Raw genomic sequence first — 117,383 nt, 5'->3', positions numbered from 1 at the left:
ACACTCACTAACACGTCGTCCCTGAGAGTTCGTTCCTTACACTCACTAACACGTCGTCCCTGAGAGTTCGTTCCTTACACTCACTAACACGTCTCCCAAAGTTGTCGTTCCTTACACTCATTAACACGTCTTCCCAAAGTTGTCGTTCCTTACACTCACTAACACGTCTTCCCATTGTTGTCGTTCCTTACACTCATTAACACGTTTTCCCAGAGTTGTCGTTTCCTACACTCACTAACACGTCTTCCCAGAGTTGTCGCTCCTTACACTCACTAACACGTCTTCCCATAGTTGTCGTTCCTAACACTTAATAACACGTCTTCCCAAAGCTGTCGTCCCCTACACTCACTAGCACGTCTTCCCAGAGTTGTCGTTCATTACACTCACTAACACGTCTTCCCAGAGTTGTCGTTACTTACATTCACTAACACGTGCTAGTGAGTACAAGGAACAACATCTGTAGGTAGAGATTGGAACCTTGCTAGATTGGACACCTTTCAGCCTGTAAACAAACGGTCCTCGTTAGTTCAGTCACTGAAGATGGCATAAGAACAAACAAAATCACTAGAAAGGTCGACAGGTCACTTAGGGATCCCTGTCCCACATGTAAATAGAGTAATCTCCCCTTAACTTCGTCTCGGGGGATATTTCTATAGCTGGACTGGGTCAAGGGCATGACGTTAAGTCAGGTTGTCCGAGCGACAGTGTAATAATCGGAGGTCTAGTGTTCAAATCCTGATCTGGCCTCAATGATGCATTTCTGAACACAGACACAGTTTTAGATTATTTTTTGTTTTGTTTGTTTATTTCATAATTTTATATGCGCAAGGTACATGTACATGAAGAGAATTTTCTTTCTGTATTTTGTTTTATCAATGCTTTATAGACATGCCGTTCAAAAAGAGGGTTTTGGTGGAGAACATTTACAGTTGGTGGCAGTGGTACGTGGATCCTTAATAGTTATGTCATTCACGAATATTAACGTCAAGTTTTATTAATTTTCCGAAATATGTCAAAATCCGGAACAACGGTTCTCAAACATGTAAAAGATGTCTGAACACAAAACAAACGGAAGGAATGTAAGAGTTTCATAAGCTAACGTTATAACAGTAACATACATTTTGGAAGAGTGCATCCACGTGCATCAATGAAATGGGACCGTTTTAAATCCTAGTTCCTTTGATGTAACTCATATGCAGTTGCCGATATGTCTGTAAAGCTTCTCACGTAGTAACTAACGACGAGCTGCTCCAGAATGTGTAGATGATTTTATAAGATAAAAGGATATACATGTTTTAAATGAGGAGTGATACGTCACGGTAGACAATGTATGTTACGTGTATGAAATAACGCGCTTCGTAACAACTGTTATTTTTCTCATTTGCCTTGCTTGTCAAAACCTTACTGCTTGCCTTAGTATTGAACATAGGCCCAAGTAAGGCACGCAATGGGTTCTGTCCCCAGTAATGAAAATTTTAATCAAAAACCGATCTCAAATGATATATTTATCACGCGTAATGAAGACAGTGTAATTGAATATGGGCAGTGTTTCCTAAGCTACAGATGCGTGTTGTAGGTACATTGTGCACACGTTCACTTAAATCAGTGTATAGGCAAAGAAGTTATAGCGCTAGATTTGGCGAGAACGTTTGTTTGATATTCGAGGCAATCCAAGCGGCCCATTGCCAAACCAATTACAATACACAGAGATACTGGACGAAGAACTTTACTAACAAAGCTGTACTCAGAAATATTGGCATATCTGTACGGACATAAACCATTTCTTTATCCCAGTTATTGATTACACAGGCTTGAGCCGTTTTATTGATTGCGATGACCAAAAATGGAATAATTATTTATATAAGATGGCCCTATTTTCCCCGACATCGTCATTGGTTGAATTATAATCAGGTGAAGGTCACTAACTAATAATACTGACTCGGCGTTACTATTTTTAGAAACAGGAGGTTTATATTCTCTTTATGACGTCACTTCAACTGTAACGGAAATCTGCCCTCAGCCAAATGCGGCACTTTCCTGTTGACGTTTTCCTTACTTCATTATTTCAAAGCTAATTTAATAATTACGGGCTATATTTTCGGTGAATATTTGGTTACATGGTCCTGAAAAGTGATATCAACCTCAATTCGTCTCGGTTAATTTCGCTTTCTCAGGTCATATACCAACATTTTTATTTTAACAAAGGTTAATATAATTGATGAAAACAGAAATGTGCAAAACATTTGAATGCAAACGGCGGGCTGAGTACATGGTCCGTGTATTTTATCGGACACGATTTAGGTAATTAACCTGCTGGTGTAGATTAGCTTTCAGTGGATATAATTAGTAGCATGTCTGTGAGCAGGTCTAATGTGCGAGGTCAATATGTAGAAAGGGGGAAAGCCAGGTTGATGCTTGTCGTTTGGTTATGCTTTTCGTTTCTTTTCGTTTCCTTTATAATTATATTACGTACTAATCCTAAGTTACATTTTTTTAAATGCACATGTTTGTAATTTTGATTTCTACATTGGACTTGAGACCATTTACGGTCCTGAAATAAGCTGTACCAAATCTTGTTTTCACTGCCTGTTTTGTTGGTAAGGTATGCCTATGAATGCAAAAACTTTGTTTATTTTTACAACAATTATGAAACAGGTTTTTACAACTTATACTAATTAATCTTGTTGCCCCGGATGTTAGCGCGCGGGGGGTCTTATATTACTGTGTGACATAATCGGAGTACCCCACATTCAACCCACGTGGTCGTGCAGGTGACCCTAACCCCTTTTCATGTCCGTTCGGGGAATCGGACCCCGGCCGCCTTGGTGAATGGCAAGTGCGCTATCCGACGACCCCAAAGTCCTTGCTTATCACGGTCATATAGAACGGAAGGTGTTTCAAAAGACATGTAAATATTTAAGGATTGAATCTTGCTTTGGTCGATTTCACGGGGTAATGAATTGAGTTGGACTTTAAACAATTTAATGAACTGCCAAATGCCGAATTTTATTTCAAGCCCAACTCAATTCATCACCCCATAAAATCGACAAAAGTAAGATTCAAACCTTATATTTCAATTAACGGGGTGTTTTTTTCAATAATTGGGACTTTTTACGTCCATTCTGATAGTTTGTCTTCGGTTTTAGAGCTTGTGCAAGTCTACGTATTGACGTAATGTCAAATAATATACATGTAGTCCGTCATTGAAGGACCATCATACATCATGACGGACTACGTTAATAGTTCAATACAGCCAAATTATGTAGAAAAAAACACTAAACTATATTTTAAATGTCATATTCATTTTTTGTTGATGAATTCATAAGATTTTCAAATTTTCTGACGCGTCATCTCGAAAGAAAAATGTCTAGACGCGGTGCGCAGGCTCAGTTGCGACTCTACGGCAGCCATATTTTAACTAGCTCGAAGTGGAGAGCCGCTTAATTTCGAGGTTCTGCATCTTCTGGAATGTGATGCTGCAGTAACTGAATTAGACAGGAAACCAGGCGTGGCTTGAAAGGATGAACAAAATGATATGGCAGTTGGATGTTCGACTGTGTGTCATATAAGACGGGACCACATGAATCTAAGTTGTTTTCGATTTGCCCTGGGGTTGATACTGACACAAGAGGCAGAAGGGGTAGCTGGAGGGAGCATTTCTAGGGCAGTACATGACTTGTTACTACCGCTAGCAACCATGGGCGGATAATATTTTGCTGATTGATCGGTTTTGGTTTGAACAATTTCATATGTACGTAGCTTCAATAACAACGTAGAATCTCATCAAATGGTACTTCATTGTTTAAACATGTCAATAGTTATCTCCCTTTCCAAAATCATACGCACAGGCAATGTTAATCTGGTCAAATTCACCGGTAAATGAAACAGGTAACATTTAGTAGTTGCATTGAGTCGAACTTGAGTAGGAATTGAATTATAAACACATGCAACTCAAAATCTGTTTTGTTTGGCCTCATGTTATCTCACTGCCACTATCGTATGTAACATTTTTATGTACGTAAATGTATTTGTGTGAAAGCGACGCGTCATGGTTCCATGTAAGATGCCTATTTCAAAAAGAGAAATTAATACGAGATTAACGGTTAGAGATTCGTCGGCACGTGATTTGTACTCGACGTTGTATCAAAGTCATTCTTTCGGTTGATTTCACCGGAAATGAAATTGAAATCAACAAGAAGGATTATAAAAGAAATTGATTGAAATATGATTACATTTACCGACTTGTTTTTAATGTTTGGGATAATTTTGTTCGTATCAGAAAGGTGTTTCAACATACAAGTCGTTTGCACAGATACCGAGTTAGAATCAGAAACTGACAGTTTTTACAAGTCACGTTTTTTTCGTCGTGTATTTGATTAATCTATCAACGACCGCGAGGGGATACATTCCCTGTCCGGATAAAAGGTACGCATCATACCATTGAATTACTTTTTAAATGTCGATCACGTGTTTCCGGTTCAACGCACAACTTATGACGTCACGAATTTCTCTGGTTCTAGTCGATTATTCAAAAGCATGGTTAGCAAAAGGTGTCTTTAATTCAAATGTTTAAAGATAAATTGAGAAATTGATTGTTATTGACTTAGCTGACAATCATTTACTCTTGAACAGGCATGTTTGATAATCATAACATTTTGAAAAATATACACGAAATGTACTGCAATGTGTATCTTTTCGCGTTACGTCAATACAACAAGGCGCTGAACTAGTATGGCTGACGATATAATGTCTGTTTAAAGACAGGCTATAGCTTTGTTTCTGACTGTGACATGTGCAGGCACGGTAGTCTAATGAAAGGACGCCGGGCTCTTGACCAAAGGGTTGCGGGTTCGAGTCACGTCACTGCACTGTGGTGTATCTTGTTCCAGTCTACTCAACTATAAAGGGAAGCGCTAGAATTGTTGAATGCTAGCTGTGAGCGCCGAAATGGTAGCACCGGCTGTTTGCTCTCCAGGGAGTTAAGAAAGATATTGGCTGGTTCCAAAACCCTATCTGCTTTGAGACAAACTACGCATTAGGTAGTGACAACGCGGTATATATAACCGCGAATTATTATTTTTATTAGATGTCCCTGCTCTCAGGTACCTACACTGTTGTCCCTACAGTACACCAATCTCGGTGAAATATTCCTCCTTTTGTTTCCAATCTCATATAATATATAAGATTGTTTTTTTTTTGTGAATTCAACGGCTAAATGTCACAAAGTCTTTTCGAAAAATATAGAAACTTAGAATTAATTCTGTCTGTAGAGAAATCTTAATAAATAACACCTATGTACAAAAATACGACAAATGTATTTGTTAATGTTCGAATATATCCAAAAAGGCGATTTTGAAATTTTGTGTCATCGGCTTGTAGTTTTGGAAATCCGGATCAATTCTTATGGGTAGTTGTAACGTTGTTCAAAAGGAGTTGACTTCTGAGTAATGGCGGCTAAGATTTTTTAAAAACCTTTTTGTGTACACCAATAAAATACAAACACAAAGAACGTATAAAATAATGGCCACTTTACATCTGTCGTCATAGTAACACAACCATTCTCAGCTTCTGAATCAGATCCCGGCCGACTTTAATCCTTTTGTTTTGAAGCGCACAAAACCCAATAAAACGCCAAACAACGGCTGTTAAAACGATAAGTTGTCGAGGAGTCGATCGGAAAAGTATTTATTGACCTGACATGGGAACTGCTAAGTATCTTGTTTACATCATCGTTGGGAAACGTTCATCCGGATTATATTATATCAGTGCATTTAGTTGAATTTTTCCAATATTAAAATCTACCTCTCATTTCGAAATATTGTATGGCTTGACGTTAACGATAATTTTCAAATTTTTAATTTTCATAATGTTTACGCATTAAGTAAAAAGATTGAGTAAACGTTTAATATTTTTCCAGTTAATATAGTCATAATGCTCTTGCAGAAGTGACATTGCAGAAATCACTGAAACATAGACAACATAATGATTGAACCACTGAAGCATTGACTACGTGACACTTCAACTTTACAACAATAATAAAACAACATATATCTTTTTTTAAACAATCAATATTAATCACTCTTGCTTGCCGAGACGATAGCGCGTAGAGTGTCTTAATGTGGGTTGAAAACGGAGTACCAAGATAAACTACATGTGGTCGGACAGGTGACTCCATAAGTTTCACGTCCTATCGCGGAATCGAACCCTAGATGCCTTTGAGAAAGGCGAGTGCACTTTCAACTGCGCCACCAGACCGCCCACAATGCTCGAATCCCTGAGGCATGACATTTACTGCATGATGCTAGAATCACTCAGGCATGACATCGACATCATGACGCTAGAATTCCTGAGGCATGTCATCGACATCTTGACACTAGAATCACTGAGGCATGCTATCGACATCGTGACGCTAGAATCACCGAGGCATGACATTGGCATATTTACGTCCGAACCGCTGAGTCATGAAAACACCGTGAGGCTAGAGTCAATGAGGCATGACATCGACACCGTGGCGCTAGACTCACTGAGGCATGATATCGAAATCGTTACGATAGAATCACTGAGGCATGATATCGACATCTTTACGTTTTAATCTCTGAGGCATGATATCGACATCCCTACGTTCAATTCACTGAGGCATGACATCGAGATCGTGACGCTAGAATCACTGAGGCATGGCATTGACATCTTTACGTCCGAACCGCTGAGTCATGACAAACACCGTGACGCTAGAATCAATGAGGCATGACATCGACATCGTGACGCTAGATTCATTGACGCACGATATCGATATCTTTACGTTCGAATCGCTGAGGCATAACAGACAACTTGACGCTAGAATCACTGAGGCATGCAATTGACATCGTGCAGCTAGAATCCCTGAGGCATGACATTGACATCTTTACGTTCGAATCGCTGAGGCATGACATATATCTTCACGCTAGAATCACTGAGGCATGTTATCGACATTGTGACGCTCATATCACTGAGGCATGAAATCGACATCCTTACTTTCGAATCACTGAGGCATGGCAGACATATTGACGCTAGAAACACCGAGGCATTATATCGACATCGTGACGCGTGCATGCGTGTAGTGTATGCGTGTGTGTTTTGGGAGGCTGCGATATGTTCGTGCTTGTCTCCTTGTGATAGCGCGGATCTGATGCCGACTTTATAGTGCTACCTCACTGAAACATACTGCCGAAGACACCCAGCAGGACACCCCACCCGGTCACATTATACTGACCCAAATTGCTGAGCGTCAAGCAGGATTAGAAACTACCATTTGTACAGACTCTGGTATGTTTCGACCAGGGGACAGAACCCAAAGCCTTCCTCACAGGGGCGAACGCTCAACTAAAGGTCAAAAGTGAGGCATTGTCAAGAGAGACATTAGGAAAAAGGAAAGTTTTTAGAAAGAAGAGAAAAGATAAGATCCCAAATTTAGTCGCCTCTTATGATCATGCAATGGGGGTAGCAGGTACAATTCTTACGCCCTACCTACAGGGACCAAAAAGCTAGACATGTCATACACATTATAACACATCTCAGTTTCAATGTTTATAACATATCGAGCATATTATAATCCTGTTAAGTTCATTTATCGATTGGGGAGCTTGGTCTTGCTTTATAATCTGCTTAAATGTATGACCATATAATTAAACTATGTTCTAATAGCTTCGCATGACAATATCTAAATTTGAGTCTTTTTTGCCTCTCTCCAACCATATGGTAACAGAGCATTTAAGCCCCGTATAACCTATAGGTATATAAAAGAACTGAGATAATCTGTCATTTCATAACATAAAGTTGAATTACTTAAGTTACTGGCATGTTTTAAGTCTAGTCAACTATTTGTTTAAGATAACAGCCTTAATGGTTTATTATTGACTCCATTTACCTTGCTATGGGATGTTTTAATAGCTAATGAACAAGTTCAATATATCCAAACGATTATGTCCTCTTTTAGGGGGCTTGTTGAACCTTGATCCAGACGAAATTAAATTCACACAAAATGTTTGCTTGTAAACTACTTGAATCATTGAACCAAGTACATTGAAGACACAAAAAAATGGGATTATATCGCATTGGCAGTGTCTTCATCACCACGCCACCTGGTGTAAATAAGTTATCACAAAATTAAGGTTATCGCTCCTGATGATTTAAACTTTATAAAATTTCTGATTTGTGCCATCTGTTTGCTAGTACGTGTATAAAGGGTATCAGCGATGCATTTAACAGCATGGACCAGACTGATGACACCGCCTCTCATAATCGAGTAGCGAGGCGTTGAGAATCGATAGTGTTAAACAAATACTGTATTGTCATTTGTCGACAGGACAACAGTTAAGAACGACGATCTAGATATAATAATAACAACGTATTTTGAATTCTTGCTCCTGTAGAGTAATTTTCAGCAGTTGAGTTTTGTTGAATATTTTGAATATTTGGCAATAAAAATAAACATATGCCATACAGCCCGATCGACACCATGGACTCTAAATCTGTTACAGAGCGCCCACTGCTACTGTAGAGGTACTGCCAGGGATCGTCTGCTTACGTACGCGATCATGACGAACTTTGTACATACATGTACATAGTACGAGCCGAGAGGGAGCAATCTATAGGCGTCGTCTGTGGATCATTAATGTCCGGTATCTACCTGGAGGTAAACCATATACAGGTAGGTTTCTTTATCTAACAATTATATCTATGACTTCTGGATGTATGTTAATATAAATATGTTTCCATGCACGGGCGTTAATTGGTAGCTACAAAACTTGAATTTGTTATAGTTTCGGTGTTGTTTTTTTTATCTGAATTTGATTTCCGTTCTAAATGGATTTTAAACACTTTCCCGAAACATACTGTCATATATATAGATTTCAAGAACTTAACATTATTTTTCAAGATTTTAATAACTTTTATTAGTACGTCAGAATACTTTTTATGTATAATGAACATTGGCTAATAATTGCGCGTGTGCACATTTAAAATCATTTGGATCAGCCTAAATGTAATCAAAATAAGTTTACTTTATCATTAGTTTTTAAAGCAACTGTTTTTAAATCATAAAATGCAATGTAGTTGATGAATCAAAGTCACGTGGGTGTATTTAACAATTTTGTCTACGAAATAATAGCGTCGGAATAACTTAGCAACCGATATTGCCATCTGCCAAACATATAGCTGCTGTAAGGTTTACTTTGCTTCGGGTTTTATCGCCTTGCTACTTGTATTGGTATGGTCGAATAAACGCGGTACTATCGTAAAGGTCCTTGTTTTCAAATGATATACATTTATTACATAGCAGTCTGTAGAGTTAATTCAGCTGGGCCATCATGTAAATTACATTGCAGTGTTTGGTGTATATTTCCAATTACTTATTTCAATACCGAGGAAACTGTTTTGCCAATTTTAAGTCAGTGGAATGTGAAATTTCATGATGACATTTTGGTCATTTTGGTCTGTGCTATTTAAAACTGTAGATATTCATTTTGTCGTCTCGTTTGCTTCTGTGTCTCCATCTTTCACGTTTTGTCGTAACAACATATAAAATTACGAATTGGACAGGGACAGTAGAAATTATGTATTTGTTATAAATACTACACGTACAAGGCGTCTGTCCCTTCAGCTTCTTCATTATCTTCTTATCTCTAAAATATAGATTATTTTTAAAACCATTGCTACATACTATAATAGTTCATAATTTCAAAAGGTATATAATCGGAATTCAAGGGTTCTCTCTCGATATACACTATCCTCTTTTCACAAAAAAAAATAATCATGATAGAATATAAGTCTGAATGTTAGCGATTTGGTTGGTTAAAGACATTATAATTAGACCAATCGCATGGCTTATCGACACCAGTACGTACACTTGATAATTATCAAAGGAACACTCTGAGATCAAAAGTCAGTGATTTCACTGTTATATGTGTACATTGTTGTGAAATTCACATTTAACTAAGAATCAATTAAGCGTTACTCTGAGACAACAGTTAAGTATAATTATGTAACAGTTTCCAGATTTAAATCATATCATCCGCAAGGAGGCTTGTTTTTGGATTTCGATTCTGTCATGACCAATTTCAAAGTTGCATAGTAGACGTGTGGTATCGAGAGGGGATCTCTTGGATTTCGTAGATGCTGTAGCAGTTATAAGAAAGTGTTGCTTGCATAGTTTTTTACATTAAAGGATGTTTGATGGTATATACTTTTTGCATGTTGTAAAGATACTGCTTTGTTGAATTATACGAATTCAAAAACTAAAGGTTTTGGTTTGATTTGGTTTTCTAGGGTTAAAAATCCTATAAACTGCTCAAGTCATTTCAGGACATACCTCTATGTTTGTATGTTTGTTGTGTAAGAGTACATGTGTGTATGTGTAATGGAGACATGGTATATTAGTGTATTTGCTTCTTTGCGATAGCGCAGATCTGATGCCGACTTTATAGTGCTATCTCACTGAAACACCATGCCAAAATCACACAGTATCGATCCCATCCGGTCACATTATAAACCAGTAGTTGCCATATTGCAAAACACTATGAGGCCGTCGTCAATGGTTAACACATTCGTGTTACCGATATTTCTGGGGGCACGAAAGTGAATATAACTTTAATTACTTAGTAGATGACTTTCGTTGAATGTATGAAATTCTAGCACGCCGGTGATGTAACGACACTGTTCATTGGTCAATAACAGTGTACGCATTACTTTCCAACAAACCATGTACGAGCTAGAATCTGCCGAAGACAGTCCGCCTTTTGAAATATAGACAAGTGAGCAATCTGTGACCTGTCTAGGACGAATTTCAAAAATGGAGTTTTGTTTTAGGGTTCACGCATGCATGTACATATCTAAACGTTTCCACGTAGGTCCAGGTTAAACTGTAATAACATATGTCCAATCCTTTTCTACGTCAAACTGAGCTACTGACTCAACGTCCAGAAGTATGACATCAGCTTTGACATTGATTTGTTGGTGAAGAATTGTCTAGACAAATAATAACGCTCGGAAATTAACAGCCTAAACTAAATAACTGTATGACCTAGGTCACATTTTGTAAAAGACACTGTCTGAAATAGTACATACGCACGAGGGTGGTAGAATAAATATAATCAATATATGTTTGTACATTATCGCGCAAAATATATATTTTTAACTCGGAATTTGAAAATGTCGGAAACTACGTTACGCTGTGCGTTCATTATTTCTGCTAATACTTTCACACTTCTCGTTATTTATTCTACCATAATATGCATGCATGCATATCTATTTTTTCTTAACTACGGTATGATTTAACTAGTTTGTATTTCGTGTAAGATTTATCGAAAGAGCGTAGAAGTTTTCATTGTGTTAGACTGCAGAGATCCATTATCTAAAATCTAATTGAAAAAGGTTAAAACAAGTTCATCTCATAATCATGAATAATGAAAAAACAATAAATAGAGGATCTGACACGATTGTTCATGTAATATATAATTTATTGAACGAGTTTAATAAATTCAATATTACATGAACACGAGTGTCAAATTCTATTTATTACATAATTCGAGAAACACTCTTTTTCTTGACAGTCTCCTCTATTTAAATCGTACCGATGGCTGACGAAAGGACGCATTACATGTATTTTGTTTGGAGCTCGCAGCGTCACAAAACATAGTTTCAGAAACTTCTTCCCATGAAAGCACATTTTCAATGAACAAACAATCATTTACGTTTTCTACATTAACCAATGTTTTGATAATTATCATAACAACATTAATAATCATTTTTTATACGAAAACCATTCAACTAATTGGCGTTTACGAAAATAGCAGTGACGTCACATATTTGGCACAACGGCGCGTGCACTGTCAACGTAAAGGTCATCACAATATTAACAGGGAATGGAGTGATTGTCACTCTATATAACACAAGCGCATTACTTTGGAGAGTGTTGTTGGTGCATGTGAACCTCGATGTTTCCGCGTGTCACTGAGCCAGAAAATATACTGTGGAATCCGCCATGTAACTGGAACACTGATGGAGTTGACCGGTTACACGTGTTCGCCATTGATTCTGTGTATGTCGGAGAAGTTCAAGTGGTATTTGAACATGCAGGTGTTGAATTTGTGTGAAGCTAACACTCGTGTTTATATAATATTGAATTTATTAAACTCGTTTGTTAATTTTATTCTCCCAGTGCCCCTGCCTCTGCTATGAATGCAAACAGTAATTCGGTCAGCCATTTTGTTTACAAACGTAGAAGTTGTAGTGCGTAAGAATATGACCTGTTTCCCACGGTGACAATACTCATTTGCATGTTTATTATACGTGTGCTATATCGTTTTTATTGTACGGCAATATTGCACAGAAATAGCCTGTATTATATAATAAATACATGTACATATTTTCTTCAATGTGACGTCACAATGCCATGACGTTATGCATATTGCCTTAATTCCTGACATCACAATGGGGTAATACGTACTTTACGACATAACCTGATACTTATCTAATTGAGGTGTGTATTAATACAGTCAATTAAAATGTCTTATTTGATTGGGGGTTTTCAAGTAAAATATCATTTAACTTATTTAGAAACAAATAATAATTAAGATCTCTGAGGTTACGCATACTCTTGTTGATCCGAAAGGTACATTTAGCGTAAGGAAGGCCTCAATATTGCAGGACACATGAGTATACGGTAGATTACCCACATGGTCGGGCAAGTGACCCGATACCTTTTCACGTTCGAACGAGAAATCAAAGCCCGGCCCTGTCGGCGAACTATGAACGTCGAGTGCGCAATTCGATGCGCCCATCGACCGACCATACAGTAAAATTGTAAAATGAGTTGCAAGGCAGGCAAATATCAACATTGCTTGTTGCTGACGTCACAAATAAATGACCTTTATACGTCGTTGTGACCTTAGTGGACAAATTATATTGTTATGCATTCGGCACAAAATGTAATGCATAAGTATTAGTCACGGAAACATAAAACGTTGTATTTTGTTAAACCCGGGTCTTGAGGTATCCATTATTTAGCAATGAAATAAAATAGATAATGTGTTTTTTATACGAAAAAGACATCACTTCATATAGAGTATGGCGCCCTGCGCTTTATTAATCTGTTGCAGTCGAATCAAACAGGAGGAAGGCAATGGGTTCTGCCCCAAGGCCAGGACATACTAATGCCCTGAAATATGGTAGTTGTTGTACACTGCTTAACGTTCAGCATTTTGAGTAATGACAACTGGTTAACCCGTTGTCCGTATAATGTGACCGGGTGGAACACTGTGCAAGATGCTTTCAGCATGGTCATGGTATTTCAGTGCGGTAACTATCTGAAGCCGGCTAGTGCAAGGAGGTAAGTACAACCAACATACCACCTCCTGCACACAGTATACACACGTGCACGCAGACATAACACACATGGTGGCACGTCTTTAAACGACCTTACTTGTTAATAGGACACTAAACAAAACAAAACAAAAACCAAAAGTAGTCAAGTTGAAGGAGAAATATGTTTCGGACGTGCAAAGTATACAAAAGATACCGACCACATTTCGTAAAGATTTATATGGGTTGATAAGGTGAAATGTTATTGGTTGGTTTTCACGGTGAGTACTATTTCAAATGTATGGACATTTGGCCATTCACGGACGTCTACGAGGTTTGTGCGAGATCTGAGAACGTACTTGACGACTAAATGGCGAGTTTCGTCGTCAGTCATCAATATGTAATGCCCGTCTTGCGTTTCTCTTCAGTTTCCTAAAGATGGCGGTTTTTGTGATGCTGTTAAGAGTCCTTTCTCAGTTTATGCCCAAGCCTTTTCAGGTTTTATTCAGCGAACTCAAAATAAAGACGTATGTATCACCTTTGGAATCCCTTGGTTCCGCGCTCGACATCACGCTGTTCCATAATATCAAATTTATTAATTGTTCCTGCGGATGACATTTCGAGTGGCCATAACGCCCTTATAATACTGGATATATATATATATTTAAATCGGTACAATTCGTGGTTACGTAATCTAATGTGGCGATACAGCTGATCTTTTATTAAGAAATACAATGTATAGGATCTTACATGAGTTTTCATTTCATATGACATTTATGAACTGAGTCTTAGAAATTTTCAATTTAGCGAGCCTCTGGCGAACTAAAATGAAAATTCGTGACGAGTGTCATACATTTCATATGAAATGAAAACGAGCGTAAGCTCCTTATATCATATAATCAAGATGTGTGGCATTTATTCGTGCAAAAAGACAATTTCCATGCAACCTTGAAATGTAAAACGCCACCATTTTGACCGCAGTGCGTAAGTCTGTGACGCCGTGTTATTGTCCTAGGCGTGACGTCACAATTGAAACAATTGGAACTTACAACCAAGCACAGGGCTAATAGGTCATATTACAAGGTTAAGATGGAGAAAAAAATATGACATGGGTATATTCACTGGATAACACAGTACATTATGTGATAAAAGAAAATAACAAGCGCGTAGCTGAACTGTAAGCGAGGATCATGCAAAGTAGATCACCATTTAGCCAGCCGTGGGGGTCGGGAACCCCCGCCGCCCCGGAAAAATTGCATTCTAGTTTACATTATATGTTGTGCTATCTAGTGGATTTGAAAGATAATATTTTGTTTAGGTGTTCTGTTCTGTTGATATTTCGGTGTTATTCTTCTTTCCTTTTTTTCTGAATTTCTAAAACAAAAGATAAAACTGAATTGTTACTGGTGTCAAAGAATATGACTATTAATAAAGCGACCTTCTGAATACGCTATACATATTGTTAGCATGGTAATGCAAATCTAAGGCTTATTTTGGTGGACAGAAATATACAAACAACTCTTGACTATTTTCAGACCACACACAATAAATATAATTTCATACTATAGTTGATGACTTATGATGTGCATACAACTGCTAAATTGCATACAAGGCAGGTTCTCGGCTGCGTGATTTTCTTGGAAAACAGGAGACAAAAATGTGTTTTAAAGATGCTTACGTCACTTGAACGAATGTTATACACACAAGTACCTAATAGAACAAATAAATGTCTGCTTAAAATTACAACACAAATTGATATGTTATAGAAATGGTTAAGTATTTTAGAGGTATTTACATCATGGAATAGCAAAGGTTTAAGAGCTGCTGGTGAAAACGCTGTCTGTAGCTGGTGAGTACGGGTTTACTACCAATTAAACTATCTGGGAGGCATCATACCAATGTGTGTGGGATTTAACTATTTCAATTTGTGAGCATCCTGAAAAATTTCTAAAACATTACATTCTTAATTTAAAGTGGCAGACTTCCGGTGAGGCTAGGATAGGTAAACTATCTGTTTTGCTAAGTAAACATCCTATTCAATAGAACACGTTATTACTGTATAGTGCGCACTTTAAAAAAACCACTAAAAGATGTAATGAAACACATTTGTTCCTTGAAAATATATTTGGTATAATAAAAGAAAAGTTTTAAATAATATAGCTATAATTAGGACATCAGTGATTCCATATAAATATCTGCTCTGAAATACAGAGGCAAGGTTCTGCCTGAAAATTGCAACAAAATTTTCATTATCTTGATGAAGTAAACATCTACAGAAGACAATGTGTATGAACTAGTTTTTAAATCCAAATGAACGGAAGAGCAGTACGACAACTTCCCAACAAATGAATTTATTTTTTTCTCGTTTCACTTACTCGACATTTTGACTTAATAAATCCCTAATGCTTTTCCGTACATACGAGACTTTAATGTAACATTTACGTGGAATTGCCAAGTTAGATAACTCAAGACGAGCGTACAAATATTGTCCGAAATGGGAACGAATTGAAGATCACTTAAATTACACGATGAAGAATTAATGAGACTGTTCGGGAAAAAGATGGCGTTATCACTGACTCTCGTTCTGTTTCGAAAGATGCAACTTTGATGTGTGCAATGTTAAGTTTGCTGACATCCTTTTTTACTTATTTTTTCCGAACTGTAGATAAATCCTAAAACCAAACATCACTGTATCAGAAAACATATACATGTACATTTGTATACTGTTAAAATGATTCAGTTGTAGGCGATGCTTGTGTGTTGTCAGCATAATGTGACTGAGCGGAATGCTGTGCTGGGGGCCTCAGGCACGATATTTCAGTGCGATAGCACTAAAGAGTCGCCATCTTATCCGCGCTATCACAAGGAGGTAAATGCACCAGCATACCCTGCCTCTGTCATGCACATATATATGGATGCATGTCGTAAAATGACCTTAGCTGTTAAACAAAATAAACAAAACAAAACCAAAGCATCATCATCATCATCATCATCATCATCGTCATCATCATCATCATCATCATCATCATCATCATCATCATCATCATCATCATCATCATCATCATCATCATCATCATCATCATCGTCGTCATACTNGTCGTCGTCGTAACCACCACCACCACCATCGTTATAATCATTATCATTAATTATCTTCATCTACATCAACATCACTATCGTCATCGCCATCATTATTCTTGTCGCCGTCAATATTATTGTCGTAGCCATCATCTTCATCATCATCATCATTATCATCATCACCATCACCATCATCATCATCATTATCATCATCATCATCATCATCATTATCACCATCACCATCATCATCATCATCATCATCATCATCATCATCATCATCATCATCATCATCATCATCATCATCATCATTATCATCATCATCATCATCATCATCATCATAACCACCACCACCACCACCAACAACAACAACAACAACAACATCATCGACATCGTGGTGGTCGCCGTCGTGTAATATTTGCCAACTTACTCAATCTTGTTTAGCTCCAAAAACCATGTTCATTCTCTTTAAATCACGTTATGTCGAAATGTCAGTAGTTATATACTCCTTATCTCGAAGTGTTTTCATACAGGCATGTTCTACATGTGTGTTATATATAATTATTTATTTCATTTAGGATATTGTGTCTTAACCGCTATGAGATGTAAATCAGATATTTCAGTGTATCTAGTCCGTATATTTGTGTCGAGTACGCTATTCTGTAAAATAAACTTGCCAGCGCGGCATTAAAACTACAGATTTGTTACAACTATAAACACGTGTGCTACATTAACGCCGGTGATTTAAACTTCGTTATTACGTACTTAACGCCCCCTTTTTATGTTTTTGTTCAGAATATGTTCATTGACAATTTTCCTGATATTGTTTACATTTTCTGTGTACTTTAAAGATAGTTATGTTACTAATTGGCTTGAATTCATGAAGTTTGTTTTCGCTGATAGAACAAATTCCTTTCATAATGTAGATCATTTTTATTGCAAACACGTTTACAACATGATTGCGCAGCTTAAGGGTACACGGTACCTGACTCGTTATACAAATGTACCGGCGGTTTGTCTAATACTAATTATACAATATACTTAAGGGTACACGGTAACTCACTCGGTATACAAATGTATCGGCGGTTTGTCTAGTAGTAATAATACAATATACTTAAGGGTACACGGTACCTTACTCGGTATACAAATGTACCGGCGGTTTGTCTAGTAGTAATGATACAATATACTTAAGGGTACACGGTACCTTACTCGTTATACAAATGTACCGGCGGTTTGTCTAGTAGTAATTATACAATATACTTAAGGGTACACAGTACTTTACTCGTTATACAAATGTACCGGCGGTTTGTCTAGTAGTAATACATATGTAATACAATATACTTAAGGGTACACGGTACCTTACTCGTTATACAACTGTAACGGCTGTTTGTGTAACAGTCATTATGGGTAAAGGAACATGATACCGAACTCGTTATGCAGACGTGCATATGGTTTGTTAGAGTAATTAAACTTAAGGTGAGTGACATGATACCTAACTCGTTATACAAATGTATCTTTGTATTGTAAAACAGTGTTTATAGTGAAGGGTACATGATACGTTATACAAATGTACAAATGGTTTGTATAGGAATGTTTCGCTTTAGAACTATAATTATATAACAGTTTAAATTTACCGGAGTGGGATCAATGCATGAATTCTGTTGTACCATCCAAATCTGTCATACATTCTTGTGTACTCTTTATGCGTGTTATCAATAGTCTTGTTTTTTTTAAAGTGTGGGAGAAATTCTTTTCTTTTCGTGTGTCTTCTTGTGTCTCTTTACGTTGCGTCTTCAATACTTGAAGAAATTATAAATTTGTCTTCATTTTTTTCGAACATTTCAACAACATGTATATAGTCAACTTTTATATGCTTTTGAATGTGTCAACAACACCATGTGTCATTAAATACAGTGTCCCTTTTTAAATATGTCATCAGTTCTTGCATACCTTTGCTTTCAAATGCGTACCAGCAGAATCTTGTTACATGTATTAACACTTCCAAATAATTTACGGAATTCATATTTTGTAGCCCTTTTCCATAACAATAATAGCACGTGTATACAAACTACAATTAAGAAATGAAATAGTATCAAATGTTACATGATGATGGGATAGAGTCTTATTGAAATATCTGTCAAATTTTTCTTCCAGAAAAGATTTTTTAACGTTAAGACAAGACGCAGATTTATAGAAAACATATACCTTTGTGACAATGATGAGGAGTTGTTCATGTACATTAATGTGCGTTTTACGCGCCTGGAACACGTGGAGGAATGTGAAACATATTATTGTGTGTTGTTGTTCTTATTAACCGGTATATTTGTCCCAGAGCGAATCCGAACTGTGTGAAAGGTTTTGAATCGTTAATAAATAAAATTTGAGATTAAATCTTACAAGCATAATCTGTAAGTTTTTATCCTTCTCAAAGCTTCAATTCAGAATGTGTTTTAAATCACCTGGCTGTTTGCGTCACGGCTTAAGAAACGCACATACATTTACTTACCCCGTCAGATACATTTCCCGATACCGTGTAGCATTAAACATGCGTTAACATGCTGTAACGCCACTGTGAGGTATCTGCTCGAACGTATTGTTAACAAATCCATTCACTAGTCCTCGTTTAAACATCGAAAGCTCTGTTAGCTTATCTGTGTTACATAATTACTTAATGTTGAATATTTTATTTGACATCACTCTTTATCATAATGATGCATTCAAATCTATAGTTGGAAAGGTAAAAATGCGTTGTTGTTTTTTTTTAAATTGTAAAATTTCAAACTAGGCTTGAAAAGTTAAGCATGATTGTCAATGGCTGTATATATCCTTACCAATTCCCGCAGTATTCCATACACTTATATTACCATTTTTTGTAAAGAGTTCCAAACTGTCGCTTTAAAAGCACACTTATTGAAGTACGTTCTCGGATATTTAAGAATACCTTTGAGATTCATCATTTTGAGAATTTCTGAGCTACGTACTTACAATTGTAGTTTTAGAATGAAAAGGTAAGATTTAGCATTAAGAAGTTTCTAGATTACGGGGCCTGGTAGGCAAACATTATCAAAATATGATCTGCTTTACTTTTCTGTTACTCTTGTTATTTCTTGAACGTTTTATGCTTGGTCTTCAAATGATAATTTTGTAACTCCTGTGTACAGAGTTAAGATGTAGTAGTTAAAATATCTATGAAAAATCCAATATAATCTGTCAAGAATCCTATAGAGATTTTCAAAAACTATATATACAAAGAATTTCACATCTTCGAAACCTAAGGGGCCGTTCGCGTCATTCTAGACATCAGACCTTGCCAATCGCGAGACCTGATATAGTTTTATCTGTGATCTAAACTTTACTCCGAGATACAGAACTCCTTAACAGAATTGATTTCAGGCTTTTTAAATACATTTCTCGTGTGATGAGGCGTACAGAAGCTATGGCTCTATCATGACAAACGTACGGTGCAATTAGCATGTACAGCTATCTGATATTGAGAGAGAAACTCGCGGATGGGTAAATTCTGACCAATGTAGCTTCAGAGACTTTGTTCATGAAACTGCGTTCAAACCTGCTCTGTTGTACCTCACTTAAATCATGCGACATTGACAAAAAGTAAGTGTAAACACTATAATGAGTGTTAGGTTTTAAATCTCTCAAGATTTTTTTTCAAATCACAAACAAAATATGAAATTATATTATGTTGGGCTTGAGCACAGGATCTGAATTGAAGAGTGGAAATAGTTTCTTGACTGGGCCCAAGATTCATAACAAATATTTTCATTATTTCATTATCAAGTTTTAAAAGTTAAAACATAAAAAAATAGTTTTACGTTAGCATGCTAACAGATCGGTCAAAAATTGATGTTCTGTACATTACCCTGCAAAGTTATCTCCCCTTGGGTATACTTTTCGAAAATAGAAAGATTATGAATCTGAATGTTCAAAAGGACATATATGTAATACTCTTTGGAGGTTGCAGACACTGACACTGAATTATTAAGTCACGTGAATGTTACATCATTTCAAGCAATAACATTTAATTAATATTTATCGTATAGTATACTTACAACAGCCAAGTGAATATCTAAACTTGTATGGATGTACGCCATGAAAAAGCGTAGAACAGTACTAGTTGCAATACATTTTACCTATTCATTTGTTATGGTGGGCAATGTATATATTTAAACTAACAGATAGCTTTAACTAGTTACATATGTTACAATACATATCCATCACACGCGCAGGCATACACACATAGGGAGATATTAGCCAGGTGGCATAGGACTGGTAGTTGGCGCCTGATAGGGTAGCTCCTGCGAATTCCTCAGAATTGTATCGATTAATGTATATGCTAATTGTATTGACTGTATACCATTGTATATCTATGTACTGTAAAGCGCTTTAGAGTGGCTTAAGTTAGCTAGATAGGGCGATATGTCAAAGGTTGTATATTATTATTATCATTATTACATCAACGTAAATATAATTCTACGCCGGAACATTCGTAATAATCATTAAGTCGACCATTTGTAATTTCTTTAAGTGAAATATAGTTGTCATGAATAAATGCGTTTTTTTAGTATCATCAATGAAAATGATATCCCTCTCCGAGACGTCCCGGGAACAACAGGAAGTTGTCATTCATCATATTTCTCAGGTTCATACGCAATTTTAAAATCCACTCTCTGCGATTGCCTCTCCAGGTTGTCTTGACGGATATTTTCTGTTTGTTATATTTTTTTCTGGAATATCTGTTGGTGGTGCTTTACAGTGTTTGTCATTCGGGAGACAGAAGAACACAAAGCGAAATTCAGGAGTTATGTAAAGAAAAACACATCAACATGTCTCTTCAATCTTAACATAAGTCACACAAGTCTAGACGTCCTGCCTTAATTCACAGGGCTGATGGTGTTTGCTGTGGTGTATAGTTTTAAGGGTTTAAGAAGTAAATAAAGAACAAGATATCGCCGATGGATGCCCACGATATACTGTCGTCAGACCACTTGATTTATGCAAAATTTCACATGAAAAGCCCTGTTGTTAAGAAAGTTTTTAAACGCATGAAAAGTCTTTTTCTGTTAGAAACCTTATAACGCCCCTTGTCTTATTCCTGTAAAACAGTATAACAGGAGATTTTGGTGTCTTAATGAATAATATTTTTTTCGCTCATGAGGTGTTTTTTTTCATGATTCACTTTTTCACACATCAGCAAAAAAGTTATCAAAGCATTCACCCAAATTACGAAATAGACTTGTTACTCATCAGAAACCCAATACCATTCTCTGTTTACATACTGTTACATATAGGTAAGAAAGCAATGGGTTCTGTTCACAGGCCGGGACATACCAAAGTCCTTAAAAATGGTAGTTGTTATTTCCTGCTTAAAGTTCAGCATTTGGGTAAATTACAAACACTGGTTAACCCGTTGTCAGTATAACCTGACCCGGTGTAATACTGTTCTGGGTGCCGTCGGCATGGTATTTCAATGATTCCGCGCTATCATAATTAGGCAAGTACACCAACATACCCTGTCTCCGGCACACATACACACATGCACGCTTACACAGCACACATGGAGGCACGTCCCTAAATGACCTTATGTGTTAGTAGGATGTTAAACAAAATAAAACCATTCACCATTCCAGTCTCTCTGTGTTCACACTGTAATACATTAAACCTTGCAGCCTTTCTCATACACTCTACGTATACACTACAGCCTGCATGTTTTGACATTGTAAGACATTCAACCTAGCAGCCTTTCTCACACATTCTACGCATACACTACAGCCTGCATGTTTCGACATTGTAAGACATTAAACCTAGCAGTCTTTCTCACACACTCTACGTATACACTATAGCCTGCATGCTTTTACACTGCAAGACATTAAACCCTGCAGCCTTTCTCACACACTCTATGTAGACACTATAGCCAGCATGCTTTAACATTGTAAGACATTAAACCCTGCAGCCTTTCTCACACACTCTACGTATACACTACAACCTGCATGTTTTTATACTGTAAGACATTGAACCCTGCAGCCTTTCTCACAACTTTATGTAAAAACTATAGCCTGCATGTTTTTACACTGTAAGACATTAAACCCTGCAGCCTTTCTCACACACTCTACGTATACACTATAGCCAGCATGCTTTTACATTGTAAGACATTAAACCCTGCAGCCTTTCTCACAACTTTATGTAAAAACTATAGCCTGCATGTTTTTACACTGTAAGACATTAAACCCTGCAGCCTTTCTCACAACTTTACGTAAACAATATAGCCTGCATGTTTTTATACTGTAAGACATTAAACCCTGCAGCCTTTTTCACAACTTTACGTATACACTACAGCCTGCATGTTTTTACACTGCAAGACATTAAACCCTGCAGCCTTTCTCACACACTAGACATTAAACCTAGCAGCCTTTCTCACACACTATACGTAGACACTTTAGCCTGCATGTTTTAACACTGTAAGACATTAAACCCTGCAGCCTTTCTGACAACTTTACGTAAACAATATAGCCTGCATGTTTTTATACTGTAAGACATTAAACCCAGCAGCCTTTCTCACACACTATACGTAGACACTTTAGCCTGCATGTTTTATCACTGTAAGACATTAAACCCTGCAGCCTTTCTCACACACTCTACGTAGACAATACAGCCTGCATGTTTTTACACTGTAAGACAATAAATCCTGCAGCCTTTCTCACACACTCTACGTATACACTACAGCCTGCATGTTTTTACATTGTAAGACATTAAACCCTGCAGCCTTTCTCACAACTTTACGTAGACACTACAGCCTGCATGTTTTTACAATGTAAGACATTAAATCAAGCAGCCTTTCTCACACACTCTACGTATACACTATAGCCTGCATGTTTTTACACTGTAAGACATTAAAACCTGCAGCCTTTCTCACACACTCTACGTATACACTACAGCCTGCATGTTTTTACATTGTAACAAATTAAACAAACCTAGCAGCCTTTCTCACAACTTTACGTAGACACTACAGCCTGCATGTTTTTACAATGTAAGACATTAAATCAAGCAGCCTTTCTCACACACTCTACGTATACACTATAGCCTGCATGGTTTTACACTGTAAGACATTAAAACCTGCAGCCTTTCTCACACACTCTACGTATACACTACAGCCTGCATGTTTTTATACTGTAAGACATTAAACCCTGCAGCCTTTCTCACACCTGTACGTATACACTACAGCCTGCATGTTTTTATACTGTAAGACATTAAACCCTGCAGCTTTTCTCACAACATTACGTATACACTACAGCCTGCATGTTTTTATACTGTAAGACATTAGACCCTGCAGCTTTTCTCACAACATTACGTATACACTACAGCCTGCATGTTTTTACATTGTAAGACATTAAACCTAGCAGCCTTTCTCACACACTCTACGCATACACTACAGCCTGCATGTTTTTATACTGTCAGACATTAAACCTAGCAGCCTTTCTCACACACTCTACGCATACACTACAGCCTGCATGTTTTTACACTGTAAGACATTAAACCCTGCAGCCTTCCTCTCAACTTAACGTAGACACTTTAGCCTGCATGTTTTTACATTGTAAGACATTAAACCTAGCAGCCTTTCTCACACACTATACGTAGACACTTTAGCCTGCATGTTTTAACACTGTAAGACATTAAACCCTGCAGCTTTTCTCACAACAGTACGTATACACTACAGCCTGCATGTGTTCACACTGTAAGACATTAAACCATACAGCCTTTCTCACACATTCTACGTATACACTATAGCCTGCATGACACTACAGCCTGCATGTTTTTACATTGTAAGACATTAAACCCAGCAGCCTTTCTCACAACTTTACGTAGACACTTTAGCCTGCATGCTTTTACACTGTAATGCAGCCTTTCTCACACACTCTACGTAGACAATACAGCCTGCATGTTTTTACACTGTAAGACATTAAACCCTGCAGCTTTTCTCACAACAGTACGTATACACTACAGCCTGCATGTTTTTACACTGTAAGACATTAAACCCTCCAGCCTTTCTCACACACTCTACGAATACACTATAGCCTGCATGCTTTTACACTGTAAGACATTAAACCCTGCAGCTTTTTTCACAACTTAACGTAGACACTTTAGCCTGCATGTTTTAACACTGTAAGACATTAAACCCTGCAGCTTTTTTCACAACTTAACGTAGACACTTTAGCCTGCATGTTTTTACACTGTAAGACATTAAAACCTGCAGCCTTTCTCACACACTCTATGTATACACTACAGCCTGCATGTTTATACAGCCTGCATGTTTTTACACTGTAAGACATTAAACCCTCCAGCCTTTCTCACACACTCTACGAATACACTATAGCCTGCATGCTTTTACACTGTAAGACATTAAACCCTGCAGCCTTTCTCACCCCTGTACGTATACACTACAGCCTGCATGTTTTAACATTGTAAGACATTAACCCCTGCAGCCTTTCTCACACCTGTACGTATACACTACAGCCTGCATGTTTTAACAGTGTAAGACATTAAACCCTGCAGCCTTTATACACTATAGCCTGCATGCTTTTACACTGTAAGACATTAAACCCTGCAGCCTTCCTCTCAACTTAACGTAGACACTTTAGCCTGCATGTTTTTACACTGTAAGACATTAAAACCTGCAGCCTTTCTCACACACTCTATGTATACACTACAGCCTGCATGTTTATACAGCCTGCATGTTTTTACACTGTAAGACATTAAACCCTCCAGCCTTTCTCACACACTCTACGAATACACTATAGCCTGCATGCTTTTACACTGTAATGCAGCCTTTCTCACACACTCTACGAATACACTATAGCCTGCATGCTTTTACACTGTAATGCAGCCTTTCTCACACACTCTACGCATACACTACAGCCTGCATGTTTTTACACTGCAAGACATTAAACCCTGCAGCCTTTCCCACAACTTTACGTATACACTACAGCCTTCATGTTTTAACATTGTAAGACATTAAACCCTGCAGCCTTTATACACTATAGCCTGCATGCTTTTACACTGTAATGCAGCCTTTCTCACACACTCTACGCATACACTAAAGCCTGCATGTTTTTATACTGTAAGACATGGAACCCTGCAGCCTTTCTCACAACTTTACGTAAACAATATAGCCTGCATGTTTTTATACTGTAAGACTTTAAACCCTGCAGCCTTTCTCACACCTGTACGTATACACTACAGCCTGCATGTTTTAACACTGTAAGACATTAAACCCTGCAGCTTTTCTCACAACAGTACGTATACACTACAGCCTGCATGTTTTAACACTGTAAGACATTAAACCCTGCAGCCTTCCTCTCAACTTAACGTAGACACTTTAGCCTGCATGTTTTTACATTGTAAGACATTAAACCCAGCAGCATTTATCACACACTCTACTTATACACTATAGCCTGCATGTTTTTACACTGTAAGACATTAAACCCTGCAGCTTTTTTCACAACTTAACGTAGACACTTTAGCCTGCATGCTTTTACACTGTAATGCAGCCTTTCTCACACACTCTACGTAGACACTATACCCAGCATGTTTTTACACTGTAAGACATTAAAACCTGCAGCCTTTCTCACACACTCTACGAATACACTATAGCCTGCATGCTTTTACACTGTAAGACATTAAACCCTCCAGCCTTTCTCACAACTTTACGTATACACTACAGCCTGCATGTTTTAACATTGTAAGACATTAAACCCTGCAGCCTTTCTCACAACTTTCCGTAGACACTATAGCCAGCATGTTTTAACACTGTAAGACATTAAACCCTGCAGCCTTTCTCACAACTTTACGTATACACTATAGCCAGCATGTTTTAACACTGTAAGACATTAAACCCTGCAGCCTTTCTCACAACTTTACGTATACACTATAGCCAGCATGTTTTAACATTGTAAGACATTAAACCCTGCAGCCTTTCTCACACACTCTAAGTATACACTACAGCCTGCATGTTTTTACATTGTAAGACATTAAACCTAGCAGCCTTTCTCACACACACTACGTAGACACTTTAGCCTTCATGTTTTAACACTGTAAGACATTAAACCCTGCAGCCTTTCTCACAACTTTACGTAGACACTAAAGCCAGCATGTTTTAACATTGTAAGACATTAAACCATACAGCCTTTCTCACACATTCTACGTATACACTATAGCCGGCATGTTTTTACATTGTAAGACATTAAACCCTGCAGCCTTTCTCACACACTCTACGTAGACACTATAGCCAGCATGTTTTAACACTGTAAGAATTAAACCTAGCAGCCTTTCTCACACACTCTACGTAGACACTACAGCCTGCATGTTTTTACACTGTAAGACATTAAACCCTGCAGCCTTTCTCACACACTTTACGAAGACACTATAGCCAGCATGTTTTAACACTGTAAGACTTAAACCTAGCAGCCTTTCTCACACACTCTACGTAGACACTATAGCCAGCATGTTTTAACACTGTAAGACATTAAACCCTGCAGCCTTTCTCACAACTGTACGTAGACACTACAGTCTGCATGTTTTAACATTGTAAGACATTAAACCCTGCAGCCTTTCTCACAACTTTACGTATACACTATAGCCTGTATGTGGGTTCCAGGAAAAAATGTATAGACAAAACGGTACTAGGAACTGACATTTATTGACATAAATAACTATCCAGATCAAAGTTCTAGATCACACCCGATGTGGAGGGTTAGCAAATCAATTAGCAACTCCGCGTCATTCTACGTCAGTTATTATATATGTTATCACCCTAATGAATTTTATTTTATTTTAATTCGTAACCTCTGGCGTTGAACAAGAAGACTAAATCACTCGAGTATTCCTTCGGTTTGTAACACCTCGTAACCCCTCGAGATATACGCAAATAGTTTCTCTTTGGGTTTTTCTAGGTACTGCACTTCGGAATATGTTGGGTTTCTTCCAATTGTCAACCTCTTAATAGTTTTGCTTACAGAACCCTTTATATTTCTTTCCGTCTAAACTTCTCCGAATCTGTTTCTAACAATATCCTCCAACCGTGAAGTTAACTTGCCATTAAAATGTCTGACTTCTGGTGATATTGCAGCTGATTTGTTAAGTTTGAATACTGAACGTCGTAGGTTAGGTTTCTGCGATTAAATTCCACTTAAACATCGGGACCCAGACCATGTTATTGGTCACATGGAGTTCAGAAAGCTCAATGTTTCAAATAATTATCTTCGGGATTGTTATCGTCAGACAATTGATTTTCGATAACGGTGACGACATCTCCTTTAACAAGAGTGACTGTTTTCTTGTCGTATTTATATACAGACAAACAGAAAATACAGTACTGGATGAGGTGTCAGATTGTCAATGCTTCAAGTATTTCTCGTCTCCAAGGGAGTTATTTTACTTCAAATAGGGAACATACATTTTAACAAAAGCCTATTAATGACAAAATAGAATTTTTAAAAAAAATGACGAAAAACAAAACGAAACAAAACCGCATACAGGCGACGCAGAAAATTTAAATAGAAATGAAAGCAAACGATCGAGATATAAATAAAAAAGCATATAGGTGACGCAGATTTAAAAAAAAAAAAAGCATACAACTGATGCATATTTAAGCAGAAACCATGATGATGAAAAGATGAACAAAACACACCTTCAGACGACAAACAGACTGCGTGAGAATGTGAACTTTGATAATAAATCGATATTGTATTATAAACAAATATGCTAGCATATTGAAACGGCATTCTTCCTGTCTACACTGATTTCGTACGTATATGCCGCCATCTTCCGTTTCCACCAAGAAAGGTTCATTACATAATGTAACAAGGTAACTTAGTTACATCTCGATTTGTTATTAGCCGTAGTAGGAGTGTGCAGTGTTAAACCCGACACAGCTTTGAAATTGATTGTGTAATAATACTGGTTGTCTTCATTTCCATTTTATAGGCGAAGGGGGAAGGGGTGGCATATATCAGTTTCCATGTCCGTCCTTTCCCGTACTGTTGCGATGCATTTCCATGGTTATACGGACTTAAAAGAATCTCGATAATTGATCTGCAATTGTCAAGTAAGCAAATATCACAGAAAGGAGTTGTTTTTCAGGGTCCTCCAGTAACTGCTGCTATTTATAGGTCAACTGCAGGGCCAAAGGATGGAGATGGGGGTGGGCGGTGGGAGGTGGGTTCGTGTCATTCTGGTGCGGTTGTTCTTTCTCCCATACATTGTACATACTATCCCTCTCTGCGGTGTTTCCCTCAGCACTCGTCTTCAAATGGCCCAAGTCTTCGATGTTGCAAAGAAGTTTAACATACGTTTCACATTTTAGCAGTCACGTGATACAACTAAAAGTTTAAGTGAACCCCATATTGTCACCATAACGCTGGAAATGAAATATATTGGCCATAAGAAAGGATATTAGACCTTAACTCTAGACGAGCGCAGACTTTAAATAACACCGTTCTAATGTGAATCCTCCATTACTAAATACAGTTTAGTCAAAATAACACAAAACAATCCGTTCATTTGAACAAAGATCGATCAAATCAACGGACTAAGCGAATAATACTAAGGCAAAACCTGAATAAAATATACATTATTCCGCAGATGGCGTTAGCATTATTCAGATGCACTCAGACATTTACATTAATGCAGTTATTTTATGTACTCGAAAACTGATTATTTTGATCTCCATAAGGTAGCTATGAGAGAATTAGACATTGGTATAAATGTGTCTCCTAAATGTCATCTGTAACTCTTCATTATACAAAGTGATTCATGATGGCTATGTAGTCTATGCATTGCAAACATCAAAATATATAAAAAAAAAATAATTATTGTCAGTGATGGCTATACTTCCCATTTTTTCCCAAAACAAATAGTTTAAGAGAGGTCAGCATTTCACAAATCAATTAGCAGTAATTAGCGTATTTGTACATTATCATAACAACTGGGACCATGTCATTTTCACAAGGTGTCGAAACTGTCATTTTGATCAGCGCTATTCGTGTAAATGTTACGAAATATATTGGAACTCTTTTGTGTCACAAGTATATGTACTAGTTTGGAATCAATGGGAGTCCTTCATTTAATATATAAACAGAAATAATGTCGTTTTTCATTTCCATCTTCGGGAGCCTAGGTTCCGCTTGATCTACTCTCGGATGAATGTTGCTAAAGCGCAGAACGGAAAACGGGAAGAATCGGGATTGATAAAATTGCTCAAAAACGCAAAACAAAAACAATATATATTGTACGTATAACTTAAAAACCACGCTAGCTCTATTTAAAGACAACGCAAATGCATTTGCATGGATAACTCTTCAAAAGATTCGTTAACGGAATATTGACAACGATTCTAACAATGGTCCTTTTCCCAAATAAGTTATCCTCCAAATTGAAAAATTTGGGATTGGATGTTATCGAGACAGAATGGGAAAACCTGTACACGCCACCTTGCGGAACCCTTAAATGTCGACGATGTTAAATGTGTGATAAACTACGGTGGATATAAAACACAACTGAAGCAAATATACAATTATATTACGAAAAGGCGGCGTAAAAGATAAATATGAAATAATTTTCAGGAGATTGATTTGTGATGTTTTTGTTGTGTTTCTTGTTACTCTTTTTCTTCATTCAATGGTGTATAACAAGGTGATGCAAACAGTCCTTGCTTATTTTGTTTAACCAACGGATGTCATTACTTTAGTTTTTAATTGTGGCAAACGTATTTGTTTTGACATCATGGTCAGTATTTACAGTATATGTTAATTTTGCTCAAACTTAGCATGTACATTCATTTTGGAATTGCAAGCTCATTCATATACATTATTTACGACTTTCTTTTGGAAAAAGAAAGTTAAGTAATGAATTTTACATTTTTTCAAGATCTGTTAGTTGGAAGCTTCACGGCATCGTACCGAAGACGGGTTTGAATAAAGCGCTTAGGTGACTACATTTATTAAAGAGACGCTGTGTAAATATCATTTCTTTTGCGATGTGTACATAAAACACAGAAATAATCAAAAACGTGTTCAATTCGATGGCTGACGAATATATTGTTAAAACTGTAAATATACGGATTGCACTTTTAATTGTCATGGCGGTGTGCAATAACGCATTTATGAACAATGTTAATGCCATTTCATTTCATAATGGTATTACGACAGAAATGTTTTTTTTTAAATCTCATCTATGTTACAGCGTGTCTAAATGGATTATATTGATCACATGACATGGAAATGAAACATCGTGTCGGTCTCAGATTAAGATTCAGATTGTTTTATTCCTTGTGTAAGATACATAGGAGAGTAGACATACAATGACGTACAAATATTACAGTATAATACAAATACATGTATACAATAATAGTCAAATGCAATGTGATGCATATTGTACAATGGCATACGTGATAACTCATTAATCGTGCAGTACGACAAAATGACATACATCATCATAAGAGATAGCATTTTACCCTGAAATACACCAACATCGTAAGGTATGATACAGTGAAATCCTAACAATAGTATATTACAATGATAATAATACTATGATAACTTTCAATGACGTACGTTACAAGTAATGATAACATGATTAAATATGTATCGCACAGATGAACGTATGTTACGAATAAATACAATCTAGTAAAACAGTAAAGAACAATAAAATACACGGTATCACACGCTCGAGTTTCCCTGGTCATATTGCCCTTATTCGGAGCGTCTCTAAAAAAAGGCAACAGCCACCACAACTGAGTTCCGAGTGACTGATGCAATCTGATCATGTTTACTATTGTTTTATTGTTATGTGTTGGTATAATAAGATATTTATTGCCCTTAAGGTAGGAAAACACGATTCACCGAGATTATTAATGTTACACAAGGGCAAAAGGTTGAATAATTATTTATTTATAAATGTGATCCCAAATATAAAAGATATTAAATAACAATCATGAAATTAGCGGAGGAGGCGATACAGGTAACTTTGAAAATGTAATTGTGTTTTGTTACAATGTTTTGAACGTTTCATTACCATTGCATACTATGCAAAATGTACTGTTCAAAGGGAAGTTAGCCCACGTGTCCACATAACAGAAATACATCCCAGACAATTATCGAGTTTTACCGACAGACAAGCCAATTTGAAACATAACAGAGACACTATATCGGCGTACTTGACTTGCTGGCGGGCGGTGATTTTCTCTAACGGCGATCAAAACCTCAAAGCATGTACCGTGTTTAGCAGGAACATCACAGCTGGGAGTCAACCAATTACACCCTCGTCACTGTCGTGTGACATTTACTCTGCAATGTTTCGTTAACGGCTCCGGATATCTACATGTTTGGGCTACTTACGATTTCTTGTTAAAATGGAGAAAAAATTCATGATGTTAAAACGACAAACGTGAATTATAAAGCAGTTTGGCGAACTCCTCTGTGCCGCAGCACAGGTACATGCCACATGCTATATAACTTCAGATCAATGGGCGTCATACATTCTTGGTTTGTTTGTTTGTGTTTTACGTGCTATTAACAACTAAAGTCATTTAAGGACGTGCCAGGTTTTGGTGATGGAGGAAAGCCGGAGTACCCGGAAAAACCACCGACCGACGGCCAGTACCTGGCGACTGCCCTACGTAGGTCTCGAACCCGCGACCCAGCGGAGGGGGCTAGTGGTAACAGAATGTCAGACGCCTTAACCACTTGACCACCGCGTTCCCCGGGCGTCATACAATGATATACCTGTCAATGTACAACTTTATTTCTTTCGTTATACAGCATTTAGCATGTCCCTGTGTATTGAAGTATGTAATTGTGTTATTGTAGTGAGCTTCACAGGGTCTTGAGAATCAATTGCAGAGTGTACATTTGGCCTACACTTCTAAAACTTCTTCCAATACTCAATAATGGCATACATATCACAAACATACTCCCTGTATTGAAGAATCCTCGTAACTTCTTTAAAAACTGTTGCTACGCATTCGAACCTTTTTTTCGGCATGACTGGTTGGTATAAGACAAAATTATCTTTGGAAATTTCAATTAAAAAGAATCAAACAGTTGAATTAAAAAAAAACGAATGACAAAAGTTCTTAATGTAACAGTATTACACTATCGTTTTAACCAACTAAGAAACGTTGACACTATCGTTTTAACAACTTAGAAACCTCACTGTGGTCAAACGGCACTGTATAGGTTCCGGAAAAAGCGATTCCCGAAGCGAGGCAGATTATTAAAGATCACAACATACTTATGATCATAGACATGTTTTCGGTATACTATCATCATTACGAAGGTGGGTACAAAACAACTAGTGTATTAGTAGATCTTCCAGAAATGAAACATTGAGGAGGGAGAGGGGAGTGTAGCGAAACTGGGCTGGATCGATCGTCGACGACCAGGTAGCTCATATGTCTAGAGTTCGAAGGGTCCCGGGTTCGAACCCCAGTCTGGCCGTTACATTTCCCCTTTTTCCATATACTCATGGAAGGTGGTATAAGGTCTGGTATGTTTTCGGGGTCGAAGACTTTGTTGAAGTAGGGGGCAATGTAGCGGAACTGGACTGGGTCGATCGTCGGCGACCAGGTACCTCACCTGGTGAAAGCGTCCGTCTAGAGTTCGGAGGGTTCTGGGCTCGAACCCCGATCTGGGCGTTGCATTTCTCTTTCTCCTGTTACACATCTAATATACATGAGTGACAAAGTTCATCACATACAGATGGCGAGGAAAACTCTAATATCACATTACTACACAGGAGAAAGTTACCTTTGAGAGGTTATAAAGAAAATCATTATCTTTCTAGTTATGCGAACTTTCTGTAAACGAAATTGCTACGTTTTAGATGGTCAAACGTGTAACACAATGACAGCTTCAAAAGATATACATAAAAGCCAAGCCAAGCACTAACTATTATACTGTTGTACTATAGGACTTTTTAGAAATATAAATTTGAGCCCAGACAGGTTCGGCACAAGATACCGGGGCAGTTTCGGCCCATGTAACAGGTCCCTGCAGGTAGGGCATAAGAATTGTATCTGCTGTCCCCATTGCATGATCGTAAGAGGCAGCTAAATTTGTGATCTTAGCTTTTCTATTCTTTCTAAACAATTTACTTCTTCCTAATCTCTCCCTTAACAATGCCTCACTTTTGGCCTTAGATGAGCGTTCGCCTCTGTGAGGAAGGCTTTGGGTTCTGTCCCCTGGCCAAGACATACCAGAGTCTGTAAAAATGGTATTTTCTAGTCCTGCTTAACGCTCAGCAATTTAGGAATGGGACGACTGGTTGGCCGTTGTCAGTATAATGTGACCGGGTGGGGTGTCCTGCTAGATGTCTGCGGCAGAATGCTTCAGTGAAGTAGCACTATAAAGTCGGCATCAGTTCCGCGCTATCACAAGGAGACAAACACGAAGATATCTCAGCCTCCCAAAACACACACGCATACACTACACGCATGCATCTTGCACACATGAAAGACCGTTCTTAAATGTACCATAGCTGTTGATAGGACGTTAAACAATACTAAACCAAACCAAACCTAGCCCATGCCACACACAAAAAGTCGTAAAATGTGCGGGAACATCTGAAGTTGCATGCTTTATGTCGACATAATTAAGCTGGTTCCAAACGGGTGCCTAACTTACCCGAATGCCTGTCCGAACTTACCCTATAGCGGGGCTTGTTCAGTCATCCGACATTCCAACAGGAAAAGTTAAATAATTCTTCAAAAAACGGACGTGCTCCCATATTTCCCAGAACGGACTTAAATAAAAATGGGCCAAACTTGCCCCGGTCTCCCCTATTTGTTACGTCGGTCTAAAAATATCATTAAGCTAGTGTTCTTATCTCATTCTGAATCAGTATTTATCAGAGATCAACAGAAGCAACGCTCTTTTTAGGCTTTGCAAGTAATCGACAGTATAATCACTAGTAATAATACAGTCAATTTTATCATAACAAGCAAGTACCAATACAGTAGTCGTCGATTAAGAGCCACGGTTGATCAAACTTCAGACATTAACTCAACAGGAATTTGGTTTGATTGTCTCCTCATACGCTCTTTAATCATCATCGTCTCTGAATTCAATCAAAATTTATCAGATATATTATTAGAATTGTAGAAATTTGATCGACTCGGATGTCAGCGCTTGTCATTAATGATCGATAATGTAAGAGTAAGAAGTGATTATCAATATATGTGACATTTTATTGGGTTCAAAAGTTGAAAAAATAACTGCTGTATCCGTTTTGACTTATTATACAACATGGATAATGATTAAAATAATCCAAATTTACCTCGACTTGAGGTGTAGCTCTCGCTTCGGTGATCGCTATTTCCGGAACCTATACCGTGCCGTTCGACCACAGTAAACCTGAACGACGAAAGTAGCGTGGCTTTAGTGATCTACGCATTTACATCAGTATCCATGGTAATAAGGGAGTGTTCTGTGTTATACATGTAGGGAAAACTACAGGGGGATTTTCTATTGTCTGGCTACAGTGGAACTAGGATCTTTAATAGTCAGGTCCACGTGGCTAACTTTTCTACCTGTGTATATTTCACTATTTGCGTCAACTTGCACCTCGCGAACTCTTACGTAGAACGTTTTTCATTTAATTTTCAAGCGTATTTAACTTCGAACTGCTGTTGATCCCAAATGTCGTTTATCTCCAAATACAATTGGATTGGAGCGCCTTATGAGGTGAACAGTTTTTTTCAGGTCACACACGAGACCCGTTACTCAATCTGAGGTTTATAGTAGGTGTAAGCTAAGTCTATGTCTTCGACCCCTGAAATTTACAGACAAAGGAATCTCTGGTATGTACTATTGTCATGACAACATAGCTCAAAGTTTACAGACAAAAGCAATTTCTGGTAATATTGTCATGGTAACATAACCCGAGCTAAAATATATAGAGTCTGATTCGGTTGGGTTTGTATTCTAGGATTGGCGAAATCTTAATAACTATAGCACGGATACGCTGGTACTACATCCATAAAACCTGCAAATCATTTCCAAATAGAATTGAGCTGTGATATACCTTTGACGCCATAGACTTCAGATTACAGACAGATGAAGTGTTTTTGTGGCATACCTCTCCTTTTAAGAAAAAATCTTTTTAGAGGGAATTACAATAAAATGATACACCTACTCATATAATAAGGTTAGTTAGAATTTTCAAGAATAATTAAAAAATAAGATGAAAATAAATTAAAAAAAATATAAAAATAATAAAGAATAAAACTCAGATAATTTGGTATTTCAAAAACAACTTGTATAAGTGGAGATAACGGTTTAATGTGTAAAATATCATCAACTCATACATACGATGCAGATCATATGTATAATGTATTTGGTAAAGTACATGACCTTTTGTTACTTTTCAAACAAAATACTTGTAACTGAAAAATTGGTTTATTGTGAAAATTAGAGAAGAAACACGCTTGTTGGTGCAGTAGGAAAATATGATGAAACCTCATTTATCACTGGTAAAAACAACTTAAATAAATCCAATAATCTATTGTTTTACTGTTTTGTCAAGCAACGATTGCAATCATACAAAACATGGGATTAAAGTCTGCTTAACGAGTGGTTTGCGCAAATTTTCAAAACTAAAATGTTATTTTTGTGAAATATCTTAAAGCTTACAAACAGTGTCTTCTCTTCAAGTGATCAGCTTTTGGTTATCTAAATATAAGTTTACTTCTCAATTCACGATAGTAATGCCAAGTTGTCGGACCACAAACAATAGCAAAGACAATGCGGCATAGTATTTTTGTTTTTATCTCGGACACAAGAAGGTCAGCCTTTACTGCATGTGGAACATTAAAAACCAATAACGAGACATAGGACATGATTGATAAGCTTTACAATATCCGGGAGTCACGCTGTCGATATCGAGTATCTACCTTTGTATCCTCGGAGTCTGTATTGAAAGATTGGGGGCTGAATAGTCCTGCATGAATGAAGATTACAGTGAATCGCAGCGCAGCGTAACGGTAAAATGGGAATGTTTTGTTACGGGATTAGTTTCTTGGCAATCGTCAAATGTCAGAAATCACTCTCTATCAGAAGTGCGACTGATCATTTTTTGTGTCCTGATTCAATCAAACAGCTGACCGTATACCTTTGATTTTAGCGTGACACATTCTAAAAGTTCAAATTGCGTATGAGATATCGAGAGAAAAAAACTCATTAATGTCGGAGATGACTTCAATATTAAATAAGGATATGAACAGATGTATAATAACAAAATAGGATAAAGATATTCTTACCAGTAATAACAAGAGATAGAATATGAGTGACACGTTTCCCGATGCAATAAATGAACTTTTATATACTAATATCAGGGATACAATGACAAATAAATGGTAGGATATGTTTAAAGAATAACAAGACAGAATATATAAGACTTATTTTACAATAAAAATAGCTAAATATCGAATAAGAATTGAAACAGCGGATAACAATAGAATACACTTATGCTGAAATGGGTATGTGGTTTATCAAGGTTTGTCAGTCATATACACCTACCCAAATCTATCTGTGTTATACATATCGAGATTATGAAAAATCTAAGATAAAACTTTGGGTAACCAGACACATTTCAGCGTCATAAAGGAGTTCGGAAATGGTGTGAGAGAGACACGTTAAAAGGCTTTTAAGGTCATAGGAGTGTATTGATAAACGGAAATAGGAAGTACATCCCTAGTTGAAAATCCAATGTAGGGAGACAGTATCACAATTTCCGCATATTCTAATGTTTAATATTAAACTGATGAATATTGTATGTTTATTATTGACAGAACAGTGTGTCCTCTCAATGTTAAAGTATTTCAAAGCATTCCAGGCATTATTTCAGGTGGGTTTTTTTTTATCAAAGAGTCACATGTGTCCATTTTTCTGTACTTCAGGAAACCGGCTACCTATTTCACTACTGTGAAGTTTTTCAAGAAAGATAACTCTTTACATGCAATTACTATGTGTACATGGTTTTATAATAAAATGTCAATTTTTAATCGTTTATAGATAATTAATTTTACAAAATTTCAGCATTTATTAAATTGATATACATTAAATGCAATACTAATCTATGTCCGTATCATTTTTGTTGATATTATTTTGCCAAAAATTGTTTCTTTCATTTATTTTTCAAAATTCACTCCTTTTTACATAAACTTCCGTTTAAAATCCTTAAAATTCTGACAACCTTTTTTTTTTTGTGGCAGAAAATTTTCTTTACTTCAAAGCAATATAACTACAAAATTTTAAGAAATTCTACTGAGAAATGTTGACACAATCCTATTACCTTAAGGAAAAAATCAAATATATGCTTGTGGTAATCGAGGTGACATACAAGGTGATGGTATCATATCGAGGTTTTATTTTATAAAAAAACATTGACGTCATAAATAATATAACTGGCAGCTCGTTCCATAAAACATTTTAGATATACCCCGATGGAATATACTAGTAGCGATTTTAAGTATTACAGTCTTAAGGTTATTGCTCCTGAATTTATAGCATTATTGCAAAATTGTGGTATTGTTATTACTTTTATCTAAGAACCACAGACATCATAAAATAGGGATGTTGCGGCATGGTGATAATTGTGTGTATAATACCTGCATAACGGTGATAAGGCTACAGCTACTATTGCGCGGACACAACAACAACCAGACGGGAATGAAAAGCTTTACAATGACTAAGTAATAAGCATTACTTGACGCTCTTTGATTTGTAATAGAAAATAGACATGTATCATATGTGGCTTAAATCACACCCTTTGGGACGACACGATATGAGCAGTCCTGCCTACATAAGATAACACTAAATCGTGCGGCAGCGTAGCGGTCAAGTTGATCAACTTTGATATGGAATAAGCAAATTAAGTATCGTCTCAGTGCAGGTACCAATATACTTCAGCATTGCGAAAGGTCAAGGTTTGATGCTTGGATGAAATCAAATAGCTAACCGTTACCGTGACATATTCGAAGTCGCAGAGTGCGTATGTGATATCGAGGACAGAACTTATGAATTTCCGAAATAGATGAAAAGCGTTACAATAGGAATATTGAAATACTGAAAACTAGTTACAAACATATAATAACAATAAGTAAATATAAAATAAAAAGCAGATATATATCATATAAAAAGAATAAGAATATATAGTTTAACAATGTTTTATTTGCTATGAGTCCCAAACAAATATCAGGTCGTTATGGTTAAAGGTAAACAGCTTAGTTGAAAACTGGCGCCATTTGTCCACTGATTTCAAGAAATCATGAAAGAGATTCTGGGATGGTTCGAATGAGATATGTCAGGATGTTGTTAAGGATAATTAAATATATCCTCGTAGTAATTGAGGTGGGATGAAACGAGATGGCATTTTATCGCGGTGTTACCTTGTGGGCGTACAGGAGCTGAACTAAACTTAAATTGAAACCTTGAAATGCTGAACTCAGCAATTTTTAGCGTCATCAAATAATTTCGTGATGTTCCAGAGACCTGTGAAAGGTTTTCTAAAAAATGTATATGTGAAATCGATGTTTTTCGAGATGGCATACGAAGTGATGGCATTGTATCAAGGTTTTGCTTTGATATGTCTATTGACGTAACACAGCAGATGTGCTGAGGTTGGATTTCCATTATTACCATAACCAAATTGACATGTAATAAAAAATGGAGGCGAACGTCTCTTTGGAGGTTTGAACTGTCTAGATCATTACCGGAGATACATTTAGATCAGCAAAATGGTACCTTACCAAGATCATAATTATTTTTCACCGGCTTTATAAGAATCGCCGCCCCCACCCTGATACACAGGTTACATATGGTTCGTTCAGTATCTAATCAATTTTTGAAGATGAAATTTAAATAAAACAGATTAAAAACCACAAAACAGCATCCAATATGCCCACGCATTCTGCTATTGCAATAACACAAGACAATAACAACAAACGTTACTTGAAGTAGCCTTCCATAAAACAAAATAAATATACCTTGTTGGAGTATAGCGTCTATACGTGTTATTGTCGGATTATGATTGCACATAATTTTAAGGAATATGAGCATTGTTGGTAAATGCACAGCAAGGATTCTTGGATAACGCTATTCAGGTAAAGCATGCGTCCAACATTAACAAACGAATATACGAAAAATATTTCAAATTCATAATATAGTCAGCTCAAAAGTTTACATCATTTTTATTTCTTGAAAGAAATAGCATGCACTTTATTTATTATGCAGTGTGTACTAACCAATAACGATATTTACAAACACAATTTCCAAAAAACCCTGTCAATTTACAGAAAAACCGAAAGCACTCTATCTGAACATATGTTGCGTCTTTGCGTATTGTAGAGTTATCTTTTTCTGTGAGCAGGTATTGATTATTACGTCATGGGTTTGTGTGAGAAAATTACGTCGTTTTCTCAAAAATAGATGACGTTACTCTCACAAACAAATGACGTAACAATCAAAACCTGCCCACAAGAGCAGATAACTCTGCAATACGCAAAGACGGAATAAAACCAAAACATTGGTTGCTTTGTAGGTTGGGAAAAGAACATGCCTGCTGTTCATGTATCACACTGCATGTTGTACGGGGTGACTAATGGTGCCTCCTGAAGAATCGGTTCTTTACCTGCAGAATCAGTTCTTTACCTGCAGAATCTGTTCTTTTCGTACAGAATCGGTTCTTTACTTGCAGAATCGGGTCTTTACCTGCAGAATCGGTTCTTTTCCTGCAGAATCGGTTCTTTACCTGCAGAATCGGTTCTTTTCGTGCAGAATCGGTTCTTTACCTGCAGAATCGGTTCTTTACCTGCAGAATCGGTTATTTACCTGCAGAATCGGTTCTTTAACTGCAGAATCGGGTTTTTTCCCCTAGCCTCTGCTTAGGGAACATGGACGATCTAATGCCCCATTGCAGTGCTTTTGTTTTACATCCGTTTATGGAGCGTCTCCACAGGCACCCATCCTGATGTGACTCTAGCTGCTGCGAGGGTGATAAAACCTTACAAACAAACAACGCCCGTCAGGTTTAAATTATAAAGGGTATCACTTTGTTTATACCAGAGTAAAACAGTAATATGGTCAAACTACATTTGTTTATACCAGAGAAAAACAGTAATATGGTCAAACTACATTTGTTTATACCAGAGTAAAACAGGAATAGGGTCAAACTACATTTGTTTATACCCGAGTAAAACAGTAATACGGTCAAACTACATTTGTTTATACCAGAGTAAAACAGTAATAGGGTCAAACTACATTTGTTTATCCCAGAGTAAAACAGTAATACGGTCAAACTACATTTGTTTATACCAGAGAAAAACAGTAATAGGGTCAAACTACATTTGTTTATCCCAGAGTAAAACAGTAATACGGTCAAACTACATTTGTTTATACCAGAGTAAAACAGTAATACGGTCAAACTACATTTGTTTATACCAGAGTAAAACAGTAATACGGTCAAACTACATTTGTTTATACCAGAGAAAAACAGTAATATGGTCAAACTACATTTGTTTATACCAGAGAAAAACAGTAATAGGGTCAAACTACATTTGTTTATCCCAGAGTAAAACAGTAATACGGTCAAACTACATTTGTTTATACCAGAGAAAAACAGTAATATGGTCAAACTACATTTGTTTATACCAGAGTAAAACAGTAATACGGTCAAACTACATTTGTTTATACCAGAGAAAAACAGTAATATGGTCAAACTACATTTGTTTATACCAGAGTAAAACAGGAATAGGGTCAAACTACATTTGTTTATACCCGAGTAAAACAGTAATACGGTCAAACTACATTTGTTTATACCAGAGTAAAACAGTAATACGGTCAAACTACATTTGTTTATACCAGAGAAAAACAGTAATAGGGTCAAACTACATTTGTTTATACCCGAGTAAAACAGTAATACGGTCAAACTACATTTGTTTATACCAGAGAAAAACAGTAATAGGGTCAAACTACATTTGTTTCTACCAGAGTAAAACAGTAATAGGGTCAAACTACATTTGTTTCTACCAGAGTAAAACAGTAATAGGGTCAAACTACATTTGTTTATACCAGAGTAAAACAGTAATATGGTCAAACAACATTTGTTTATACCAGAGTAAAACAGTAATACGGTCAAACTACATTTGTTTATACCAGAGAAAAACAGTAATAGGGTCAAACTACATTTGTTTCTACCAGAGTAAAACAGTAATAGGGTCAAACTACATTTGTTTATACCAGAGTAAAACAGTAATATGGTCAAACTACATTTGTTTTTGGAATATTAAGTATATATTAGCGCATAGATCATTGAAATAAAAATGTCGATATAAATGTTATAAGCCTGAAATCAAATTAATAAAACTTGAAATTAAGCATTAAATAGCAGAATCAGAGAATAAACTGTGTCCTATTGGAGTAATAACAAAACAACACAATTAGCAAAATGTTCTCTGAGCAAAATACAGTAATTATTTAGATTAAATAGAATAGCGTATACCAAGACGACACCGAAAATAATGACCAGATAATTACGACACCACGACAACAGGATTTGAAACAAGAAAATAATATATTGTCTCATAACCAATCCAGAAATATTGATCCCTAAGGATACAATGGACGTAGACTGAGATCATGAACTTGGGGATAGAGACATGATGACATCAGCTTGAAACTAATATGTTGTGCTTGGTCGTTTGTCGTCTGGAGTTTAGACATTCCCAAGCCATACTGACCCCTTGAGAATAACCTCTCTGTACTTGTCATTTACCCTGAGGTCGATCAGGACACCAGTGTTATCAAGCACCAGCACCTTCACGTTTCATTCAGGTTAATAAATCGGTGATTTCAGACATATCTAATGTATTTTACGAGTATGTCAATATACTGATATATTTAACTAGTGCACAGCACAGGTGAAAGATGCCAGAATATTAACGAGACGAGTTATATATATTTAATATAACTGAAGACTCTGGTAATTATTCTGCTGATAACATTTTTAAACGAAAAGCTTCTCCAGAACCCAAAGCGATAAACCAAGCTGACAATACTTGATCTTTATCCTTTTATCGCTAGCAAGTCTATACAATTATACGCGACAAAATGTTGTCCTATGTGCAAAAAAGTAGTAATTATATGTAAAATTGTACTTTTGTTCAAATTTTATAAAGTATGCCTAATTACTATCAAAATGTAATTATTTAACAAAAGTCCCGCCACATCACCTCAGATAACTCCGCGATGTTGATCAATATCGAATCTAAAGTTTTGGGGAACTTTCAAATAATTCACCGTTCTTTTCTTTACGTTTTTCTGTAATCCTGTACGCATTCATTTCGAAACCGCAATCTTTGCCAGCTGCTGTAGACACTTTTACATTGGTTCTCATTAACTACAACATTATGCAGTGTACTTTATCTTATTATGCATTGGTGTGTATCTACATAAGATAAATCTGTGAAAGTGAATTTTGTTCTCCAATATAATTGTTTTCGTGTATTTATCAAGGAGAATATTTACTTTTTCTTTCAGGACGCTCTTCAGTCAACACCTGATGAACATGCTCAATGTGTTTTTCTAAAAAGATAATTATTGAAAGCATTGATGTATCTAGGATTTTGATAGTAGCATTCTAATTTCTTTTAGGAGCAGGCATGTGTTCGAGTAGGAACAGTTTGAACGAATTTAGGCATGAAAGGAACGGAGTAGATTTGTTTTTCTAAAATATCTAAAATATTGATAAATAGGTAATCAGCTATATGGTTCCCACAGCTGGTGAACAGATTAATCAACCGAACACTTCTTTGTAGATACTTGTTACTGGATTTTTCAAAATCTGATAGCATGTCTCCGCCTGTCTAAAATGTTGGCTGATCAACGAATGTGTGGGTGTGTAGTATATCTTCAATAACTGCAGTAAGCCTAACCACGCCATCAAGGTGACATCACTGTGAAATTCATGTGGGAAGTAATATTGTGTAAACGAGTCACAGTAGAAGCCTGTACTGTGTTACCAGTTAAATAGAAGTTAGAACCTTAATGTTTGGAAAGTCTTCCAAAAGCAATACGAACAGTTTTTTTTGTATATCATTTAAAAAACATTCCTTACAAGAACTTCATAAGTAAGGATTCAAAATAACACAGAGACGGCAAATGAAAATAAGACTCATGTATTCAACTTGACATGCTTTATTTGATAAATTTATTGATTAACTTTATTAAATAAGCACAATTTTAATATGATCAAAGCCGACAAATCAATTACGCAAGAAAAAGTCTATTGATATATACATTATATCTATTCAACCAGATTGATTTGCCCATACAATACATATTTGTAAAGATTCTGAGAAGAGTAGACTTGCTGTGTAACAATGAGTGTTGTTAGGGCCGCCCACCAACATTATCGTGAGAAGGAGGGAGTCAATTAGTGCATTAGTACATAGCAGACATTAAGGAGACCAAACTGTTCTGTTTTCCCCTATTAAAACACTGACAATTGTTGTTTACAGGAATACACTTAGCTGTTTCGAGAAGGCAAAACCTTGATAAAATGAAGAAAACACAATAAAATAATGACTAGAAATTACAATATACCATGTAAATTTCCCAGAATGCATGAAATATGAATAAGATGTTTTAAAAATAAAGCGATGGACACATCCATAAATGCACATATGTAAGTCTTGTAAGCGAAAAAAAAAAGCAGAAAAAAGGCGCCAAATAATCAATACATAATCGTTAACCTGAAAAATAATTTTAAAAAAAACAATTATATGTTCCAAGGTTTCTTACAACTACTACCTCTAAGGGAAAAAAATCATTGAAATCCTTTTGTATTGGTCAACTACACCTTGCCTTTATCAAGAAAATCCTGATGTATAGGACAGTCACTGGAATAATGAATCTATTGTGACATGAACGTCACGCTTTTTCTATTGCGTTTAACACTCAAGTGACTATTACTGTCACAGTGTAGGTAAATGTCAAGATATGATGTTGAATGAAGGATGTTATGTGATGTCTGCAATTCCATGCCCTAGAAAATATACTATGCTATTTAAGGACAAGTTGCTTCGATATAGGAAATGTAAAGGTCGAGTATTTCTGTAACTGACTTGTACGAATGCAACTTCATAAACGATACAAAAATAAAACAAAACCAAATAAATATACATGTAATACTAAATTAACTGAAATAAATAAATAATTAACATACATCAGCTTGAAGTGGTCAACAGTCATTTCTTCCGGAATATAAATAGGGTGTTGACAAATTGGTTTATAAAATTCAACAAAGAACTGATGAAGATACCGAAGCATGGACATGACCACTAGTTTTGCATTCAGTGCAGTTTACTATACAACAACGTAAACATATTTTTTGCGAGATTTAAAACATTGATGTACCGAATTTCGACTTCATTTTAGCTCAACACGATGACTGACAAAGATACAAAGCAGGGTTTAGTGAGATTCAGGTTAATACAGATAATGTACCATAACGTAACGTAACATAATTTGAGTTGACCTAGATTTATATTTGTGCATTCAAGATGTGATCGATAAAATACACGACACTTAGTCTTTGGAGTACCTGGACCCATATTCATGAAACCGTTCTCATGCTCAAGCATGGATTCTGTGCTCAAATCAACTTTCTTCTACCTCGCTTTAATCATGTCAAACGACCAAACTGTTAAATGTAAACATTGAAAACAGTTTTCGGGCATAAGTCTCTTCAATTGTATTATCTGAATCATTAACAAAATAACATCTTTTTATTCATTTATAACGAAAACACAAGAAATAAGACTTGAGCACAAAATCCATGATTGAGCACGACGCTTACCCTTTTAGAGCACCTGGTGTTTAATTGTACTGAGCATTTCCACGTAATCTTACTTAATGTCATTTCCTAGTTTCCGTTATTTTGATTCACGTTTTGTTTTTTTCCTCGGTATCCTCTTGTTTTGTCCCCGACAAAATCGAGAGAATATAGCAACTATTCAGAAGGAATAATTACCAAGGCCCAAATATGGTATGTAGTAGCCCAAGGAAAGAGGTAGACCTTTGTTGATTTTTGGCGTGGTCTGTCTGGGTCAAGATCACTGTAACTAAAAATATAATTAAATGTTTGATTAATACTTTCAGAAAACCACTAATCTTATGAAGTAATTGAATATAACTTCTTCCTATACGTGAAACGGTATACTAAATATTTCATGAGCATATTTCCCATTCCCAACGAAAATCAATGTATGTAGCTCAATTGCTTTTGGGTTTGGATTTTAGAGGGGGGAGGGATTTTCTTTAATCACACGATATACTTAGCAGTATAAACAATTTATGTTTCGTCTAAAGGCTCGTGACACAGATTTACTCGCCCTGAATAAAACAAATGAGAAGCGTGTCCGAGGAACCAATCTTTCATGAAGCAAATGATGTGTGTATCTTAGAACGGCTGGATTGGCATAAACAATCGTTCAATTTGATTGAGCTGACATATTCATTGGGGACCAAAACAGCATTTGGTTTGGAAGTAAATAATTCACGTACGAGATAAGTTTATTACAGGCGAACACGTCCGTTGGACATGACTTTGCCTATTACAGTTTACAGTTGTCATCCGTGGTCATTCTCTATTGAGGTTTATACAAATATGACGGACAATTGATTGGAGTCGCTGACCGCTATTATATTCTGACCAAGGCAAAAGGCCACTATGTTGATCACCAACAAATACCATTGTTTATTGGGTTCTGACAAAAACGTAATCCACGTTTCTTGTTATCATTAATCATTATTTCACATTTATATAGCGCCTTATCCTATCGTAACGCTGGCGGATCAAGTTAAAAACCATTCAATTAACATGGAAAAAATATACTGAAGCGTTCGAATGCTTTTATTGTGTTTCTCATAGACGTAATTTGTCATTTAATTGTATCTAAAGTGACATTGACGTTTTAGTGTAGCTTTGCTCATGTCTGTACGCGTGCTGCTCCAAACCATTGACTAAGTTAGCCTAAAAATACTGGTAGTTAGGTGCGGTGACTATACACGTGAAACGACATGACAGTAATATGTGACTTATAGGTCTTTGTTCATCCTTATTTCATTTAAACGAAGTCTAAGAATATCTGAAAGGTAATAACTTACCTCATTGCCTGTCAATGTACTCGAGTTAGTGCGTTTGATATCTACTTGATATTTAGTGTCAAACGAAATATTCGAGTTTGACGTATTTTCCGCTGCTGCGGTCGCGGAACTTCAAGGGGGCATGGTTTGGTTGAATGACTATAGAGTAAGTCAACTGAATATTTAATCTGTATCTAAATGCATCCTCAAAATGTGTAAAACGGACCAAAGCTGTTTAACGAAGAGAATATTAATTTTATTTCGACAGCGCTACCACTCATGATAACTGTAATATAATTACTTTGTGCAACATTATTGGGAATAAGATATTTTTAAGGATTGTAAACAGCAGAGTGGCAATGGTCGTTACATCAAATGCAGTAGCTTTACATTATCTAATAGGCATTGTTACAAAATGCATCTATGAATAACGAATATCAAGTAACAAAACCTGTGACGGAATGTGTAAGTTACATCTTATAGGGCTTAGATGGATACAAACCGTGATATGTACACGATCTTGGGAGATGCTTATGTAGATCTGCCGAACTGTTCAAACAGGATGATGGTTTTTGTGAGTTTTTACAAAGCCAGAAATGTAATAGGGAAGAGATTCCGTGCAAAAATAACTGCAACATTATCCCTTTAATCGAGGCCTACCTCGTCCGGTTTCACGTGTGGAAAGGATACTTTGATTTGGTTAAATTTTATGCAACATCCTATAAACATATAATGTCATTTAAGGACGTGCCTCTATGTGTGTTGTGTATGCGTGTAGGTGTGTATGTGTGCCGGGGACAGAGTATGTTGTAGTCCGAATATGCGGGAAATATGCGACCCACGCCCGGAGCGCACTTCAAACTGATATTTTAGAAACAAATCGTCACTTTCACACACATGTCGCACATGGATCAAAAGATCTATTCTTTATGCACTAGGTGGTATCAATAACATGTTTCAAAGATCATTACGAAAAGTATTTTTCAACGTTTTCTATACCAACCCATGTTTTTTTATGGAAATTAGGCCATGAGAAATGTCACATGACTTGACGAGATCTCGCGTTACCGAAGGTATTTCCCAACGTTATGACGTAGCTAGGCCAGCGAGATTTTAGTCACGTGGCATTGGAAGGCGGGGCTATCAAAAACCTAGAGTAAAACAGAGTAAGTTTGAAAAAATATGTTTTTAGTGAGTGTATTGGTTTTGTTTGAGGCATGTTATGTATGTTCATCTTGTGCATAAAGAATAGATCTTTCGATCCATGTGCAACATGTGTGTGAAAGTGACGATTTGTTTCTAAAATATCAGTATGAAGTGCGCTCCGGGCGCGGGGCGCATATTTCCCGCATATTATATAGGGCCGGAGTTCTGACGTTAATCGACGACAGACCGATATGAAAAAAGTCGATAAAACGTCAGAATAATTCGGACTAAGTATTTTAGAGTGATAGCGCGTATCTGATGAAGATTTTATCTTGCTATCTTACTGAAATACCATGCCGAAGACACCAAGCACAGCATTCCACCCGGTCAAATTACACGGAAAATGGATAAACCAGCTTTCCCCTTCCCTAAATGATGAACGTCGAACAGGAATAACAACTACCATTTTTAAGGACTTTGGTATGTCCCGGCCGGGGGCCAGAACCCATTGCCTTTCCAACGTGGGCGAACGCTCAACATCAAAGCAAAAAGTGAGATGTTGCCAGGAAAGACGCTAGGAAACAAAAGTTCGTAAAAAGTCGAGAGAAATATAAAGACCTCAACTATTGCAATAGGTGTAGCCGGTTGTTCTTGGTCGCTTTTTCTACGACAAACGCAATAAACATGTAGCATGTCTTCTAGCTATTAGAGGGATATAACGTGAAGAGCCATATTTTTTTAATGAATGGATGTGTTGTATGCACTTCTACTTATGTTACCTTGATATCCCCATATTCATAATTCGTTCCAAATGTCAAGTTTGACAGCTTGAATTTTCGGGAAAGCCCTGTTAAAAAAGCGCCAATAATGTCACGTGACAGACAGTTTTGAAACGAGGCAGTAAACACATGTGGTCTGACCCAGATGCAACATTCCATAGGGGCCCCAAGAGAGGGGCCGTCAGGCAACTGCAACTTCTTACCGCGCAATGAAACCAAGGGATATTATTTTTAAGTCCGTGTTGAAACTTATTCAATTCCTATAGGAGTAATTATTCATCAGCAGAAGTTAATTGCCAATATTCAAAACTTAAAATGAAGAACTTTTCGTTGGCATCTCGGCATTATTTAAAGACACCATATATTATATGCTACCGGAACAATTGAGTACGGTACCAACACCTTCCCTAAACCATGGGACAATCCTTTTTGTAAAAAGGAAAATTCCCGAGACGAATATTCTTTATCAAATGTTTTGCATAAAGTGTATGTATGCATTGACAAGTATAACACAAAATTGCAGCAAAGCTGCTGGACATCAAATCTGTTTTAAGAAAATGACTAACTGTCAGTCCAAAAACCTCGAGGGAACGGATCCTGCGTACTTGAATTTTTTTAATTATAACTATTTTATAAATTTCGAATGGCATTTATTTTCCATTAAGCACTATTGTCACTCAATATTTGTCACTCAGCACGCTCATGTGCATTTCTAAACGTACGTTTAAATGTCAACGATTAGGTAATAACGCAATCTTCTGAGAATGTCAATGTACCTCTGGATAAAATTTTACGAAGCCACATTTTGCGACAACGCTTGGTTTTTCTCTTACCAGTGAAATGAATTATTCGTATTGAACGGGAAAACCATGAAATTTTCTATTTCTTACATTTTTTCCCGTCACGACGTTCACATTTTGCTACATCAGAAAAGTGCGGGAATGTGTAGCGTATTTTTTGACGCCAAGTTCTTATGACGTCACGCCTGACAACAATACAAAGCGCCATTTTGAATTGGGTTTTATTTCTGCAATTTTGCCGTTGGCTGTTACCTGATAAGATTTCCAGACAAGAAATATATTAATAGTGTAGTTATGTAAAAACAATAATGTATGCTGCATAGGTGGAACACACAACAATCTATGCTGCCTTCGCTTCATCACAACGTGAAACTGAAATTCTACGCAGAAAATAGAATTATACCGTTCAGATTGGACCACACAAAGAGTGACATCTGCACATGTGAAGATAAAGTATTTCGCATAAATTCATTGCATTATGATATGTCTTTATCAAATGGAGAATTTAAGACTTTTCACTAGTAAACTCTAATACTTACAGATACCGTAGGGTTTACTATCATATTTTTGTAGACGTTACGCGGCCTTAATTTCCCAGAGAGCTTTCACACATATGGGGAAGCACCGGAAGTGGACAAAGTGTTTACAGATCAAACCCCGAATGTCTTTGGCCACTTTTTTCTAGATCATGCATTATATATATTCATGAATACTTCCTTCCCCATTGTCACTGTCTTCATACGTTAGCACTTAATAAGTCATATTAGTCATCATACACAATACACATTTTTGGTAAAACCACTACGTGTACATGAAGAATATGTGTCAGGTATGGAACGTGTTGAAATACATGATAATTATATGTTTTCAATTCTTTACAGAGATTTAAGCCTACTTGTAAATGGACCCTCTTTTATGTTGAGATAACTTTTCTTTAATCAACTCCTTTTGACTGAAACCGAAGCCGTAGTTATCGGCCGCACGCGCCATTTTTACAACGTAAACAATTGACCTCTTCCCCGTTTTCAATGATTATTCCGATTCTATCTAAAGTAGAAAACTAATTGTTTATAGACGAAAATTAGTGCATGATCGTAAATTCTAAGCCAACATCATGTGAAAACATGAACTGTTGAAACATTATAAAGTATTTTTGTCATGCGATCCTATTGATTTAGTAGGTTCTCCTTTCTCAGTTATTCATCATTAACCGTCATTTTGATATATATTTAAATCTTGCAAGTGAATAAAAAATAGTTTACTTCAGCAAAATAATCAAATCATGACATTTCACTGGATCCGGGAATATCATATGATGTCAATCTTATAGCGCACGTATCTAATCTGACCCCGAGTACCGACAGGGGAGACAGTTATCCCTTGGAGGGCCCCGAAGCAAAATATATCCCAGCCTTTCGCATGAACTACTGTTATAGAAACGCATAGTGAATCTCTCCGATACATGTCTATTTACAAAACAAAATTACTTCATCTGTGCTCCATAAGACAATTATAAGACAAAGATACTAGCAAGGTCAATATTTTAAAATATATATAAGTCATAACATAAGCAGCATTTCTTTTTATTCCATTTCAGCTCTAATTAACTTTGTACCGGCTATCCGGAAGAACACATGCACCTTGCTAACAGTTATGAGTGTTATTTTCTCCCTTGGGTACTTCCCACCTGCAATTATGCTTCCGTAACGTACTCCTTGCGTTATAATTGGACTATTTGTCAACTTTTCGCTTCGTAGCTGACGCAGTTACTGTTTTCACTCGCTTACACTTCCCACGGCCATTAATTGTTTTACAATGAAATGGCGTGCTATGCGCATGCGTTAGTAGGGGAAATCACACAGCAAATCGTTGGTCAGGAAGGAAGAAAACCCGATAATTATCTCTTAAAATGATTAATTTTAATGAATACTTAGTATATATCGGCCAAATCCAACCGTCATTTTTGATCATCAGACTCACTTGACATGGTTATGTTGTATTTGAAAAAAAAGTACTTCACCGTTATGTCCCTTTAATGAGTTTATAACTAAATAAGAACAACAGATTTGATGATCTAATTATACTAATTAGAAGGTGGATGAGAATATCTTAACACGCTTAATGCATTTTCTACGTCACATATTACTATTCGTCGATTTCCATGTGGAGCTTAATTGTACACTGCACTTAAGTCTCACACATTTAGAAAGGAAAAATAAAAAGACACCGCCATTATAAACTCTATGTTCACACAAAAGAGACAGAAAGTCTCGTTCTTACGGTCTTAACGGGATTTGTATTTGACGCATGACGCTGCCCTCATAGGATTATAAAATACATCAAAGTAGAGGTACATGTGAACCGAACATGGCATTGTATTGTGTTTGGTATACGGAGGGGGGTTCATGTTCAAACTTCCCGAAAACAGACTTTGGTGGACACTTCATTTGTCCCAATAGATGTCCTTGATTATTGAAAAATATGATTGATATTTTATGAAGCAAAGTTTTAAAGAAATATCTGATCACATTTTAAACGTGCAATGGTTTCATCAATAGTAATTTTTCTGATTATTTGGGTTTTAACTAAAACCCATATTTTATAATCAATATTTCACCAAAAGCTTGTTAAAAAAAGGTTTTTAATGAGAAAACAAGGAAAATGATTCATGGATTATTATTTTTTACTACTACGGTAGCCATTTAATTTCCCAACGGTTGATGACAATGCATTATAAGACTATAAATCATGCGCGTGCATGATTCCAAAACACTGTGTGCGTTCGTACAACACTCTATTAAAATGCCTCTGTATTGCACAGGTAAACAAGAGAATTGTGTATGACCTATTTTTTGTAAGACAAAACTGTGTCTATGCACACGTGGTTGTAACAGTAAACAACAGGTTGTGATCAGATGTTGAATTGGCAGGCCATGACTTTTACCTGCACTCAGCGTGCATACAATTCGACATCAGTTCTGCTCGGCTTATTGCTGAGATGAACACGAGGCATTTCACAAATGTTGAACTAGCAAAAGAAAAAAAGAAAATAATTGGGTGATCTAGTTAATATGCCTCCAACATAATTAATATTATAAGTTTGTTATGTTAGCATCACGGTCGAGTGTAGAAATGGATAGGTTAATCGCAATTTCACAAGAACGACCGAGCTTCGATTTCCCTATAGGGCTTACAATCAATAAAAATGCCAAAATGAGAACAAAAGAAAAGATTTACACGGATGCCATTAAGCATTAAAAGAAATGTCACGTCCTCACTTCGATAACTCGGATAGTGACATAATCACAATCATGGTCCATCCTGTAGGATCATGATGGCGACATTGGCACTTGTTTTTTGTCTTTATCATTATAAATTAAATTATGATCATTATATTTCTACCGTGTAGGAGTGTAATGACCAGAAATATAAGTATTGCTACATTACTTATTTTGATATTGTCATTTTCACATATAATTACTCTACATGTTTTTTTGAAGTAACATCATCTCTCCTGGGTGTGCTCGTTTTGATTTTTTTGTTTAACTCATCGACATTGATTAAAGGCGTTATGGTTTTAGCTTGTAAATGTAGCTTTTGACAGAAATCTTTGTCCCTTGTTTCCATTTGACTGATAGGTTTAATGTGCTACTTCTACTACTCTCACCTAATTATTGTCACAGTCCCTGGCAAATCAAGTCTCCAAGGAAACAAGAACGTGTTTTATTCCGTTAACTTTAAAAGTCTGTGGAACGAGTTATCGTGACAATCTGTCTCTACGGGGTTCAGTAACGAGTTTTTTTACCTCTTATTCAGATTTTACTGTGAAGAAGCAGTTCTCTAGTACATCTTAGCTGATCGTGTAACGATTTCGACCCTCCAGTTAGCAGAGTTAAGGTGTGTTTATAGTCCTATGTAATACGATACAATACACGAAACCTATTGGAGCTCCTCTTATGTCTACTGTTATCTGTGTATAAATACAGTTTCCTGGTTTTATAGGTTTTGTACATCCGATTGTTGGCTGACATGTCAAACCATCACTGAAGTCAACCAGGATTGAAAAGTTGATACATAAACTGATAGCTGGTGTACTCGCGAATTGATGCAAGCCCATCATTCTGCAAAGCATTTAATTGTGTGTGGCTCCAGTAAATTAGGACCTGGTAAATGAGGATCAAGATATATTTGTATATCATTTGGATGTTACTGCAAACTGTAGAACCGATAGACTGATGGAATTATTATTTTATGAAAACGATATTATCTAACTAAGTATTCCTAAATCAACAGATATTCATTAAATACACCAACACGTATACGAAATTACTACTGTTATTAGCTAATGAAACAGCTATTGCTGCCAATTGAAGAGACTAAAGATGCTTCTGGTTGTCAAAAATAGTTAGCTGATGGTTGATGGCAGTTTGACCTAACTATATGTTCACTCAATCGCCGTCGTTTGAATGTAATTCTTCCTTAATATGTCTAAGGGATGTAAGACCCTTTAAATAGATACAATTCATGTCGCCGTATATGTTGCTAATTAACTGTTTTGGTGATAACTAGAACTGTAAGCCAAAGGCTAACTAATACCCCCTTCCCAAATCCTATTTAAACTAGAACGGTAAGCCAAAGGCTAATTTATACCCCCGCTTCTATTTAAACCAGAACAATAAGCTAAAGGCTGACTAAGGTAAAAAATTACTACTCGGTGCACAACGTCAGGGGGTAGTTACCATATCTGAAAACTTTCAAATCGGCCCAGTATATTAGGAGAAAGTTGTCAGGACAAAGATTTTTTCAACAAAGGGCCATAACTCCACAAAAAAAGTGTTGGAAAATAGTTCCTGTATGCAAAACATCAGGGGGTGGTTATTATATCTGATAACTTCCGGTGAAATCTTGGCAAAGGGCCATTACTCCGTAAAAAATGTGAGAATGAAAAATAAACGAACCTGGATGCACAATATCAGGTAATAGTTACTGTATTTGAAATCTTCAATCTACACGCTGCTAATCTGTTTGATCCATAATCTACACACTGCTAATCTGGTGTTCCACAATCTACACGCTGCTAATGTGTTTGACCCACGATCTACACACTGCTAATCTGTTTGACCCACCATCTACACACTGCTTATCTGTTTACCCAACAATATACACACTGCTAATCTGTTTGACCCACAATCTACAAGCTGCTAATCTGTTTGACCCACAATCTACAACTTTCTAATCTGTTTGTCCCACAATCTACACACTGCTAATCTATTTGACCCACAATCTACACACTGCTAATCTGTTTGACCCACACTCTACACGCTGCTCATCTGTTAGACCCACAATCTACACGCTGCTAATTTGTTTGAACAACAATCTACACACTGCTGATCTGGTTGCCTCACTATTTCATTATTTTCTCATAACTTTATTTACATTTTACATTCACGTCTCGTTAAGCTAATACTAATTTGATTAACCGGACAGTTGTCTATATTGTAGCAAGCATCATCAGCTTAATACAAAATTAATGTATAAAATTTATCTTTTTGTCAGAAAGAAGTATTGGCGTTTGATAATTGCATGTACCATATACTTTCTCTCGATGTTAAGGACTATTTTAAGACGGCAAACACCGGAAATGATTACCTTAATTAAAGTCTGCCGAAAGCAATAAACTTAATACCACGTGATATAACTGCTTGAATTGTGGGATTTTATGAAATTAATTGCAACATTATCAAAATAATCGAAAAAGAAATTATTCAATGTGATCAAAACTGAATTGAGGAGCCGGCTTTGTAGTGATAAGTAATTTATAAGCTAAAGACATAGATGTGCAGACGAGAATAACATTTGATAAATACGTTTAGTTTTTTTATTTGGTCGGTGGTTGTGTTAAGCTAACAGAGCTTCAATGTATAAGTATAGGGGGCTTGTCAATGGCTGAATTACGGTAATCCTATGGTATCTTGAATAAGATAGTTTGTGTCGGAATGAGGCGGTTGACAGCATGTGTGGGCGGACTTTTTTATACCGACTTAAGGATGCATCACTGCATCCTTCAGCATTAAACACAATTTGATTACCACTTAAGTGCACCTGACAATCAAACCGCGAGTAATAACATCTCGTAAGCGATTCTGGAGACCGAAATATAATAGGGTTGAAAACGCATAATAAAAATTAATATAAGGTGTGGAAAGCCAAAAATAGAGCCCTTATGACGAGGGCGGTGTGTGCAGTTGTTAGCACGCATCCGGTATTACGGTTTTCCTCCACCACCAAAACCTGTAACTTTTGGACCATGATAGGTCTTACAAATGAAACAAACAAAAACCAAAACTAGCCCTGATTATAGTGTTGACACGTTACTGGTTGTATCAATAAATCTAACATCACTATGGTAATATCTCGTTTCGATGTTGTCATCTTGTGTGTTCCGTGCTACCGTGCCTAAATAACGCCATTTCAGTGAGATGATTCTTTAATATACCCTGGATTTGGTCAATCAGGCTTATTTATTTCCAATGCTTTCCTAGGATACAATATTTGTATTGGGCCGCGAGCCATCATTTCAATTACATGTAGCGTAAATATATTATTTGTTTCCGTGAAAACGTTGTTGGCCCAAAGTTCGTGCTATATGATTTGCAGGTAGGGTATTTCCAAACTGTTCACGGTAAAACTGTATTGCTTAATTTGTTTCTATTGACATACTGTACATCTGTACACACAGAGTACGTTTATCTGGCGTAACCATAGGGAAATAATTGGAAGAAAATTATGCAAAAATGAACTATCCATGGCCCAGTGAACGCAATCCTAATAGTAAGTCAAGCGTCAACAAACAAGTCTTCTCGTTGATTACTTACAAATGTTTTCGCGATACATAAAACCTTTCCAACACCAATGCCTATGAGCAGATAACTTTTTTTATCATCATGTATTTGTATATCAGAGTTGGTACCAGTTATTCATGTTTGTTTCTGTGACAGAAAGTGAGGTTTGGTCACCAAGCGACATTGTACCATACACTTCCATTGTCCTCTTCTGTGGACAGAATCAGAAATGCCGGCGACTTTTTACACGCTAAACGTTTGAAAGAATATAATAAAACTGTGATATATAATCGAAACTGATTCCTAAAGGGTTTGCATTTTGCAACGTTTACACAATTTTAAAATTGATTCCTAATGGGTTTGAATTGTGCAACGATAAAAAAGATATGATCCATGTTTCCATTGAACGCAATCCTTACAGTAGGCCCAATGCCAACATGCTTTACGGTGATTGTAAACAAATGTTTTCAAGATGCGTGAAACTAAAAACACCTCCTCCTGCTGCAATCCAGACAAGGACCGATGAGCAGACACATTGTGCCTCCCGTAATGTTCCTTTGTATACTATGGAGAACAAGCTATTCCTTTTAATGTTTCTTGACAAACTTAGCCAATCTTGAATCGGAAGGTTTGGTCTGCAAGTTACACAATACTATTTCGTCATTATCATAATCTATTGTTCGGGAGTAAGATGTATAAACGATATATACATTACTAGATCTAATACGTGGTGTTAAATTTGGATATAAAGGGTTTGCAGACAAATATTTATTCTGTGAAATACTTAATAACGAATTACTGCAAAATTGAAGAGAAGTTAAATGTACCATGCTAGGCGATTGCACGCGTAACATTATGTTCAACGTATTACGACCAACAATAGAAAACGGATTTCCCAAAGGAAGCGCAATTAAAACATCAAAATATAACAAACTAGGACAAGCTATGAACAAATGAATGGTTTACATGGAGACCCTTGAAAAAGAATAAGGGGAAAATGACCAGATGTTCCAAAGGGCTAAGCGTCATTCAAAGAATCATGTGACACCTTCATTGCAAGCTAATGAAATTATTCTCATATTTTTGAGAGGGTAGCAGTGGCTGACGGCAAAGTCTTTTTTCACCTCCTATCTATTTCGTCCATGTCAACGCCAAGATTATTGAATGTATTTCCGAAATTTTCTGTGAATTGTATTTTCTTTTTTGTTTCATGTCGTTTATACAGTAAAACGCTTCTATATATCGACGCTGCCATGGGAAAGTTTATGATACATGAACATTCTACCCGAGGGTGTAGGTCTAATATTTCGTCGAGGTCCTGATCCCATATTTTACACCCTTGGTTAGAAGGTCCATAACCTACAAACCTGGGCCAAATTTTTCAAAAGGTGGTTAGCTTAATCACTGTTTAACGACATTTTTCAACCTTTGATAACTTCATCAATATTCATAGTACAATCTCAAATTTTGCATGTGAGTTCACTTTACCAAATATTTGATATCTGGAAAGTTGTATCGTATTCAATAGTTTAGTTTTAAAGTAACACACTGATTACATTTTGCGCTAATCACTGATTAAGCTAATTACCTTTTGAACAAATGGGTCCTGATGTTTTATTTCAACGTATTGTTTTCCCTGCTCTTACCTTAAGCTTTTTTAAATGACAATAACGACAATACATTGCAATGCTGAGTAAAGCAAACATTTAGGTCATATTGTAACAAGAAGAAAAATGGTAAAGAGCGCGCTTACAACACTTTTTTATGTTTCTGAGGTGGTGTCAGGAGCCGATAGCAAGATCTGTCACCGTGTTGGTTGGCATTCTATTATGACATCATAATATAACGCCGTCCGGTGATTTTGACGTCAAAACAGTAAAAATCACTCGGTGCATCAATGTTGGATACACACGTTTTGTATGAGTGTTCCTTATAGAAACGTTTATCTTACATACGAAAATGTAGAGAAAAAAACACATTTATCATCACAATGTAATGTAAAGTATAAGTGATTTAAAACAAAAAACCGCGAAAGCTTATTATATCGACTTTCATTTTGATATATTTATCTAGGTGTGTTTCAAGACTACTTTATTTACCTAAGTGTTATACTGCATACATACGATGTTATAGAAGATGAAATGTAATATACTGCTGTAAATTTCCGCTCGCTGAAGCCTCAGATCCTCCGGCATTTCGACATGTTTCAGTGTCACATAAAACTGACGTAAATTCTAACCTTCTGTGGCTACACGTGCCGGAAGACGCAATAAACACGTGATATTGATCAAAGTTAATGTAGCGGAGTACGTCACACCAGGATAACGGAACAAGTGTAAAATATTTTAAAGAGCAAGTAGTCGTTGTTTTCCTTTGACATAGGTATATATTATATCTTCAACAAATAATCTCATTGTGGTGTCATTTCTATTCTAATACAGATTATTCATTATAGAATTATTATATTGCAAAACGTGATACTAGATAAAGAATGTTCTATTTTTTGTAAGCGTAACGAATCGTTTGCTACAATTGGTAATCTGATAATTCGTCACTTAACAGTCACCACCCATGTTTTTGTTCCCACAACTATATAGGTTTCCTCACTCCCGTTTTAGTAGATAAACCTGGTAGTTATTGGTAAACTTGTCTGGTTATTTACTTCATTGGTCAATCTTCTAATTACATGTATGCGTTGCGACGTCATCTTCCATTGTGACGACACAGTTCATGGGAACAATACATCTCCAGCACAGGCATACACACATACGGAGACATTAGCCAGGTGGCACATGACTAGTAGTTAACGCCTGATAAGGCAGCTCCTTCGAATTCCTGAATATTGTATTGATTAATGCATATGCTAATTGTATTGACTGTAAACAAATTGTATATCTATGAACTGTAAAGCGATTTAGGGTGGCTTATCTTAGCTAGATAGGGCGCTTTATAAAATGGTTTATACTTATTTATTTATGGGGTTTTTCTCCGATCGGAAACAGGAATCGTGTATCTTAAAGAGAGAGAAAATATGGTCTTCGATATAAAAAATCTTCACGCTGTGGAAGAAAAGGTCACCAAACCTTTAATAGTTAATGACCATGTCTAACTATAGTTAGTTCATTTTCAAATTGTTAAAGACACTTCGTAGACTTCGTCTCTTCATACAATTAGAGAACTAACTCAAGTAAGATATAAATAATAACCTCAATTAACAATTTGATCATAAAAAAACCGTCTCTGATTGTAGTAAATAAGCTGTTGATGTTCTTTATCGATGTGAATGGTGAAACTTTTATCGGAATATCTAAAAAAACGTCTTCTTCTTTTTTGAAATAGAGTTATCAACCATCTCCTCTTCACATGTAAATGAACGCACACACTTAAAAGCCATCCTGGCTCGTAGAAATGGAGATATCAGCGTTCCAAATCCTGATCAGTGATGAGATAAACTTTGCCGGACGTTAAACTTTGATGTGGAAATCAAACCGATTAAGACGTATTCCTTTATTCAAGGACGAACATCAATAGCAATAATAAAACGGCGGTTAAATATCCGAAAGCTAACCAACGGAAACTAGCTTTATTATCATACCATTAAACGTCAAAGTAACTTTTTAATAAATAAATTTATATCGCATAAAAAGGTAAAAATAAAGCACAAATAAATGTATATATAGAAGTTTGATGTTTATTTGTAACTTACAGTATTTTCCGCAATTAAAGATATCTCCGTCCTAGTTCTGTCGATCACATATTACACAGTTCAGTTATTATCTGTTAATTACATAAGACGTTTAGTCGGTAATAGATAATAAGTACTGACGAATGAAAACGATTTAAATAAATATTTTTATCAAAACATTTACACTGTCACTCTTTGATTGAGTTTGTTTTTTATGGCTATGATACTGTAAGATGGCAACGCAGTCAGTGACAAAGGGAGACCATTCACGAACAAAAGAGTTAGAGTAAATAGGGGGAATGTAACCATTCTGTTGGACTCTTCTCTAGCAGAATCGTTCATACATGTGGTTACTATACTATCTCCTTATATACTGTATGGGCAATGGTTGTGGTACAATGCAAACTAGCGCCGTTCCAATCGATTGAACTGCGTTAGAACCAGTTATATGATATTAGTTTAATGGTTGAATATGTGATGACGTCATAATCATTGTTCCTGCCATTCAAGATAAACGAAGGGACCAAACTTAATGAGCTGTCTCAATTGCAGCATTTGATAATAGTCCATTCTTTTTTTCTCTCCCAATCCTACTCTTTGTTTGCGGCAGGGTTTCCAAGGGTTTCGGTCTTCATGTAGCCTTCTCTTCTGTTTATCCTACCAAATAAACAAATCGAAGTGAAACTGTGAATGTGGGATGCAAGTTTACTTTACATATTATCATACCACATAGAGTTTGCAGAACAACACGTACCAAAGGATCCACACGTGATTTCACCATGAAAACCATACATTTTTTGATTTGACGCTTGGCATTCCAGTATTTTTGTTGGAACTTGAATCAAACAATTCATGTTTGAATGTTATGTCGTACATCACATTGCACTGTCAATCTAACATTATTCAAAAACAGCGGAGATTTAACATGTTACTCCTTCTAATCGGATGACAGATTTAGGTGGCAAATATCGGGACCAATCAGTGTGTTAACTGCCGTACAACAGACGCGTCCTCTGAAACAAACTGCGTGCATTACGGAAGTTCACGACAATTAAAGCATACCATTAAATTCCCACAGATCCTCATCAAGGATAGTGCAATATCTGAGGATTAATGCTGAAGGCTGGAAATCGATACCCATCGCCTAGCTAATTATGTCACTAACCATTGATAAAAAAATGATGTTTAATTAAACGACAACAAAAATACTTCAAAACATTCCAACATCCTTTTGCTTAGAAACCGAAACTGCATTATATGATTGATGTGTCCCATATTTCAAGTGTGGTCTAACTAAGCCATATTTAAAAGTATAATTTGTATTGAGTGGTTACAAGGAAACTGAAATTGGAACAAATCAATATCAATGAATTATTGAAATTGCGTGTTTTGCATTTATTTCTAAAATTTCCGTCGTTAACATTGTGTGTTATGCTTAATCTAGCGGCAGTTATTGATCGATACCGTGTATGGTGACTGCAATTCAACAAAATGCGAACAGAAAACCCGGATGTAGTGATATCAATGAACAGCATATTCCCCCGTGTTGCCAAAAAATCGGTCAAAGAAAATACTGCCGTTAGATAAATTTGACGAGAATGGACATTAAGAAAGAAATAATTAAAGTTACAACCCTTTCACACAAGGACACCGCATGACAAAACCCCAAATTAAAATTACAAAATGAACAAAATCGGCCACGCACAAAGAAAAATATAAAACCACAGCATTAGAGTACATACACAACGCTTTCTAAATCATCGAATCACTTAACATACTATACCCCGGTGTCAACACACAATGATATAATATACCACAGTATCAACACACAATGACAAATATACCACAGTATTAACACACGACGCTAAACTATACCACACCATTAACACATTAAGACAAAAAATATATCACAGTGTCAACACAAAACGAAAAAATATACCAGTGTCGACACACAAAGACAAAATATACTACAGTCTGAACACCCAACGACAAAATATACCAAAGTGTCAGAACACAACGACATGATATACCACAGTGTCAACACACAAGGACAGGATATCCCACAGCATCAACACAAAACGAAAAAAAATCCCACAGCATCAACACACAACGACATTATATACCACAATGTCAACACACGACGCTTAAATATACCACAGTGTCAACACACAACGACATAGTATACTACAATGTCAACACACAACGACATAATATACTACAATGTCAACACACAACGACAACATATACCACAGTGTCAACACACAACGACATAATATACTACAATGTCAACACACAACGACAAAATATACCACAGTCTCAACACACAACGACATAATATACCACAGTGTCAACACACAACGACAAAATATACTACAGTCTCAACACACAACGACAAAATATACCACAGTCTCAACACACAACGACATAATATACCACAGCATTATCTCAAAAGATGAAATATACAGTGGACAGAACTGGAATCATAATTAAAAAGACACAATAAATGTTTATTTCGGCTTTAGTTGTACACAGTTTTGAGATGACTTACGGACTTTGTGTTGCGGAGTGAATGAGAAGGAAATATTGAGAGGACGTTTTGGATTGTAGGCGATAGTTATTGTATATGTTATGTTTATATTTCATGACGTGGAATATTTAAAATGTAAATTACGCCGTTTTTGTTTTGTATTAAATCTGTACGAGAGGAGGAGTGGTTTTAATTTTATTATTTTTTCTGCCTAGACTACATTTACTTTTCATGACAGATACGTATTATGGTCAAACTAAAATCGAATCACTTACTTTTGTGTTGAATCACGGAACTCAACGAGAGGAGCAGCGGTTTGGATTGTAGACTCTTGTAGCCGAGTACTATATTTACCTCTTGTGACATATGATACGGACAAACTTAATCCAGTCTACTTCATTTTAATTTAGTTTCAATTTTCAGAACCGGATGAAAAAAAGACATTAATGAGGGAACGGTTGGAGTTACTGGCACTATTCGATGACGTACATTATTTACAGCCTAAATCCGACCTAATCCATTTCAATTTTGTTTTAATTTTCGGAACCGGGTGAAAGGGAGATATCGCAGAGAGGTCGGTTAGGAATGTAGGCGCTAAATATTGACTATTCTGTGTTTACCTATAGTGATTTAAACTACAATCAATCTAAATCAGCACTAGTCAACATTGAATTTGTTTTTAACCTTCGAACCGGAGGAGAGGAAGATATTGATGAGAGGACAGTTGGGCGCTTGTGCGGGACTTCGGACAACGTAATTCCGAAAACACTCGATCTTGATTATGTGCTGAATTTCGGAACAGAGGGGAGCCTCTTGTACCCGAGTTGACTTTCTTTGCTTTTCATGACGTATAGACAATGTAATTACCCAATCATAAGTAATTACAATCTACTCAATCATAAGGTTTATGTTTCAATATCATACGTGAGTGGCGTAAGCTATAAATTGATCGAATTTAACCGTGTGATCGGATATACCCGTGTGATCGAAGTAACCTGACTTTCCCCTATTTGTATATTCCAAAACTCATTCGATTTCGTAACAACCATATTTGTTTATGATGGCTGCTTGCTAATCCGTTTATGTATCGATATACACTTATATGAACTCGGGTGTGCACTTCGGAACTGCGTGGGTGGCCAAGTCAAAAGGAAGATAATTGAAAGCTCTGGTGCGTCGACAGGGATAATGCACTTATCTTAAACCTAACAGATGCAAAGTCTATGACAGTTCTTTAAGATAGGTACGCTTAGGGCACGGAATAGTTTAGCCAGAGAATCCGTAGAGCTCGCGATCAGCTGGTCAATTATCAATCAACGTTAACTAAAATAACACGCATCAGTTATAAGGTCTATTTTCTCTATACATTATTTATAACTATTCAATATTTGACAATAAATTTGGAGTTTTCGATTTTATTGATTTCAATACATTGGATCTGATTCCATTGCTGCGTTATAAATCTTTGATCCGAATAGACTATTATCATGTCAAAAATCATTCAGGGGAAACAATCGATTATCTCAAAATAAAGTAAGTGATTTCAGAGGAAGTTATCATGTACCGCACAAAGCTGTTTAAAAAATGTTATGCTAATTCAAATATACTAAAAGACCATGTGCACAAAACCATTGTATAAAACAGTGTTACAGTGTAAGGGCTTGCAATCCAAGCAGCATTAGGCTACATGTTCTCTGGAGTCAAAATTAATATTTTGCTTAAAGACACGACGAATGTCATACGAGCACCCGATGTTGCATATTTTGTAAATAATGTGATATTTACATTTATTATATAATACAGGCAATTTCCGTGCAATATTGCCCTTCAATAAAAACGATATAGCACACGTACAATAAACATGCAAATGAGTCTTTGCACCGTGGGAAAAAGGTCATATTCCTACGCACTGCAACTTCTACGTTTGTAAACAAAATGGCTGACCGAATTACTGTTTGCATTGATAGCAGAGGCAGGGGCACTGGGAGAATAAAATTAACAAACGAGTTTAATAAATTCAATATTATATAAACACGAGTGTTAGCTTCACAAAAATTCAACACCTGCGTGTTCAAATTCCACTTGAACTTCTCCGACATACACAGAATCAATGGCGAACACGTGTAACCGGTCAACTCCATCAGTGTTTTAGTTTCATGGCGGATTCCACAATATATTTTCTTGGTCAGTGACAGGCGGAAACATCGAGGTTCACATTCACCAACAACCCTCTCCAAAGAAATACGCTTGTGTTATAGAGAGTGACAATCACTCCAGTTCATGTAAACTTTTGAAAAGTGCAGACTTCGATGTGTATTGTGATGACATTTACCTTGACAGTGCACGCGCCGTTGTTCCAAATATGTGACGTCACTGCTATTTTCGTAAACGCCAATTCGTTGAATGGTTTTTGTATAAAAAAATGATTATTAATGTTGTTATGATAATTATTAAAACATTAGTTGATGAAGAAAACCTTATTGATTGTTTGTTCATTGAAAATGTTCTCGGGAAGAGGTTTCTGAAACTATTGTGTTTGGCGCAGTACAAGTTATATAGAGGAGACGTGTCAGGAAAAAGAATGTTTCTCGAGTTATATAATAAATAGAATCTTACACTTGTGTTCATGTTATATTGAATTTATTAAACTCGTTTATTAATTTCATATGAAATTAATAAACTCGTTCAATAAATTTAATATTACATGAACACTCGTGTCAGATCCTCTATTTATAAACATATCATATTTCTGTTAATAACACCTTTCTCGAAATACTTTATGTCTCGAAATATCATATGTCTCGAAATATGGTATCACTTTAAATAACAAATTTCTTATAAATATCATATTTAGAGACATGTGCTAGTTTGAGAATATTATATCAAGAGACATATGATATTAGTTAGATATGATTTCTAGAGGATATGTTATTTAGAGAAATATTTTTAAATTCATACGATATCTAGAGAAATTAGATATTTAGAGAAGCATGATATTTAGAGAAATATGATATTCAGAGAAATATGATGTTTAGAGAAATATGCAATGGTATGTGTATATCATTAGCCCTGTGTATGGAAGGATCATTGTTTCTTTACAATATTTGAACGTGCGCAATTGTAAAATGTGATGTCCGCTTATGGTACATTTAAGATAACTGTATGTCATTCGTTAAATATATATTAGAAATATTTTACTTGAGTTGTGAACTTGTCAAAGGTTGTCCAGGGCTTGTGGCATTTTTTCTTTCTTGGAAAAAGCCAATTTTGCCAAGTCACAACTAAAAGATCAAAAAAGGTCTTGCGGCATTTGAAAGTTTCAACAGAAATTAAGTAAAAACTCGAACATATTATGATATTATATCATAATATATAATACCAAAATCTAGACAGGGACCCTCCCTCTATCCTTTAACAATTTGTTATGAAATATATGATTTTGATAAAACATATGCAAGGAATGCTGAGTATCTCCTATTTATGTTTTCTCTTATTACGGTGATATTTTACATTAAAATAACTACAGCGGGGTTTTTTAAAAGTGTTATCTGTATGCGGGTCGTACATTATCTGTTACTGTATCTGTTATTCAAATGACTTGACTTATTGAACAGGCTGTCTTTTAATACGGGTTGATCTAACATACACGTATTGGAAAGGGATTGGTACGATAAAGGTGGTCTATTAACACAGGTGGTATACAGTGTATGTATTGTTTGAAACATTGGTATGGAATTTACAGTAAAATGAATGACACAACGTTGCTACTATTTTGGTATCATTTAATGTCATTAAAATTACAATCTGCTTAATAAAATTCTGTATATGATCTAGTTCAAATCTAGTATATATATCGTGTAAGCTGGTTTAATGAATAAAACAGTCATCTTCCATCGGAGGTCACTTGTATCTAATGTTGCTATTATCACAATAATGATTACGTCAAACATCTTTAATGATGGCATGTACAGTCTATATAAATGTCATACGAACTTAATATATATAGCGGCTATGCCACAGAGCGGTAAATATACAACGGTGATCCCTTAAGGATCCCTGTCCCACTGCATTTTGCTTTTTCCTATTTGGAGTAACTTCCCTTTAACTTCCGTTTGGGTGACTTCCGTCGACCAGGAGCTCGATAGTTCAGCAGTCTGACGTCAGGGTTTGAATCAGAGTTGAGTCACGCTGTGTTTTATTTACACTCAGAAAACTGTTGGTGATTATATTTTGTGTATTTCATCTTGATTATTTCTCATAAATGATTTATCAAAACTATAGTCAGACCGGAAAAACAGTTTCCAACACTTCTGATATTTTTTGGCAATGATACGGGGATCCACAGTTATTTTAGCAGGTCCGACCCTGTTTTTTCCCCCTTCATTTGACAGAAGATATCATTGAGATATACGATCATTTTAAGAGAATTAGTAGTGCTTGTCTCGTTTTGTCTGGGTAACTCTTAAGCTGCAGGTATTGTATATTTGTATTATTGATTGCGAATTCGGATTCACTCGACAGTTAATGAAACATTAACATCAACTATAAAGACTGTTTGTTTTGAACACAAACAGGAATTGAAAATTTATTTTGCAAGCTTTCGAAAACATCTGTTTCGATTGTCAAGCAGAGAGTGCAAATTGTCATTGTCTCGACTCCAAACCGCTATAAACAACTAGCTTAGCCACAGTGTGCCGAATTAGAAAAAGACAGCTGTCAAAATGCATTGAGACATTTTTCCTAATTACACTATAATACTGCAGGCAGTCAGGGGACGGGTATCATGTTTACCAATTCCTCCCCTAACAAGATAACAGCAATTATGATGACTTAACAAGGCAAACTATCAACATCAACTTTATTGGACGATTAAGGAAATGAACATATACACCTAATCATGTTGGGCCAAAAGGTGATGAATACAAGGAAAGAGAATAGTAGTGGACATGGGTGTATAGTACTAGTGTTGAAACAGCAGGTTCAGGTGAAATATTTTTTTAATTGTTTTTTAAAATTTACTTCCTTGTTATTTGCCCTTCGTTGAGTGCCACAGGAATCTCCTTAGAGAGTGCCAAGCCAAATTCTAATCAGAATGTGATTTGAAAATATATCACGTAGAACAATTGAACAATGGGCCAAGCGATGACGTCACTTGCAATCCCACAGGAAATTGATTCTTGATTTGTTTTCTTTCTGTTGCAGATTTTCCGGTTTCTTTCTCATAACAGAACCTATCAACCATCGCCTGCGGTTAGCACACGCAACGCAACCCACATTCTATCCAAACGGAGACACTGAAAATGACATAATACCGGACTACTATGGAAGGTATGTCGAACCAAAATTTGAATTTAAAATTTGAAGTCTCTAGGCAAAAACATCTATTGATGTGTGCCGCTTTGGAAAAGCAGGTGATATTGGAAAACAGACTACCATTCATAACTGAACACACATTCTGTTAATTGATTCTTCCTGGTGCGTCTATATATTTTCAGAAACGACAATCACCAAGACTGTGCTATTTGTAAATGGAACTTTCTCCTTTTTGAAAAAGGTGTATATAAAACACGACACATTGGTGAGGTTAATATGATTGTCCCTAGTCATAAGTCGTAAACATTATTTCTAATAATAGTAGATTTGTCGCACGTAGCTAACGTAATCGTGTCCTGTTCAAGTGACACGTGATTATGACAGACTGTCCACGCGATCAAAGCCCTGCCGTCCGCAAATACTCTATAAACCGCTGATTTGACGGATCAGATGACGTGAGATGGGATTAGTATAAATAGTATATAGTTTGTTAAACTTACTCTAGTGTTAAAGTACCAGCAGATTGCGGAAATCACTATCAATAAAATAGTTTGAAAGCATAAAAACACGAAAGGAAATGCAAAAAGTGCAGAGCAGAGTTTAAATGATATAAACCTCCACAATTCAATACACTTAGGTTACCTCGATGTTCAAATATAATCTGTAAAGACAATAAGGAATAAATAATAAGTATGTTTCAGGTAAAATGACAGAAAAATATAGGGCAGGTTGGTCGTTTACATGTATTTTTAGCGGGATAGGAGTGGGGCTAATTAAAACAATTACAAAAATCACAAAAAATATTTGCAGGTCCTTTAAATAATAATTATACGGGACTTGGTTTTGGTACCTGCCTATAAATAAGACAAGTTATATATAGTTGACATCATTCGGTGGACAAGTTATACCGACACCAAAAGTGGTGCGTTTGCGTGAGATAACATGGTAAGGATTGGTGGTAAGAACATGGGTCAGTTGGGCTAACTGGGAAAAAAACATATTTTTAAGCCTAAAGCACAATAGATAAATCTGAAAGTGTAAACAAGGTTAGAGACTAGGCTTGACAAACATGAAGTATAACGTTGACACCTTCTCCGAGTCTTTTAGTTTAACTCCATTGTCAGACTTTGTCAACTTAAACTCCGCTGTCAAACCTCAACTTCAGCTCCACTGAAAAACTTCAAGTTTATCTTCTTTGTCAATCCTCTGATTTCCGGTGTAATAATCAACTAACATTTTGCTCCTTTACCAAACCTTATTTGTGTCGAATTGTTTAAACGTTTTTTATCAAACCTCAAATTAATCTCCTAGATTTGTCAAAAATTAGGTTGAACTTCTATATTAAGATTTCTACTGCAAGTTCTTCTATAAGCATAATCAGAGGAAAAGGGGTTCACAAAGGTATGAATGCAATTTGGTCAGTGTCATTGGAAGCTTCTCCTCTCGACTCGAATAGCATGAGACATCCGTTAGAAGCAATCATTTTGGTGACTCTAGGCTTTTTCTAGGAATCTCGTTTGTTCAGATAACACAGACACTTCAATACCGAAAATATAAGTGAATCTGTGTCAACACTTTATTGCGGTTCAAGCAATGTTCGAAATAATTTAATATAGCATAAGTAATGAATATTTAAGCAAATATTGTTATGGTCCCATAACACACATTTCTATTGCTGATAAACTTACATAAAGCACCACAGGGCTTTGCTAAGTTTGTCATCAATACCAAAGTGTGCTATAGGACCATACTAACATTTGCTAAATCAATTACTGCTTAAATGACTCACGTCCTGTCGTTGGATACCTCTTATTTCTATAGAAATTTTCATTCTTGCAAAAAGGTAATCTTTATAGGCAGTAGATTTTTACATGCAGAAGATTCTGACAATTTTCACAGCCAGGTGGTCTTTTAAACAAAGATGTTATTGACAAATGTTTTCACAAACATATGTTTCTTACAGTCAAATAATGTTAACAAACATGATTTCTACAAAGAGTTTGTCAGCATAATGTGACCATGCAGAATGCTATGTTGGGTGGCTTCGGCATGGTTACCAGCGAGAGGGCACTATAAAGTCGGCATCAGATCCGTGCATTTACAAGGAGGCAATTACACCAACATACCCTGTCTCAAGCACAAATACACACATGCACGCATACACTACAAACATGGAGGCATATCCTTAAATGACCTAAGTCGTTTATAGGACGTTAAACAAAAGAAAACCAAACAAAGAGATGTTGTATGAATACAGATGATAGATTTTACATGTAATTTAACCATAAAACATACATGTAATCCTTTTCTTTCCCTTATCATGATAAACGTATGACGCGTTTGCAGTGAAATACAGGCTATCTCAAGTAAGACATGTTTTATTGCACATCACACCGTCTCTTCCGATTAAAACCAGGCTGTTTCAAAATTAAATCTTTTTAATTTCACTTCGTTTCTAAAACAACGAAAAGCATGTCAGAACCAAAAAGCTTTGTATCTCCTTAGATGGTTTCGGTGGTATTACAAGATAATGTGATATTTCTAATTAATTTCGTATTTATCGATCTAGTCAGATTTAGTTCAAATTAGAGCTGTCATGAACATCTGCTTGCCAAACCTCCATTTTTTTACTTTCATTTTCATTAATTAAAAATGACTTCTGGAGATGAAGATCTGTGTTACTCAGAATATAGCCTATTAAGCGTTGACATGAAAGAGATTTGCATTGATTATATTGGATATTTCCTCCTACTGACAATGTCTTTCTTTTTTGTTGTTTTCAAGGCTAGTTACTATCACATTGATAGGACATAGTAGGCTGTGTGGATCATATCTCTGAAATTTGACATTTTAGGGGTGGGGAAAATTTTAAATGTTCCCTTATTGAATTATCACCAGTCAACACCGTCTTCCTTTGTTCATTCGATATTTTGGTAAGATAAACAAACCCAACACAAGACTCAACATTGTTGCTGATATATACTTGTTGACTCTTCCGTATTTCGGCTAGCTTTTATTGTTGTTTACAAAAAAAGGGATCATGTTTTCGACATTGACATTGGCCTTATATAATGTTGTTTATTGACAGATATCAAAGAAGACAGCTGTACCGGAAACGATGAAGAACTAGAACAGATGACATACGGCTGTGACCAACATGAAAGGTCTCCCTTGATAAACAACACAACTTGGCGGTGACCATACCATTAACAGCAAACACAATCTACATTAACGGCTTATGGAATCAGTAGTTTCGATTATTGATGTGTCCCAGAAATAGAACTGACTTTATAATTTCTGGAGAAAATGCAATTTGCAAAGGGAATACTTTAGACAAGCCCATTAAGAATTTATATCCTTTATTGCATCATGATCTACGCGCTGTTTTTAGATCGTAAATTAATATGCGATTAACACCAGTCTAAGCCAAACACGTACTTTGAGTGATGTGGATAAGAATAATTCAATTAATTTAATTTACGGCCGAAAACAAGACATAAAACACACGTAGAAGCTTTATCGATTATACAGGTGAACCAAAAACAACTGAAACAGGTGTGAACGGATTTGTGGTTGATCTGTACGCATTTTGTTACGACTAGGTAAAGGACAAACTTATTAAATACGAAATAGACCAACGGATAAATCGGTCATGCGTTACCAGAAAAACAATGTGTTATCAAACTGATTAATAAATCATAAGGAAACCAAAAACCTTATCTGTGTTGACGTCAATGATATAAACAGCGCCACAAATAACCTGCTGACATCACTCCTACCTTCTATATACCGGGGGGAGTGACAATACATCTTATAACGGCTACAGCCACCAGCTCTATGGAGACTAGCACAGTCACAAACATACACGGTTAACGAAAAGACATATTTCTTATCTTGAAGAGTATAAAGTAAGGACACGATGACAGCTGAAACGTTGATTCCCACTGTTGTGGACGCTGGAAACTTCTCGGTGAACACTCCTGGTGATATCATCTATCAAGAAGCTCCAACCGTTTGGGATGATTCCTTTTACTGGAACATGAATATTTCGTTCTTTGATAGTTCGGGTAAAGTTAATGCGGAACTTTTGAATATGTTACCGGATTCATTTTTCAACACTATAAAAGACGATTTCTATGGACGTAGAGAACCGATGACAATCATTTTAATGGTTTTATATTCCGCCGCATTCATTTCAGGTCTCCTTGGCAACATTTTTGTGATTGCAGTGGTAATCCAGTATCAGCACATGCGCACACTGACCAATGTGTTCCTGGTCAGTCTAACAGTTGGTGACCTGCTTGTGGTGTTGATTTGTATTCCAATGACACTCGGAAGCTATGTATATTCGGATTATATTTTCGGAACATTTATGTGTAAGCTTACGCCATTTCTACAAGGTACTGCGGTAGCGGTGAGTTCCCTCAGCTTACTCTCTATTAGTATAAATCGGTACTTTGCCATACACAGCCCACTAAAGGCCAAAGTGTTATTCTCGAAAAATAAAATATATCTTTTATTATTCCTTGTCTGGCTTGTCTCCCTGTGTTCGTTCATTCCACAACTTGTTGTGTGCACGGTAGTGACGTCGGGACTTCAAGGAGTGTACGAAATGCACGTGTGCTTGGAACTGTGGTACTCCCCTGTAACGAAACAAATCTACAGCATGTTTATCTTCTTTGTGCTATTCTTTATTCCACTAGTGGCCATGTTGGTGACATACACGCGAATAGGCTACACTCTTTGGCGTACAGAGGCAAGACGTTTCATGGAAAACTCCATTACGAACAAATCACAAGCCGAACGAATTCTACGGCAGCGGAGAAGGACCGTTAAGATGTTAGTTGCTGTTGTGATGATTTTTGTGTTCTGTTGGTTTCCGTATTATGCTGTGATGATCTGGCTGGATTTCAACATGGTGCTGTCCGAGAGAACACAGTTTGTAAACGATTACATCTACCCAATCGTTCTTCTATTAGGATTATCGAACTCCACAGTTAATCCAGTATGCTATTGTTTTATGAGCAATGGATTTCGGCGGGCATTCCTTAAGTTATGTTGTCGACAGAAACTCACAAGCGGGAAAAACGTACTGCTTACAGTGAGATTTAAGTCTAGCGATGATTCACAAATTGAAAGCGTTGTAACCGCCTTGTCGTAGGTTTGGAACTACGTGCGTGTTTGTTTGTTGATGTTACATGGGTGTTGCACATCCGGTGATTGATTAACGTCAGAACGCTTCGTATTTGAGTATTTGATGACTAACTTCACGATGCAGCGTTATCCGATATGGTGTTATACGTTCATGGACTGGTAAACGGTACGGAGTTGTACTATTGAGCACTTAATGTGTTCTGATTGGTTAACAGTGTACGGCACTGTTGTAAGGTTGACGCTATGTCTGTTCTTATTAATGGACGACTACACCGTGAATGAAGGTGGTAAAATCCATATTAACACACGTTTCTATTAACTGACATCATAAAACGGATTCATATTAAAATGTCTGTGATTGGATAACGATTTGTAACATAGATTATCATTGGCTGCTCAATTAAGGTTATCCTGACAAATGTCTACAGTTGATTTGTGATTATGCTTGCATAGGCTACAAATGAGATTTTGTAAATTGAGTAATTATATATATTTACTTTATAGTATGATTGGCTGTTGACGGCATGTTATGTGATTGGTTAATCATTAGTTACAGAGCAAAGACATGCATGAATAAATGAGGTACTACATGTACATTCTTTATTTGTTGTGACTTATAAGTCACTGTGGTACTTCAGGTCAAGAAAAATGAAAATCCAAAATGTCTCAATAATAAGGTAGAAAAGCAGCAATGGAAACGGATAAAAAAGAAGCTTTATAACGGAATCTATCATTCAAGTTGTATTTTATGTTAATCTTGCTATGATAAAGTCCAGTTACCTAGTTACATGGCAACCTATTACTGGCAACACGTTGTGGCGTTAAACATCTCAATAAACCCGATATCGAACTACATGCACACGTGATCAGTAATCATACTTACTTATACACAAATAAAAGGATCAGAGGTTAAACCCGTTTAAAGATATTGTTACATAGTTTCATTTAATCCTTGTTAAGTTCAGGATCTATTAGTGTTTATTATTACAGGCATGTTGAAAGGAATGACGTTGATGTGATAATTTATATAGTTATTGTGTTTGTATTGAATATTATGTAAGTAATTGAAAATGTGATAAGTTAATGCCCATCTCTTTGTGATTATACAAATTGGAGCATTTGTGCTGTCACGTTGGACAAGCAACTACTGTATATTGGCAATGTTCGCCTTGTCCAATTTTTGACCTTCGACGGTAACATCAAGTTTCGCTCTAAATTAAATACGGCATTTTTATTAAATTACTATGTCTATTATATTGTTTACAAATGTTCTTGTCATAATAAATTTGCCTTCATTACGGTGGGCAAAGAAGTCGAAAATTGAACAGCCGCGAAAAATTTCCGGTATACAGTATGATGTATATTACTTGTTTATTGTTCGTTTTTTGGGAGCCAATATTTTTAACTTAAAATCCAAATATATTTCGAAAGTAGAGAAAATCTTTTCTTTTTCAAAACACAAATGCACTGTCGCATTACAGGTTCACGGGTAATTGTATGAGAGCGATATGTCATAGAACTTGTGTAGGAAAAATGTGTACATGTACTTGTGATATGTGGAATGAGATTATTTTATAAAAATAAGAATGCTATAATATATTCATGCCTAACTTAATTATGAAATATATTTATTATTTAACATGTATTGCAGTATTACAATGCATACATACTGTTTTATTAAAGACAGAAAAGTGATGTGTATATACATGTATCATAACAGACCTCTATTTACCGGCATACATTGTTATATTTGATAAATGCATACCTGAGACTGATTTCATAACAGAAACATTATTTTTATTATGTATTATAATATATATTTCATTGACATAACGCTGGTTATGGAAATGTTGTCATCAAAGTAGTCTTAAGATATATTTTACGGATTTATAAAGCTCAAAAGCTCCTTTGTAAGTATTTTTATATAAAAAATGTCATTTCTAAAAGTTGGACCATAGGCTATTTTCAACTTCTGTTGACGTATGTAGATGATTACTGACAGTAGTCTTTTAAAAAAAACACATTTACAAGAAATCCTTGACAGTATAGTAGATGTCAGATTTAATGTCAGTTGATTGCTAAAAGGAAAACAAAACTTCAAAGAAATGGAAAGATTCACAATATTAAAATTTATTCTTGCCAACATGTAGCATATGCTAAAATAGTATCAGCACATTATTGTATCATGCAAAAAATAAAAAGAACACTTGTAATACATGTTAAAGTTCTTTTCAATATGCCGTCACTGCAAATAATTTGTTATGTTCCCGGTGATTAACAATGTTTACATGTTTTGAGGAGATAATAAATCACACAGAAAACTTCCATTTAACTATCTTTGATTACTAAAGTAGTTTACACTGCTAAATTAAAAATGCTTATTCCTTTACATTCTACTGGTCCCCAGATGACGGATACAACACAGGTCGAATACAATGAAACATGATTGCAAGTTAGGTAGCATTGGAGAAACTAGTTTCAAAAGACAAATTACGGATAGAGTTTAGAGAACAGCTGCTTTGGCAACTTATGTGAATTAACCCGATCGTTAATAGATCATTGCAAAATGTGCGGGTTTTTTGCGGTATTTATTACAAACAAAGATTTCTTACGGTCATATATAGCCTTATGTTAACGTTCATTTCAGTAACAGTGTTGCATTCTCTATCAAACAAGATGTTCTATGTAGCAGTATCATAAACCTTAATTGATTTTCTTCTGACGTGAGGTTTTTCCTTAGGGAATTGCAACGCTCGTAGATCAACCACAACCTAGATGAAATGAGATTGAAAAAAAGTATATTTTTTATTAAACTTCAAATTAGGAACTTGATATAATAATGCTGACTAATTGATGCCACCAGGGTCATCTTCATCAGAAACAGAAAAAAAGGTTTCTCACGGAGAAAGATGATTTTGTTGAACTTTTAATTTCGCACTGAGGGTTAAAACGACCGTTTGTACCGACGTGGTATACTGTCTTACATACCTTGAATGCTATGTATCCTCATTCCTCACATATAAATCACACGGGGAACGTCTTTTTATAGCGCCAGGAAGGTTTGCACTGGTTTGATGACCCGTTATTCTATTGTAACATAAAGAAACGGCTCAATACATTATTTTTAATGAAACAGTCAGGAAAATATGACTTCATCGTTTAATCATTCGTTTGTGAATTTCAAAATGACTAAAATGGACAGTATTAGAGGTATACTGCCATTCATACAGTGTGCATGTACTGGTATATGGGAATGGCTAACGGAACAAACAACGAAAGTGAAAAGGACAAACACAGGAACACTAAGTTATTCCTAAGGGACCACTGAAGTTGTTTGAGAATGAGATCTATAACAGTTTACAACCTGTACAATGGCAACATTTCATTTACATGTTAGATATATATTTACTGGTTTGTAAATAGTTCAATCTTTAAATTATTTATGTTTTAATCTATCATTAAATTTTGCTAAAAATATATATACTTGTGTTTGTGTATCTTTAAGGTTTAAATTACTGTTTACCAGGAAACTTCCACCTTTCTTTGGCAAAAGCAATGGTTTGCGTGTGTTATGTTTGCCCATCTTATGTAATGAATATATAAATACTATATATATAGTATGGTTTGCATAAATATCCTTACGGAAAAATGTAACAGTCACTGAGTAAAACCTTTACCATCAATACACGAGTACATTAAGGTATTATGATATGTCAACATAATAATAGACCTAAACATTACGGTGCAGGGTACAAGGCCAATGCTTCTAACAAAGCTAAGTACAGCAGGCAATACCACCAGATCTAGCAAACGTCTTCTGATAGTCAAACCCGACAGAACAGAAATAACTTTCCTATGTCGTCTCAAAGCAGTTCAAACACTATTATCTGTGGTTATAGGCGATTGTAACCAGCCAATATCTTTTTCACCTCCCTGGGGAGCATACAGCCGGTGCTGTCATGTCGGCGCTCAGCTAGCATTCAACAAATCCAGCACTGCCCAACGTACTCATTTATAGCTGAGTAGACAGGAACAAGCGGAGTAAAGTATCTTGTTCTACGATACAACACTGTGCCGTGATGTGACTCGAACCCGCAACCCTTCGGTCACGAGCCCGGTGTCATACCACCGGACTTCCGTGCCTCAAATGGTAGACTTTACACAGTCTTCAGAATATCGTGAACGTCCTGTACTTATGATGTTTATCTTTACTTCAGATTGCTATTAATTATCGTTAATAAAAAGTTAAAACGGTCTCCCGAATTTGGTGAACCATTGTGTACAGGTTTTTTTTAACTATCTGAGATACTTTTACTGTGATAAAGAAGTTTTCAGAAACAAATAATAATAATAAAAGTAAAACTTGTTCGATTCTGTCATTTACTTACATTTGGTTCTGCATACTTTGGCTTCAAGCAAATTCGTGTAAGGATTTGAAATTTCGATTGTATAATTATACATATTGTCCTTATTAAAATGCATGTGTTAGTTAACATTCAATAAAACTGCGAAATGCTGTGTTTATTGTGATAAAGTTATAGTACAAATTGTTCGTTAATACACTAGCTATAAAACACCAATAAAATTGTGTTTCGTTTGTCATTTCACAGTTAAACATTAATTTAATGCCTTTTGTTTACAACTATACAGTAACACTTTCATTTTCAATCCCGCGCACCGCCAACGTAAAACTAAGCACACTTTTTTTATCTGAATTTGTTATCAGTGTTAAATCACATTAATCTGCATCTACCATTTTAATGACAACAAAATTACGTTTCCTACTTGCAAATCGAACCAGGATTGCTCGATAACCAAGTAAATTGCACCTTTCCTTTTTCTATTCTTTTCGATATTTCATGAGTGATATTTTTCCCGTGTGCGTAGTAATCGGGTTGCAGTCCTGTTATGACGATGCATATTTAGAAGTTGAATAAATAGAATGTGGATTTGGAAGAATTCTTTGGATCAATCTTGAACATCATCTTCTTTACCTTAATTAACACTACCATATTTCATAACCAACTAAAGAAACAAACTGTGTCCGACTTGTTATTACTTTTGCTTATGAAGTGGTTGGGTGATGCAGTAGATATCGCACTTGTCTTTCACCAAGGCGGCCAGGGTTCGATTCCACGACCGGACGTAAAAAGGTATGGGGTCACCTGCCCGACCAAGGAACTCTGGTTTCCTCCCACACTAAGATCCCCGGCGCACTAACAAGCGGGACAACACGAGTGATTGATATAAGATGAAATACATTAAGTTTATTATTTCATATGAGGCTGTATTTATTGGTGAGCTTATCAGGACTGGTACCAAGAACCAAATGAAGTCCTTTAATTTCACATTCAGATATATCGACGATCTGCTGTCTTCAAATATTAACAAATGTATTTTACCCCATCGATCATGTTTACCCTCCATAGCATGGAAGCAAAGACGTTATAGACTCTCCTACTTCAGCAGCTTTCTCGATCTTAATTTACAGCATGACCAACAGGGACGGCTTATTTCTAAGTTTTACTGTAAGCCGGACGATTTCAATTTACCATTCATGACCATTCCTTTTCTTGATATACACATCTCTGCTCACATACCGACAGTATTTACATGTCACAATTGATTCGGTATTTAAGAGCTTGCTTTTGATATCATGGGGTTAGTGATATATATGTATGACAAATGCTGAGGGACAAACTTAAAACACAGGATTTCCAAAGATGAACAAACATACACAAAAACACAAAATGTTTAACAAATGTTGGCAGCATAACAAGATTTCACCATATTACACTGCATCAATGTGTTTATTGAATTTTAATTGATTGATTATTTTCAAGCAATATTATGTAGTGACAACTTAAAATAGAGTCTCTTCCTTTCAATTTAGTTAACGCATTGCCTAACATCGATCAGACGTGAAAACGTATGTACGATGGCCGACAAGAGCCTGACAAAAATATATGAATTTTCATATCTTTTTGTACCATGGTACCCTTTTATATTGTACACAAAGATATTAAAATTCAAATCTGTATGTACCATGTAAAAGTGTACCATGGTATACTAATATATGAAAGCAGAAATAAATTCAACCCGTTGCTTTAGTATTTTTCTGTACCAAAATAACGGCCGAAAACAGCCATGGTACAGAAACATGTGAAAAACTGTACACTTGTACATGGTACACAAATATTTGAATTTTCTTATCTGTGTGTACGTTGGTACACTTTTACATGGTACACAAAGATTTGAATGTTCATATATTTGTGTACCACATAAAAGTGTACCGCGGTACAAACAGATATGAAAATTCATATCTTTTTGTCCGGCTCCTGTCTGCCATCGTAGGTATGGGACCATTATGGAACTGTAGGATATATACGTCAGGTCCTGAGTGGTATGTTTATCTGATAAACATCACACTTGTATAATGACGGCAACACTAGTGTCACAATTGTTATTGTTTCTTAGACAGAAGAGGTCACGCCTGATGAACCTAAGACACATACACAAGGGATTCCACCTATACGTTTGTTAGTAGATACAGTATTTCAAATTGAATTGCTTGGTATATACGCGTACAATGTAGTCGTGTTGGTGTTTAAGAGCTCATCGGTGATGCTATGAGCTCGAAAAGATTAAAAAACAAAAAAGAAGACACGCAAAAACCCGTTATTTTATGAATTTTAAATATTACAAGAGTTTTGTTAATTTGTTATTAATAAGTAAAATAACGTCCGAATAATAACGTGTTCGCATTAAGATGACGTCAAAACAATTACTGTTTTAGCCAGATGACGTAAAACCTGTAGTTTTGTTTAACGTGGGTCATCAAAGATACTTCTCCGATTGATTTTCTTGTCAAAAATGATTTATCAAAATTATTGTCCGAAAAAACCGTTTCCTATGCGTATTTATAGTTTTGGCAGTGTTACGGGATCCGTAGGTGAATATATAACAGATTTAGGCGTTACGCAGTACCACTGCAAATAATTAACGAGGTATCAATAAGGGTTCAACGGAAATATATTTTTTTAAATGACATAAACCGATTTCATCAACAGAGATAACATCTTCTGGTATGGCGTAAAGGCTGGAATTTTACCATTCATCTTCGACCTAAATGTCCGACAATTAATTAATTAATTAAGATTTATCTATATGTCCATTCAGTCTCGTTGGTTATCTTTTAGAACATGTCGTATCTAACATAATTCATATCTTAGAAAAAATAAACTCCAATGAGTGATAGATGTACTGTACCGGTAGCTTACTCTACATTTTTAGTATGTTTCCTATGTTTACTAATTTACATGTACATTTGTAGAACGATATAAAAGTTACTAGAAATATTACTGTTATCTCATAATTAGCATTCATCTGTTAATAGACCAAATCATTCAACAGCAATGTAAAGGATATAATGCTGGTAGTAAGATACAACTTAAGAGATGATATTTTACACATTATGAATAGCAGTACAGTGTAGAACAAGACTAATTCACTACAGGAAAACAGTTGTACGTCTCGTCAGGCAGATGGGCGCCTTCACTAACTCATTCACCCCTGATGACACATTTGAACTTTTCAAATTCAAAGGTTGGTATAGTTCATTATGAAATTTCAGGGGTGAATGAGTTAAACATACACGCACTATTATGTTTAATAGACGCATAACACGTCATAATAGAATTACCTCACTCACGAATTCTTAAACAACAGTGTATAGCGTACTTGGTGGTACAATATCTGAATGTAAGTTTTGAACTATTGAGCATGACATATATCTGAATTGATTTGATACATTACTGAAAAGATACCGATGGAATCCAGTGTTGAGTGCTGATGTTCTTTAAAGCATCTGGAATGTTACGTACTTCAGATTTTATATCGGAAAACGAATGCATTCGTCTCAGATTTTCCTTCCGAGCATTAATCATCAATACAACATTTTGAAGATAGTTGATACTCTCACTCCTAATTGGTGTGGTTCTTTGGTACATTACTGGTTAATTTGTTTTCATTAAGGCACCAATAAATGACAAATGGTTTGAAATGATAATGAACGACAAAAGTTCATCTGTTAACCTAGTAATAGGGTTACACATTAATGAGCAACTGCTAGCACATTGTATCTGCCTTTTGTATTATTGGGAGGTGGTTCCTACCTAGGGAGACTTCCTCTGATTTGACTAAATATGCTGTATGATAAAACTGTTGTGGCTCACTACGGTTAGTTGAGTTTTAGTTGGTTAGCTGTTAGTTGTAGCTTCGACCCTTAAAGGGGAACATGTGTTTTATACATTGTTGTTAGCGTATTGCTGCGTTAGATATCTTTTCGTTACGGAAACATATTAAGCCTTTTTGACTAACTGGCTTAATAGTTTTGCATTACAAATCATTTCCAAAAGTCGACAAATGCAGAAAAGTCGGCCAATAGAGATTATGCTCTAACCGAACACTCTCCGACATGTTATAATACTATTAATAGGTAGTGTACTCATACAATACTCAATTCAGGAAAAGGAACAGCAATAATCGTATAATTATTTTTTAAATCGAAATCAAAAGACTTCCTTAAGAGTTCAAATTCAAAGAATGACAAGACACATCATTTCATCGCAAAACGAAAGCGTGTGCGCAAGACCTTACTCGGCGCATCTTGCCAATTGATAACCCTTAGTGCGTCAATATTTATGAGAATGTTTGTGATTATTGTTTCATGAATGTTCTACTTGCGATAGGTCATCCGTATTTGCAATTGATTGACGGTTGTCTTGTCCCAAACCACTTGCATACTACAGCAAAGCAACCAGATTATCTAACCAAGACTACAGATTCTTCTCCCAACTCTAGGCAACATGAGCTATGCACACCATGCTGTCAGCGGGATTTGAACCTATTTCCTTTCTATCAACAAGAAGATGTCTTATGATCACTCGAAACACGCAGAAAGGAAGTACCCAATTGAAATTGACGGTGCACAAGGCACACATTCACTGAAACATATCACCCTTTCGGCTATTTAGCCTCAATAATTGTGTTACAGATATGAACAATAAGAACTCCATTTCTCAAATAATTCAAATAAAACTAAGATTACGGCGAAAAGAAAAGGATGCCTATAGAATAACGTATAACGTGTCAGATGTTTAACCTATAACTATAACAGATGATTCATAGTTACAATAGTATTTAATATTGATCGTGTCGAAATATATTCAAATTACAAGGTCAAGGACCCCTGCCGGGGATGATAGTCAATCAGCCGAAAATTAAACACCTTGCATCGTAAAAGACACACAAGAAACCGCATAAAGAAAATACCTATCTGCAATGTTGTCTTCTGATATGTCGCCCTCGATACAAACCACACGAGTAACACGTCTGATATAATATTCATCAATTTGGTTATTTTACATATTCTTTTCAAATGTTGCTTGAAAAAAAGATACAATTATTTAAAGTAGAAATGTTTATGTATGAATTCGACAAAGCATGCCTTTAGATAGACAAGGTAAAAATCAGAATATACAGGTAATCATAAACTCAGAGACTCAAATTTCCGAGGGTTGCCACATTTATAATAATAATGATTTACAGTATGCGGAGATATAAGGAATTATGTAACATATGACCTTACATGTTACTGTTCTATTAGGCAATGGGGCAGGGGAGTCTATCATACTGTTAGAATAAGTGAGGATCAAAGGCTCCCTTAAATATAAAACAAAACAAAAAGTTTAGGACAAAATTCACAAATCCAACTTGAAATAAAAACTAATGGATACCAATATATAGAATCATATACTGCGAAATATTTCTTGTATAAATATTGGGATTGTTTCCGGAAATTACAATAAATCAAAGTAAATAGGTATGTATTGATGCCCTACGAACAACATGCGTCAATGTACACGGACGGATTTCTGAGTAGTGTTTACGAAGGAAAACAACAGGGACAGCATGTTATGGTCTTTTGCACCAGAAGGTGGAATTGGTTTTTAAACAAAACACTGTATAGTGGTGATCCCCTACATTAACAGACAACGCTGATAAACGTTTTACAAAAGCCATAATCCGCATGTCATTTTCAACAGCACGATCGGGCAATCTATCTAATCCTAGTGTCTGGTCCGTGTTGATAGCATAGCAAGCTTAACAAAAAAAAATCGTGTTTATTTATTATCTTGTATAGCTGAGCAAAATAGTTGAAAACTCAGCATGTTGTCTTCAGGCAAAAAGCTGAACAACAAACATTCAGATATTTCTCAAAAAATCAAATTTTGAAATCCGTGGCTGTAGCTCTTTTTGCTAACCAGACATTTTGTGCACTCTCCGTATCACTGAATTGTCTATAAGATCTAGTTAAGCTTCTAATAAAAGACGCCATATCTTGTTTTGCCTTAAAGGAAGGTTCGGTGTTTCCAGGAACCAGGCTAGAGTTAAGAAGTGTAAAGCCTGTTTATCTTAACGAATCGTTAATGTAAAAATACTGTTTTTAAGAATAAGAGACTTTGTATTTTTGGTCGGATACTGGTCATGTTCCTTAAAAAAAATATTACTGCTTCTAAAATTATTTCTCATGCCTATTTTTTGTTAATGAAATGAGGATTCCAAAAACTGGGTCATGGAATCAATATCTAAGCGTTATAACACAGATAATAACAATGGTGTCTTCCTTTAAATAACATTAACAGCAGGAAGCTACGCTATTGTGTTAATAAAGCTGTGCTCTTATATAGGGAGTTCATATATACATTCTGTAATGGAAGTTTATGTTGTAAAACCATTATTGGGACTCAATTTCATCAAGCTCCATTAGGTTGACGGCGTTTTAAGCTATTCAATAAAGTCGGTTATATTATTAATAGTTTTTTTTATTAAAAAATATAATATCCATAACCTGAGAGTCAAAATGAGCATCTTCAAGCAATATTTCAAAAGACGGGATCCATTTTTGGCCAACGCGGCGATTATTTTCATATGTTGAAATAATGTTGCCATATTGCAGACAGTTTAAAAATGATGGTCTCATCGACCTGAGGCTGATTTGGCCAACTTGGAGCTCCTTGACGTTCTCCTGCTCAGAACACGAAATATTACTTACTCAAGAGCCTGAGATATCACAGTTTTAATCCTAAGCTATTTTTTCCTGTTATAAAGTTGCTGCTAAGGTATTGTTGATCATTTATATACCAAACACAAACCTATTTACTAGAATCTGTGATGCCAGTACTGGAGTCGAAAATGTGCTAAACAGATCACTTGACATACCTTCACATTCCTGGTGTTATGCTTTATAGTGGCAGTCCACTAAATGTTCTTGCTTATAAAATGTGCTTCATATATTTTTTGTACGGTACAAATATTTTTAAATTCTGAAACCGGTAAGATTTTCATTTCCATGAGTTTAAATTAAGTGACCCGTTCTTCTGACTTTCTGCTAATAGAGTAAAAAAGCTTTTGTAGATACATTGTATAATCATAGCCTGTGTATAAAAATAACCTATTGAAAGTGAAAGTGTCCACTTTTTAGCCCACTCGGTCCGAAGGACCTTTCGGACCAGGTTAATTTATATCATGGCGCAGAGTCAGTCCGTCCTTTCGTCTGTCCGTCAACATTTCCTTTAAAATGCTACTTATCATGAACGGCCCAGTAGATTTTGACTAAATTTGGTCTGAATCATCCTTAGACTAAGGGCAAACCGATTTGGTATAAACAGTGGGTGTGCCTAGGGGTTTCATCGGTGGGTTCAGACTCCTTGGGGGCAGAGGGCGGGCTCGATAGGGGAATCGGAGGTTTAAATCTTTAAAATCCCTCTTCTTCTGTACCATTGAGATATTTTATTTAAATTTGGCCTGGATCATTCATTGGCAAAGGGACTCAATTGTATGTAAACGAAGGGTGAGGCTCCTCTGGCTGGAGAGGGGCAGTGCCCCATAGGAGAATGTGAGGTTTAAATCTTAAATTAAATGATTAAAATAATTCTCCTTCAGTCTATTTGGAGGGATTTTAACCAATTGTTTGGGGGGCAAATGAATGGGCTTAATAGGGAAAACAAAGGTTAGTGTTTAAAATTCACCCCTTTTCATGAGAGAAGCAAAGAAGGGACCTTAGGACGGACGGGTGTTGCTGAGAGACAGAGCTAGTATTTGGAAAGAAGGCGAAAAAGGTGATGTCATGGCAAATGCTCATTTGAGCCTATTTTAGACTCCAAGTAACCCAGGACTGGCATCACGGATTCTAGTAAATAAGTACATACTTGGTATCAAAAGGATCAACTACACCTTAGCAGCAGCATTATAACGGAAAAAAAATGCTTTATATCAAAACAGTGATTTTTCAGGCTCTTGCGTAAGTACAACTTTGTGTTCTGAGCAGGAGTGCTTTAAGGATCTCCAATGTGGCCAAATCAGACTCTAGGGAGCTGAGACCACCGTTTTTAATACTGTCTGCAGTCTGGCAACGTTTTTGCAAAATATGAAAAATTCGCTGCGTGGACAAACCATACGGAATTTTTAGCATTGGAGTGGACCCCTATTCCTGCAAGAAGAATTTTTGTATTTATCTGGTGGGGTTTTTTTTAAGGTTTTTACAGCAGGTAAAGTCACATGAAGAAGAGTGCCTCGGGAGACACAGTGCCACACGACGAAGAAATATTGACCCCATGTGTTGTAATGGGTGAAGCAGACTAATTTTGGTTTCTTCAGTGAATTTTTAGTAGAAGGCACAGTAGAAGTGTTATATTTTCTTATTGACGTCTCGTTATGGCTATAAAGCCAAACGTAATATGGTACTTAATTTTGTAAGGTATATCACAGATCAATGTTTGTTTTAATACATCTTTTTGTGGACATAGCATGACACAACAAACCGTTATTTGGACTCAATTTTATCCCGCTTCATTAGGTCAAACCGTTAAAATCTTGTGAGGATATCACATACCATTGTTTGTTGACAGAACTTTGCTTATTAACAAAATCAGATGCAACATACAACTAGGTTCTGGTAAGGATATGACAGACCACTGTTTGTTGACAGAACTGTGTGTGTTGACCAAGCTTGAAGCAATATACTGCTGGTTTCTCGAAAGGCTACCTGAGACCATTGTTTATTATCAAAACCAGATACAATGTACTAAAGGATTCTAGGAAGGACATCACATACAAATGTACCATTGTTTGTGGACAGAATCCTTTTCATTGACAAAGCCTGTTGCAATGTACATTACTACTGGATTCTGGGTAGGATATCATAGACCACTGTCTGTTGACAAATCTAGGTACAAATACTACTGAATTATGGGAGGGGCGTTACAGACAAGTGTTTGGTGATCAAGTCTGAGATTAATTATAGATAGACATCAATGAGAAATTCTATCTCCCAACCAATGCTGTATAGCGTTTATAGCGGTTAAAGTCCAAGTGTATACGATCAGAGTATTGTAGTATTGTAGTGCGCTACTAGTGACTAGAATGTCGTCATTGGAACTGCCAAACGTGCAGACTAACAATGATTCTGATTGGCCCGGGACGGAGCAACATACGTGTGCTGTTTTCATCCGACCACGTGGACTGATAACAGGTGTATATCTTACAGTCAATAACTCAATTATGTGTATCACAGTTCATGACAACGATGTCTACTCACGGTTCATGTAATATATATCCCATATGTATGCCACAGACACAAATATATAGCATATTACGGAAAAGAACACTCAAAATACATGTCCATGCCGTTGCATTATCTGACCTACTTCTAAAACCTGGGTTAGTACAATATAGCAGGGGGAATTTCAAACGAAACGAAACGATATGGAGTTTTTTTGTATTCCGCTTGTTAAACATCACATGTATTCCGTTTTTGTGTTCACCGGAAAATCATGGCAAATGTTGTCTGCTTCACTTTGAAAGAGGAAAACCTTTTTTTATGCTTTGACACCAAATTCTTCTCATTTAGTCATGGATTTATGGAAAGGAACATTTATTGGACCCTGCTGAACATTCAAATGTATGTACAGCTGTAAACACATTATACTTTTTCTAAATCCGAACTTTGAAAATTTGATCGTCAGCATCGGGATACACGGCGCCTGTCAAAAGTTTTTCGCCGTGTACTTACAGATGATGTACGGATCATCTTCTTTGTTTTTTTAAACCAATGAATTAGCGTTAACATTTACAAGCAATATACATATATTAGAAGACATATTTAAGGTCTTACACATGTCGTTTGTTTTTATTTGTAAGCTCAGAAAACTTATATACAACGAAACACTTGAAGTAGGCACATTGTATAATGACTTGTGTACAGTATGACGTACAGTTCAAAAACGTTACTATGGTAAATTTCCTCGATCACAGCAACTTCACACGTCAAAACCGCATTGTCTCAAGTAATTTGACTACTGAGTATCTTACAATTAGCCAATTCCAGTTTCAGTTTCGATTTTGACTCCGGGGTCTGCAACTTTATGATATGGTCGATTATCATACGTTTGAAAAAGAATGGCAGGTTCATCTCGTGTACATCTCTGGGCAATAAATACCTCATTGTCGTCATACTTGTGACGGAAAGTTTTAAAAAAATTGTCCCTAAATGGGACAAGTCCGGATCCATATCGGACAGAAACTTGTTGACACTGTCTGCCATCTTGCTCTCCGTGCTGTCGTCTACACACGTGCATGTGTGCTTTGCATAATTGAGTCGACCAATCAAAACAAGCCTTTCATATTCAAGAGCCGCGTGCACAAACTAATGTACTTTTGCTTGTGTTTGATATCCTACAATACTCCGATCGTATACACTTGGACTTTAATCGCTGTAAGTATTGTGCAGGTTAAAATCACTGAAATTCCTTCAAGGAAAAATGCTCGAAATAGAATCCCAACGAATTACTTTCCTTTCCAGCAGGGGAATATAGAGTAGAGAGTATATAGAAAATATATAAAATTGATGGGGCGCAAAAGCGTACATTGACGTTATTATATACATATACAGCGAAATGGATACATGTTGTAGTCTCATAGACATTCGATAATTCATGCAGTATAACACTATACCCACTTTATCAGTACATGAAGTTGATTTATGCGTTGATAGTATGTTTTGCATTTGTTCAAGGAACCGACACATATACTTTTAGCCTATTAAGTGACGAGTCTTACCTACATTCCATTTATATGATATGTTAGACTCATACAATGTTACAAGAACTAACATAAAACAACACGACATCATTTGTTTTATAAGTCGACTCAATGTGATATCCCCTTCCTTGTGGAGACAACTCACAACGAATGCTACATCGCCTTTCCTTTCTTTACTTGACTTAACCGTGTCTCCTCGTATTCATATTCACATCAGTAATTGTTGCACGCGAATCCTATTAATATCCCTCGCAAATGTGATTGATGGTAATGTAAACCATTTACTGCGAAGCTTAGATGCTTAAAGGCTCAATCATCTCACAATGGAATATTTTAACGTGATCATTTTGAAACGTCTAATTTATTTATTTATCTATAATTTCTTGTTCATTGTGTTGAATCCATTTGGTAATAATTTCAAAAAATAAATATCTATTGTTCAGTCTGACAATATTTCGTTAATATTTATTTACCTTTTTGTCTCTATTTTAACAACTACGAATTTAACTTAATGACCGATTCAATAAATCAATTTTAAACGGAGCAGAACAGTTAGAACATGAATATAAACTTTAAAGTTGGAGGTGAATCTTTATTAAATTAACAATTCATATCTTTTAGTCACATACATTCCAGGGAGTGCTCTTCATTTATATTGAGCAAACGTTTGCATACAGATTTTCGATAAATCAACACAAGGTTTATTTCCATTTATTAATTTCTGGAAAAAAAATGGCATGTCGTCTTCCTGAGTTCGTTCATATGTTAATCTATCGCATTATTATTGTGAATGATAACAGAGCAATATTTATAAATACATCGTCTAAAACGATCAATGTTCTATGAATATTCATTTGGAACACATACTTGATAAAGCATAAAAGCATTTAAGCTGAGGTTAAGCAAACCATACTTGGATGAGATAAATAGATTATCATGATTCTCTGTTGTTTACATATTGTCAAAAGGAAAGGCCAACGCAGGCCAGGTCAATGATACAAATACAAAATCGACTTATCTTTCTTGTCACTATTAAAGGCACGCTATACTGCTTGACTCTGAGATTAGTATTTCCAAGATGGCGTATCCGTCAAGAAAGTAATGATCGAATCTCGGTATGGAATTTATTATTTATAGAATGTGGCATGTGATTCAGAAATAAATAGCAATGGACATATACTACATTGTATTACAAATACCATGGTCATGTTGTATACAATGGTCATGTTGAGAATTTTAATGGAATGATCTGTTTCACTAAGGTTTTGTCCTAACTAGCCTAGATTTACTCATTCCGTGTAACTGTCTTTGCCCTTCTTTTTCTGTATCTGTTAGTACAGTTGTGGGAACACACAACTCACCAAAGATACCGTGCGCACACCGTACATACATCGGTCACACATTGTCCGCACCGCACATCGTCCACACATGGTGCGCACAACTGTGCGATTTAATAATCGTTCGCCCCGTTGTGCGCTTCTCTCCGCACATCTGTGCGATATGGTACAATTTGTTGATCAATATTACGGAATGGAAAAAATACGGAATGTTCGTATGCAATAATGTACACTGTATATATCACTGTAATTTCTCATCACGTATACGTCTCTGCTATAATTAAGAGTATGTACAAGTTTACAATGCGTGTAATACAGTATACAGTGACCGTAAAACTGTCAAGAATGGGTTTGACGCCTCGGTAACAGATCCCACAACTGTACAAGTGAAAATGGAACTTTTTTTCTTCTGACAGTATGTATGTCGCCTTGCCACTTCATGACATTGACAATATTGCACGATTGGTAGAGGCAAATCAATCCCACGCCGTCCTAGTCGTTACCAACGTGATGACGCCAATGGTTACCGAGTACACCCTACGAGGCAACATACTATCGGCAAAAAAAAATTCTCAGAAGCAAAGTGAACTGGAACAAGCAAACTGATGGGCACTGCATAAAAAATAAAAATAATTTTTCGGATTCCTGCGCAGGAACAAACTGTTGGTTACAACACATGCTTTCCTCAACTCGTCGCGAATACAAGCCCTATGTGACGTACATTAGGAAGCTCGAGGACATACAACGCAGTACATCAAGAACCGAAGACACTACGTAGATACTTAAAACTCATAACCGTTATTCGATAAAACAACGGCAAAAGTTGAACGAAGATAATAGTTACGCGTACACAATTCAAGTAAGACAAAATGTCGTCTCGGCAGAGCGGGGTGTTTTATCGAGGACATTCGCAATGTAAACCTAGATAAAATCAAAGTAATGTCAAGTTCTCAGGTAAAGGACTGGGGAGTGACAATGAACCAAAAGAAACACTGAATAGCGCTTTTAAAAGGTAATGATAATAATACAGCATACAGAAATACATTGTTTCTTAATAAGATCTAGACGACGGCCATAAAATATTCGCATACGTAACATCAACCTTCATCTCTCAAAAACGCGTGTTGTAAGGTTTGTCCTCAGCATTCGACGTTTACCACGGTAGAAGAGAGAGAGTGGCGACGGACCAAATTGACCGTTCACCAACAGATTTATAGGGAGCAATGTCGACTCTTTGGTTCATTACTCTTGCAGTCAAAGAAGGCTTAGCATTCGGAAAGATTCGAAGAATGCGGTAAGGATAATATACAGCTTATTAGACTCACCAAATACCTAATGGGACGGAAAAGCGAATTTATCCTACCAAGCTGTAATTCTGAAAAAGTAAGGTCAGTGAGAACTTTCTGAATAAAAACAGCTCAATCAGGAAAAATATTGCCGAAGTGAACTACTCTGCTGACATTGACATCTCTGTCATGACTGCTGACATTGCATGTGATGGGGAACCATTGGCAAAGCTCTTACCAACAACCCAGGACGAGTTGCGCAATATTGACAGCGCAATCGAAGTCCTGTAAGCTTGATCCACTGCCTACAGACCTATTAAAGCAATGTCTTGAAGCACTGCTTCATTTGATTACCTCAATCATGAACAAATCATTGGCTGAGTCAAAGATTCCATTATGTTTCAAGAAGGGACATGTCAGACCATTATTAAAAAAGCCTGGAATGGACAAGGAGGGGTTGAAAAACTACCGCCCAGTTTCAAATCTGCCTTTTCAGGCTAAGATCTTGGAAAAGGTTGTGTCCCGGCTTTTAGAGGTTCATCTCCATGCAAACAGTCTCCATGACAACATGCAATCGGCCTACCGCATGGGACACACTATTGAGACGGCCCTCCTACGTGTATATAATGATATAGCTTCTGCATTGGAAAACAAGTGCAGAGCGGTGCTTGTCATGCTTGACTTGTCAGCTGCATTTAACGTCATCGACCATGGCATACTTTATAAACGTCTGGAATACTCTTATAGAGTGACTGATACCGCACTATGCTGGATACAGTCCTATATGAGGGAACCGGATCTTCCACCTCACATGACAAAGTCCTAGATTGGAGAGATTTGTCGTCGTCATAGCCTTCGTTATCATTGCTATGCCGATGACACAGAATTGTACATGGTCATCAAACCACATGACAGTTGGAATACAGTCTCAGAAAGTGTGGAAGCTTGTCTGACAGATACTGTATCAGTATCTGGATGAACGCCAACATGCTTAAGCTTAATCAGGAAAAGACGTAACTAAACGTCTTTTCCCCAAAGTGTCAGCAAACAATGGCTCCCCAGTTCAAGGTCGGTGCCAGAACTATTGAAACTGTTCCAGCTGTTTAAAACCTAGGAGTATACTTTGATAGTTCACTGAACATGGAGAAACAAGTGAACGCTATTGCCAAATCCTGTTATTACCAGATCAGGAACATGGGCTGTATTCGGCAGTTTATAACTTCGTAAGAATTTGGTGCAATCACTTGTTACCTCTCGGTTGGATTAAGGTAACCCCCTCTGTGGTATATCTGACAAACTAACTAATCGTCTGCAGAGGGCCCAGAACACAGCACGGCTAGTTACTCGTACTCGAAAGAGAGAGCACATCACACCAGTGCTTTATTCGTTGTACTGGTTACCTGACGATACAGGTCGCAGTACAAATTTCTGGTGAACACGTACAAGGCACTGAATGGAACACTTCCTCAGTTTCTACAGGAGCTTGTTACCCTGTATCAGCCGTCACGATCACTGCGGTCGGAAACAAATCCTTTGTTGTGTGTCTCAAAATCTCGTACGGTGACCTACGAAAACAGATGCTTTCGGAGGGTTTCGGCTACGTTGTGGAATAGCTTACCATCTGCTATTAGAAAGTCAAATACACTGGCCAAGTTCAAGAGGGACAGAAAAACACACCTCTTCACGTGTGCGTTTTAGAATCCTTGCAAAGACGTTATGTAAATACCACCCTTTTAATTGTTCAATTATGTGCATATTGCTTGCTTAAATATATAAAAGTGATTGTAAGCATTGCTGTTTTTTTTCTCACAATTATAACCATTACTATGATGATGGTTTTAGAAGTAAACGCAATCCGGGAATACCAACCCTACGCACTGAGAAATGTTGGCTCGACATTGATCAAGTTAAAACGAGGCAACACGATCACGTGATAAATCTTGCACGCACAAAAGAACAGCGTCTAATTTGCATATCGAATTATCTAGGTCATGTCGCCATTAGACATGACCTAGACAATTCGATATGCGAATATATGTTCTTAATTAGAACGCGCCCTTGATGCACTGAATTGTATAGAAATGCGTAGGAGATTTTACAAAAGGAAAACATTATACGAACTGTTGATTGATGGTATTCTATACGACAGTTCATCAGCCGGAAAGTACACACAATGAAATTAGGTTTAATTGAAGTAAGAACTACATCTGTGTCTCTTGTAAAAAGGTTTTCTTATAGTTGCCTTGCTACAATATGTCGGGAAACATGCGGTTAAAATTGGAAGTCATCAAATTTCAGACCTTTCATAAGAATATTGATATATAAAATGAAAATTCGAATAGGTTACTTATTCAAATATAAGCTTTTTTGACTGTTACTTATAAAATTGATCTCACTGCGCGACGAGATATCACGGACGCAGAATACAACCAACGGCTACAATCTGTTCGACTGGGCCTGTGGTAATATTTTCATAAGAATACGTGTTCGTCACGGTCAGAGGTAGTGTTTATACAATACGGATGCTGTCTTCTTTATTGATAAATGTCAATTTCGTCACTTGGTATGCTAAACGACTTAACAAAAAAATGGTCGCAAAAGCAGTAGTGTGCCAAACTTTGACAAGAAAACCGTCATTTTAAAGAGGCCTTTTGGGGCATGGGTCGCATTATGCAAAACATGGAATTATTTACGGCACGTAGAAAATCAAATTTAATTCCTGTTTGTTTTATTCCTTTGACATGTCTCACATGCTGAGTGTGATATTAACGGGAAATAAAAATATGCAAGAATTATTTTAATTAAGTTTTATTCTGCTAATAAGAAAAAATAGCAGCGATTAGCGGGACGTTATCTGTCATTAAATACTGATCGATTCCAGTCACAATATTATTTGCACACATTGTTACTCTTGTTATAACAATTAAAACCCTATCAATAAGCCGTGTTTTTATCAACAGATATAAGCAAGGTGTCAAAGTCTCTTTCTTCACTTAACCCCCCCCCCCTTTTTTTAACGAAGCATTGTCTATTTTACCACATAATTATAATCTATTGACTGCAGCATAATTATTTTCATTAAATATATGATATTCGAACTCTGACAGGCGGAATAAGAACAAAATGAAACGAAAGAACAAAGTACACTAAAAGCGAAAGGGAAAGAAAACGGAAACAAAATTCCATCAGCGACTGCGGGGTGTCGCGGCGACGGCGGAGGCCCCTAATACACTAATGCATATACACTTAGCTACCACAGAAACGGATTCTTTGTGACATACTCAGGTTTTAATGTCATCATCTTACTTACAATATCCCCGTGTGTTTGTGTTCGACAAATCTCTGGGGTCGATTTCTCTCAACACCCACACATTAACGCCTGACTATAATACAGTACAAAGTGGATCAGTTTTTTCAGATAGATTTAAAGTCAATCAACTATCTGATGAAAATAAGCACATTTCCGAGCTACATTTATTGACGGAGCATTTCTAAATTAAAGAAGTTCTTTCTGTTTGTTGACATTCAATGCTTCAACGTCGTTTCTTATTAAATAATGTAAATGGTGCCGCAAATCTGTCATACCTGACTGCGGTCAGCTATTTGAAAGAAAATTTCGTTACTGAACGATGATATCTGTGTGTGGTTTTGCTTGGTGGTTTGGGAAGGAGGTATTGGTTTGGTTTGGTTTAGTATCGTTTAACGTCCTATCAAAAGCTATGGTCATTTAAGGACGGCCTCCCCTGTGTGCAAGATGTCTGCGTGTAGTGTATGCGTGTGTGTTTTGAGAGGCTGCGATATGTTCGTGTTTGTCTCCTTGTGATAGTGCGGAGCTGATGCCGACTTTATAGTGCTAAATCAGTGAAACATACTGCCGAAGACACCCAGCAGAACACCCCACTCGGTCACATGATACTGACAAAGGGCGAACCAGTCGTTCCACTCCTAAATGGCCCAGTGTTAAGCAGGAGTAGAAAGTAGCATTTTTACAGAATTTGGTATGTCTCGGCCAGAGGACATAACCCAAAGCCTTCCTCATATGGGCGAACGCTCAACTAAAGGGCAAAAGTGAGGCTTTGTCAAGGGAGACATTAGGAAGAAAAAAGTTGTTTAGAAAGAAGAGAAATGATAAGATCCCAATAAAAGTCCCATATTACGATCATGTCATGAGGGCAGCAGGTACAATTCTTACGCCATACCTGCAGGGTGCGGTAAGGAGTAAGCACTTAAGTCGTTTGTATCAAACCTATTCATCCCCGATACCCGTAAGGTTGTGCTGCTATTTATTGCCTTTTAAGCAATGACTGTTTTAGAACATGTTGTTATCGCCCTTATAACAAATATTGCTATTGTTATTGCTATTGTTATTGCTATTGCTATTCTCAGCAATAGAAATGTGTGTTATAGGACCATAACAACAATATTTTCCAAAATATTCATTATTTGTATTGGCATTTTGATAAATAAGTTACGCCCTATTTAGTTATTTTGACAGTTCTTTGAACAGCAAACAATGAAAATGATGACGTCACAATTGAGATAGATGAAGTTACAATAGCAAATGTTGTTATAGTCTCACAACAACATTTGCATTCTCAATGCATTGCAATGGAAGGATGCAGAGCAAGTGTAAATATTATCAAAGTATCAAAGGAGTCAAAGATACGAACGATTTCGTAACAATTGAATATGCAGCAGATATCAGCAAGTTTGACATATTCCCAGATTGTAGATAATATACTGTTGTCTTGAGCGGAATTCTTGAATTTTAAAGATGAAACCTTTCTGAATTATATAATAAAAAAATGTTGATACAACGCCATCTGATCGTACCACATCTCTATAACGGGTTTATATAGTGATGTATTTTGCCTTCGATCACACTATCAAAGTTGTTTTCACCAAAGGAATCTCGACTTGCCAGAAAACATTCCTTTATTAGTTACAGATACCTTGGCGAATATTTTAAATCGGCATTTACCAGATACTAAGAACCCCACACACAGAAACAATCCAGCATTAATGACACTTAATCAGAGTGTGTTGATTTGACATGAGTTCATGCAGATGCGCCATCTAGTATCGATGTCAACAACGTTTATTGACTATAGAAGGATAAAATGTCCAAAACAATGTTTGGTAAAATTCAATATAAGTCTTCCCCCAGGTATGTTAGCTTAATATTCGTTTGGATATTGGTTTGGTTTGTTTGTTTTTTAAGTCCTATTAACATCTATGGTCATTTAAGGACGTACCAGGCTTTGGTGGCGGAGGAAACCCGGAGCTCCCGGAGAAAAACCACCGACCTACGGCCAGTACCTGGCGACTGCCCCACGAAGGCCTTAAACCCGCGACCTATTGGTGGAGGGCTAATAGTGGGTGAAGGATCTTAGCCCGTATTCATGAAACCGTTCTTATGCTCAAACTCCAATCATTGCTAAAGCCAAAGTACTTGTTCGTGTGATTAATTGATAAAACAATTCAAATTTTGGTAAATACTTAAGGCAACAACAAAAATTAAATGTTAACATTTCACTTTCTGACCGTGGCAAAATATTTAAGCAAGTTAAGAGAAAGTTGGTTTGAGCACAAAATCCATGCTTGACCATGAGAACAGTTTCATGACGAGAAACTGACGAGATATTTTTGAGTAGGCGTCTCACTTAGTTTCCATTGTTTCTTCCTGTTCATTAAAGAGAGAACTTTATACAATCGTAGCAAATTGCGATACTTTTGCCTCAAGATAGAAACGACACCCGTGTAACTCAATAAGGTGTCTGTGATATAAACAGCTGTAAAGTGACCAGCTGTGACTACGACGAGAATTGATTTCTATTTTGTGTGTATGACAATCCCACTGGCCCAATGACCTTTACCAAACATACTAAATATAGTTTGTCTTATTATATGTGTATACCGATCCAACTACCTTACTGCCGAAAGCAGTCTTTGACTCAGAACAGAATATAAAGCTGCTGTAACCCACTGCATGCTGTTAGAGGCAACTAGTATGGGAACACCTGATATTTTTTTTCTTTTGTGCAATGTGCTGGGGGACACGATATCGACCAAATATATCTGTTGTTCCTACCGTAACATTTGGGACCTGCCTTTTATATCAAGTTGTGTTCCTGCGTTGTCGTTTATTGTCATTTATCTGTATTGTTCTTATATTACATAACTGACCCATGTTACAATAACACACGGCCATGATACTTTAAAAAACATAAAAGGTGTTGGGATTGGTCAAACCGTGGGAACATATTCCTACGCCAATTTACATGTAGGTACTAGTTTAATTCACTGTATCACGTGATAAATTTATTGTTATTTTTAATGAATTTGAAATGTTTATATCATCATTAGTATTTTCATTGCATTTGGAAATGTTCATTATAAAGAAAACAACAACGAAAAATCTGGAACTACTTTGCACTATCTGGAACTACAATACCATATAATAGGGGTACTTTGGTTTGTATATGTACCTATATAGACACAGCTGACATGATTGTGTTTTATTTTTTTATTCAAATTGTGAATTTGATGTGATATAAAGAATTATAAAGGCTCATGTCTTATCAAATTTATGAACTCATTTAATAATTTAAATATGGCATGAACACTCATGTAAGATCCTCTATTTATTTATTACATCCATGTATAGTTGGTTACTGAGAAACAGATAGCTGACTGGGTTTCTTTCGTTCTCAATCAATGTCAAACTGTCAAAAAGAAAGATATCAACGGCGGATAACTCTATATTCTTTGTGGGGAAAATATCTATATCACCGACAGTCTTGCCAATATAAACTTGAATACCATTACGGGCAATAATGGCTAGTTATCCGGAGCACACAGCTATAGCAGGGTCAATTTTATCATGAAGACACGATCTTATGGAAATGTTGCCTTTCCCATTGACATTGATCATACTCACCAATATTGTGTTTCGATATAGAATCATTGATAGCTTGGTGTGGCATCATGATATAACATTTGTATATATTGATAAAGTGTAAACTATTTAATCTGAGCGTTGTTGATATGCAGCTGCTTTATCCGTATCCGAAACCCGTTACCCGAAGTTATTTAATCCGCAATATCAAAAGAGAAAGGAAGCCGACAAATAGACAGACCAAACCACAACAATCTCACAACTGAAATTAAGATTAGGCAATGGAGCATGAAATGGCCTTAGTAATATTTCCTAGTTTCGAAAAATTACTGTGATGTATTGTTGACATATCTTAATTACGAGGCAAGAGTAAATATAAATATAAACTTTATTTATTTTACAGCAATTAAGAATCAAGGGGTTTCAACTGATATTAATCACTCTTGTTGACCCGACTATTCGCGCGCAGGGGGTCTTTATGTAAGAGGAAACCGGAGTACCCAGAGACAACCCACGTGTTCGGGCAGGTAAATCCAAAACTATCACGTCCGTTCGAGAAATCAAACCCCGGTCGCCATGCTGAAAGGCGAGTGCGTTATCCACTGCGCCAACCGATCAACCGGCAGTGATAATCCAACACCTATCTTGATAAAGTCCTAAGGACTTGTTTCAAAAGTCAAAACCTTTCGACTTTCTTAACGAAATTGATATGCGTTTTTTAATAGGATTCTAAAATACATCTATAGGACTAAAGACGATGTTTATTAAGCTTTTTGTACCTGGTTCAAAAAGTAATATATTTTCATGATATGATTTATAACCCCAACATGTTATCATCATGTCCGTTTTACTGACATCTGCTCTTTGACGATAACTTAATGTATTAGAATATATTGTAGTCAGAAAGTTTTCAATACCTTTTATTTATAAAGAATTATTATGTTATAGGGATGCCCTCATGATTCATCAGGAAAAACCGCAAAACACCTGCGAAAAATTAGTGATTTATATTTTGTAAAAAAAAAAAAAAAATCATAATAAAAAATAGATTTATTCAAAAACTCGCTCTTAAAATTCGCATCAAAATGTTTTATTTCAAATACGTGCTTAATAAGATAGTTTGCACGTGCGCTGTCGTTGACAAATCAGCTATACACCGAACGTGTCACGTTTCACTGCGTGCATCTTAAGCACGTTCTCAGACACGTAATTCCTTTTGAATGTAGACATACGTCGCGAAATTTGTCACATGATTTGTTGTTTTCGGTAGATAAAAAAATCGATAGGCTTTATTTAGGAACCATTTAAATGCATTAACCGAATCTCAAAATAACAGTCCAACTGTAAATTGTCATTAATTGTTAGTGCGCAGACAAACGAGTACTGACGAATGTACATTATGTATCCCTTGACTAGCACGAGACATCAGCGACATTTTATCAACTTTTTATTTAAAATTCTTTTTAATGCATTCAATATGCGAAGGGATTAACATTTTATAATGTATATAAACGATATGGCAAATTCGAAATCAATTAATATTTGTTATGAGGTTTTCCGAGTGTATCTTGAGAATGGAACTTACACACTTCTGTTTGTGTTCGGAACACCCTCTACCTGCATGTAGCATCTATCATAGCATCTGAAGCGGCTGATTGAAAAAAGACCGTTTACAAAATAAGTTGCAATTTGATATCGATTTCGTAAAATACATCGGAATAAACTTGACATAATATCTACGCTTAATCATCTGTTTCGACATCTCCAAACGTCTGCTAAGTATTGTGTCACTTTTACACGCGGGAAGTCACTAGAACAGCGAAACATTAACTGACAAACGGTAAACTATTGCAACAGCGCTAGAGTATAAGTACGTTACACGTATTCAATGAAAGCAACAACAATTGGAACATTATCAGTTCGTAACACTGGGGTATTAACCAATAAAAAAAGTCGTTACAAAACAAACAAACAAATATTTCAAAAACAACACAAAGATAGAAAAACTAATGAACGGACACTTGAACATCTATGCAATGCTCTTTCGTAAAAAGAATCATTCATTTACCAAAACACAAGTAGAAAGTCGTGTATTCTTATCATAGCTGAAAAATCTGCTCAAAACAAAGCATGGTTGCTGACCGCTTTATCGATTTATTTACTGTCAGCAAAATTAAATATTTACTTTTTTTAAGATTTTAAAAGCAAAACACGTATAATTTGTTACTACCGTAAATTATGTTTTATGAGAGTATTATATTTATCTAAATTTTATCATGGGTTTCTTTGATAGCTTCGACCTTTCTAAACAAATTCAAAATGAATCACACTCAATTTATCTCCGTGAAGCTGACTGTGCTTTCTAGACAAGCGTTTTATTAATCCTGTAGTTCCCGACGGAGGACGTGGCCAGAAGGGGTGTTACGATTACCGTGTGTTTAGCTTTACGTAAACAAGTCCTCCATGTAAGAGTAAATGAAAGAATAAATTTGTATTGCTGCCGATTTTATCTTTGTTTAAGTGAACATATAACTTAGACAATCACCGAATGGAGTAGCGATGTTTTGCACTTGGCAGACACATGGTACATGTACAATTTTACCACGTCCTAGTTTGAACTCTCTGTACTTGTACTTTCGTTGTAACCCAGACTTTTAAAGTCGCATGCTCCGCTTAAATGATTCTGATGTACGCTGAAACAATAAAACCGTCATATTTTTTCATATTAACATAACCAGTCAAATAATACTAAACATACGATTTCCCGATGATAAATCAATTTCATACAGATAGGATGAAAGACCAGTAACATCATGTTGTTAAAATATTTTTCTGACAAGCCATTGTTTCATGAGTATATCCTTAATATGAGAATTTCCTGAGGAAACATTACTATCGTAAAGCAAATATTTTACAGCTTAAGGCTGATACTTTTGGGATCCGATGAAAGAACACGAATGTTTGAGGCCTTTATTAAAAGATAAATATACAAAATGTCAAACATGGATAAACGTAGTTTAACTCGCCGCAGACATAAATCTAACTGAGATTGGATCATGCGCTGTATCCAATCAAAACACGTGTTGCATACGAAACGTTTAAGATCTCTATAAACGTAGTCACTTCAAATAACTCTCGTGACACAAGTTGGTTTCTATACAATCTCCATCTCCTCCCTAACAAATTAGCGTGTGTCTCAGTCAGCAAGACCTGAAACCCGTTGAGAGTTCTCTGTAGCGGCAGTGAAGAAATTCTTCTCAATCTTCGATTGAGTTATTTAAGATTAATCTCTTGAAACAATTGTATTGCAAATCTGGGGTATGAAAGGATGACATGTGCTGCTACCGGCTAATGTGAAACGGTCGCATCTCATGGGAGTGAGGATTCTGAATCCGTTTCTGCCCAATATGAAAAAGGAAACAACCATTTATGAAAAAAGCATTTTATCACATTATAATGCATGCGTGCGAATACTTGTGAGAAACGGTGTTCATTTAACACCGTCAATTCTGCAAAGACGCCATTGTTACGTCATGTATGTTGTCGTAAATTAGATGTCATAGTGGGTGTTCTCCCTTTCCTGTGACTATACATCTTGTATGACGTAAGAGAAGGGTGTAGGACTTTCCTTTCTCTCATATCAGGTCATGTGAAATAACGCTGACCATATAAGATAACCATGCTTGCTGAGTCTATCTTACATGGGCGTGACGTCACAATGGCTCAGCATTAATGACGTGACGTCACGAATTTGGAAAACACCGATGCCGCAATGCGGAAAAGGCAACGTGATGAAATTAAAACCCTTTTACGATATATTTACCGTACACGTAAGAAAGATGCTATTATTTTTTTCTTTGCAAACTCAGATTGCAAATAAGGAATATGCTTAATCTCTCTGACGAATTTATTTTCGTCAAAATAGCACATAGGAAAAAATGATATTTTTTAAAATGGTAGCCAGTCCAAACTCATTTACATGGATTCTGAGATTATTCTGGTAGTTGTAATGAAAAAAAAAATCTTTCATGCACAAGGGTGTAGGATAGATAAGTAACACCCTCGGGATTTTCAAATTTGGAAACTGTCGGGTGGAATTTTCCTATCCTACACCTCGGGAATTTCAAATTTGGCAAAACCCTTGACAAAGCCTCGGGTTTTATCAAATTTGAAAACCCCTCAGATGGAATTTCCCTCTCCTACACCCCTGGACATGACACGACAATCTGAAACTACTTTGCACTATGCGGAACGACAATACAATATGATAGGGGCACTTCGGTTTTTACATGTACCTATATAGATTCGGCTGACATCATTGTTTTCAAAAAAATAAATATTCAAATAATGAATTTGATATATCAAGAATTATTGAGGCTCGTGTCATATCAAATTTATGAACTCATTTAATGATTTAAATATGACATGGACACTCATGTAAGATCCTCTATATATTGTATTTTCATCCATTTATACTTGTAACTGAGAAACAGATGTCAGACAGGGTTTCTTTCGTTCTCAATCAATGTCAAACTGTCAAAAAGAAAAATATCACGGGCGGATAACTCTATATTCTCTGTGGGAAAATATCCATATCAGCGACAATCTTGCCAATATAAACTTGAATACCATTAAGGGCAATAATGGCTAGTTATCCGAAGCACACAGCTATATATAGGGACCGCGGAACCAAATGATTTTCCATAGACGATAGTGTTAACGTTTACCCCTGTCCTGGTTAAATGGGGTTATCCACACTGGTTTACCTGACCTCATTTTGAAGAATAGCATCTCACACAACTGTAAAAAAAATATTTCAAAATTCTGCCAATTTGAACTTTTTTTATATGGGGGCTGCCATCTTGTATTGAATTCGGCACTAAAAATCGAACAAAATTTACAGCAAATTACACACTTAATAAACTCACCCAGACAAAACCAGACTTGAATTTTTTTTTTAATTTTTTTATACATATTAAATCTATATATATTGCTCAACCCACACATAAAACTTTTGAAACTTCTGCCACCTTAATATCCAACCAGCAGGCCCCGAGGCATTCACCTTTCTATTAAATCTTCTGCCCAAAAGGGAAAAACCCACAATCTATTTTTGATTTGGTTCCGTGGTCCCTATAGGATCCCACATATTTTTCAAATTTACCATTTTTGGAAACAGTCAGGACCATAGGGTATGAAACCAAAATGGGAAGTGGCTGGCTCCAAGGCTTGGGCTGCTAGGTCAAGTCTTCTACCGGTACTGAAGATGGAGATTCCTGCAAAAAAAGGCAGGAAAATTGAACCAGTTTCAAAATGTAAACTTGAATATCTTAATAAATATTATACTTAGACTTATGGTTTTGAGTTTTTATTAAAGTACAGGTACTGTTCTACCCAGAAATATAAACAACAAACATTTTGTCTGAAGATCAGGGGAGATAACTCAATTTTGAGACCCATACCCCCTTAATTTTGGACTTTTTGTAAAAAATTGAAGACACCAGCAATTATTTAGAGAAAAGAGTCAAAAACAGACACAAAAGTAAAGACTAATAACTGTACAAACAGTACAACACCACAATGATAGGATTACATAATGTTTACATAACAGCAGCTGAGATGAAAGACAGTGATAGGAGAGGACTGCACAAGGTGTAAGGGAGGTAATCGGGAAGTGCTGCTAAGGTGTGCATTGTGAGTGCAGGACCAAATCACTAGTGTGTGCAGGGAAGAAAAGAAATAACTTGCTAACAGACAACGTATACTTACCAAGTGATTTTAAGGTCAGCGGTGGAGAGGCAACTGTGTCAAAAATTCTGATGGAGAAAGTTAAGGCCTGTCTCGGTGACTCCTTGTTGGAAATGAACCTGATGACCCTGTCGACCCAAAAGGTAGAATCTGTGAACAGACGGCTGAAGCAGTCTCTCGCATCATGTGTGAAATTTACTTGTAACTTTTCAGGGATAGCTCATAGGGCGGTGTATCCTGTGAACCATGGGCCGGGAACTGCTATTAAAGAACTGTGTAGAAGGGTTGTGTCTCCAATTACTGCTGGGAGCTCTGTGTCCAAGGACCTGGATAAAGAACAATAAAGACATCATTGTGGTGTAAAATTCAAAAGAGAAATAAGAAGAAATTTATGTGAAAGACAGAGTTATGATTGAGAAAAGAAATGAAACATTAAAATACTGAGAACTTAAAAAAAAATGGTCTTTGTTATTTTTTAATATATATCTTACAAGAAAGAAAGAGAGAAAGAACGAAAGAAAGACAGACAGACAGACAGACAGACAGACACACAGACACACAGACAGACACACAGACAGACAGACACACACACACAGACACACACACAGACAGAAAGAAAGATAAATATATATATATAGATTATAAATTAAAAAATATATAGGTTCATATCAGAGATGACTGACCTCCAAAATCATGACGTCACAGTCCTCCTCGGGAAATCCTCCTTCAGCAATCTGTAATGTACCATCAGTGACAGTCAGAGCACTCTCTGTGTTATTCTGTGTCCATTTGGCCATCTAACCACAATAAGCCCATATCCTCCCTGGTCCATGGGCCACCTCCACGCTCTATATGGGTGTATATTTCCATCATAATATCCTCCTGCAGCTAATTTTCCCTCTAAATTCTGGCTAAACACATCCATGATTAGATTCACAACCAGAAATATGCTGGTTGGTCCCATCATCTGGTTTCCAGGGACGCTTGAATGGTGTAAAACGTCATATCCTATAGGGACCGCGGAACCAAATGATTTTCCATAGACGATAGTGTTAACGTTTACCCCTGTCCTGGTTAAATGGGGTTATCCACACTGGTTTACCTGACCTCATTTTGAAGAATAGCATCTCACACAACTGTAAAAAAAATATTTCAAAATTCTGCCAATTTGAACTTTTTTTATATGGGGGCTGCCATCTTGTATTGAATTCGGCACTAAAAATCGAACAAAATTTACAGCAAATTACACACTTAATAAACTCACCCAGACAAAACCAGACTTGAATTTTTTTTTTAATTTTTTTATACATATTAAATCTATATATATTGCTCAACCCACACATAAAACTTTTGAAACTTCTGCCACCTTAATATCCAACCAGCAGGCCCCGAGGCATTCACCTTTCTATTAAATCTTCTGCCCAAAAGGGAAAAACCCACAATCTATTTTTGATTTGGTTCCGTGGTCCCTATAGGATCCCACATATTTTTCAAATTTACCATTTTTGGAAACAGTCAGGACCATAGGGTATGAAACCAAAATGGGAAGTGGCTGGCTCCAAGGCTTGGGCTGCTAGGTCAAGTCTTCTACCGGTACTGAAGATGGAGATTCCTGCAAAAAAAGGCAGGAAAATTGAACCAGTTTCAAAATGTAAACTTGAATATCTTAATAAATATTATACTTAGACTTATGGTTTTGAGTTTTTATTAAAGTACAGGTACTGTTCTACCCAGAAATATAAACAACAAACATTTTGTCTGAAGATCAGGGGAGATAACTCAATTTTGAGACCCATACCCCCTTAATTTTGGACTTTTTGTAAAAAATTGAAGACACCAGCAATTATTTAGAGAAAAGAGTCAAAAACAGACACAAAAGTAAAGACTAATAACTGTACAAACAGTACAACACCACAATGATAGGATTACATAATGTTTACATAACAGCAGCTGAGATGAAAGACAGTGATAGGAGAGGACTGCACAAGGTGTAAGGGAGGTAATCGGGAAGTGCTGCTAAGGTGTGCATTGTGAGTGCAGGACCAAATCACTAGTGTGTGCAGGGAAGAAAAGAAATAACTTGCTAACAGACAACGTATACTTACCAAGTGATTTTAAGGTCAGCGGTGGAGAGGCAACTGTGTCAAAAATTCTGATGGAGAAAGTTAAGGCCTGTCTCGGTGACTCCTTGTTGGAAATGAACCTGATGACCCTGTCGACCCAAAAGGTAGAATCTGTGAACAGACGGCTGAAGCAGTCTCTCGCATCATGTGTGAAATTTACTTGTAACTTTTCAGGGATAGCTCATAGGGCGGTGTATCCTGTGAACCATGGGCCGGGAACTGCTATTAAAGAACTGTGTAGAAGGGTTGTGTCTCCAATTACTGCTGGGAGCTCTGTGTCCAAGGACCTGGATAAAGAACAATAAAGACATCATTGTGGTGTAAAATTCAAAAGAGAAATAAGAAGAAATTTATGTGAAAGACAGAGTTATGATTGAGAAAAGAAATGAAACATTAAAATACTGAGAACTTAAAAAAAAATGGTCTTTGTTATTTTTTAATATATATCTTACAAGAAAGAAAGAGAGAAAGAACGAAAGAAAGACAGACAGACAGACAGACAGACAGACACACAGACACACAGACAGACACACAGACAGACAGACACACACACACAGACACACACACAGACAGAAAGAAAGATAAATATATATATATAGATTATAAATTAAAAAATATATAGGTTCATATCAGAGATGACTGACCTCCAAAATCATGACGTCACAGTCCTCCTCGGGAAATCCTCCTTCAGCAATCTGTAATGTACCATCAGTGACAGTCAGAGCACTCTCTGTGTTATTCTGTGTCCATTTGGCCATCTAACCACAATAAGCCCATATCCTCCCTGGTCCATGGGCCACCTCCACGCTCTATATGGGTGTATATTTCCATCATAATATCCTCCTGCAGCTAATTTTCCCTCTAAATTCTGGCNAAAAAAAGACCGTTTACAAAAAAAGTTGCAATTTGATATCGATTTCGCAAAATACATCGGAATAAACTTGACATAATATCTACGCTTGATCATCTGTTTTGACATCTCCAGACGTCCGCTAATTATTGTGTCACTTTTACACGCGGGAAGTCACTAGAACAGCGAAACATTAACTGACAAACGGTAAACTATTGCAACAGCGCTAGCGTATAAGTACGTTACACGTATTCAATGAAAGCAACAACAATTGGAACATTATCAGTTCGTAACACTGGGGTATTAACCAATAAAAAAAGTCGTTACAAAACAAACAAACAAATATTTCAAATACAACACAAAGATAGAAAAACTAATGAACAGACACTTGGACATCTATGCAATGCTCTTTCGTGAAAAGAATCATTCATTTACCAAAACACAAATAGAAAATCGTGTATTCTAATCATAGCTGAAAAGTCTACTCAAAACAAAGCATGGTTGCTGACCGCTTTATGGATTTATTTACTGTCAGCAAAATTAAATATTTACTTTTTTTTAAGATTTTAAAAGCAACACAAGTGAGAGTATTATCTTTATCTTAATTTTATCATGGGTTTCTTTGATAGCTTCGACCTTTCGAAACAAATTCAAAATGAATCACACTCAATTTATCTCCGTGAAGCTGACTGTGCTTTCTCGACAAACGTTCTATTAATCCTGTAGTTCCCGACGGAGGACGTGGCCAGAAGGGGTGTTACGATTACCGTGTGTTTAGCTTTACGTAAACAAGTCCTCCATGTAAGAGTAAATGAAAGAATACACTTGTATTGCTGCCGATTTTATCTTTGTTTAAGTGAAACAGATAACTTAGACAATCACCGAATGGAGTAGCGATGTTTTGCACTTGGCAGACACATGGTACATGGACAATTTTACCACGTCCTAGTTTGAACTCTCTGTACTTGTACTTTCGTTGTAACCCAGACTTTTTAAGTCGCATGCTCCGCTTAAATGATTCTGATGTACGCTGAAACAATAAAGCCGTATTTTTTTCATATAAACATAACCAGTCAAATAATACTAAACATACGATTTCCCGATGATAAATCAATTTCATACAGATAGGACGAAAGACCAGTAACATCATGTTGTTAAAATATTTTTCTGACAAGCCATTGTTTCATAGGTATATCCTTAATATGAGAATTTCCCGAGGAAAACATTACTATCGTAAAGCAAATATTCTACAGCTTCAGGCTGATACTTTTGGGATCCGATGAAAGAAAACGAATGTTTGAGGCCTTTATTAAAAGATAAATATACAAAATGTCAAACATGGATGAACGCAGTTTAACTCGCCGCAGACATAAATCTATCTGAGATTAGAACATGCTCTGTATCCAATCAAAACACGTGTTGCATACGAAACGTTTAAGATCTCTTTATAACTCTTCAAAAAACTCTCGTGACACAAGTTGGTTTCTATACAATCTCCATCTCCTCCCTAACAAATTAGCGTGTGTCTCAGCCAGCAAGACCTGAAACCCGTTGAGAGTTCTCTGTAGCGGCAGTGAAGAAATTCTTCTCAATATTCGATTGAGTTATTTAAGATTAATCTCTTGAAACAACTGTATTGCAAATCTGGGGTATGAAAGAATGACATGTGCTGCTACCGGTTAATGTGAAACGGTCGCATTTCATGGGAGTGAGGATTCTGAATCCGTTTCTGCCCAATATGAAAAAGGAAACAACCATTTATGAAAAAAGCATTTTATCACATTATAATGCATGCGTGCGAATACTTGTGAGAAACGGTGTTCATTTAACACCGTCAATTCTGCAAAGACGCCATTGTTACGTCATGTATGTTGTCCTAAATGAGATGCCATAGTGGGTGTTCTCCCTTTCCTGTGCGTATACATCTTGTATGACGTAAGAGAAGGGTGTAAGACTTTCCATTCTCTTACCGTGGACAAGTGTATCTGCACTTTTACCGGTGTGAGATTAATAAAATCTTTCACCCCCTTGGGGTGAGATAGTAGAATCTCAACCCGTGGGGGGAGATTATTAAGTTGCCAAACACGAGGCTTTGCCGAGCGTTTGGCAAATTAAGAATCTTTCCCCGAGGGTTGAGATTGCCCTATCTTACCCACAAGGGGGTGAATGATTCTTTTTCTCTTACCCTGTTCTCCCAATGTGTATCATATACACAATGTAATGATAACGTTACATGCTAAATCAATGTTATTGCATAATTACTACACAAACGGATTGAACGCAAGTTATCACAACTTATCAATGTCCTCTCAATAATACAAGTACACATATGTAAAACTTAGCAATGGCCTAATAATAATTAGGACATAATATATGTTACCTAGTATAAGAAAAGAAGAAAAAACTAGGAAGTAGAAAGATGAAACGGAGATAACAAAAAAAAAGATACTGATAGATTAATTTAGTATTACAGTGTAGAAGTCAACAGCTAGGTATAGATCACATTATATATTGTCCTGTATTTACGCAATCCGCTTAATATCAACAATAATGTTTTGATAATGCTTACAAATAACTAAGACGAAAGTGAGGTATTTGATATGCATCTCTATTTCTAAGATTATAGGCAGACAGGTCAGACACATTCTGAGGAAGAAGAGACACAAGATAGTTTGGTGAATTTCCTGACTGAATATCATAAAAATGACTGAGTTTTCTAAACATTCTACGTTCTTTTCTGCCAGTTTAATTCTTGATATAGTTGCAATTTACTTATGAAAAATTGCAAACCTGTAATAATTATGGCGGCTTCATTCTGGATGTTTTCAATAGCTTCTGTGTTTTATCGTTACAATTATCCCAAACCTCACAAGCATATTCTAAAAGAGGCCGAACATACACCAAGTATAAATTCTCTAGATTATTCCTACTTAAGGTATATTTTAATTTGCTAAGGGTTGATAAATACTTTTTAGTTTTATTTGTGACGCTATCAGTATGAATACTCTATTTAGCATCCCCACTAATATTAACTCCTAAATGCTTATGAAAATTGACTATCGGAATCATAAGTTAGATTCAAAAAGGAGATTAGTAATGATTCAGTTTTCCGTGGATTAAGAGTCATTATCCATTTATCAGACCAAAGTTTTAGTTGATTAAAATCAAAATGTATTTCTTGCTCCATATCGGCCAAATTCCGAGATGAATGTGATAATGCAGTATCAGCGAATAGTCTAGCAACTGATAATAAATTATCTGAAATATCATTTATATATATATATGAGAAATAAAGGAACTCAAGCGTTGAGAACTTTTTCAGAAGATGTACATTTTTTATAAGAACTGATTGTTTTCTTTCAGAGTGGTAGTGTTCGAACCATTTCACCAGATTGCACGTGATTCCGTATTTTTAAAGTTTCAAAGTCAGACCTCTGTGCCAAACCCGATAGAAAGCCTTCGAAAAATCACAATATATAATCGCAGTGTGTTCTTTGTTTTCGAGTGCGGTTGCAATATAATGGTAAGTCTCTATTAGTTGATGAATAGTGGAGTTGTTTGGAAGAAATGTTCAACAAAGTAATTGTACACATGATTACATACGATACGCTCAAGCCTTGCCTACACAGCTCAGTAACGAAATTGGCCTGTTGTTTCCTGGAAGATCATAGTTACTTTTCTTGTGGACAGTTATAATATATTCCCGCGGTTCGGAGAATGGCGGGAATTATTTGTCTTATCGGTTCGATACGGATATCATATTAATCTTTTCTCATGGATCATGGATGAACTTACGAAGGCGGAGATTTCACAGCAGGTAGGAGCGACAGTTTCAGCTTTCAGAAACGAGCACCTAGCTCAATAAGACTCGTTGATGACTTTCAAGTGTTGGCGTTTCGAATCCCAAATTGCAGACACTCAGAAAACCATTTCGGAGACTCAGCTGACAGAAATTCAGCAGGGTTTAATGTTCGTGGACAGTTATATAAATTCAATAAGAAAAGCTGTGAGGAGCAGATCAAATACAACCACTAGGTTGTGGCAACGTTGCATGAAGCTCGGCAGTCAAACCAGGCCGGGGACGCGCAGGGCACGAACGAAAAGATTACCGAACGTATTGATTTGATGACATACGGTCAAAAACTCATAAAATTGGCAGATTCGTCTGACGCGAGTTGGAAGACGGTTGAGGAGTACGTCACAAACCCTATCGCTTCGGATTCCGACGATGAAAAAAAAGAATGGATAGGGCCAGGAGCAGGGCGAATAGGAAATATAAGACACAGAAGCACAAACTTCGGAGATTCCAGAAGGATAGTTTTCATCCTTATGATGTTGGCGTATGGGAAACGCGTGTCACGACACCGAACGGGCTGGCGGTAATGCAAAGACCATCGATGTTCAAACCTGGGACACGTTTCTCTTGTGGTAACCCGGGTCATTGGAGGAGGGAATGTCCGACAGTGAGGGGTATCCCCGCGACAGCAGGAAGGGCTAATGAAAAGATAGGTACACTTTTATTGTTTGATAAAAATGTAGGCGTGGCTGATGAGTCAATGATAGTAAAGCCCATAGTAAAGGCACAATCGGTAGTAAACACCGATAGTAAAGGCACGTGGTTGTGAAACACGACCACTCTCTCCGATTGGTCGGTCGGGAGACAGTGTTGATGCATGGGTAAACGCAGGTACGTGCGAGGCCGTGTTACAGGTCATTCGTAAAGGATATAAGTTGCCGTTCAAATCTTTGCCATTATATAGAGTGTTTGGCAACAATAGGTCCTCAAAGGATAATCCGGGTTTTGTGGATAGAGAGATAACCAATTTCAATCGTATTTGTTCTGTCACAGAAGTTTTGGAACAGCCTGTAGTGGTTAATCTACTGACAGTGGCATACAGCAAGAAAGGTTAGCCCCGTCTCGTTTTGGATTGTAGGCACATACAATGTACACCCGTGTTTACATCAGTTTAAATTTAAAGGACGCGTTTGTAGCCAGGCTCGAGGTAGGTGACCATGTATTTACATTTTATTTAAAATCGGCTTACCACCACATAGAGATATGGCCGGAGCGCAGAAGGTACCTGGGCTTTTAGAAGGTAGGTTACGGTATTTTGTTTTCAATGTGCTACCGTTTGGGATCGCTACGGCAGGGTATATTTTCACTAAGGTCACGCGGGAGTTTGTGAAATACTGGCGATCGAAAGGTCACCACGTAGTAATGTACCCCAACGATGGTATAGGAGACACAACCAGGCTGGCAAAGCAGCGGAAGTAAGTAAGGATGTGAGGCATAGTTTAACGCAGTTTGGCCTCATCATAGCAGACAAAAAGTGTAGTTGGGAGCCATCACAAATTGTCACGTGGCTAGGTTACACGTGGTGTTTCGAGGAGGGCGTGGTCAGGATCACTATGAAAAGAATAAATAGGTTATTGACATGCCTAGACAAGGCCATGGCGTTGATTGGCAGAGGTAAGGTATTGTTCAAGCCGTGTGGGTCCTTTTTATTGACTCTGTAACTACTACAGGATGTACATTTATCAATCTGCTGTTGCCAAATGCTTACACTGCTTGACAGAGAAAGGAAGAGCCTTTATTTGGACGAAAGAATGCAATGAAGCTTTTCACGAACTAAAGCAAAGACTTCTCTTGCTCATCCCGACTTCACAAGACCATTTATTCTGGACACCGACGCCAGCAATAGAGATGTAGGCGCAGTGTTTTTTCAAGAATTTGATGGTCAAGAGAGAGTGATAGCATATGCAAGTCGCACCTTGACCAAGGCAGAACGCCAGTATTGTGTGACCAGGAAGGAAATGCTGGCGATCGGGGTTTTCGTGAAACACTTCCGGCATTACCGTTAAGGAAGACAGTTTCGGGTAAGAACTGACCATAGATCACTGCGCTGGCTTCTCAATTTCAAAACCCGGAAGGCCAGCTAGCCAGGTGGTTGGAGATCCTTGGAACATATAATATATATATTGAGCACAGGCCAGGCGCTAAGCACCAGAACGCAGACGCTTTGAGTAGAGTACCATGCACGCAATGTGGGTTCGATCCCGACTGAGATAAGGCAAAGGACTCCGTCCACTATGTAGCAGGAAAAGGTGAAGAATATACACAGACTACAGGAGTAATGGACAATGAGGACAATACATTGTCTTTGCGAAATTGGCAGGATGCGGATAGCGATCTCCAAACTGTGCGGAAAAGGCTGGAGGAACGGAGTCGACCATCGCACAAACAAATCAGAAGTTGCAGTTGAACGATCAAGTCGCTTTGGTCACAATGCGATAGGCTTGTTGTAGAGACCGGGTTACTTCTTCGACGGTGGGAGAACATGAAAACAAAGAAGACCTGGTTACAAGGGATCATGGCGAGAACAGAGCGGAGACGAGTCTTACAACAGTTTCATGACTCCAATACCGCTGGACACCTTGGTCTACGGAAAACCATAGCGAAAATTAGGTAATGGTATTATTGGCTAGGCTTACAGGCTGACACCAGAAGTTACGTTGCAGGGTGTGAGCAATGAACAAAACGAAAAGGCCCCTCGAAGACCAACTTGAATGGTCCACTCGGGAGCACCAATAGACAGAATTACGACGGATCTACTTGGGGAACTGCCTAAAACAGACTCTGGCAATCGCTATATTCTCGAAGTCAGCAATTACTATACAAAATGGACAGAAAGCTTTGCCATGCCTAACATAGAGGTGCGGACTGTGACGACCATGATTGTAGTGAGGGTTGTCGCACGGTTCGGAGTGCCGCAGTACATACCTCTGATCAGGGGAAGCAGTTCAGCAGCAAGACCAGAACAACGCCCTACCACCCCCAGTCAGACGGGATGGTCGAGCGCTTCAACAGAACGTTGGCGACAATGCTCAGCGCTTACGTCAATGAACACCATTGTGACTGAGACACATGCATACCTTATGTCATGAAAGCTTACCGGTCGTCCACGCACGTCACGACGGGGTATACACCAAACAATGTACGAAATGCCTCGGTCGCCAAAGCCATTTCTCAGCACCAGTTGGTGTGGGAGTTGCAAGAAAGAATGGATGAGATCCATTCCTTGTAAGAGAGAAATCAGCTTGTGCCATGCTCAGACAAAAGCAGTACCACGACCAGAAACTAAGCTGGCAGAGCTTCGAAGAAAACGAGATGGTGTACGTTTTCTTTCCTCAGAAGAAGCAATGGCTCTCATTGTTAGGGAAGTGCTCGGATTTGAACTACAATTGTGGACCAAGAGGAAAGCGATTCATGTGGACCGCATTCGCAAGAAATACAATCAAAACTTGAGAGTCGAGCAGATTGATAGTCGAGATCAGACTGTTGTATTTGGTGATGGTATGACTGAAGCCGATCAGAAAAAGCCTTTATCACAAACTGACAGGATTGCAGACTTTGAAGGGGTTGAAGCTGAACTAGGCGATACAGGAAGTGTTGAATCATAAATTGAGCCTCTTACCGTCTACAGTCGGCGCCGCCGACAACCACTACGCGGGATGAAAGACTATGTCCGTAACTGTACATGTAATGGCAGAGAAACATTTGTTTATTGTACTTTCACTTTGTATCTTTTAGGATGGTGAATAGAAAGACGACCCCGGTCACGTACCCGTGCAGATGCCCGCTTTGAGGTGCCAAATTCCTAGACGAGAAAAGCTGGTCCTGTCACCTTGTCCAGTGCGGCAGGCAGCGCATGCCGAAAGATGCCTATGTCTGTAACGTTGGTGCCTGTACAATGTAGCTACGCCACTGCTAAGAAGACAGACTTGGCTAAAACCCAGCGACGCTGTCACGAGACTGAACAACACGAGAGCAGTGAGAGCGAATGGGAGAGGCAATACCCAGGAGAGCCGAGTTCTGTTTTAGTTATGACGCAGTGACGACAGCTACATCGGTCTCGCCGGCTCCAGCTAGGACGGACCATCAGTAAGTCAACTAAGCCACAGGCAGTTCCGGCTACATCCAGGATAGAGAAGACGATTCCTCCTTTCTTTGCTCTCGGACGCCCACCGGTGACGAGTAGTATGGTCAATGCAGTACCAGCAAGCACCAGCGAGGTAGGTGACCTCCATGCCACGAGAGACAACTTCGCTACCAGTCCAACTCCCTCAGTGACAAGCTTTGCAGTAGTGGCCCTCAGCTCTGAACCAGGCCATTGTTTTGGATTCTTGCCAAGGTGGTCTACAGTCAACAGTATGGAGGTCCGTACATCTTGTGCAGGCTGTGGAGGGCAGTGTTACCTCACTTTCTGTCATTGGGACTGCAAGTAGCGCTGGAAAGAGGATGCGTAATGTTGAGACTCAAACGGATGTTGGTAGTTTGCAGCATCGCCACATCCGGAAGAGGGTCACGACCACTGTAGAGGGAGCTGCAACATTGCATGAAATCTCTAAAGAAGATTGGTGTGAGTGACAATATTTCTGATAAACTAGTCATGTGATCATTTAGTTCTACTCAGGCAGTAGACTGTTGGAAGACTCTTTCTCTTGTTACTCAGTACACTTGTTTATCATCCGTTGAAGACTTACTTGGGGAGTTTTATGTGTTGCGTCACTCAGGCAAGTGACGATAACTGCTAATTCGAGGACGCATTAAGCTTGAGGGGAGGGTTAGTGTAATGAAAGTTATTCAGTGTGTGTACGTACCAGTGGCGTTTATGTCCGGTGTCCTGTCGAGAGTTACGTGTGTATGTGTGGAGTATTGTCAGCTTAATGTGATCGTGTAAATAAACCATGTGTAATCAGTGTTACATTGCATTTGTGGTTTTACATAGTTTTTAGCATAGGATGTAAGCGATCGTATTATTTTACGTGGATTGAGAAACCAGCTCGGGCAGGTTTGCAGGTTGTATCATCGTATCACCACTTCCGCTATTAGTCATCAACGATGAGATCAATGTGCACGGAGTATTTCACTCTCTGAACACGGGACCGACATTAACGTCAAAATCCGACGGAATTGCACGCCTGAACTGAAGCTACCCCCTATCCACATGCACACACCCCGTAACCTCCCCAAATTAAAAATAACTGATGCCAAAGAAAGTTATGTCAGCAACTTAGCTAAAAATATATATACATATATTGGTATTTTACAGGAGAGGACTTTGTTTATCGGTGTGTAGACGACTTACTGAACAGATAAGTGGCATTATAGCGCGAGGTTTTACTAAATAATGTGACTATACTTGGTCTCCGTTGGCAGCCAGATGATTCTTGTTTACAGAAAGCTCTCCTGTCATGAAGGTAGCTTTATGACATACGCGTTTATATAGATATTGCAGTGATAATTGTCGGCAGCTGGAAGAGCTGGATATCGTAAAGAGCTCTTCTGTAATGGAGGTGATTATGTGCTATGTGGACATCTCCCAGGGGCCATTGCGTCGTTACTAATGACTGCATAAAGCGATTGAATCACGAACATGTCTTTGTTTCTTTAACGTCATTTGAATGTTTTGAAAGTCCCCGCACATGATTATCTGAATTCATTCTTTGCTATGACGTTAGAGAAAATGACATGCGAAAAAAATTTAAAGATCGAAATGACGAGTGATGTCGGAGGAAACGGAGTTCATGTCCGCGGAAAGAAAATACATTTAACGTGCATATAGGCTTCTTCATGAAAAAATATCCATGCTTCAGACAGTTCTAAGCATTTTTGGTACATGAACAAAAAAACTTTTTTTTATTCAAGAAAATAAGCCGGAGTCGATTTTTTCGACATCGAGAGCTTTCCCCCCTTCCTGTTACCACCAGTCCTTTTTTATCGAAAATAGATCTAAGCCCCTAAAGTCTGTAAAATTACTCACAACAAGTCAGTTTAGGTCCAAATATAGCTGTAACAAATGCCCAGGTCCCCGTGTGTGACTTACTGGGGGTGTTCGTGGTTTCTATTTAATTTGTATTGTGAACAAGTCTAGTATATGTATAGACAAATTAAAATTTAACAAGTATGGCTATATTCTAATGTATAGACCAGGAGTACACATAATAACAACTAGGCTATACCTTTTGGAATAATATGGCAAATGACACACACAAGACTTTCCCTCAGATAGAGTACTTTTTTTATGATGACGTCATTTGATTTAGAATAATTCATGTGTGACATCACGAATGATTGGGTCAAATGTCAAATTATAAAACAACAATGGACTTTATTTTTGGTCTTTCCATGATTTACGTACCCGATTTGAGCAATATTTGCCTCGGCGTTTTATTAATAGTGGCATGAATGATTGACACAATTCATAAACCTAATATACATTATTGATATATTATTCAGAAGGGGTTGCTCCTCTCCGGGCGAAAGCACAGATCTTAATTGACTTCATGTTTGTATTGATGTCTCGGACAAGTCGCAGTGAAGACAGAAATAATCCCGATTGATCCAAAAATAAATTCGCAATCTACCAAAAACAGGACAACACATTACTCCAGGCATCGTCCGGTGTATTTTTGGCTTGTTGTTGTCATCGAAATCTTATAAGGCCAAATTGGACAGCAAATACGTCATTACTGGTCACAAAAACATGCTTTACTTCATACATATTTAAGTAATGTGTCCGACAAAGACACGGGTTAGCTACAGTTTAAATGATATTTATATGTATATATACACTTGTTGTATCAGTCAGTGCAAAAAGTTCGGCAGACTCGATCATCAATTATATTTCTGATATCTTTGTCTGAAGGGGATACAGCAAATATGGATCTTCGAAATACAATGGTTATGCTCCCGATACACTTGAACTTTCTGCACTTTGGAATATGCCATGATAAAATTGAAAACAGAAAAAGATAAGTGTATCGAGAGAGTCCTTGAATTTCGAAGACTGGCGCATTGATAATTGGTTTTTTTAATTCAATGATGATGCAGGGTTTACCAAGCATGGTTCGATACTGCTTAAACCATGTTCCAATGGTTTTTAATATAGAAATAGGGTCGGTTGCAAGTTGCTTTACTTTTGTTAAATAATTATGTAAATATAAAACATTGTATAACTACATACATCCTTGTATAGTCTTTGTATGAATGACACAAAGACATTTGTTTCTATTGCCAAGTAAAGAAGAATATTGACAACAGCTAATACGGATTAGGG

The 117,383-nt window shown here is 36.8% G+C and overlaps 1 protein-coding gene and 1 long non-coding RNA gene across 2 annotated transcripts; both read left to right on the top strand.

Moving 5' to 3' along the window:
* The first annotated feature begins 8,602 nt into the window (after positions 1 to 8,602).
* LOC110447407 lies at positions 8,603 to 71,291 on the top strand. The gene is made up of 3 exons (XR_002462586.1): positions 8,603 to 8,686; positions 67,595 to 67,720; positions 70,794 to 71,291. It is a non-coding gene; the product is annotated as an uncharacterized LOC110447407 (long non-coding RNA).
* Positions 71,292 to 71,350: 59 nt separating this feature from the next.
* LOC110447406 (pyroglutamylated RFamide peptide receptor-like) lies at positions 71,351 to 73,040 on the top strand. Its single transcript, XM_021493070.1, has one exon. The coding sequence runs from the start codon at positions 71,625 to 71,627 to the stop codon at positions 72,864 to 72,866; it is 1,242 nt and encodes a 413-aa protein (XP_021348745.1). The 5' UTR covers positions 71,351 to 71,624; the 3' UTR covers positions 72,867 to 73,040.
* The last annotated feature ends 44,343 nt before the right edge of the window (positions 73,041 to 117,383 follow it).

The sequence above is a fragment of the Mizuhopecten yessoensis genome, unplaced genomic scaffold (assembly GCF_002113885.1).
Source record: "Mizuhopecten yessoensis strain PY_sf001 unplaced genomic scaffold, ASM211388v2 scaffold3345, whole genome shotgun sequence".
Lineage (NCBI taxonomy): Eukaryota > Metazoa > Mollusca > Bivalvia > Pectinida > Pectinidae > Mizuhopecten > Mizuhopecten yessoensis.
Note: the sequence above shows the minus strand (reverse complement) of the source record. Positions and strands in the feature narration are given on the sequence as shown.

Coding starts and splice junctions, on each gene's coding strand:
- LOC110447406 (XM_021493070.1), top strand. CDS start 71,625: ATGACAGCTGAAACGTTGATTCCCACTGTTGTGGACGCTGGAAACTTC.